The 135,811-nt window shown below is 50.7% G+C and overlaps 2 protein-coding genes across 12 annotated transcripts; one reads left to right on the forward strand and one right to left on the reverse strand.

Moving 5' to 3' along the window:
* Window positions 1–50,902: 50,902 nt before the first annotated feature.
* Window positions 50,903–62,523, reverse strand: LOC147234423 (eIF5-mimic protein 2-A-like). 3 transcript variants are annotated; one of them, XM_086144764.1, is made up of 13 exons: window positions 62,252–62,350; window positions 62,020–62,171; window positions 61,411–61,482; window positions 60,247–60,423; window positions 59,417–59,511; window positions 59,201–59,266; window positions 58,926–59,061; window positions 56,874–56,983; window positions 54,023–54,193; window positions 53,584–53,730; window positions 52,260–52,398; window positions 51,912–52,034; window positions 50,903–51,545 (listed from the first exon to the last, which is right to left on the reverse strand). In XM_086144764.1, exons 3-13 carry the CDS (start codon window positions 61,472–61,474, stop codon window positions 51,514–51,516), a joined length of 1,260 nt encoding a protein of 419 aa, XP_086000890.1. In that variant the 5' UTR covers window positions 61,475–61,482; window positions 62,020–62,171; window positions 62,252–62,350; the 3' UTR covers window positions 50,903–51,513. The 3 variants fall into 3 exon arrangements, with proteins under 3 accessions (XP_086000890.1, XP_086000892.1, XP_086000889.1); XM_086144766.1 differs by lacking the exons at window positions 62,020–62,171; window positions 62,252–62,350 and adding an exon at window positions 62,503–62,523; XM_086144763.1 differs by having other exon boundaries at window positions 62,020–62,387.
* A 536-nt stretch (window positions 62,524–63,059) lies between these two features.
* Window positions 63,060–120,960, forward strand: myo1b (myosin IB). 9 transcript variants are annotated; one of them, XM_086144767.1, is made up of 32 exons: window positions 63,060–63,253; window positions 70,462–70,608; window positions 75,776–75,891; window positions 87,260–87,354; window positions 89,889–89,993; window positions 91,193–91,239; window positions 93,290–93,353; window positions 95,995–96,093; window positions 97,563–97,666; window positions 98,685–98,832; window positions 99,172–99,290; window positions 99,662–99,748; window positions 99,855–99,920; window positions 102,899–103,003; window positions 104,676–104,738; window positions 104,852–105,052; window positions 105,502–105,728; window positions 105,825–106,025; window positions 106,986–107,079; window positions 109,649–109,798; window positions 110,407–110,475; window positions 110,560–110,646; window positions 110,931–111,017; window positions 112,073–112,159; window positions 112,912–112,998; window positions 114,406–114,480; window positions 114,609–114,743; window positions 116,828–116,934; window positions 117,041–117,173; window positions 117,961–118,113; window positions 118,763–118,893; window positions 118,969–120,960. In XM_086144767.1, exons 1-32 carry the CDS (start codon window positions 63,200–63,202, stop codon window positions 119,099–119,101), a joined length of 3,576 nt encoding a protein of 1,191 aa, XP_086000893.1. In that variant the 5' UTR covers window positions 63,060–63,199; the 3' UTR covers window positions 119,102–120,960. The 9 variants fall into 9 exon arrangements, with proteins under 9 accessions (XP_086000893.1, XP_086000897.1, XP_086000896.1 ...); XM_086144768.1 differs by lacking the exon at window positions 63,060–63,253 and adding an exon at window positions 64,447–64,589; XM_086144769.1 differs by lacking the exon at window positions 63,060–63,253 and adding an exon at window positions 64,692–64,710.
* The last annotated feature ends 14,851 nt before the right edge of the window (window positions 120,961–135,811 follow it).

A 135,811-nucleotide genomic window follows, 5' to 3' on the forward strand; every position in this document is an offset into this window, starting at 1 on the left:
GAGGACCACAGTTCATATCCCGGTTTTGGCGTGCCTTCCTTCGCCTACTGGGGGTGACCGTGAGCTTGTCATCTGGTTACCATCCCCAGACCAATGGACAACAGCACACAAGACCAAGAGGTATGCCGCCTCCTCCAAACTTACTGCCAGCGCCACCCTGCCATCTGCAGTCAATTCCTTCCCTGGGCAGAATATGCTCAGAATTCCCTCCAGCAGCCAAACACCAGGTTGACACCATTCCTGTATGTTCTCAGCCACCAATCACCCATGTTTCCCTGGACAGGAGAATCTTCAGTGGTTCAAAGGGAGTGAGTGTGGGCCAGGGCTCTCCACCGCTGTGCTGATGCCCACAGTACAGGCCCTACCTATGCCGTGGGACAGACAGTGTGGCTCTCGACTCGGGATCTTCGGATGAAACCCCCTGCAAGAAACTCCGGCCGAGATATATCAGTCCCTTCAGGATCTCCCACCAGATCAATCCGGTTACCTTTCGCCTTCAGCTCCCACCTGAGTATAAAATTCACCCAGTGTTTCATGTGTCTGTTAAACCTTGCTACTCACCTGAATCTTCATCCGCTGCAGACCCTGGGGTGGCAGTACCTCCTCCTGGACGTGGGTCCCATCTACGCAGTCTACCAGATCCTCCAATCTGGACTCCGCAGGGGTCACCTTGAGTACCTGGTCGACTGGGAGTGGTACGGGCCAGAGGAACGCTCCTGGGTCCATCGTCCTCCTTGAAGGAGTTTATGTTGTCGTTGACTCTTCTTTGTATGGAAACACTCCAGATTGAGAACATTAAACCAACTTGCAATTCTACTAACCTGCGTCTGTGCTCCGGGGGGGGGAAGGCATAACAAAAGTCAAGGTTGGATCTCCAAGCCTGGAGTGTCTAAAGCGTCCAGTCAGGCCAGGTGGAGGAAGGAGATCCTTGGAGGAGATAAATATGTAGAAAACCAGAAATAATATGTACAACCAGATTTAACTACTCTTCTCGGCTTTTCCCATCAGGGTCGCAGCAAATAAACCCTCCATCTAACCCTATTCTCTGGATCCTTCTCTCACACCAACTACCTTCATCTTCTCTCACGACGTCCATAAATCTTCTCTTTGGTCTTCCTCCAGACCTCTTGCCTGGCAGCTCCAATTCCAGCATCCGTCTACCAATATATTCTCTGTCCATGACCCAACCATCTCAGTCTGGCTTCTCTGACCTTCTCTCCAAAACATCTAACATGTGCCGTTCCTCTGATGGACTCATTCCTGATCCTCTCCATCCTGGTCACTCCCAAAGAGAACCTCAACATCTTCATCTCTGCAACCTCTAGTTCCGCCTGCTGTCTTTTGGTCATTGGAACAGTTTCTAGTCCAAACATCATCGCTGGTCTCACCACTGTCTTGTACACCTTTCCTTTCATTCTGGCTGATGTTCTTCTATCTCTTGGTACCCCTGACACTTTTCTCCACCCATTCCAACCTGCTTGGAACCCGTCTCTTCACCTCTTCTCCACACTCTCCTACGCTCTGGACTGTTGACCCCAAGTACCTGAGATCCTCCAACCTCCTGATCTCCACTCCCTGTAGCCTCACCGTTCCACCCGAGTTCCTCTCATTCACAAACATATAATCTTGCTGCGACTAACTTTCATTCCTCTCCTTTCCAGAGGATACCTCCACCTCTCTAGATGTTCCTCTACCTGTTCCCTGCTTTCACGACAGATCATAATGTCCTCTGCAAACATCATGGTCCATGGAGATTCCTGTCTAACCTCATCTGTCAGTCTGTCCATCACCTCTGCAAACAAGGAGCTCAGAGCTGATCCCTGATGGAGTCCCACCTCCATTTATGATTATATATACAACTAGAGTTGTACAACTATATCTAGCATTAATGCAGCTCTCCATGCAATTACATGTATAACTATGTTGAACTATATATAAAACTGTATGTACAAATATCTAGAACTGCACGTATAGATATATATATATCCAAATATATGTAAGTATATGCAGATCTTTGGCTATAAAGCTGTCATCCATTGAATGTTCTCTTCTTCCATCCATATTTGTCTCATCAACATGGGTTCTTCAAACAGTAATTGAACCAAGAAGATCCCATGAGGACATCTGATGGCTCCTTCATTCAGATGTCTTCTCCCAGGGGTTCTGGACACGGTTGGAGGTCCAGAGGCTTCAGCGAACAGTGAAGAGCGCAGTGACTTTTTTTTTTTATCTTCAGCCTGCATTCTCCCTGCGAGCCAGGAGCCACCAACCTTCAGTGTTCTCAGAGAAGAGCCGATGCAATGAGATGATCTTCATGTTCCTTTTTTACATTTCTGCTTGGGCAGAGCGAGTCAGAGGCGTGGGGGTCTGAGGAGGTCCCATGAGGAGGTGCCCCGTGGACAAGTGTCCAGAAGATCAGGCCGAAACCACTTCCACACCACAGCCCGCTGAGCGGGTTCAAACCGTCCGGCACCACCTCCTGCTCTCCGGGTCACCAAGCCGTCTACATGGACTTTTTTGTCTCCAGGACTGGACAGGTAGTCTGGTCTTGGAGAAGACTGGCTCCGGTGAAGGTCCCGTGGTGCAGAACTTTACACCTTAGGGTAAAAGATGGAGAACCCACAGCGAGGGCTCATCGGGCTGACGGGGTTTGTCTGCACTAGATGTGTCATGGATGATGGAAGCTAAGGCAGATTAGCTTGGACGTCACAGCATCTTCCTCTCTCTTCACACGTCTGTCCTCAAGGTCACACCCACATCTTCTGGAGAACACCTTCTACCCACATAGAATGTGGAGGCCCCCTGAATGTTACCTTTCTGGAAAAAGGTCCCTTCGGTCCTGGATGTCCTGCTGACATCTATGTCTGAACACGTGGTCTCACTGGCTTTGGGCTTCACACCTGCTTCTTCTGTCAAGCCCTGATGTTCACCTTCAGTCTGAGGCAGAGGTAGAGCACGGAGTCAGAAGAAATTAGTTACATCCTAAAGTCTGGATCCAAAACAGTTTCAAGCAGTGGCAGAGATGTTCTGGTCGAGGGACGGAGGAGATGACAGCGGGATGTTAGACCTCGTATCTCTGGTGGAGAAGCAGCCAGCTCTGATTCCACTCCTCTAATTATCTGGAGAGCAGCAGGCCAACGACTTCAATTTCACACCCAGAATATTCTTAGCTGCTGCCGGAGCTTCATGCCCCTTCAGACCGGCACACTGTGTACCTCAACTATGTGCAATTGGACTTCTTCTTCTTCTGGACTGGAAAAAAAATCATCATCGTTTGACCTCCACGGTGGAAATGATCCGTCATGGAATTCTGAAGTTCTCGACCAATTCCCAGAGCGCTGTACCCCATTATCACAGCCCTCCCCCACCGGCTCCCCACGCAGACAAGTTGTGCTGGGAATTGGTCGACTGCAGACCCACACACACTCATCCAAACATTTGACAGCATCAGTCTTTAAATGGAGTAGGTCATCACACACACACACACACACACACACACATTATGATGCTAACACTGTCTATCAAATAAAGCACCAGATCACCATCCTGCTGCTCGCTGGTCAACTTACAATGACCTCTCGTTCTCACACTCTTCCAGATCTTTGATCTACAGATCTTCATCCCCGCCAGGACATCAGTCTGGTAGGAAGGCTTTGGCTTGCTAGGTTTCCCTGGATGAAACCTCTTTAACACCCAGCAGAGGTTCCTGCAAACTCCTCCTCTGATTAGTCAGCGGGTCAGAAGCCGAAGCAGGTGTTTGGGTCCAGAGGACAAAGACATCCGAGCCCCGGGGAACAGAGAAGGTGGAGTCTTAGACGTTTCATGGACAAAGAAGTGATGGGAGAGATGATCGCGATTGGTTGAAGGTCAGAGGTCACCCAGACAGGGAGAGGACGTGAAGGAGTCACACATCTGTCCAGGAAGGTGCTCAACACAAGGGAGTCTACGGTGGAAACACGATATGCTGCCACCTCCGCTGGATCCAGGTCTTATAGTTGAGTCAAAGCAAGTCTCTGCCTCCTTAACCTCCCTGCCGGTGATGTGGGCTCACCTTCGCCTCCACAACCGTCCTCGGGCTTCCCGCTGAGGTTCTGGATCTCCTCAGTCTCCGTGGTCTCTTCTGCTCTGTCTCTGGGCCACATCAGTGGCTGCCGAGGTCCGACTTCACTCTGCCCGTTCTTCTCTGGGACTTTGGGGGGTCCAGGACAGGACATATGTTCTTGCTCTTTGGGAGGAAGAGTAAGGGATGGGAGAAGCCTGCGAAGACAAAGAGAGAAAGGAAAAAAGATAGCGGTGATGTCGGAGGCGCTGTGGCATCAACGAAGCCATTTCTCTGCAAACTTCACCTGGCGCTGTGGGCGCAGGATCGTCCTTCCAAAGGTTCGGAGCGAAGGGACTGATGGGCACATTCACATCTAGGAGGAGCTCTGCTGGACGCCGCTGCAGTTTCTGATTTTCGTCCATCGCGGGTACGACGGAAGTTCACCTCGCCATGAAATCGCAGCACCACAGATCCCCGTGAAATAAATCATCACCCAAGTCACACAATCAAGAAAAATGAGCCTGTTATGATCCTGGGGGGTTGAATCTCATCGAGGGAAGAAGTGATGGAACGCAGGGGTGTGTTGATATGACAGGGTGACAAGCTAAGTGGCCTGTTAGCCAGAGCTCACATTGAAGAACTTGTCTGGAGAAGCATCAGGAGGCCACTGTGATAGAACGTGAGGTTGTTCTTCATGTCGCTCTCAGGCTGCTTTGAATATTGGAAGCGAAGGGTGAAGGTAGAGGAGAAGTAACGGGCGGTGTGGTGCAGGAACCCAAGGTTCCCGGATCCTCCGAGTGTCCGACACCGAACCCCGAAGGGCTCCCCTGGTGCCACCAGGAGGCAGGCAGTAGCTCATGGTTCAACCATGATGGCTCATGAAAATCCATGATTTCCCACAACTGTGAAATAAATTAAAAAAGAAAGAGAGAGCGCGCTGTCGTCCGCATACGAACAACTTCAAGACATGGATCAAAAACGTGTGGAATCATGAAGAAAAGTAATATTTGCCAGCAGATGCAAAAGTAATATTTGCCCGTGAACAACCTGGCTCTAGACGGTTTCTGCCACCCGGTAAACAAACAAACCAGCCGGTGGAGTCAGAACTCTGGGCGTGTGGAGCTGAAGGAGCAGCAATGGCAGAACATATTTGATGTTTCAAGCAAATGTTCCCGATCATTGAATGTCCGGATGTCTCAGCCGCTCAGTAAAGTCCATCGTTCATCACATCTCAATCCAGTCCAGTTAATCTACATATGTTCATTGCTAACCAACCCATTTCCAATGAACAGTTTTAACAATTATCTGTTTCCCACCACATTTGTACACAAAGTCAGATGGACAACGAGGATCGTCTCATCTCCACAGTAACCAGTTCTTCCACATGCCCAGTGCTGAGTGATTGTCGGAGGATACGGGTGTACTTGTGTGTGTGAGAGGCTGCGAGCGCTGCCCCGCTGCCTCCAGGGCAGGGCTGATGTGGGAATAAATCCCCGCCGTTGGACAGAGGTTACAAAACCCTCCGTGATAATGGGCCGGGTGACTTCTTGTAAACATATCTGTCCTACGGCGGCTCGCCTCCGAGCCGGACGTGGACGGGAGGCCCGGCTCCAGGGACAGATTTACTGCCATAAGGTCCTCGACTAATAAGAAACCCTGGATGGAGGATGCTCGTCTTCAATCTATCTGAAGGTCACGTCAGCGGCAAATGGTCTCAATTTGGGTTTTCTCTCCGATGCCAGAGGTCTGATGGTGGACACAATAAATCTCCAGATGATGAAATATTTAAGCTCTGCTGCCGTGCCGGGAAGAAGGTGTCTCCTGCAGCAGGGCTCCTGGATCTGCAGAAGAACCCATCCCACACTGCCCTTGGCTGGAGTCTGGTTTGGTTCATTTAGATATCCGTTAAGGCGTACGGGTAGTAGAAGAGTAAAAACGATGAAGAAACAAGAAGAAGAAACCCAACCCCAACGGTCAGCGGGAAGAACCTGTCGGGCTGCCGTCAGAATCCGGCTCTCACAAGGTGTCGGGTTTATTCTGTTTGTTATCAAAACATCAGTGTCAGACAGAAAATTTGAAGCGATACTTTTCCTGGAACTACAAAACAATATGAATCATTGATCCCGGAGAACTCTGAGCTTCATAAAAGCCCCTCACACTGAGTCAGTGCCGCTTGCATATGATTTCAAACGTGTGTGTGAGGACGCCGGCCAATTCAGCACCGAACCCGATGTGGGAAGAAGACGGATGGACGTGCGCTGTTTAAATAGCGTCACCCCGAGGGCGTTTCCTGGACGAGCGCTTTGACATCAGGAAGACAAAGATTCATTTGTCTGCCAGCAACATCTTCATCTGAACCTCGAAGTCCAACTCATAACCTTACATGTTATTACTTTTACTGTTATTGTGATCCATCGGACGATGTGTCAGATACATTGGTTAGAATCAGTTTGAGAACACCGGTCATCGACATTCATTATTTATCGTCGGTTTCTGAGTTTCTAACCCATTGTTCACTTTGGATTGTCAGCAGGAGGTTTTAAAGACTTCTGTGGCGGAGCTGAACTTTTGCTTTTCAAGTTTCATGCTTGGTTTTTCAGGAGGTTTTATGACTTTCTTCTTCGCTGTCCGCTTGAGCATCTCCGGCTCTGCAATCTCCCCGTCGACGGTCCATGACAGACGGTGTTTCTTATTCCTAAGTAGCTGCCGCTATCCAGCCCCGGCCAATGACAGGAAGGCGCCGTCTCCGCCGTCGTGTGGTGGAGGCGGCGCCTTGATGCGGGGCAGCTTGCGACCGAGGCCACCGGGGAGCCGGACGGTGTAACGGCACAGTTTCCCCGCCGAAATCACCAATCTCAGCCTCCTCCCTTACAGCCACCTCAGCGGCGTGCTGTCGACCCTCCAGCTCTCACCATGAGCCGTGCTAGCGATGCTCGCCATGCTAGCGATGCTTTCGATGCTCTCGATGCTCGCCATGCTCTCGATGCTCGCCATGCTCTCGATGCTCGCCATGCTAGCGATGCTCGCCATGCTCGCATTCACCTGCGATGCTCAGTCACAGAGAAATACAATCACGGGTCTCAAACCCTAATTGGTGAGCACTTTGATGTTGGAGCTCCTCTCCTCCCACGAGCCGGCGCCGTCTTTCCCAGAGCTTCATTAAAGGCTTCCCATACGTTTGGCGGAGCTGCTGGCTGACATACAGTATGATAAAGAGGCTTCCCCTGGCTGCCGTGCACCAGTGAAATGAAGAAGAAAGGTTTAAACCCTTCCCACTCTCAGATGAATCACCTGTGCATTGTTTCATAATTAATGAGCCCATAAAGAGCGCGAACAAAAGAAGAGAGGGAAGCGGCACGGAGCGCACACGCTCAGGTAATTAGCATCCTTTCTTCTACCTGTAACGTGGCGTATCGCTCCAAATAATTGCCTCCTGCATTAATTGCCTCCTGTCTGGTTCTTCCTATTTATACTCCAAAGGTGAGTTTGTGTATGTTATATATAGACGAGGGCTTGATTTCAAAGCCTCCACTTTATCAACTCATCAGGTCTTGCGAGAGAAGCCCAACCAGTGTTTTCCGAACTGGTTCACGGAGCAGACGTGCACGGCGGCTGCAGGGAAAAGACCCCGGCGTTTATTATGGATACCGCTATCAGCTAGCTTAAACTGGCGTTTGTTGACGGGGTTGGACGTGTCAGACTGAAACGGTTAATGCAGAATAAACGCATCCCCCACGGTTTGTTTAAAATAGCAGCAGCCATTAGCACGGCGGGCCGAGTCGCTGAGGCGAGCCGAGCGCCGAGCAGGGGAGTCAGCGAGTTATCATCCCTCCTTGCGTTCTCCGTTCGGACGCACACCAGGCACCCCCTTCGGAACGGGGAAAAACAGGACCACAAATACCGGCTCCAAAAGCAAATTGGATGTGGACCTATGAAATATTGATGGGTCATTGAAAGCCCCGCGCTCTCACATTTTGAAAGTTTTATGCCACAGGGTGCGATATCTGTGATGCCGAGAAGCAGAAAGCCATCAATATCCTGCTTTCCACTGCCATGGGTTCGCGGATGTTCAAGGGAGTCAAAAATACCCGGACCTCAGGATGTGTGGGGCCGGAGTCCGACCCGGGCCGAGGGTTTTTAGTGCCCGACCTCCGTCTTGGCGGCCACTGTATTTCAGAGCTCCTCACTCTCTTCTTATTATTTTATTCTTCTCTTCAAATTCATTGTTTCTATTTATTTTCAATCTTTTTATGTTTCTCAGAGTGGTTTTCATCAGTGCACTTTATCCATCACGCCAAACTCAGGACCAGAATTCCCCGCTCCTCTTGAGGGAGTTGATGCCTCTGGAGCTCCGCTGGTGGAGTCCAGCAGAGGTGAAGGACGGCGTCCCCACCCGACGAAACCTGTAACGCAGGCTGACGGGCGAGCGTCCCTCCTGGTGCCGCGGGGTCGGCGGGCCAGCGGACGCCGAGCACCGCTTCCTGCCGTCTGCATGTCCAATGTGCCGTCTCTTCACTATGAAATGGACGCATACTTCAGGGCTAGTAAGGACTTCCAGAGGAACTCGGTTCAGTTTTATTGTGAAACCTGGCTTCATGACGGAGCACCAAACGCGGCAGCGACGTGACCTGGACACCAGCTGTTGTCGTGGTCCGTCACACGGAAGCCTGCAAGAAATGGAAGCCAGGAGGATTGTGCTTTTAGCAAATAATAAGTGGCAGCCCGGAATCGCTTTTCGTTGAGTGTGAGTACTAAGCCAGTCTACTCTCAGCCAGAGATTCCTCCGTTATCCTCTGGATGTCACGTCCCACCCAAAGCCCACGTAGCACCGCGGCCGCCGGCTGAGCTGCTGTTGAAAACACAGGACGATCTTGGTTTTTCTTTTCTGGAGATGTTGCCACATGCAACCTTGAACCACTTCTGCTCCACCATAAAACCTTTTATCGCTCCGTCTACTGCTGCTGTCTGGAGAACTCTCTGGACCGTCACCAATCACAAAGGAGAAAGCGCACCATCTCACCGCTTACACTCCCGATCCCCCGAGGCTTTCACTCTCCGCCCTCCACCTCCTCTGCTCCCCCGTCCCGCCATCCTCACCTCCTCAGCGAGTGACCTCATGAAGACCTTCTCCCGGCAACGCTGAAACACTGCTGTCCAGCTGTCACCATTGTTCTAACTCATCTCCACGCAGTCCATGTCTGAGTGTGGCGTGCCATTCAGCTCCAGACATCCATCATCAGAGCAGGGCGGGGCCGGCCGGCCCAATGACCGCGGACCCGTCGCTCCGACGTGTGTCGTGATGAAGTTCTGAGAGGCCGATCCTGTCCTTCCTCAAACCGATCACTACTGGACCCTTCACAGTTTTCCTTTGGAGCAAACCGCTCTGTGGACAAAGCCGTCGTCCTCAAACGTCTCCGCCCGACACTCAGCCTGTGTTTCGGCTGGTCGCCTGAGAGGTGGCGGCGGCGGCAGCGTCGTCACATGAGGAGATCACGTGGGTCAAAATGAGCCCAGAACTCAGCTGCTGTCTTTCTGTCCATTCACTCGCTGCATCTGGAGATGAGGAGCCCCACACATTAACTCAGTGAACGAGGGTGAGTCGGACGGCTGGCTGGTGACCGTTGGTCAGCCTGACGTCACATGTCCTTCAGGGTGAAGAAAGAGAGCCCGCAACCTGCCAGATTCCATGATCTACCTGCTGGAGAAACGAGTTGAGGAAGCACGGGATCTTCACCAGAACATTTGATTTCTCTTGAACTGTTAAACGGTGCAGACGGTGGGCCTCCACTGCCGCTGGGTTTGTGGAAGCTGGAATTGTCTGTTCCAGATGAGTGGGCTGTGAACGCTCCTTGGAGGCACCATGCTAATAGCAGTTCTTTATGCTAACATGCTACTGTCGGATGAAAAAATACGACTTTACCTTTGATTTATTTGTTATTTTCCAGCATGAGGTCGAGGCCGCCTGTCCTCCTGAGCACTAGTTATATATACAGTCTGCCAGCCCACTCTCGGGGGGGAGGTGGTGACATTGATGCAGTAGCTGGGTTAGGGTTAGGGTTAAGGTTCGGTTCAAACCGCAAGTGCCATCAAAGTCAAGCTAAATGTGCGGCCATGTTTCCCGCCACATCCCCTCGACGCCCAAAGCGAGAGTAAATGCTGAAGGTCGGCGGCCGGCGAGCGCCTCGGTCCGCGTCAACCTCGCGGCGGGTCCTTTCACTTGCGGGACCCGGCGCCGTCTGAGGCCATTTTTCATGCTCACAAAGGATCTGGCAATTACCCAGAATCCTTCCGGGCACGGCGGGTCCGGACATCGCAAAGCCCGGTGGCTCCAGAAAGGCCGAACACAGCCAATCGGCAGAGTCTTGGACTTGCGGGTTCTGCCTCCCGGAGGGGGCTGTCGGGCGCGGGGCTTCGTGTTTCCTCAAGAACAAACCCGCCGGTCTTAACATCTCGTCAAATCTCATTTCTGCCCGCTGACGTCTGTGATGCGATCTGACGAGACGCCGAATTCGGAGTTTATTGGCCGCTGTCGATGAGCGAACATGATGCGGCGGACGTGATAATGAGGTTTGGTGACTCACAGAGGCGGCGGGGGGTCCGGATCACTCCTCTTCCCTCACAATCTGTTTTACGCCCTCTCTTGGCGATCTTAGAAGGCCGTCTCCATACATCATCTTCACATATGGATCCAAAGTGGGTCAGGCCCGGCTTCCCCTTGAACGTGGGGAGGAAAGGCATTCGCATTCATCATTGTTGTGAAATCTCTTTGTTTGGAGACACAATGACTCTGACAACAATGGCAGCCGCACAAAGACTCTCCTTGGCTGCGGACGCTGAAGAAGGCCCAGGTTCCGTCAGCGCCTGGCTCACGTTCAACAGTTTGAACTTTTATTTTCACAGATTGAAATGCAAGATTTCTACCTGGCCTACATCAAAGTGGTCCCTCTGGCTCCCCGGATCCCTCGGGTCCCTCGGGTCCCTCCGGATCCTCGGGGTCCCTCCGGATCCTCGGGGTCCCCCGGGGCCATTTGGCGCTCAATGCGGAGCGTTCTGTTCGCAGAAGGAATCGAAGAATGGCGATACCAGACAAGTTCTCGTGTCCACCATCAGCCAGCTCTTCGGAGTTTGGGTTCAGATAAAGGGACCGGGTTAAGATCTCTTCACAAATCTACCAGTGGTCTGGAGAAAGGAAAATGCTCATGAAAACTGTAATCCAGACGAATGTTGACACAAAGAAGCTTCTCAAACCTGCTGCGCTGAGAGTGGACCAGGAGGGCTGGAGAGGCTGAGCGGACGTGGACATCCGGTGGAGGATCTACTAGCAGCACCTTCTGCTCGCTCTAAGTGATCTCAGGCAAAACCGTTCTCAGTTCTACTACCTCAGTGGTGGAACAAACTTCCGGAAGCGACAAGACTAGCATCATCTCTCTCAACCTTCAAGAAACAGGTAAAAACTTTTCTCTTTCAGGACTTTTTACTGCGCTGATGCCCCAGATCAGGTTAGGCAGCAAGTTAGGCTATGCAGTGTGTGTGTGTGTGTGTGAATGTCTTTGTCAAAAAAAAAAAAAAAAAAAAAACTCACTAACCCCAGCTTACTGTTCTGTATATTTCCTGTCCATCTTGTATTTGCAAGTGTATTTGCAGTCCTTATGTCCTCTATTGTAAGTCGCTTTGGACAAAAGCCTCTGCTAAATGTAATGTAATGTAATGGAGGATGCTTCATCTGTGAGAAGGTGCCAGGGTGTGTGTGTGTCTGTGTGTGTGTGTGTGTGTGTGTGTGTGTGTGTGTGTGTGTGTGTGTGTGTGTGTGTTTAATACATCATTTGAGGCACATGTGAGGACAGGTCACTCCAGGTCACTCCAGGTCACTCCTGGTTGTCCATAAGCACTTGACCACCTCAGTCTGCCGGCACTGCAGACCAGATCTACAATCGACAGATTTTCAGCTCGGAGTGAAGTTTGAATAATTCAGAGCGGCGGGCCGAGCAGCCCGAGCCCCCGACGCCTCTGCGCTCAGTTCAAATGGAGGATTGGTGCGGTTCACACTCGCTTTCGCAGAGCAGAGATCCTCCCGGTCTGACACCCGGATGAGGAGCTCCTCTCCACGCCGGCGGTCCCAGACAGGACCCCCTCCCTCGGGCAGCAGCTTTGATGAAGGCCCGCTCGCCGCCGGAATACGTTTTCAGCTACAATTAATGAAGAAGCGAAGCTGATGTCAATAATAATGTTAATGTTATGCATCGGCCTCCTCTGAGCCACCTGTGTCCTGCGGACCCCTGCTGATCCTGGTGGAGCCGTGCACTCGGTCGCTCTTCTCCAGATCAGCGTTCCAGGTGCTTTGGAGCAGCTCATTGGAAAAGGCAATGATCGGGCAGGTGTGTCCGGCGTGGCCGCTGCCATGATGCATGTCTTCCTTTGTGGCGGAGGCTCCTATTTCCCTCCACGAAGGTGACGCAGAAAAGAAAGCCCCGCCAACCAAACTACGAGAGGAGCCGCCTTTGCCGACGTCCCGGGTTTTAAATACACAGCGGGCATCTGAGGACCTTCGCGACCTCCAATGGTGCAAGAACCTCCCCGCCTCTCCGCCCCTCCGCCCCTGTGCAAATAGCTGCAGCAGCCATTATTCCCTTTCTAATAAACGTCTTTCTTACAGGGCGCAGACACACGGCTGCCTCTGCGCTGCGTTTACAACAGTCCTCGCCTCGGCTTCTCAACACATCTTAGATCTTCATCACTGGAGCGGCGACACTGACGTCGGGCCGTTACTCAAGGCTTTATTGAGTCTTAAAATCCTCTCTTTACACAGAAGCCTCTGCACGTCAAACTAGAGCGAGTCCATAAAAGCAGAGGCCACACCGCTGGAAATGAATACGTGAGTCGGAGGACGCCACCATCAGAGCGCTTTCACTGAGTTCCCTTCCAGCCGTTGGCGCTGACAGAGGCTCAGGGGGTTTGGACCAGAAGAGCGCTATCAGCCACAGTTCTGTGTCGTAGCCTCACAATGCTGCTCGGGAAGTGTGGGGAGATGTTGTCCAAGTGACCCGCTAAAAACTCATCAGCACAGAGAGCAACTTTCAGCAGGTTGCATCAGACCTCGGGCGGCACCTCCACTTCGGAAAATGCTGCGATTTACGCCGTGCGTTCTGGGAAACGACCGTTAAACAGATGACACGGGGAAATACTCACGGAAACACATGCCGGAGCCGGGCGAAAACAACAAAAACCCGAAACCCGGTTTCCAACTCCAGAGGCGGCGTCTTAAAGTCTTCCCGGTCCTAAACACTCCTGTACGCAGAAAGAAATGGATTCCAGCGGCCTCGTTCAGCGCGCATCAATTTGATGCAACACTGCAGCAATCATCCCTCATTGACATTCAGACAGCTCCGCGTCTCCATCCCCACCCTCATCGGCTCTGACACTTCAAGCCTATTTCCGTGACAGATGAAATCATGACACGGCCGCTCGCAACTACAATTCCAACTCATCCCTGCCAGTTCATGGCCGGCGTGTACACGTCGGCGGGCGACAGGCTCCCCTCAGAGCTTCATGGGGTCCGAATGTGACCGGCAAGAAGGAGTTTCTGACGCCCGCGCGTTCACAAAGCCATTTATTTGCTTGTTCCTCCCGTCAGCCCCCCTTCAGACTTGTTACAGCACGTTTACGGGGTTTACGGTTTCGCCGCCGTTCAGAGGAAACCGCCCTGAACGGAGCGGTCGGGTTGAAGAACCCGGGTCTTTGGCCTCGGTGGACGCCAGTGAGAGAACGTCATCGCCCAAGGGGCGGGAATGATCCTCGCACGCTCATGAAGGATCCTTCTCACACTGGTTTCCAGGTTGAGACGTTCTTGGCGTGCGATCAGAGCGACGGCACGAAGGGATGAAAGCTGAGGGGGCGAAATCCAAGGTTTCAGGCGTACGCTCTGTGCAGGGCTCGTCCCGACACGTGGACCAGGCGGCGGGGAAGGTCAGTCCAGAGAACCCCGGCAGCCTCTGGGCTCGTTGGAATAACGCCGTCTTCTTGCTGCAGAGGGGGAGTCTGGGCGGGTCAATGGCCGCGCCGTCAGAAGGCACGCCGATGGCTCAGGAAACAGCCTTTCCATATCCTCTGGATTCTGGGAATATTCGTTTCATCGAGGACTCCGGCCCGAAGCTACGGACACAAGCGGCGCAAACAGAACCTGACGGGATGATGCGACATCCGGACCGTCGATCGTCTCCGCCCGCCTCTCCTCCGACACCGACGACGGGATTTGAGGAACGCTTCTGTGGTCGATTACCTCGCCCGCAGCCACCGCACGCCGCTGCGTTTAAACATGGAAATGGAAAACGGGGAAGTGAGCTCCAAAGCCCCGCTTATTTGGCAAACGTCCGGTCCATTAGCAGATAACACGGTGCAATATTTGCCGAGCGAGACGTGAAGCATTAGCGTTTCCCCGTCCGTTCTCCGCGGTGACACGGTGCAGACCGCAGCGCCGGGACGAGACGCCAAGCCAATTAGGCATTTAATAACTTGACCTGACTCTAATTACGTCCTTCTCGGGGAAACATCTCCAGCACAAGCAGGATACTTTAATATACATGAGCAGAGAGAATACATCTGTCCCTCCGGGTTTATCGGAGCTGAGCCGGCGGGGAACCGACCCCGAGGCGACTGCGGCAAACCGCCGTCGCAAAGTGCAAAACGTGCACGGCGCCGAGCCCACGTTCTGAAAGAGACGCTACGAGTTTGTCGCCCGCGGCGGCTGTTCTGCCACGCTTTGGGTTTGGTTTGAGTCACATCTCTGACACAGGACACACACACGGCATACAGACTGGAGGACTGGCCTGGTCTACAAGCCTCATAGACCTCACATGCACGTACAGTGGACCACTTGGAACAACACGCAGAAGTCAGCGGCGTGCACACGCAACGTAATACGAGCTGTTCGGCTGTGCAGAGATCTGTCTCCTTCTGCATTCAAGCCGTCCTTTCAAATATTTACTGTGTTACCAGGAACCGTCACCCAGCGGAGCCCCAGGAGGGCTTGGTGGATCTGGAGAGGAGCCAGGACCAGACCGCATGTGGACCTCACCCAGACCTCTTCTCAGACCCGCTGCGTCTCAGCGCCTCATCTAAGCTCCGCCCTCCCGTCTGATTTCATTCAATCTCCGGACGTGCCGCTTGATGTTCAGCCAGATACGAGCAGGTCTGCTAGGGGGGTCAAAGGTCTCTGAGGAACATCACACGAACAGGTGGACCTGGAGATGGAACAAACTCCAGATTCAACCGTTTCACTGCTGTTTCAGTGAGTCCCGCATGTTTTCTTGTTTCCCCGTCGCCCGCGGCAGCCTCAACTGTCTGCCATTTATCGACTCCGCCTTCACGGCGAGCCGCACGCCGTCACCTGGAAACTCAAAGGAATTGAAAAAAACAATAGAGTTGAAATTCCCACTTTTTACGCCACAGATTTCAAGGCTTCGGCCTTTGATGAGCTGTTTATTTGATTGACCTTTCACCAAAGGGCCATATCTCACGTCACATCTGGGCAGGTGTGAGGACTCCCGGCCCGGGAGGAAGCGGAAGACACGTCCGCCGCTCAGTCGAGCCACATGATCGACGATACTCGGGAAACAGCCTCCTAATCTCCGAACCAAGAGAGAAAACAAAAAAATCCCGATCCTCCCCCGGCCCTCCGCGCCGAAGCCCGAGGTTACTTTACTTTCAGCTTTTCACTAAAGAGCCCTTTGTTTATTTATTCTTCTTGGGTGTTTTCTCGGGTTTCTCGGCTTCACAGCCCCGAACCCACGCCGGGTTTCTTTCTGCTGATGGAAAGCTTCCCCGCTGGGCTTCAGAGAGGTTAAGCATACGGGAAGAACTTAAGTTAAGCGTACCAGCAGAAGCTAAGCTAAGCACGATACCGGCAGAAGTTAAGTTGAATATACCAGCGGACGTTAAATATGCCAGCAAAAGTTAAGCTGGCAGCAGAAGTTTATCATTCCGGCAGAAGCGAAGTTAAAGATAGCGGCAGACGTTGGGCTCCGTACTGTGCACCGGCAGCACCGGCTTTTTTTCACGCTGAAACTTGACGCTGTGAAGGCGTCACTAAATCACATTAGGTGCCTTTACACACTTTGCAAATCCTCCTTTTTCCACTCAGACAGTTTTCAAACTTGAAATGAACACCTAAGCTGGCAGAGAATTCATGTTTTCAAATTGGAAAACGTGTCGACCGAACTAAAACTCAAGATGGCCGTGAAAACATCTTATTTCTGACACAGAAAGGAAGAAGACGGAAGGAAGGCGCGGAGGAGCCTTCAAAGCTAATTATATACCTCGGTTTGATGCGGCACCGCGGGTCACGGTGGAGGTGCACGCGCTCGGGTTGCGGCTCGACGTGCACCTCCTTAAAAATGGGAGCAAATAAAAGCCGCGGACCCCACCTACGGCGGCTTACCTCAAACTGCCGGATGCCCGGCGGCCGAGTCACTTCCGCGGCGGAGTCGACGTCGAGCTACCGCAGAAATAGAAATACAGCTCGAGGCTCATAAATCCTCTCCCTTTTTCTTTTTTTTCCCAAAAGACCACTTTCAGTTATTTACTTCCACCTTTCTGAGCAGTAGCTGCCAGCTGGCCAAGATATCCCCAGCATTTCTGGGACGTCTGTGGGATCATTCATTTTTAATTCCAGCTCAGGTAAATATGCTGAAGAGCCCTTGTCGTTCGCTTTGTTTCATGTGACTCCGATGTTACTTAAGACATGAAATATTCATCGCCATCTTTGCGGCGTGGCGTCTTTCGGTGCACGACGGTGCTCGGTAGCCGTGACGACGACGCCATTCGATGCCCATTTCTGGATCATACCGAGTAAATATTGACTTTGTCCGTGTTTCCCATTGAAATCAATGCAAATCCCATCGATCCGTTCTCCAGCTCAAAAAACATCCTGCACTCTTTTTGAAAATGTTGATGTGTTCTTGTTGTGGCGAAAATACAGAAAGGAATTAAAGATAGCTTCGGTTATGACCGCGTTTCTGCTGTTCTGTCTCTTCTTGCCAGCGGTTGTACTCTGTTGTTCTTCACTAAATCGGCAAAAGCAAAGCCCTCTGGCATACGAGACCCTCGCTGACGCTATCTTCAGCAGGCTGTCTTTCAATCATCCAAACTAATAATCACTTTTCCTCTTCCTCTAAGACCCGAGACCTTTGCTTCATGAACACAGTCATCCCTTGGGCCGCCTCGGCCATCTTCAGCCCATCTTTGCTCTCCAGGATTATGGAGAGGGATGATTTAGCCGTGTCTTAGTGTCTGGCCGGGTCTGTAACGCCGACACCGCCCTCACGTTTAGCGATCATATCCTTCTTCAGATCCACCGTTATTCTTAGCTGTCTTAACTTCTGCAGAAGCCATAGTGAGGGCCAGCTTACTGAAAAGAGCAATATGCAAGAGAATACAAAGATGAACAATGTCAGCATTGACTGCCGCGACACTACAATGCCAACCGGCAGAAAGCTTGTGAGTTTGTGCGCTTGTGTGCACCGAGGCTTGTTCACGGCTCAAAATCGGATCCAGCACTCTGTTCTCGGGCCCATTTGGACCCGGGTTCTACTGTCCGTCGTTCTAGACCCACTTTCCGGAGCATACCTTCTAATAATACCCGGTGAATGGATGACTCCACCGCAGTCGTCCTTTACTGTGGATTTCATCTAAAACACAGGAAATAATTAGATTGTTGATAAAAAACCGAGTTTCATGCCAGCTAATAAAGGGACTGGAATAAAACTAGCAGGCTCTGAGAGGCGGCGCTCTGGAAGTAGATAGAAGTAGCGTTTAGAAGTAGTGTCTGCAGATCTGCATCAGTCCCAGACCATGTGTTGCTGCACCCATGCTCTGCACGGCTCACCGTCACACACGCTTCACGTTCATCGGCCGCCTTCGCTTGTTCCGACCGCTTGTATCCGTCAGGAGCGGGACGGGGAGGGAATCCAAAGAGGAGACACTCATACTCAGCAGCACTGCGGCCAAACGCCGGTGTTAGCTTAAAGTGGAAATAGTGAGGCAGCTGGACGGGCGCTCCGTGCGCGCAGCTGCATCAACACACAGATTAGACGTCAAGCTGATACTTGTGAACTTTGGCCCGGTTCCCACTCCAACAGCGGCACCTTGTTAACTCACATTACGAGCGGCTTCTCGGAAACGGGACCGGCGCCCGAAACCCTTGGCGGATCGTAAGTTGACAAAACGTATCTGATTTAGCTGAATTGCATCGGTCATGTTGTTTTGGTGATCCGCTGCACCTGTTTCCATTTGACGTCGGCGCAAACTGCTGTTAATGCTCTTCTGGATTTAGTCGTGACCACATCCGTTGCCTTCACGAGCGAGCGTTACGGAGCGTTCGAAAGCTCTTCGGGAAACAAAAGTGACGGGTGCCGATGCGCGCTGTCACGGAGGACATATTCCACGCAAAGGAGCAAAACAAGAGGATGCACCTTAAATGAGACGGAAGAAATTAGCAGTCACGGCATCGCTGTGGAACCATCAAAGTCTGAGGCTTCTGTCGGAAGAGCGTGGCGTGACCAGGACAGGCGCTGGCCTGCCGCAGTGGGAGAGGGAGGCTTTTCATATATACCATTCAAAGAGCAATCTCCTGTCACCAAACCCCCGCCGCACAATTCAATTTGAAATCGCTGCGGGCCGCGGCGCCCGGGGTGTCCCGTGACAGCCGTGTTGGGCTGCAAAGCCGAGCGCGAGGTTACTCTTTCAAGTCCGCGGTGAGAATAAAAGGGGACGCCGGTTAATTTCTGCTAAAATAAATCGTGTTCTAACAAAGTTGGAACCTTTAAAATGAACTCTTCGGGGAATCCACAGATGCCGGTGCTGGAAAGCTGAAAAGCGATGTGAAAGCGGGGCCCGTTTGGGATGCGGGCCGGCCCTCCCAGGAAATATCTTCCCTGGACTCCACGCCTGCGGGAGCTTAGTCAGCTTTGATGTTTACTCTGGACTGGACCTTCCCGGAGCCACCCTGAGGATGTGAGCCTGCCTCCACATGTAATTGGGGAACTGGAACATTCAGTGCCTCGGAGCAACAAAATGTATGTCTTTGCCGTCGGTGCCTTCCGGAATGCTGGCGCGTTATTTTCCGCTCGCCAAGCCCGCGGTCTGTTCTCTCGGTGACTCACCGGAGCCTCCTGCGGACCCGGATCCAGGCAGGCTCTTCACCATCCGCGAACCGTAGAAAGCAACACGCATCTTTCAAAGACATAGGAAGAACGTCCGGCTCCACCGGGGCTGTGAGACGGTGGGCAGATCGGCGTGATGTTTCCGGCAGGCGCGTCCGGTCCAGCTCAGTGATGATCTGCCTCAGCAGGAACGGGATACTTGATCTGGAGAGGCCAAAGGTTGTCGTGTTTACACAGACACTGGCAATAACCTGGGACAAAGATAAAAGAACCAACATCTGCCAGCGGTTTCCTCGTGACCCGGGCCCAGATCTGCTATCTCTGATCCTCTGAGTACAGATAGAGCTGTCGGCACCGAACCCACAGAAAACAGTTTTTTATTTGATCCCACGGCGCCGGCGAACCCACAGAAGTCTGAGGGAGTCTTCCGAACCCATACATGGGACGTTGGACCCCATCATTGTGACAAAGAGGTGCTCGACCTCTGGCCTCCATCTCGACGATGCAGCTGCGGTGAGTCCACGGTCAGGTCTCCAGAGCTCCTCAGCAGATGCGTGTCAGGTGTCAGGAGGCCATTAGCCTTCGGCGTGACCGGCAGGCGGGCCTGACCCGGGCCGGGTCCCGGAGGCGGGAGGCGGCAGCGTCGGCCGGAGAGCAGCCGTGCCGCCTCTGCTCTCGAGACACCGATGGACCTCCGTCCTCCGCCAGCGTTTCCCGTCCAGAGCCGACCGAAGGCGAGCGCCAGCGCAACAAACCTCAGGTCGCACCAGTCCATCTTCTCCCTGTCACACCGGCCAGCAGACCTGGCCGCTGACCTGACACTGACCCCAAACCAAGCTGGAGCAGCATGGTCTACAGACTGCTGGAGAGACGTCCAGCCTGGATTATACCCTGGATGAAACACCTCAGGAGGACAGGCCCAGCGTGGACACTGGGCACCCAGAACCAGTGACACAAACCAGAAACACACACACACACACACACACACACACACGGATAAACGTCATAATGGCTCCTTCTAGGATGGAGGGCATTAGCTTCTCTCTACTCCAGCAATGGTTGCTGTCTTGTATCCGTAGATCCGGCACACAGGAGGACGATGAGGGAAGAAGCGAGGAAGTTAAAGTCCTTCTCTGGAGTCTGAACCTGAGCATCCTGACCTGAACGAGGGTTTTGCACCCTCTGATCAGCCTTTGACTTGATGGTCCTCAGAGTCTGGAGGTTCTCACCGCACACGTGTCTGTCCTGCTGCTAGGAGATTCTCATAAGTGGGGTTCATCTCGAATTTTTGGGAAACACCCTGATTCCCATCCTGGCCGGCCCGATGTCTTTGATACAGCAGGCTGTCCTTCGTCCAGGTTCTTCCACTCCTGGTCAGATGAATAATTCCTTTGAATTGACTTCAGCTGAAGGAAAGACTCACCTCAGCCCTGCTGTGCATACACACACACACACACACACACACACACACACACACACACACACACACACATCATACATCCTGTGAAGAGCTTCCCTGTGCAGTTTCTTCTCGGACGAGGGTCTGGTCCTCCTCCTCCTCAGAGCTGCCCTGCTTGCAGTTACAGTAAACGCTGCCTCGGTGCTTCAGGTCCTTTTTAAACTTGACATTTTCCAATTTCTTCTCGCCTCCTCGCCGTAAACAATCTGCCGGAGACCAGATGTCCTCCTCCCTTGTCTCCCGCCGGACACCTGACTCAGGATCTTTTCTGAGGTCGGCTCTTAAAACTGTTTTATCACGAAGCGTTCGCCGACTTCAGCTGAGCTCTGCTGTCCGTGCCCGGTCGGAGGTTCTTCTCAGCCAGCAGAGAAGCTCCAGAGGCTCCTGGGCCTTTAACCACAACCTCATTATCATCTCATTGGTGGGGAAGTCCTGCAGAGATCTGCGGCTGGATGTCATCAGATCATCTCGGGCCCGATTCATTCTGAAGATGCCTCTCAGAGACACATCTGCGAGAGGTCACGGCTGAAAACACAACAACAGCAGATGGAGTTGAAGAGCATCATCTGGATACCAAACTCAAGGAGGCCAGGAGACCTGACACGCTGTGAGGGAAGCAGTCATGGACAGCCTTGGGATGCAAGCCCACAAGAAAACAGCACAGGACCTTCTGTCCTGAGAAGTGGAGTGGAGTGGAGTGGAGTGGAGCGGCGGTGGCGAGTGTGACACCCGGAGGATGAACTGGACTAAGACCATGTTCTTCTGATAGAGGTGCCATTTCTCAGACAGAGGTGAAGCACCAGCCTGCTGCATGGGCAACGTTTGAGCGTCGCTTCGTGTTTGGAAGATGAGAAGATCTGCTAACTCAGAAGGTGTCGGATGCCGAAAGTCCTCGTGCATTCTGGCCGGTAGAGATCAGCAGTCGATTCTGGTGGCCTGCAGGACCTCCATTCATTACAAGCACAACAATGACAACAATATTTGGACAAATATCTGTAGAAAGCATCCTGGTGCAGTTTGCCAGGAGCATCAGGTGTGGAGGGAGTCATCAGTACAGCTCGGGACATCCTCGACACGCCTCCCCTCGACGGTCCTGCTGGTGCAACCTGCGACCTTCATGAAAGTCATCTCACCCAGAGAATCACTACCCCGCTTCATGCCCTCTGGACGGCGGCACTTTGAGATTCCTAAAGAGTTTGTTTCTGTGCGGTGAAGGAACCAGCAGGCAAGCCGGTAACAGCAGACGGCTCATATTGACGGGACATGTACTCTTACATAATCATGTGCCGTACTGCGGGAGTAGCATCGACAATTTTGTGGCCACTGCGACGATTGAGTATAAAAGGCGTTCTGATTGCGATGGCGGCGGTGATATCTCTGCCCACCAATCCCAAACACAGGATATAAAGAACTCAATGAGCGAAAGACGCTTTGATACTTGGAAGAATCGACATCAGACTGCAAAGATGCCGAGACAAAGGACCTTCTCCTCTGTCATCCAGTCCCGCTCGCAGGGTTCTGGACGGAGATAATCTAAGCCGACGGTGGCGAGAGGCGGCCCGACCCGGACCGTCACCCGCCAATCACAGGGCCTCGGTCGGGGTCATTCAGCCGTTCACTCTGGATCCAATGGACATATCCTTCTTGCGTAGTTCGTGTGCTTTCCAGAAGCCCAGATCTGTGGAGAGGTGGACTCCAGGAGACCTCTGAAGATGCACCGAGGTGCCTGCCGCCGAGGCGGTCGAGGCAGATCCTGCACGAGGCGGAGTGTCCAGGGGTCACACTTGCTTGTCCAGCATGTCCCACGGAGTCCGAGGGCGCCGTCCGACCCCAGGCGTCTTTGAGCTCCTCACTCGTTCCCTGGACCATCTTCCAATGTTCGGGGCTTGGGAAGGGCTGGAGGACGGGGCGCCTCCACTGGCCGCCGGCAGACCTCCTTCCTACAGTACATCTCTCACAATGTCCTCAGGTCTTCCGCCCACATGGACACCCAGCAGTCCACATGATGCGGCGGACCAAGAGCCCTCCTCCATCACTCTCCAGGCCCGTTCCGTGTCCAAGGTCTTCGCTGTAGAGCAGGGGTGTCAAAATCATTTCTCATGACGGCCACATCCAGCCCAGGTAGATGTCCATTAAAATAATACAGTAGGATACTCAGCAATGAATAACCAACATATCATGTCTTTCCTCTGTGTTGGTGTAAAGAAGTACAAGGACATGAGGAGAATCTTGGAATTTAATGAACAATCCTTTTACAAAACATTTCATGGAACACCTCATATTTCCTTACAAAAACGTGTCATTTACTTTATCATTCACATGTTTGCATCGCAACGGATCCCACTGATCGTACAAAGGCACAAAACTTTAACAAGTAATTGGTATTGAAAAATATAGTAATTCACTTTACTCATAAAGAACTTATAAAGAAGGGGATTTTTAAACCACTTCCACATGTGTATATAAAATCTGAATTGAATCCCTGCCGACACCTTACAAACTAAAAAGGGTGCTATTAAATGTGTAAGGAAGAAAGTATTCACCTGTTCTGTAAATGTGTAAACTTCATACATGAAACATGCAAACACACACAATACATACTGAAAATGTATGAACAGTAGAATTCCATCATACTAGTTTGCAGTGAAGCTGCTGACGAACATTAAATTGCACATTTTCACCATCAATTAGCTCGCTGGCTTTTACCGCTGCTTCACTGATTTCTCATCTATGGGTGAAAGTGGACGCTGTTTCCTCAGACCTGCCAGTGATTGGTTGATCTTATCTCTTCTCAGTTTCTTTGCAAGATGTCATATTTTTCACTCTGAGTCTCGTGACGCCAAATATTATATTCCTTAAATACCGAAACTTGTTGCAAACACATCAAGCACAAAGGTTTCCCGTGCGTCTCCGTAAATAAATAGGACAAAGTCCATTTTTCTTTGAAAATTCTACACTCTTTATCTACTTTTCTCTGTTTTGATAACGACATTTTGGCTACTGAGGGCGTAGCAGGAGGTGGAGAACAGGGTGGAAACAAGGTGGTAACAAGCAGCAGACGGCGTATTGATAACATCTGCTGATTGGTCCGTCAGTGATGCGGCTTGTCTTCTACTCTGACCAATGTAGCAGAAAATTCTTGAATTGCATTTAATTTAAAAAATAAATCCTTGTCTTTTTTGCATTTTTTCCCTTTCAAGTTATCCTGCGGGCCTGATGGAACCTCCTTGCAGGCCGGCCTCCAGTATGTTTGACCCCCCTGCTGTCGAGCCTTCCGGCAGGAGAGGCAGGACAGGCTGATGCTCCCGCATGTACCGACCTCTTCTGACTGAGATCGACGCATCAGCGTAGAAGATGCTCCTTCACTTGACTTCTGCCTCCGACTCTTCGGCCTCCAAGACAAATATTTTACGTTCTGGGTGATAAAGCCAGCAGCTAGTAGAAGTACAAGCACACACTGAGCCGTTCCTTAACAGGCTCCTTAAAGCCTATTCTTCCACGCCACCCCGCAGACGTCCTCCTGGAGATGTTTATGAAGAAAGGCCTCCAAGCAGGGAGGCCAAAACCAGATCCGACCAAAGGCCTCCGTGAGCGACGGCAGGCCGGTCGTGTCCCAAACAAACCTCTGCCGGCAGAGGTTTGTTTTCCCTGACAGACAGGGAGCGCGCCGGCCGCCGCCTCCCTGACAGCCCGTCCGTCTCCATTTGAAACCGGAGAGCTCACCGGTGGACCCGGGCGCGCCTTTACTCCGCTGACGGATTAACAAGCCATCCTTCTTGGTTTCCATGGTATCCGTGAGAATGGAGAATCTCTGTGTTGCAGAGAGGGAGGCTTCTCCCTTTCATATTCCTCTGTCTCACTCTGCAGATCCAGTCTGGACTCATAGGTCCTCTCCTGAAGAAACACTTCCTTTGGAAGCCCCGCCTCTCGTCTCTCCCAAATCCATTTGTGTTTTCGAGTGCGGATCAGGACGGGATCTGAGTCGAACCGGCGCGTCCCTTTTTCCATCCTGAACGGTGACTTGGACTCTCGTCGGACCCGCAGGTTCTCAGGCATCTTACGCTGCTCCGTCGTCACCGGCGGCGCCGGGAAGAGGCGTTCGTCGACTGTCTCGCTTCCTGACAGAGCGTGCGTGCAGACGTGGCCTCGAGGTCAAAGCAGGGCACGTGCCCTCCGTACGAGCGTGCACGGCTGTAGCCGGGGGGGGGGGGCTTCCCACTATTCCCAACTCTAAGTATAGCATGGATGTTTGTCTTGAAGGAAGGACTTTGATGCACGATGCCAAATTAATAATTCTCATCTGGAAATGTACCTGTTTCTTTCCCCGCCTGCATCCAGGTTCTGCCCAATTAGCTGAAATAATTACTTGGAGAAGGTGATGTTGGATGTATTGACTCAGCTCCGGCTTCATTAGGAGCGTTGTGTGCGTGCAGACGATGACAGCGCGCCGCCATCAAAACAATACCAGTCTGTCAACAGTTCCTGTTTCCTATCCTTTCTTTTTCCATTTACCAGGATGTGAATTTTAATTGCCCCGTCGACTCACATTCGCTGGCAACATTCACTCGAATACTAATTGCTTTGGGCCCGTTTGCTAATGAACATGGCGGCGGAGAGTGAACACTTGTTGGAATAGCCACGCTCTTATAGCGCCTTAGAAAAGCGCTCGCTGTGGTCAATTACCCGTCTCCGACATTAATTAACGTCGGGTCCGGGGGAATTAATGTATGCTTTGGGGGGTTGGACTCCGTAAACACATTTACAGCGGTGTCACGTACAAACAGGCGTCCCCTCACTGTGAGCCAACGGCCTCCACACATCTGCCGGGGCAGGTCCTCTCTCCATCTGCATGACCTTCTGGCCTCCATGTGTCCCAGAAGGTCAGCCCCGCCTGCCGTCCTCCAGCTTTGGTTCGGACTCGAGATGACGGCGTGACGAGAGCCTACCGAGGAGAAACCGGGAGGCTCCGGAGCCTCGGCTCGTCGGACCGGTAACCCCCGGAGGCCTCCTGGTCCGGTCCGAATGACAGAGGTCATGTGACAGAGCGCGCCCTACGTGAGTGATCTTCTCGGTAGCGGGCGCCACTTTCATTGTGGCTCGGCGGCCTTTGCAGACATCGTGTCCTCAGGAAACCCGACACCTCGCATCCCGGCGTCCAGCCAGCTGAGTAAGATGTCCTGGTGCGAAGGAACGGCGGCGTCTTCCATACTTCACATCCATAACAGACGCCGGCGGTGTCTCCCACACCTCAGGCCTGTCGGAGGTGTGTTTGGACACACTCTCCTCCGCCGTCCCGCCCCAATTTGCTCTTCAAAGCGTTGCAGGTGCAACGAATGACAGAGACGGCCTACATTTGCGGGCAGTCCTCACCCCGGGACCGGGTTTGTCAAATGGACTAATTATGCTAGAAAATAACTTCTTTTATGTAAAAAGTGCAGGGATTCCACTTTCACAATTTCTTTGACAGGAATGTACACGGGAGATATTTCCTGATGAACGTTACCCCCAAGAAGAAAAGTGTCCTGAGAGGGAGGCAGAATGTCACTGCAATTCGGTTCTCACAATTTATCGTTCTGTTGCATTTTTTTTTGCAGTATTTGAATTTTTTTTCATGATGAAATAGCCATATCTAAGAAGAAAAAACAGTAAAAGATACAGTAAAATTATACCAAAGTTCATGATATAAAATAAATAAGATGCGAGCGCTCCTTTGCTGGCAGGCCTTCTTGGAGGAGAAGGCTTCTCCGACATGACTCCCGATGACATCAGTGCTTTAATAGACTGCCGTTCGCGTCCGTGGACGGACGAGGACCTCACCGAGGAGATGAAGTCTCCCGGCAAGGAGGCAGAAGAGAAGCGACAAGAAGAGGAATAAATCAAAGACTGCCGTCACGCACGAGCCACTTGCCGCTATGACAAACACCGCAAGAGCCCTGCAAAATATGTCGCGAGATTGGGACCACAATATGGTTCGGTAGGTCCACTTTTATAACTTGATCAACGGAGCCGTGGCGGTTTATAAACCATTTTCAACCAGGAAAAAAAGTGAGGCGGCAACTGCCTACAGCGATGTTTCTGAAGAAAAAAACACCAGCGAAGCACACGGAGGCGGTTTGTAAAGGGTCGAGAGGTTCGTTGAGGGTTAATATATCTGTAAATACCATCAAAAAGATCGCATTTCTTTTTCGCAGAAATTCACTTTTCGCACGGGGTCTTTGGATGTAACTCGTGGTGTAAAGTGAGGATCCACTGTTTACATGCAGGCAGATAGATGGATGTTTAGATGACGCACACACACGGGTGTGTAGTTGTGTGTGTGTGTATAAACATATCGTGTGTTCTAAGCATGCAACATCAATTTGCCCCCTTGAAATTCTACAAACTTGCTCTTCTTCTTCCAGAAGCGGCTCCATTCCTCTGATACGAGGAAGACGAGGTGGGAAACATGGCAGAAAGTGCCGCTGTGGCTTTTGTTGTGTTTGTTATTTTTCTGGGGTCCGTCATCATGACGGCGCGAGGAGAGGCAAGGCCACGGCTGCAAACCCGCCCCGCCGCCTTCAAATACTGCAGGGATTTAATTAGCTGAATGGGTGGCTTCTGTTTCGTGCAAAGCAGCTGTGGATGAAAGATAACGCAAGAATAGTCCCTCCATTGTCAGCCGCCGCCTTCACAACACATCTACTCGTCATTCTGATCCCACCGGGTTTCATGAAACTTGTTTGTGAAGTGTTTTCTGGCTAGTACTTGTTTGAGCTCCTTCTCCAGACATCTCCGCCGGCCGCACGTCTTCTCCACGCCGCGGAGGAAAACCGAGGGCCGGCTGTCAGGGTTTCCTTTGGGTCCGGGTCCCGGGCTGAGCCGGGGACGGACACAGTTCGGCGGAGGCCCCTGGCAGACGCTGCCCGAGGAGCCCTAATTTGCCAGGGATGGTAATGACGAAGAACGAACCTTCAAGGCGTCTTCTCTGCGATGACTGCATCGCGTCAGGCGAACTTTTTCTCTGCCGCTGCTTTGACGTCCTCGTCACAATTGCCAGATGTTCTTATTTCAATCATCAGAAACTTGGATTCTGGGGCGCCGCGAGCCTTTGCGACTGACGGGGCCTCGGAGGACAAACCTCCGTCCCGAGCTTCCGGAGAGGAACGCCCGCGTGATCTGAGACGTTCAGACCTCACCTCTGAAAGACGGGATTGTGAGCGCTGCTCCGGGAGGACGAGCCAGGTCTTTTCTCTGTCCGCCTCCAAGAGCACCCTCTGAGATGTTTGCAGCAAGTGGCGTCCACCATCTGCAACCCAGAAGCCACATACCAGAACAGGGGTATGAGGGGGACGTCCTCCAGGTCCACGAACAATGCAAGTGTAGGACCTGGAGCTGAGGTCCACTCATTTGAAGAGACGCCTTCTGCGTGTCCTTGAGGTGCCGACCGCTCCGCTGAAGGTCCTGACTGTCCTGCCATGGATGCCCAGCCTCTCCTGCAGCAGAGGTGACCGATGTGAAGCTCCACCGGAGGTCTCTGACAGAACCCTGTCCTCTCCTCAAGCCTTGGCCTCCGGCCAGGAGGACCAGCCTCAAGAGTCTTCCAGAGTCTTCCGTGAGACAGGGACACGTGCTCGTCCGTTGTCCTCAGAGGTCCCTCTGGTGGAGATCCTTCCCAAGGATCTTTGAGATGCTGTGCAAAGCTGGGAGCCAGAAAGAGCCACTGGGCGGCGCTCTGTCGGCACGCCGGACCTCTGCTTTCCAATTCCTACCTCTTCTCCGATCGCAGCGGGTGAACCTGAGAAGAACCCTGGATCAGGACGTCGAGGTGGAGAACAGCAGACCCTGCAGGTTCCGGGGGCCTCGGAGATCTTCAAGTGTGATCCTCCGCCGCGGCACGAGACCATTATCCTGCTTTTACCGTTCGGCGGCCGCTCTCAAATCTCCGTCTCGCTGCGGCTGCTGTTCCTCCGTAATGACTGCGTGCAGGAGGTAGAACTTTCATGCTCAGAGAAAACTCCTCTCTTCATCTGCTGCCGTCAGACACACACACTTCCCTCATGTCTGTCTCATCTACCTCTGATTCTCCTCTGGCGTGTGTTTTTTCTGTAACTTCCACACAATCCAGACTTCCCTGCCCCCCGCCAACCCTCCGATCTGCTGGCTTCTCCTACGCCGATGGGAGAACTTCTGTCTTTGTCGCCGCCGAGGCGTTTGAACATTTCCGGAGTCACACGGAATCTGAAACGCGGTTTGAAAATGGAGTCACTCACACACCTGCTGTTTGTAAAAGGATGCAAACACAGGGGATGAAGATGGAGGTCCGGATGGAGAATTGATCTGATCAATTTGCTCGTGCATTTTAGGAGCTCCAGCCCGGAGGTGGCGGGTCGAGCACCTTCGTGACGCGCACGAATATCAGGACCAGCATTCGTTGCCGACGCGGAGGAGGAGGAGCATCCGGGAACGACGAATGAAACACCTGTGAAGTTCTTACCAGGCGAGGCTCTGGCAGTCACAGGGACGATGACGTCAAACCATCCCGTGCTCAAGCCAAGCCGAGGAGAGCGCCATCCGTAGGGTATCGCCATGGTTACCAAGGACAGCGGATGCGGCGGAGTTGGTCCAGAGTGACATCACTGGCGCCTCAGGAGGAAACCGGAGGAGAGACGCCGTCAGCTGGAGCCCAACCAGAAGTACCTGCTTCTTTCCTGTCACTACCGACGTGGAGGTGGGTCTTTTAGGGATGGAGAAGGTTCCCACGGTTACCGTCGGCCCAGAGGGCGGGAGGAGGCCGGCGTTTCCCGTCGTCACGGCGGCCATGAAATCGCTCTCCTTTTCTCTGGGCTTGAGGTCAGATTCAAGCTGGTCTTTTCTCAAACAAAGAAAGTTCTGCAGAAGTAAAGACGTCTCCTCCGTGACCCTCGGAGGAGCAGGAGAACCAGACGACGGCACGTTCTGTGTTGGAGTGATGAGTCAATGTCTGCGATGCGTCGCTGCCCGATCCGGGCCCGGCTTCATCCGGCAGACCGACGGAGCCGTCACCTTCTGACCAAACCGTGGGAGGGAAGTTCCTCTCGGGGTCGGCCTCGGTCGCGCTTTCTAGCCAAAACACAGCGTAACAGCGGCGGCCTCTGCCGGGCCGCTCCGCTCACGGCCTCCACCACCTGGGAGACGCCGACAGCCGGCACAGCTTCTTCTTCTTCTCCATCTTCTCCAGATATGGAAGCCTCATGAGAGGTGAAGGAGCAAGAAGAAGCAGCTCCAGATCAGAACCAGGTCAGGACGTGTCTGTGATTCACACAAACCACATTTCATGTTTAGTGAAGACAAATAGTTTTGAATTCTTTCATGTTAAACACACACACACACACACACACACACACACACACACACACACACACACACACAAGCTCTCCGAGGCGGGTTTCTCAGCTCACCTCCACCTTTAGAAGGAGACTCTTTCTATCTTCTCATTGAGTCGTTCCTCTGAATGCATCCTTCCCTCCCACGCATGGACAGACCGTCTCTGGAGAAGATCTCCAGACTCGCAGCTGCTCAGCAGCTCTGACACTTACAGAAGTCATGTCTGAGAAATAGCGGAATCATTATATGTGGTCCTTAAACAAGGTAGGATTGGATTCCGGTCGATGCTTGGTGGACAAAGAGACCTTTGGATGTAGACTGTGAAGAACACCAGGCTGAAGGTGCTGCAGGACAGACAGACAGAAGGTCCGTCTGATGTTTGCAGGAGATAATTCCACGCAGGAAAGCAGCGCCTCAGCAAAAGTTGTTGAGGAGGTGCTGCCTCTGCTCTGCTCTGCATCACAGCTGAATCGATCTTTATCTCCACCACTTTTAAGTGTCTGACAGCTTCACGAGGTCCAGAAAAGTGATCATACGTTCACCGGTGTGGACAATAATTCTCCTCCAAGCCTGTGAATGATGGGAGGCAGATGATCCGAGTGTGTTGAAGGGTCTGAAGAAGGCCCGGAAGGCGGCTGCCTCATTAAAATGGAACGAGCTTGATCTTCCGGGGAGGCGGGTTGGATCTCCAGGACCTCATACATCTTGAATCCTGCAGAGGGAGGAGGAGCAGAGCAACAGACCCGTCCTGAGGGTCATCATGTCTGGAAGCTGAACCCCTCAGAGCGGCGGCTGTGGTGAAGCCTCCTCGTCCCTGGAGATGAGCAACACAGTGAGGTTTCTGGCACCGATGCGGAGCTCTGAAGGACCTCGTCCAGCCTCCTCCGGCCTCCTCCTGCGCACGCCGTGACGTCACCCTTGTGTGATGCTGTGGAGTCAGGACAGCGGATAATGTATGCGGCACCGAGTCTCCGCAGACACCAGAGGCTCCATTAATGTGGAAGTATGACTCCAAATCCGCCTGCTAATCCAACTTAATTCCACATTATATTCCACATTATAATCAATACTTTGCAACTATTTATTTTTCATGCAAATTCTCCGGCATTTTTATGATAATCTTTTAATACGGGTTTAGTATCTCAGCAGAGAACCTCTTTTCTCCCTTCCCGTGTTGAGAGGACGACTTAGAAAGTTTTCTTATTGTCGGCGATCCATTGGAAGGAGGAGACAAAGGAACGGCGGCTTCCTGACGAAAAACCAAGTCGGAGAAGACGACCTGTTGGTGGACGGGAAGCCCGACGCTGAGGAGCCGGGAAATAACAGCCTCCGTCTGAGGGGGAGGTGGGCGGAAAAACATTTAAAAAAGAAAAAGAGAGAGAAATAACTCTCATAACACGCACACACACACACACACACACACTCACACACACGTGTTCTGCCTACTGATTGACATACAGAACAGTTCCTCTCCTCAAACCTGTGCATGTGCAGCGGGGACCAGAGAGAGAAACAGCAGGGGGGGGGCCTTCACTGAAGGTGCTGAAGGCGCTGAGGGTGCTGAAGGTGCTGAAGGTGCTGAAGGCGCTGAGGGCTGGAGACAGACCTCCTCAGGTGTGCCAACAGAGGAAACTCAGTGTATCCACCTGTTCAGTTCAGAAGCACCAGCATCTTTTTGGACTGCGTGACTGTCAGGTTTGCTTCAGCGGCCTCAGAGGGCCCGGCCTCCCTGCCAGGGGCCGCCCTGGAGTTGGACAGCATTGTTCCTGCGACCGTGGGTTGGATCATGCCAAGGTTCTGGTTTGTGCGTCTTTCCTCACCAGATGTCAGTGCAGATCGGTGCAGGACCTGTCGACCAGAGCAGATGTTTCATTAGAAACGGCAGAAAGTATTTAAACGATAGCTGCTGGTATAGAAAAATAGGTCGCCGTCAGCCTCCGACAGCCTGAGGGTCTGACAGCATGAGGCCACCAGGCTGGACTCTGAGGTTCTTCTTCTCTCACCTACGGCCGGCCGTGCAGGTGAAATATCTGGGGTCTCCAAAGTCCACAGCTTTGGAGGAGCATCCAGGGAGGAAGGTCTCGCTGGTCTGTGACGAATCAACAGACGCTCCATGATCTCTGGCTTCTTTGTGCTGCACGCATCACTGAGCCACAGCTCAAGTAGCTTATCGTGTGTACGCACGCACACACACACACACACACACACACACACACACACACACACACACACACACACAAGCATCACAACAACCCATGCTTTTTTGTGTCATTATTCTCCCTTCAGAACAATGCAGCTTTAGAATTTGGGGAAATAACATATTGAGGAGCATTCCAAGGGAGCGCTAACGTTAGCCACCACATGACACTTCCACCTCACAGGAAGTGATGTAACCAACTGGGCGCAATCTCAAAGGAAGCGTTCAACATGGTGTTGAGGTTCTCGTTCACTCCACGTGATCTTGGAAAATGACTGCAATAGTTCTCTGGACAGATGGAGGCTGCAGATCTTCTGCACCTTAAACCCCCTCCAAAGCCCCGGACCCCAAGAATATCTTACCATTGATTCTGCCGGCTGTCACCCTGAGTAGTGGTAAGAGTGTGAGAGTGTGTGCGTGTGTGCGTGTGTGCGTGTGTGTGTGTGTGTGTGTGTGTGTGTTCGGGCCTTTCATGGGCAGGCGGATGAGCACCAAAGACCACCTAGACTTTTTACAGGGTCTAAACTGAGGCTCCTCAGCTACACAAAGTGATGTTGGCGGAACCGGCGCCGCCCAGAGAGCCGCCATGTTGGAATGTGACGCCAGGCAACTTCAAGTGGAAATATTTTTTAAAGTATTTATGGGCCGGGGAAAGCCCTGCACATGCAGCACAGTAGATCTTCTCAGAGCCTATGACCGTCATCGGGTCCAGTTCGGCGTGGACTCCTTTTCTTTGGCGGTAAGCCGGTGTAAGGCGCCGGCGCGTTCCACTTTCCGGGCAGCAGCGGTAATGGTATCTGTGAGACGCCGCCGCAGAGACGTGGGAGGACGGCGGCCCCTCGCCGGAAAGACGTCCGCTTCTTTTAACAAGGTCGAGTCCTTTGTTAAAAAGCCACGGCTCAGATGAACACGGAGCTGCGGGTTGGAAGCGGGACTCTCGGCCGCTAATGGGACGTCATGGGACGGCGGCGTGCGCGGCTCACAAACAGCCGCTGCAGCTGAAGCCGCTGCTCGAGGAACGCGTGACCTTCCAAAACAAAACACTCCTTTTCAAACAGGTGTGTGATGTTGAGATGGAGAGCGAGGGGCTCCTCATTAGTGCGGCTGTGATAGGACGAGTGGCCGGTCCAGGACGGCGGGAGCGAGTTGATGTGGATCACATGGGGGTCAGAAGCACGGCTCCCGATGAATGCCGATGTGTTCCCTACCTGCCGCCTCCAGGGCTCTGGCACATCCTGCTCACCTCCCACGCGGCCCGTAAACCATCTCCGGACGTAAATGTCCTCCCGGCAGGACGGACACAGCTCCCGTCCACTGAGCGCCAGGCGGCCGAGGACTCAACTCACCCCTCTGCATCTCTTCACAAGCTTTTTATTTTCGTTAAATGAAGGAGGATTTCTTTGATTTAATTTGTTTCCTGAGACTTGGAATGCTGGTGTCTGCCCCGTGGTGAGCACCGGATGCCTCTAGATCTGTGCAGAGTTTGTCGGATGTCGGCGTTTGGCAAAGTGCTGACATCACGGTGGGATGGCGAGCATTTGTTTTAAACGGTGTAAACAGCCGTCGCACGCAACGTCACTGACTTTGACTGACGCAATTATTAGAAGTCTTACGATAATTATGACCGTCATTGTTATAATTATCATTGTCATTGTGAATCACTTTGTGGATGTACAGTGTAATGATACTAATTATAACCATTCTGAATATGTCACAGAAATAAACAAGAGAGAAATGTTAAATATGGCAACATACCTGAGGTTAAAGAAACAAAGGCCGCTCAATGAGAGCATCCGCATTCATTCCTCTCGAAGCTGGAGATCAGCCTATGACAGGCAGTGATGTCAGTTTTGAAATTCTGTCCGGTTTGATGCGGCAGGAGGGGGGCGTCCACTCCCCGGCCCCCCAAACGCTCCTGCCAGAGCATGCATCAAGCAAAGCTGCACTTTCAGACATAAAAGGTACCATCAAGTCTCCGGCAGCCCATTTTCCTCTGCAGGCTGCCTTCTATCACCCTAATAACTGCAGCTTAGGGAGGAGGAGCAGCAGATCAGCGCCCTGACGGACCGAACCCCCACTTTACAGGTTCCCATTCTTTCGCCGCGGAGGAGATCCTGACAGGGAGCCGACGGTTTGCTGTCCTCCTCCGAGAAGATGAGCGTCCGGACCTGAAGAGCTGCGTTGCGCGTCCGCATGTCTGGAGAGATGAATCCTGAGTCCTGAGTCTCAGAACCAGGAGTTCATCGTTCTTCCGACCTCCATCAACCCCCTTCAGCCTCGGGACCTCGGCGAGATCCGCAATAAACATCGACATGAGGACCGGTATCGATGGAGACGACAAGGGAAACCACAGCGAGGGGGTCGGACCCCCGACGCCGTAGACCCCCTCGCTGGATCCGCTGGAGCGGCCCTGATCCGGCCCTGATCCGGCCCTGATCCAGAGCCTGAGAGCAGGACGGTCAGGGGAAGTGGCTCCATAGACGGAGGCCATCTTCAACCAGATCTTGGAGACGGTCAGGACAATCGTCTCCGGATAAGATGGGGGTCAAAGTGTTTCTTTGGTGGAATTCAATCAATCATCTGGCATCTAAAGGATCCCTGTTAAATGTTACTTGGGCTTTTCACCCTTTAAAAAGGCAAGAAGAGGAATCATCTTTGTTTGAGCCGCTATCACAGACCTCATCGATCCGGGGTCTCTGAGAACGTCATCATGGTCTTCACCTGTCCTTCCAGGACGGGTTCTCCGGCCGCCGGTCTGCCGGTCCGATCCCGGCGCTGCACGTTCCTCAGACGTTCCCCTGCTGTCTCTGGCAGCGGTCACTAAATGGCTGACGTGGCCCCCCCTTCGGCGGCGGCGGCCCGCGGGGAGACGCTCGGAAACCATTTAAGAACCTAGTTACAGCACTCATTGAGTCCTCCCACTACGCCCAAATGATGGTCTTGTTCACATCCTTTTATGGACTGGAATCCTGTTATCGGGGGGGGGGGTGTATATTACCGCGGGCTGGTGTGTGAGCTGCATGCTAACACAGAGATTACGCCACGCGGCGCCTCGCTGCCCCAGGTAGCTGCTTCTGCTCCCGCCTTTCCTTCGCCCTCCTCATTTGCATTCACGGCGGAGGAGCTCCTCCAGCAGTCGGCGCAGAGGCCAAGGTCGGGCGCCGTCGTCTCGCTCGTTCACCTCGGACTTCTCGCGTCCCCGGACCGAGCTCATGTGGACACCTCCACCTCGCTGGACACGGTTGCTATCGGTCGGTACCAAGTGTGTATCTGCGGTCGCGGGATTCCAAGCTCGGCAACGAACGGGGCCAGTAAACCCCGGAGATCACCGAGGTGGCGAGCGAACACGACCGCCGCTCGAGGTACGCCACGTTCAGGCCGGCCTCACAGAGGAGCGCGTCAGCGCAAGAGGAAGAAGGGCGGCGGCACAAATGTCCCGGATGCTCAGTCGGCGCAGGAGCTGAGCCGCGGGCGGGACGCCGTGTTTGTGGAGCGGCGGTGAAATAGCGGAATAAAGGAATAGACTCCGCCCCCTGCCGGAGAGGGCTCCTCTCATCCAGGCTGCGCCGCCTCCACACAGTAATATCCCTAAAAGTTTGTAATAGCGTTACAGAAACTTCCCCGTGACCTTTGCGCTGCGTCATCGCGGGTCTATATTGTCAGCCGCGACTCGCCGGCATACAAATGGCACATTTAGACTGAATTAACGTCTTGAGCTGTTTTTAATGTCACATTTGCTCGGCTGTGACCTTGCGGGAAACGTTTCCCGCTCGGCCCGCTTCGATGATAGACCGACGCTTTTTGGTTTATGAGGATTTCATGCTCATCTCCTCCCTCGTACGTTATTCCAGGTGGCAATCTGACAACTCTGTCATTTCATCCCCATTTCTCAGACACACATCGTTGCGGCCCCGCCGAACGCCCGCCGACATCCCCGCTTGCCCGCCGCCATAAAACCTGAGAGTCTCCCTCGGTCTCCCCGGACCTTCAGAAGGAGTCGTGACCAGAGTGCAGAAGGGACGCCGGCGCTTCGGTCCGTCGGACGACTTCTGCACACGACCGAGCTGGTCTTCTTCTTGGAGCTCAACCGGCGGCAGGGAAACGCAAACACAGGGATGCCGAGCAGACCGCGGTGTGGAGAATTTGGAATGCAATATGCTTCTCATTCGCCTGCTATGCCATCTGGAGCTCTGTGTGTGTGTGTGTGTGTGTGTGTGTGTGTGTGTCTGTGGGGAGGGGGGGTCAGCAAGGCAGCCGACACAGTTTCCAAAGGAAAAGCGAAATTGACAATTCAGAGCCCGGGTATGTGTGTGTGTGTGTGTGTGCGTGTGTGTGTGTGTGTGTGTGTGTGTGCTTGCACTGCATCCTCTGCACTGCCTTCACCAATAAGTCCCTCACCTGAGATCTTCATCCATCCTTCCATCCAGGACTTTGCATGTTGTCGGATGAATGTCCTTCATGTTGTTGCATCGGATCTGCATGGCAGCAGAATCAAGCAGAACATTTAGACAGAAAGGAAATGGCAGAGACGACACCAACAACATCTCCTGCAAACAGCAGACCTGGATTCTGCAAGTTCATTCATTCATCATTTTGGTGAAACCTCATCCAGGATGAGTCACCAGCGGTGGTCCAGCCCCAAACCTCCAGCCTCTCCAAAGCATCTCAACGGAGGTCTGATTGCGTCCTGGCTCGATGAATACATTGGGAGATCACTTCTCCTGCAGTGCAGGTCCAGACCCTCTGGGTCCAAGCCTTCCAGATCCAAACCTTGCAGTTCACAAAGAGCTGGAACTAAATGAATATTCCAAACAGAAAAAAAGAAACGACTCCTCAAAGACCATCAAACATCGCGGAGGTTCTCAGTCATGCAGGTGCCAGTAAGTCCTTGTGGAATGTTCCTGTTGCAGCTGGACTAGATGTCTTCTCATGGAGAGGCTCCTTCAGTTCTTCAGAACTTAGAGGCCGGGAGCATCCACTCACTCTCGGCCCTGGAGAGTTTGAAGCACCGGAGAAGCTACGGGACACGGGTGATTCCACAGCAGAAACCCCCTGGTCCTGTCCTTCGGTTCAGACGCCGCCTCTGGGACGGCCATGAGCTGCAGGTTGTTTTGTATCATGTCCTGGTTTGAGGTGGACACAATCCCTCCCAGCTGGTCAGGTGATAGAGGTTTGGTAGCAGTACGACGTCTGGTGACTGCGCAGGGATTTATGCCTCGCCGCTCCCTTGTGGCAGGAGTGGCGAGCTCTGGAAACGCCCTCATCGTGGCGGGAAATCGTTCTCCGCCTTCACACTTTATTAAGTCTTTTCTTGTGTCGTCAATGTCTTCTTGGTTCTCTTCCTTAGGTTCCCAATACTTGGCTGCACTTGGACTATTTTCCTCTGCAGCGAGCCTGACGCTGCAGCGAGCTCAGACAGGACGGACGGAAACCTTTGCCGACGTGCCGAGCCGGCCGTTAAAGAGCACGGCGGACAGACGGCTGACCGAAAATTAAACTAATCCTCTTGGCGAAACCCGAGCTTCGGAGCGATGGCTTGAGAATCAGAAAGACGATTTAGTGCTAAAATCAGCGGAGAGAAACCGAGGGATCGACCGGACCCGGCCTGGAAGGTCAAGTGGTCCGGAGTGGTTCACCTTTGTTTGTTGAACAAAGGGTCCCCCGTCTTTGGCCGGGCCTCCTGCCGCGAGGAGCTTTCACCTGGCGATGGCAGCACGGCCGCGAACACACACCTCCGTCCAGACGGGGGGTGAAGATCGCATCAGCAGGGGTCGGACCGGGGCCTTCTGCAGAACGCTCCCCGTGCCTGTCCTGTTTTGTGGCAATTTCACTGCAGAAGAGCATTGACGTGCGCGGCCTCGGTCGACGCCGAGTTCATCCACACAAACGAAGGTGTTCTGGCTTCAAGCCCGAGCCCGGAGTCACAGCGAGGAGCTCGCCCTTTAAAGAAGCTGCCGGCTGCCGGCGCGGCGGCGCCTCCGCTGTCATCTCCATTCAGCGCCGGTAAATGAAACTGAACAATAGATAAGATCGATCTGAGCTGATCAAAAGTGCGGCATATTCCCCCCGCAGAAGCTCACCTTGACTGGAGCCGTCTCACAAGGCAGCCCGGAGGCAGAGTCATGACTAATTAACATGTCAGCGCCGGCTGCCGCCTTATGAGCTCCGAGACGCTGATTGACTCGCGGCCCCGGGGCCTGGCGGAGCGCCATTAAAACTCGGCTACAACATATCTATTTAAACTGCTAATGCCGTCTGTTCGCCGGGGGTGACCGTGCTTTTTTCTGGCGGCGCAGCATTCTGCGGACGGCGAACGCGGACCGCCGGGAAACCAGCCCACGTTAATCCAATCTCTCGCCTTCGATCATCTTCGGGTGATTTCCATATAGATGGGCACGGTTTCTGCGGGGGAACTTTTTAGCGGCGGAGGACCGGGGCGGAAACCTGCCGGAGGTATCGACCGTTTCGGTAACGAAGAGCCGATCGTTCCATCAATCAGATCGGGTAACAAATATTTGTGCTGCATTAAAGATCAATAGCCGAGGTCCTGCTCCTTCGGCCTCCGACTCCCAGCATCATAACCCGCTCCAACGCCGAGCGCTAATGTTAGCGCCGACACGCTGTTATATTGGCGGACGCATTTGGCGGAAAGGAATCCGAGAGGGCCGAGCGCCTCGGCGAGCACTCTGCGGTCCTCCGACAGACAAAGGGCGGACTCGTGTCTGGACGTGGAAATAATGAGGCGACTGAAACAAGGGTGAGCTTTCCTCAGATCACAGAGGAGAGGAGATGAGTGGGAGAAGCATCTGCCATTTGGTGGCCCAACAGCAGAGCATCCACTCATGAATACGTGCACTGAGCACCGACGTCTGCGAGGACGCATTAAGACAAACACACACATCAGACCGGCATCGAGGCAGGGGAGCAGAAGGAAGAGCTGGAGGCAACGGAGGTGAAGATGTGGAGGTTCCTCTTTGGGAGTGAGGAGGATGGAGAAGACCGTCCATCAGAGTCCATCAGAGGGACGGCACACGGTAGATTCTCTGGAGATCACACTGAGGTGGTTTGGACGTGGACAGAGGAGGGACGGAGAAGATCCGGGTAGAGCGATGCTGAGGTTGGAGGAGGTCTGGAGAAAGACCAGGGTAGCTGGAGGGAGAAGATGCGGAGAACAGGATGAGAAGGAGGAGGTTGATTTGTTGTAAAGACCCTTGAGGTCAGCAGCCCAAAGGAGAAGAGGAGGAAGGACATCTCTATATGGATGTCTATTCGTGTATAAGGCACATGTTGTTTAAATATATTGCTTCTCTTGAGCGTCTCTCCATTGGTCACATCTCCTGTGGAACCAGTGGACAGACGAACTCCTGCTTGCATGCTAATGCTAATGCTAATGGTGGGCTAAGACTCGCAAAGCAGGATGGACACTTCACTTCACCTCACTGCCCCCACACTGAATACATACACAGCCCTGTGTGTGTGTGTGTGTGTGTGTGTGTGTGTGTGTGTGTGTGTGTGTGTGTGTTTCGCACAATAACCACAGAGCAGCGCATGTGATCTTTGGTGATTGAGTAAAGGAATGGTTTCAGTAGATCAGCTCCACACATGCTCTCTCTTAAAGGACAAGGGAAGTGAAGGGCAGCCCTGGAGGTCCTTCAGCGCTGCTTCACCTGCAGCCTGCAGAAGAAGCGATCCCATCACCATCTGATATCGCTGCTGTTTGGGGGAAGCGTCTCCGGCCGCAATAAGAAACGAGCGGAAGCCCAGCTGTTTGACTGAGCTGCACATTAAATAAACCCAGGGCGGGATATTTGCATGCGGGGCTTTAGCATATGGAGAAGTATGTAAATGTGATCCACCGCAGTGCTTGAACTGGGGCAGATGTACCGAGCGACACTCTACATCGCCATCCAAGTAATTACGGCCACTTAAAACGTGCTCACCTTACTTTTCAAAGTATCCGCCGCGTGGCTGTAAATAGTGAGCCGAACAGGACGCCCTCGTTCCAAAGTAGATAAATAACCACGGGAGGGAAGGAGGCGCCTTTCTCACGAGCATCGTTTGTGGCTCTGCTCTGTCAGGAACAAATGCTCTGCTCATTCTGCTCAGATGCTTTGTCCATTAATGGTCTGCCCAGGAAGTGTTCCACACAAACACTGTCATTGTGGGCTTTCAAGAACCTGCTCTTCCATCGCTGGTCCTGCCTCTGCAGGCTTCCCTTTGACTGCAGTCTCATGAAGAGGCTTGATGAGCATAAGATACCAAAGAACTCTCTGCGTGAAATCCATAGATCTGACAAGGATCTCAATGCCTGGGAAAAATAACACCCTGACCGTTGGTGGAAAGAGAAAAATGCGCAAAGCACGATCCCGCTCTGCATGATGGGGACGAACACATCGCACACACAACCCGACACGGCTACTCTCCTCGTTTCTGCGCAGATGTGCAATCGATAACATGGTGACAGAGAAACCCAGAAATACCCGGCAGAGGACTGACTCGCCAACGGCGGGACCTTCAGACCCGATGAGACTCTCAAGGAACCAGCAGCAGCAGTAGATGAGGCTTGAGAGGATTGAAGGGCCAGCAGTGCAGCGGCTTCCCCGGCGGCCAGCTCACACTCCTGCCAGCGGGGGATCCTCAAGTTCTCCAACATCTCCGAGATCTCCGGCATCGTGACAGAGTCTGAATCCGGATTGTCCCAATGAACGTCCCTCCGGCATCAATGGTTGCTTGCTTTTGGTGAAATGAGCTTTTGTTTGACCTCTTGAGTGTACAGTGGGCTCCCCGGTGGATCAGACAGGGACTGCACTTCATCCCAAAAACAAAATGCAGAAGCTTCCGAATGGCAAAGCTTTAGGATGGCAGACATCACGACTCACGACGCCGAAGCAGAAGAGAACCACATCGCAAAACACGTGTTTCTAAAACAAGACCGAAAGGATCGATCCGTGAGAACGCTGTGTGTGTGTGTGTGTGTGTGTGTGTGTGTGTGTGTGTGTGTGCGTGTGTGTGTGTGTGTGCTCGCTCTCCCTCCAGTGAATCACCTGCATAGAAAAGAGGAGAGCTCCTCATCAGCAGAGGTCAGGTCTGACCCTGGTGTTTGGTCTACACGGCTGATGTGTGAGGACACGTCAGAACCGGTCAGAACCGGTCGTCTCCTCAGATGCGTCCGTAGCTCACGACTGGATTGCGAGCTGGTTCTCAGAGCATGAGAACTTCCAGGCGTGCAGGGTTGAGATGTTTGGGGCCAAAAGAAGTAGTGAGACCAAAGCACAAGCCACAACATCATCATGATCATTGTTGACAGGTTAGGGTTAGACTGGTTTTTCTTCTGCGTATCTGCTAGCTTAGCTTAGCACGCAGGGCTCGACGCAGCCTGGACAACGCCGACGTGAACCCATCTGCCTCGGGAGTTCGGTCATATGGACCGATTATGAGCGGGATCAGGGAGAACATCAGGTGATGCAGATAAGAGGACTCCAGAGACAATATGAGAAACGTCACACCAGCTGCTCATCGGGTTTGGTTTGTCTTTTCACGCTTTCAAATACTTGTACTAAATCATCTGTGAAGTGTCCAGGAGGCAGTGGTTGTTCATCCGAGTCGGAACTTGAGACGGGCTCAAGTCCAACAATAACGGCAATTAAAAAATCAATTATATTTCACAGCGCTGCATTCTATATTTGTCATTATCTCGCCGGGCGAAATATGATGGCGCAAATCACTTATCACTCAATCATATCAGGTGTTTCCCAATATAATGTTTCAATTATATGCCATCTCATTAGATGGTAAAGATCAAATTGGAAAAAAACCCGCAAGCAATGTTTCTCTCCTGATTTTTAACGATTAACATTCAAGGCGAGGCAACTGGAGCAGAAACGGCGGTGATGTGAAGGTCATGCGGAGCAGACGTGGACATTAACGAGCCACGGCTGTTACCAACCTACAGCCACGCACAAGTATTGACGCCATTAAGCAATTGCACTGAATGTCGGGTGTCATAGCGGCGGCGGCGGCGAAGAAGCTCACGTTAATTTTTGCTCATCTGCTACATTTCATCAGAACCACTTTCACACTCCATTCATGCAATTCTCCCGAACCGGCTCCACCACCCATCGACCAATCAAAGGCGGTTTGGGGTTTCCGTCTGAGAATTCTACCGGACTTCATGTCCTGGTGTTTGTTGGTTTGTTTGTTTGTTCATTCGTTTGCTCGGCCATCATTGAAATCCTTCAAATTTTGCTGCTGGTTTTTCCGAACCGATCATGTGAAGCTGCAACTGTTCACGGCGAATGATTCCGGCTCCTCCGGCGAAAGGATCCATCTCTGCCCTTGCATCGAGCCGCCTTTGCAAGAAGCTAACAATGACTGGTGTCTGTTCTCGCCGGCAGCCTCCGTGTGACCGGCCCATGTCCAGTCCTGGCATTTACAGCCCAGCCAGGGGTTTCTTTGTAGCCGACAGGACAGGAATGTGTCGTAAAGCACCGTCACGCTGGCCTCTAATCGTCCGATGACTTTAATTAAACTCCGGGCTTTTATTCTTGACTAATCACGCAGCCCGGCCGCTCCCGGCCCTCGCAGGTCCAATAAATGCTGCTCGCGTGACTTTTTGCCGACGTCAGCCTTCCATTAATAGGAACTCGGTTGAAAACGCCGCTCCTAGTCGGACTCCAACACCGCGTGCAGATTGAGACCATTTTTCATGGCTATAGTGCAAATTGACAGCAGGAAGTTAGTGAGATGACTAAATCGATATCCTCCGAAAGAGCCACCCACTGCATTTCATTGCTCAAATTAAGTGTCTGTTTATTGCACATTATGTCACGGGGCGATCTCTCGTGGAGGCGCCGTCCTTCCTCTGCAGCTCCGGCAGCACAGCCCCCTCCCGGCTCGCCTCATCGCCGAGATGCCGTTGCAATGACAGAGATGCTGTTTTGCGGTTTCTTTGCGGTCGCGAAGCAGCTGCCGGCGGATTAAAGCGGTGCGTTCCGGGAGCCGCGGCCGGACGTCCGTGCGATTTTCCACATTATCCCGGGCTGAGTTTAGCTGTGAATTAGCTCCATGAAAGCAGAGGAACATCAGTTACCGTGGAGATTTATTCCGTGCCGCCCGCTCGTTCCCCGGCGGCCGAGCCGGTGACTTATCGGTGCAGTCAGCAGCGCGGGTGTAACGATTCATCAATATGAATCAATGCGCCCAACAAATAGCAAATGATCCAGAGGCTTCGCCGTGATGTATAAATATTGATGCAGGTGTATTTATTTTCACACCTGAGTTATGGGCGTGCAGGTAGTGGTCCAGACCGAGCCCAACACCACCACCTCCACCTCCAAAGTAAAGGTGCCTGAGGCTTTTGAACACCAAAATCCCTTTCTTTCTAAAACTGCATGGAAGAGTGTTTTGTACGACACCTTACAGAGTTTAAAGTGCGGCTGAGAAACAGAAAGAAAGGCTTCATTTGACGATAAAAGCTGAAAGGCGTCTGTCAGCTGCATCCCTGTCACCTGGTCAAATCCCCACCTCCAGGATGCAGGTCTCCTCCTTCAGAGCTCCTCTTCTGCGCTGCCATCTCCACCACCTCCCTCTTGTGGAAGAATAGGCTTAAACCTCTCCGCTGACAGAGAGAGCTAGCCTAGCCTAGCGCCTACGGGCTCAGGCCGCTCAAGGATATCCCATAGTGCACCTCCGTACTTCCTGTACGCTGCACTCACTCCCATCCTCACACCATCACATGTTGCACTGTGATTGAAGAATTCCTCTTTTCATTGCACCAGAAGCCCATGTGCAGCCTCCTCCTGCAGGAGAAGCACTGGAGAAGATCCACACCTGGAGATGTTCCTCCAGTCTGTCAGTCACACATGCATTCATTAATTTATCATCCGGTGTTTTACCTGATCAGCCACTTGAAATGTTTTCTGATGAACAGATTGTTTACCTTTTGTGCTCTATCTCATCTCACACACACACACAGACACACACACACACACACACACACACACACACACGTTCTCAACATGCAAAGGCATTTTAGCTTTTCAGCAGCCTTTTCCTTCAAAGCACCTGGTAAGTGGTCAAAGATCATCAGCTGGACTGAAGTTACTTCCCTGAGTTTTTGTAAAAGGAGACGATATCATGAAGGTTCTCCTGCGTGCACCTCGCTGCCATTAGGAGCCCAGAACCTCTGGGTTATGATTAAGTTTTATAATTATACGATCCTGGATATCGCAGTTGAGTTATCCTCCAGTTGATAGTGCCGGTTCACTGGGCTGATGTCTGTATTCTGGACTTTAGATGAATAAAGCTCCGGGGAACAGACGCCACATTGTTTTTGAAGTTTTATGAAGCCGTGATCACTTCCCCGCTCGGAGCTCTGCGGGAAGAAGGGAAAAATCATTAATGCATTAAATACAGTGAAGCTTAAAATGATCACGTCTCTTTCTGAGTCAAGGATTCTCAAATCCAATTTCCTCTCGCCTTTTCTTTAATATATCATTATCTACAGCCGCGTTCTGCCGTGCGGGTGACATTTGAATGTCACACCTTCCGACCGCTTTTGACTGTGTGACGCATCCGTGCAAAAACAGCTGAACATTGTTTGCATGTCCTTCAGATCAGGTCAGCATCCACCAGGTCTGCACTCCATGGTAGAGATCACGTTTTAAGGTATTTTTGGCAAAGGTTAAATCTCTGCGTCGGTCAGTGCGATGCAGGCGTGAGCAGGGTTTCCACAGGGGCTTCATTAGGTTTCTTTGGGGATCATGAAATTACCGCAGTGCTGAAAACGAGGCACGAGGAGATGTTTTCTTTATCATCTTCCACGTATGAGACAATAGTTAGCTTAGCATACTGTACTGCGGCCGGTCGGAAGAGACTGCCTTTCAAAGTCAGAAGTTGTCAAAAAAAACAAACCAAAATGGTCTTCAGGATGTTTGTAGCTTTTGCGTTGTGAAATTATGAGGAGCAGGAGTTCTGCTCCTCGTGACTCCTGGCCGAGGAGTGCGGTAAGCTCCCATCCGTGGTCACGGCGACGAGCAAACAATTCCCCAAAATACTTATTTTGGGAGTTGTCTCCGCCGCTGCAGGGATGAGGAGGGTGAGATGCCCTGTGACGTGAAGAAACCCGCGTCCTCCATGGATTTCTTCAGTCTGACCCGAGACGGAAGGCAGAATGTCGGTAACTGGAACGTTCCCAAAAGTTCTCCCGGCGTCGTCCAGGCCGGACGCCGGCTCAGATGCTGCAGTTCAGAATCGCTCACCGGACGAGGCGGGTTCCTCACGTTCCTTCGAAGAACGAGATCCAACAGGGCTGAAGCAGAGAGAGCTGGAGGATCCATCTCATTATCCATCCATCACTGATTCCACCTCACATCCTGGACCGGCTGCCAGGACATCCTTCCATCGGGCCACGGGTAGATGGAGGACTCCGCCCGACGGGGTTCATCCGAGGCGAATCTGAGAGGACGAGGTCTCCAGACGTCACGGTCCTGGTCCTCTTTGGCTTTCCCGCAGTTCTCGGCTCTTCCGGATTGACTTTTCACAAAGTTTGAAAGACGATTTTGAACTATTTTCTATTATGTGGAAACAGGGCGACGACCACCTGTCGCAGAAGCTAAGCGCTTAGAAGCTGCACTTTGCTAAGCAACGTCCTCGCAGGGTTTTCATGAATTCCCTGGAAGAGATATGATGGATGGCCTCTCCCAAAGCACAGAGGAGATGTTTGGTGTTTTGCTGGAGATGGATTCTTCTCCTCCTCCTCCTCCTACTCTACTTTCAGAGACAAACAGTGGCTCTTCAGCCTGTCGGAGTCTCCAGAGCCACCGGGAGATGAAGCCAATAGCTGGATGAGGACCAGCGCTCTCTCTCCTCTCGCCTCCTTCTCCCCCTCCGTTCCAGATCTTCAGTCATGATGTCCCCGTCCAGAGAGACTCGTTAAGATCACGCCGGTAGAGATGCAAACTTTCGAGTCATCAGCGCGGTTTGCTGAGTTCAGATGTTCTCCCTCAGCTCTCATCGCTCCCTCTCTTCTGGCTCTGAGAGAAGCAGCCCTGGACCTCCAGACAAAACACTGCAAAACACACTCTGCTTATCTTCATGTTCAGGCCTTAGAAGAAGGTCTGCGCCATTGTGCTTTGCAAATGATGGCTGATAAAACACCATGAACATGTTGAAGAATTGATAAGTGCTGCATCCCTCCCGGTCTGACGCCCACGACTCAACATAAACTCCTGCCATGGCGTTCTCCCTTTTCTTACAGCCGAACAGGATAGTTTGTTGTTGGTCTTGTTTTTTTAGCCAAAGTCCTGATCTAAACCAGGAAGCAGCCTGATGCCTCCATAATGCAGCTCGCAAGTTGTCCACACTTGTAAACACCATACCCGTCTCCTCAATCTCTCTCTCTCTCTATATATATATATATATATACAGGACTGTCTCAGAAAATTCTGATAAAGTTCTTTATCTTCTGTAATGCAATTAAAAAAACAAAAATTACTTTTTCATGATATTCTAATATTTTGAGAAAGGATTTTTGAGTTTTCTTCAGATGTAAGCCATAATCAGCGATATTAAAATAATAAAAGGCTTGCAATTTTTCAGTTGATTTGTAATGAATACAGAATGTATGACATTTTTGTTTTTGTTACTGCATTACAGAAGATACAGAACTTTATCACAATATTCTAATTTTCTGAGAAAGTCCTGTATATATATTATTCTCAAATTAATATTATTCTATCCATTGTCGGTAATCTTATCTTACTCTGAAAATGTACCTGCTGCGAGATTACACACAACTTTCCATCCATCCATCCATCCATCCATCCCTTCATCCATCCATCCATCCCTTCATCCATCCATCCATCCATCCATCCATCCATCCATCCATCCATCCATCCATCCATCCCTTCATCCGTCCATCCATCCATCCATTCATCCATTCATCATCCATCCATCCGTCCATCCATCCATCCGTCCATCCATCCATCCATCCATCCATCCGTCCATCCATCCATACGTGCACAGCTGTCAGCGGGAGCTGAGGACCAGGCCAGAGGAGGTAATGATGTTTGTGATGATCCTTGCTGTTGACTGAAGGATAGCCGGGCTCTCAGAGCCCTCAGAGGGTCTCATCACCCAGCTGGACTGTCTGACCAGCATCTCCCTCAGAGGTTTGCAGGACACACCTCTCCTCCCTCTTCCAAGTCTGTGGAGTTTGAGCCGCTCAGCTGACAGGCTGGATCACAGCTACACGTGTATGTGTGTGTGTGTGTGTGTGTGTGTGTGTGTGTGTGTGTGTGTGTGTGTGTGTGTGCGTGTGCCCATGTGGGACGCAGGCAACTTTCTGGTAATGTCAGTTGACGGATGAAGAGGACGGGTCTGGGCAGAGGTGTTCCTCCAGGAGAGGCCGGAGGTCAAGTGTCAGCAGAGACCAGATTGGAAACTGGAACTGTGCAAAGACGTTCACCACTTCTGTGATTTTACCGGGACCGTAATGGTTCCACTCGGTTCTGGCTGGGAAGCGAGGCGGCCCTCCTCGTCCCGGGGGAGCGTGACAACGGGCAGATCTTCTGCCGCCTACTGGGATGATTTCATCTCGGTGGCTCTCGCGGTCTGCTGAGGATGGACGCCTGCGGGGGAAAGACCCGCGGGAGCTGCTCGGTGACCGGCCTTCAGCCTGAAACCTAAAAAGCCTCCTGGCCTCAGGAGCTTAGTGGCAGCTGAGGGCAAAACAAGAGCTACGTGGAGAGCTTAGCCAACCTACATTCCGGCACGCCGGTCCCTCTTTCAAAGGTGGCCGTGGTGAGGGCTGGGTTTACGGAAACGAGAAGCAGAAGAGCAGAGATCACCGACCAGACGCTGCATATCTCCAGGAATCCTTCAGAACGAGACATTTCTATTGAAAGCAGGGTAATTATCTGGAGTTCCACGTCTCAGTCGGAGGCAGCGCCGGCTCTTTGCTCGACCTCAACCTCCTGGAAGTTATTCAGATGAGCTCCGCGCCGCATGCAGTGCAGTGTTTACTGACCACAATCCACAATAATGAATCTCCCCGAGCCCCCGGTCCCTCGGTCCCCCGGTCCCTCGGTCCCCCGGTCCCTCGGCCCCCCTGGTTACCAGGTGAGCCGATGAGCAGGACGGGAGGCCATTAATCCTGAGGATCCTCTGAAGTTCTCCGCAGCGTAGCAGGTTCGGCTCGGTGGACGCACACCTGCTCACCGGTGAGGAGGCTTGGATGGACGAAGGAGGCCTTTGGGATAATCCAGCATGAAGGTGTGAGGAGAAGCGCTGATGAAGGTGAAAGTCAGTTTGTTACAATAATATATTTCCTTGTCTCTGAAAAGTCCTGAGACTGGAACCTTCATTTCATACGTACAGACTTCAGTATTGATTTGAGGCTCGGCTCCCATCATTCATGTGTTACTATGTAATAACCTAAAGACATCTAGGTGCCTTTATCTTCTGTTTATTTTCCATCTTGGCAAGTTCAATGTAGGAAAAGGCTGCAAATGAGTCCTTCCTCCTTCTTTTATGCAAACACTGAATCAATTTCCATAAGGGGAGAGCCGGCTGGCACTTGGCTGGATGCAGCAAGAGGTGTAGATAGCTCTGAGGGTAATCTCTTTAAGAGGACTGGGTTACAAGGGGTTAATGAATATGCAATAAGGAGAACATCTTCCAGCTGTGAGAGATAATGGCAGGAGAAAATGCAATTAAATGCTGAATTAAAGGTAATTGAGCAGACATATTGTGATCTACCCGGCCTTAAATCAGTTAAAGCAATCGGACAATGCGGTGACTCTTCTTGTTCCAGCTGCATGGAGAATTCGTGCCGCTAATAAGTACGACCAACCCTATTTTGGCTAAATGAGTACTTCATGTTTTGAAGAACCCAGAGGTTTCCTTGGCATCCATGCTTCATGGGCTCCCGAGGACCTGCAGAGCCGCGCCGCTGGGATCCGAGACTGGTAGGGATTCCTCTGAGGAGGGCGCGCACCTCCTCTCTTGGTGAGAGCAGCAGAACACTGTGGTTCCCAGAACTTTCTTCAAATACCTTCCTCTAATCGGGGAGACAAAAAGCCTGAATTATCTCACCGTAAATGAGACCGGCAGCAAAGGACCCAGCCGATGGGCCCGAAGACCACCGTCAGCATCTGGAATCCAGAACCCGGGACAGATCAGCTGAGGCTGGTGAGGACTTCGGGACGCCTCTGATACACAGGGGTGCGATCTGCTGGGCTTCCAGGGTGGATCCAGGGCGCCATGGCGAGGGCAGAGGCATAAATACAGACTCAGACAATCGGCCGTCCGTCCGTGGAGACGAGTTGGACCGCTGATCTTTCCGATCACGGCGCTGCTGGCGCGAGTCCATACAGGCAGGAGACCGAGTGCACGACCCGAGCAGGACCACGGGGCCTTCGCCTGGCAAGGGAGGGGATGGGCTTCGGGGCGTCATTGACATTCAGCGACGCACGCGCAAACGTTGGCATGCTCTTTGAGACAAATTCTCCGAGCACAGCTTCCTCCGCCGCCCGCATCAGCGCGCAAATGCTTCATGTTTTTTTGAGTGACTAAATAAAACCTAAAGGCAAACAAATCCTCCTGGGACAGAGAGGCAAAGGAAATACTCGTGTCAGATACTTTGTAGTGCTGCCTGTGTCTAATACTCTCCGGTCTGGTTTCTTCAAAATGGCATTTTCGATTTGAGCACGGCTTTAAAGCTCTGGAAGGCATTAATAGGAGGAAGCGGCTCCTAAAAGGACTTACTGCCATCTGTTGGTGCCGGGTGAAACTGAAGAACAGATCATTAGCGTGCACACTGTACTCTTGGACCCTCTGCGTGACGAGGCCGATGGAAGACGCCTGAGAAACCGAGTGAAATGCGAGCAACTTACTCGCAGCGAAACCTTTGGCTTCCAATTCACGAAGAGCGGCAGGAAGTCATGAGCCCGGAGAGATTGCTGGTGCCGAGGTGACTGATTTACCCCCAGGGACAAGTTTAATGGAGTAAAAATAGAAGTGTGGAACAGAAGAACTGAAAATGGTGTCTCCGCCTTCAGTGAAATGAATGTTTTCCAGCCATGCAGCGAGCTCTTTTCAGATTAGATCATGAACGGGCCTGAACCTGTGTTTGCAGACAGTCTCAAATTAGAGCGTGGTGTTTGAGAAGCTGCTGTGAATGAGGGAGGCGCAGCACACGAGTCGCCCGTCCACGGATCGACCTGCTGAAACGGGCGGCTCGTACGAGAACCTGTGGCCCAGCTGGCCGTCCAATTCCAGATTCCATTGAGTTTTAAATCTTTTCACAGGTGGTGAGGCTCAAACAACCCAAGATCTGAGCGGAGTCCTTATGTGTTATCAAAGAACGCTAAGCCATATATAACACGTGATCAACACCTGAGAGAGGGCGCACTTATTCACCTCTAAGCAGGAGGAAGCGTCTGCAGAGGATGTTCTCAGTTGACGGGATGGAGCTGAAGACCTGCCAGGAGCAGATATTAGGGACACTAATCCTTACACCTTTGCTTTCTTTGCATTTTGGGTTTGCTGAGGCGAAGTCCCGAATATCAGTGTTGTGGAAGTCTATACTCGGAAGGTATCCCAGGTTCTTGTCACCTGACTTGCTTCCACACGGTGGAATACACACTTGCTATCTTCAGACTAAGAGCCGTGGGTTGGATGCATTCTACAATAAGAACAATGACCAGGACCATTACTTTCCATTTATTTCAAAGAGTCGAACAGCACGGTGTAATAATGACAAACAAAGCGATTACGGTGCCATTACACAGATGTATGATGTTTTTTTTCTGAGCTGCTGCCAGGATCACCATTACTGTTGGCACAAGTCCATCACTGTTGATGGAGATGGAATCTAAAGACTGTCAACAGCTTCCAAGTTGCAAAAGCATCGGCAGAAAAAAATGGCTTGGGGAGTGAAATATCACGGTTGCACTGATGTATCTCGGGCAAAAAAAAAAAAAATCCATTACTGAGATTCGTTAGCTTTCGAAAAGGTTTTGAGGGGAATCATTGGAAAAAAAAAAAAGTTTCATGAAATGAGTTTCAATCTGTTAAGCTAAACGTGGCACAGCGGCCGGCTCCTGAAGGAATACAAATGCTATTGATTCAGAGTCAACATGTCTGGAATTTTAAAAATGACTACAACTATTAAAGCCCTTAAATTGCAGCTGGACTAAGTAGGTGGAGGAGGTAGAATTGAAAAGTGTAAAAAATTGACAGACTTGATTCCCTCAACGGCATCTGTTGCTATGTGAAGGTATAAACGGCAAGAAAAGAAATGGCAAAGACAAGGACCTCAGTCCGCCTCCTCTTCTTCAGACTCGGACTCTGGAAAACAGGACACATCTGTCATCGGCACATCAACGGGCACCTGGGACATCTGGCGGCAACAACTTCAAACTCAAGGGAGGAACGACACGAGGTGAGATGTATTTGAATGATTCCGCGCTTGGAAAATCTTTAAATGTATACTTTATTAATCCTTCCCTGCATTGAGCCCATCCATGAAGAACCCAAGGGCAGTTGGCCGCCGTCTATCTTTGCTTGACAACACTTTGACAAACCAGGAGGACTCGGGAATGGAACTAGGAGTTTCGGTTCTAAAGGACGACGGCTCAACCTCCTGCGTCTGCGCTCAGCCGCGGGGAGATGAAGGGAAGCCCGGCACTCGGACGGGGCGCCAAGGTGCTTTACCTTCCTCTGCGTTCTTAAGCCATTCCACAAACGTCTTCATTTGCTCCAGGAACACGCTCTTCCCTTTGGCTAAGTGAGCTTCGCTGTGCCACTTCAAAATGGCTTCTTCACCCAAGACATCCGCTAAAGGGAAAACAAACAAACACGACTCCTCATTTCAAGTCGACGCCAGCGGCACAGATGCCTCCGCAGGTGCTTGAAAAACAAATGTTGCCCGGCAGGTTGACAACATCAATCAAGAAGAACTTTTGGCATAATCCCTGGCCATCTGGCAGCACATTGCAGCCATCATCAAATCATTTTTGTTTGGTTTTATTCCTCCTCCCCCCAAACAAACGGGGTCCTTACCTTTGTAAAGTAGAACAACTATTTTCTGGAAGGCTTTCATGAAGTGGATGTTGTCATAGCAGTACTCCTGGACCTTCAGGAGCAGGGTGAGCTCGGAGAGGCCCTGGGAGGTGAAGGCCTTCAGCAGTGGGCTGTATTGCTGAAAATGGAGGAGAAATCGCGAGTTTTTAAAGAAGGAAAGGTAAAGAAAAGCACATACACTTGTACGCCAGAGATGCCGGCCCAGAAGTTTGGTGAAGGATAAGTGTGATTCCTTTGACTTCTTAGATTACTTCGATTACTTCTACCTCGGCCGCGGTTGACAAATCAATGATCTTATCAGCCACCATTGAAGAGCAACATCTGAGGAATGACTTCGTATCGGAGGATTTTCAAATCCTATTACTTTTAAAAATGTGAGAAGCCGCGGACATTTCAAGATTTTAATGACGTTGGCACGACGCGCTTCGGTGCCGGACCACACTCGGTGACAGCGCTGCCGCCTTTCAGAGCGGACATCGAGGAGGGACGACATCTCAGGAACGTTGCGGCAGAAGGCTGGCAGCCGCACGCGCTGCTGTTCAAGGGAAGCGATGAGTGAAAACAAAAGAGCGAAAAGGTGCTGACGGAGAGGCGGGACTATTGTGGTCCATGCGAGATGCTCACGCCGCACAAGCTGACTCGGGTTGGCTGTCCTCCAGTGCAAGCTGCCACCCACTGAACGACAGAGGGGCACTGGAGGGTCGGGCATGAACACACTCGAGGTCACGGCCGCCGTGCACCACGCTGACTCAGAGGGACATATGCAGACAAAGGGAAGCCCACTACCGAGAGGGCTTTCTTTTCCCAGAGAGGGACACATTAGCGTCTTCGACACCTCACACGGCTCCTGCAGGTCCTCCGAGGACGTCGTCATAACAGATATCTGGGGTGGCTCACCAGGAACGCCACAGCCTGCTTTTGACCCGGGATCTCGGCACGTTCGCTGTGTTTCGCAGCACAGACGGGGGATAAATTGGAATTGAAGTCTTATCTTTAACAGGGCAAGCACACCGGTAATTGGGTGATGACATTTCCCATTCAGAAACGTCCAAGGCTATTGTGAGTTTCTGGTCCGTGTTGCCTCGCTGTTCTTTCCACTCTGCAGCACCGAAGAGTCTGAATGGACTCCATTTTCTGATCCAGTCTGTCACTGTCACAATGTCTGAAAACATGACAGAGCACTGGGCACGTTCACGTCACCAACACGTTTCAGATGATTGAATCTGACACATGCGCATGCGCACGCACACGCACACAAGCCCCGCTATCCTTCAAAGCGCTTCTAGCTTAAGCTCAGCCTCACCTTTAAGTGTTTGATGGCTTGTTCTGTGACCAGCTCCTCCTTCTTGTTCCACTCCACAGAGCTCATTAAACTGGTCCAAATTAGCCCAATTATAATCTGCTCCGAGATGCCGTTCCTCTTGATTTCCTCTCGGACGTAGGCGATGATCTGTAAGGCCCAAATCCAGGCGTTATTTGAGGTGGAGGCTCACCACGGCCAACACGGACTGTGGCTTTCACCTTCGGCCAATTCTAAAAACATCCGCGGTAAGTTAGAGGCCTGCACAATGAAGAATATGTTTAGGTTGAATGGTTTTCTGCAAACCGTTATTGATTCACTGCATCCTTTTCTCCTTGCGCTCCAGGCAGAGGAACATCCAAACTTAAGTGATTCTCTCAGTTTTGTTACAACAGGGGACATAGTGGAGGTATAAAATAGATCGAGATCTAACAAAGCTTACATCCTTCAGGGAGTCGCCGCGTGACATTTGTTCCTGAAGCTCCTTCTGCAATTCCTTGCGAGCACCTATGGACTGCTGGTTCTTCGCAAAGTCCGAGAGCTCCTTGAGCCCGGCGTCTGTGAAGTACTTTGAAAAGTGCTCACAACTGCGCTTGTTGGCAGGGAACAGCTCCTGAAAGCGTGAAAGTGATACATAAATCCAGGCCCAGTTCCACACAGCAGGCCTCCTCAGAGACTAATGGGCTTTTCTTCATTCATTAGGCCCTCCAACTCTGCCCTTAGCGAGAAACGTTTTCATTGATCACATTTAATAAATATAATAAATTACAACTAATTCGAGAGTCTACAGACCTCTGCTGCTCTAACAAACAGAGTATAACATTATCACCCATGAAAAATCAGTCAACGGATTTTATGTATATTGTCAATACCCCATAATGACAGTAGATAAACAGAATGGATTAAACGTAAAGGCCCTTAATATGCTCTCCTTCTCACGCACAGCTAATCAGCTCAGTGTCGTGTCAGCACCTTGGGCTCTGGGTGCAACTCCTAACCCCAGACGTCCTCCAGAGCCACCCGGCCCTCGGCTCCTCAGCAGACTCCTGCCTATTCAGTGTGTAATGAATACAAACTTGCAGTTGAGTCACAGGCCCCAAAATGAGGCAGTGACGCATAAATCACACAAATCAACAAAGTGACATTCCCATGAATCACCCGCTGACAGTGACGGTACACAGGGCGCGTGTTGTGACGTTACCTCGCAGTACTCCCGGCTCGGTTTCTGTGTGGAGCTCGACCTGGGGTTCCCAGGAGAACCTCTCAGCGTGAGAAGGGGCCCGTACTCAAATGATCACGTTTAAGTCCTAGTCTCAGCCCAGTAAGTCTGTAAGTCTCCGCCCAAAACGTTTGTCACTACAGGTGAGGGGCAGAACATAAAATCGGCTGATAAACGACGAGGTCCGGGCACTGCTGAGGAGAAGGCACTCAAAACAGGAAGAATTTTGTCTTTGAGGAAACATGCCCCCCCCCCCTTTGGACCTGGAGAAAACTGAAATGCTATCTGGTTCAAATCACCTACATGTCGTCCCTTTTTACAAAGCAAACACCACAGTGACACAAGAAGTCCAATCATTGACTTCCATTTCTCCTGATGATGTTGGAGGTGATGGAATACCCAAACTGGAGTCCAGGGACAGATTTGTGATTGATGCCTGCTCAGACTGACAGTCCAGGCAGGATACATAAAGCTCAGATAACGCTCTTTGGGTTGCTACAACTCTGGAACTCGCCTCACATGTCTGAAAATGATGTCAGTACTAAGAGCAGACAGGTTTCTGACACTCCCATTTAATATACTCTGTATCATTTTTCATATTCGGCACTATCTCCACAATAGACCTCAGTTTTACCCCAGCTTAGTTTAGAAGATGATTGACATCTGCATTGCGTATGTTTTCAAGAAAGCCGATGTCCTTGTCATGGAAGTCGTTTAGACATAACACTCTGTGAAGCTGGCAGCCGACTCCCCCCGCCGGCATGGGATTTACTGCAGGTAAAAAGACAAGAAGCCCGTCCTCGGCGAAAGCCTGTTTCAAAACCAAAAAATGCCAAATGACAGAGACCTTGATAAACAAAACACTCTTAACTGATGTCATCCTGATTGATGTTTTGCCTCTTCTTTTAACATCCTGCCCGTACAGACCGACCGAACCCCGGTGTGGGCACAGAAAAGACTGGCCCCCAGACAGAGCCACAGATTGACCTTCAGACCGATCAGCAGATTTACCTCCAAGGTCAATGCAGGAGAAGCTTTAGGGCTGCTGTGGAGGTGAGAGAGGCCCAGGCAGAGCCCCGACTTCAACCCAACCAAATGACTCCGCTGACACCTGGAAACAGCGGCTCAGGCACGCACAGCCAAACCAACCTGACTGAGAGGATCTACAGAGAAGAATTGCAGAAAATCCCTAAATCCACAGGCTGGATGCCTTTCCCCTACACATAAACCTGCTATTACAAAGGTAGGGTTGCAGCTCGGGTGCGTGTGCCTCACACACACACTTGTTTACAGCGAGCCACTCCTGATACGGAAAAGTGGAAATGACACAGAATGCGAGACGGAATTTACATAACAATTTCACAGAGACTGCATTTTGCTGTTATCATTTTCTCCTGTTTACACACACAGACACACCTATGTTTATATGCACAATTTACCACTCCAGACTGCGCTGTAAATAATTGAGTACTAGGTTTTTATCAGACCCTCGCTGATGCGGTGGTGTGACGAAAACGAGGGTGCAGACGTACGTCTGATTTTCTGTTACGAGATGAGAACTGACTCGTGCAACCACTTTAGGCTTCCAAGAGTCGCTCGCCTCGAGCTGTGTGCCGAACTCAGTCCGACTTTCTGTACGCAAATGAATAATTCAGGGACATGTCTGACTTCGTTCACGGAGGAGATCAGCACGTTTCGTGATGACCGTAATTAACGGGAGTATCAGGCTAATTGAGAGCGATGTCAATGTGAAAGGAATGAACACTGTTGTTATCAGCCACGCCACACTTTCAGCCACAGCAGTTCATCTGCGGTTCTATACATTCAAACTCTGCTGCATCGTTCCCACCGTTACCTCACCCAAGTGCGAGAAAAGGCTCAGAAAGCTTCTCATTAAAAGAAATCAAATTCTGCTTTGACTGACATTATGGGGTAGTGAATGATGGATTTAAGGGAGTTTGATGAGAGGCAGCAGGATAGGCGTGTGAAAGGAGCAGCGGTGTCTGAATACTGACTGAAACGCTGCATCCGTCACCGCCGCTGCTGAAGACGGAGTTTGAAATGAAATTCTCACCATGAGCCTATTGTCCATGCCAACCTTCCGCAGACTGGCAGCGACAGAGTTGATGTCCTTTTCAGAAAGCCAGGCTTTAAAGAGTTTTACAGCAAAGGATGTCGAGACACCTGAACAAATGCATTAAAATACAAGTCAGCTGTTGCTAACAGACCTGCCAGCATGAAACCCTGGCCGGATAAAACACGGGTAAATAAAACTCCAGGATGCGATTAGACAGGTTTGGAGTAGAAAGAAAAAAACAAATCCCCTCGACGATAAAACTACCGATTTATAATGGATGAAGAAGTTGGAGAGGCCGGCTGACAAATGAGTAATTGTCTACAACACGATACATGCATGATCTGAGCGGGTGCTTTTCAGATATTTGATGCTGACGGACGCAGCCTCACACCCATCACATCTATTTATGTTCAACGACACCTTCGAGGCAAGTTCAACGACAGAAACAAACAGAGATCCAGTCATGGCTAAGTGACTGAGCTGCCAGCGCCATTAGACTCGACAACTATTACGAGTGTGTATCCTCGCCACCCACTGGCTGGGATGGATGACTGACGGACCTCGTAATGAAAAACGCACTTTGGTTCAGTGAGAAAGCGTGACGGGCTCTTGGACATTTTTCAAAGATGATGTTTTGGGCCCAGAGAGTCGTCTTTGGGTTTGCCCTTGATAGCGGATTCTTAATTAGCTGCACTGACAGCAAAACAACGTTTTGGAAACTTTGTCATTTACATAACTGAATAATATTTGCTTGCTTTCGCTTCACGACTGGAGTTAAAACGAGTATTAACATCGCCACTTTCATCATTACCATCGACACCCGCTACACACCAATCAAGTCTTTCCCTCATCCCTATGAGAAGAGAAAGAGACACTAGGAAAAAACCCAGAACCTCTTGTCTCCAAATTTTCTTCAAGATATTAGCAGGGATATCATGGCCGAGCAAATTATTAGGCTTTCAAAAGCGGGACACTGCAAGAAAGTCTGACAACAAGAGGCAGAGACAGAAACTCGGGTTGGGTTTTTAATGTTTGTAATTATCATCGGTGCAGACAGGTCTGTGGGTTGTACCTCTATGTCAGATAGTACTAATTAAGCTCAAAATGCCGATGCTGTCCTAAAATACTTAACACAGCTAGAGTCTGAGTTCAGTTTCAAGCTGCCGGGGTATCAGTCTGAATCCAGTTACGGTCCCCAAAGAACAGTTTCAAGTCAATCGCACTTTGTTGACTTTATGGCCCAGATTTCTGAACAGGTGCAGAGAATAATCTCAGAGAACCAGAGAAAACCAGGACTAAAGTACCACCATGATCAAGTCAGAGCCCTTTGTCATCCCCAGAAAGCGATATTCACTCTGTGCAAAGCAGCACGAGCAGTGCTTCTGGAGTCACTTGCATGCCGTCTCCACAAAAACTGAACTCCACATGTCCTCAAACATCTGCAAAGGCCTAGAAAAAGAAACTACAAATTTCCTGGTGTCTTGTGTAACTGCACCATGAATCAACGCCGTTTGAAGATTCCAAGCTTCTAGGACCTGGTGAGTCATTAGGCTTGCAGTATGCTTATGGAACATCTGGTGGTACAGGATGACTTACCAGAACCAATACAATGATTCTTCTCCTTTTTTTTCCCTCATATGCAATCAAAAGCAGTCAAAGCTGTGATACTTGATTTATACTGTTCTATTAAATAGCTATTGTGGGACTATGAACAATAGACTAAACAAGGCTTCAGAGCTTTCTTCCCCTACCATGTGTCTCTCAGCACCCGCTGTCTGCCCTTTGCATTTTACAGACCAATAACTGTGCAGCAGTTCGGCCAATAGTGCCCGACTACTAACGTGCACGTTTCCATTATTTTAGTAAATGTTACACAAATTAAAAATGGTGCAAAGGACAAATTTCTAAATGATTCAGGATTCCCTTAAAGAACTGTGGTCATCTGCCTGTCAGATCAGATTACTGTATTTGACACCTATCTTTTGATCCTAACCGTGAGCACATAACCTGGCATGCCAGTGAATCAGAAAAAAAACAAACAACAGGTACCTTCTTTGACCAGGTTCTCATTGAAGAGGCTGCTGAGGATGGATGCAGAGAGATTGCCACTGGCCAGCTGAATGCCTGTTAGCATGGCCAGCTTGTTGCGCTCCGACTCGGTGAAGCCTTTGAGAAACAGCAGCAGCTGCCAAACACCAAACAATGAAACACATTCCTCCCTGCCGCATTCTTCCAACATACAGTTAAAGTTCTAATCTCCATGAGAAAAAGTTAACAAGAGCAGCAACAATCTGTTATTCAGAAACATGAAGCAAAAAACAAACCTTTTTAATTTCTTCCTCAAATCCTTTCTCCAAGTATTTGTATCGCCTGATGAGCTTGTTAAAAACCTAGAAGTGACAACAAAAATATATTCACTAACAACGCATGATTGACTACTACATATCAACATTTGGAAAGGGGAGAAGAGGTACAGGTGGTACGAGGTGGTAGTTTGTGTGTGTGTGTGTGTGTGTACGCGCACGTGTGGTGGTCGTCACCTGAGCATATGCCTGCATCGTTTCCATGTCTTCTTGTGCTTTGAAAAGACAGACATCTGTGCAGGTCAAGTCATCTGCCAAGGTACCCCCTGGGGCTGAAAAGCACATTTTCATAAAAGTACACACACACAAACACAAAAACAAGTTAGCACAATCTTAAAGCTGTAACTAATGACTACTTTAATAGTTGCGTCATCATCGACTGCTATAACAACTAGTCGACTGGTCAGATTATGGACTGTACGAAAATAAAACCCCAGTGGCTCCCATTTTATTGCAGCAATAAAATGTTTTTCTATCCCATAATTACATTATATTACATTACATTACATTTGGCAGACGCTTTTATCCAAAGCGACTTACAATAGAGGACATAGGGACTGCAAATAACACTTGCAAATACAAGATGCAATAATATCAAATGCATTTTGTGCACCACGCCCCCAGTTCCTAACAAAGTTTGTTGAGCAAACGACTAAATAATCACGAGTCGCAATCAGTGATAAAATAAACATTTCTGCTTCGTGTCATACATGAAGAGTTCATGAACTTTGGACCATTCTCACTTTGTCTGCCTCCACACCGCTGCTTCCTAGAGCTGGAGGTATGGATTCGATGGTATGGATACACCCCTCAATTGAGAGTCAATTACTCTAATAGACTTGGGAAACATGAGGTGTGCCTCTCTCTGAGTCTCTTCGATTGGCTGTGGCTTTACATGACCAGGATACACACAATTACTTTGCTAATGACCTGTCAGCTACGACTAATTAACTAAACCAGTCAGAGTGATTTTGCGGCCCTACACAATGAATGAAAAATCATCTTACCCAGTATTCCTCCAGCCACCAGGATATCGAAAAGAGTCTCAGCATAGCGCCTGTAGTCTAGCTTCGCACCAGAGGCATCGAGGAATTTGGCAACTGCTTCCAAATCAGGACCAGTTTGGATCAGACCTTGTATGATGCTTTCCTGAAACTGGGGCGGGTCAAATCTCTCCTTCTCATCTATTGAAAACACAGACATGCAATAGAAATCGTTTGATATTTCAAAGGTGACTTGGCCAAACTAAATAATAGGATAAATAAATAATGTGTATGCACGCATGCCCGCGCACGCATACACACACACACTTTTTGGTACGGAGGCTATTGGTGTGGAAAATGGAGATACCCATACAATAAGTATGGTGTATGAGAGATGTCTGGGGAGAAACTCAGTCATTCAAGTCTTGGATAATTCTAGTCAAAATCTTCTCGTTGCAACTGGATTTCAAGTCCGGTTACTGCGAGAGTATGAGAGGAGTATATCTAAATAATTCATGAGCAACCAAAACATCACTGTTCTGAATGTTTAAATATATAAATAATGCCAATTGGTGGGGATTTTTAAGGATTCCTACGTTTCTGGCAGATGTGCAAGTACCTTTGAGCCAGGCATGTATTGTTCTGCTAACATTTTAGGTGATTATTTATTGATAACCAACGACATGTTCCCCTCTTACTTGTAATTGCACCCAGGGGACAATAAGTTTTGATCTTAATTTTAATGAATTTTTTGACTATAATTAGGAAAACAATGACAAGAGCTTTTCGCGGAAAACGGATGACGTGGATGGAAAATGACCACACTATCGTACAAACTGGCAGACAATATTAGATATGCATTGTTAGATTTCCTTTGAAGGAAGCGTGATGATCAGATCAGAATAATGAACACACGGTTGGCCTTTTCTTTCTTTGAAGGTAAAACACCACAACAATGCAAGAGCTGTATTTTTGCTCTATCGTCATAGTTCATGAATGTGCACGACTCCTTAATATCAGTTTAATTTAGTGTCATCAACGTCCACACAAATCATCTTAGACAGTGCCTGGTAAATACATCAGTATGAGTCTGTCTTCGTCCCACACCTGACCTGACCGGGATGATGAACACGGTTCATTATGGGGGGAGAACAAAGTGAGGTAATGAGTTGGGTCTTGAAATTTTACCTCTTTTTCGTGTTTTGAACCGCTGGCCTGTCAGAGTAGGCTTCTGCTGCCTTTGGTTACTCATAAACGACACTGGGGGTCAGAGGGAGGAGAAGGCGATCAGGGGCACTCACGACAAACTGCATGCAGATGGAAAAGAAGCATGTGGGAGTATTGAGCAGTAGATTGGTTTATGTATCCTAATCTAAGTTTTATTTGTAATCGGAACGAGTAAAGCGAGTGTGAATCTGGTCGCCGGCGCTAAGCGACCACTGGGCCAGCGAGGGAACAGCTGGCCCGGCTGTCCGCCTCCTCTGACTGCTAGCTTAGAGCACTGATTTTATGCCGAAGTCAAAAGAAGCCCGGGGAAAAATTGTGTGATCGAAGGACTATTGAAAAGGCCGTGTAGGTCACTATTGCCCGCCGTCAGAATTAGGGACAATTAGATTACATGCCGTTATTTACATTTTCTCAAAACGCCAGGGTCTGGCAGTGCTACGGCGGTACCTGGCTATTAGCTAAAGTCAAAGTCTGACTTCAGACGGGACCGGCTGTCAGCCAACAACCCTTTGTCTATTTCCACGTATCACTGGTAACCAATTAAACGTTGAGAAGCTACTAAGAACTCACCTAAACCTTGTTTGGGAATAAAAACTATGAGGAAAAACGAAATGCTAGCGCTAGAATCTGGTCCTGGGATCCCAGACACAGGCGAGTAACGGGCGCTTCAGAGCTTGCGCAGCCTCCTGGATGTGTTTGGGCCGTTCCACTTGCGGGGGTGCCTGGAGTCCACGGAGGGTTTTAACAACGTGGAATTAACTCCCGTGACGTGACAATGGCAACGTCGACATCTGTCACATACCGTCTTTCAAGGCAGCGGAGTTTATCCCCGCTTCTGATGCCAGAAGGACTGACGTGCGGGAGTCCTTGTAAGTGACCCCCCCCCCCCCCTCACCTCCCCGCACTGACTGACCCCGCTCAACTTAACGGTCAGCCGTAGTGTGTACGTTTTCACGCAAAACAGTTTCAGAAAAACTTTCCCGTCCACCGAAAAGTCGTCCCGATCCTGCTCTTATTGTTGCAAAACCATCCGGTTTCCGAATATAAGACCACCTTTTGTTGTGCTGCCCAGGATTAAGACACATGAGGGGGGTGTTGCGCCGCCGGGCGCGACGCTGACCGCCTGGGAAGGGACGGGACGAGGGGGGGGAGGACTGCGGTGCTGCGTTCGCTTTCGTCCAGTAAATGTTGTTTCTGTGTTCAAAACCTCCTAAACTCAGTTAATAAAATATTATCTTTGGGCTTACTTACTTTATTGAGTCAGCCTGACAAAAATCTCTGACATCATCGTGGGTTTTTATCGTGGGTGCCCGACCTGCGGAAAGTTAAGCCAACGCTTAGCTTTTGTTCGGCTGTGGGTTTTTCTTTCTTAATGTATGTTCATCTTTCAGCTTAAAGCTTAGTTACATGTTTTCTAAGAAACAACCTCGCATTTAACGTCTGTTTTCGCGACCGTTTGTGCTTCGTAATTGTTCTTCGTCGTCCCACGTCCTCTTCCCCACAAGCCGTGAAGGCACCACGGTCCCACCCCCTCCCGCGCCGGAGGTGATTAGGGGACTCTTAGGCCACCCGGAGACGCCGCTCTGGACACTCCCTGCTCCGGCGGACTCTCCGCGCCCTCGTCCTCCAGAGCTCCATCCCCGGTCCCGAGAGCCCCGGTCAGCCGCAGCCTGCTCCGCACGCCCGAGTCCGAGTCCAGGCTGCAGGGAAGGGGCTTTAGCGCCGCTCGAGGATCCTAATCTTCCTGTGCATGTCCGGGGGTGGATCTGGGACGGGGACTGCAGGACCGAGAACCCACGATCAGGTAGGTGCGGCGTGCGGGGCGTCCACGGCGAGCCTTTGTTCGGGGAGCGCTGCAACTTTTCAGCCACAAGTTTGCCGCGGGCCCTCATTCATCCGCGTCTCTCTGCGGGGACCGGCTGCTCCGCCGCGGTTCTCCGTGCCGCCGTTAATTACAGCCGCTAATTGGCTCCATGTGCGGCTGAGCTTGGTTGCAGTGGGACGGCGGCTCCACGGCATTTGGGGACTACTGGACCTCCACGTTGGGGGGAACTCGACACGTTGGGTCATTCAGTGCAAAGAACCCCCCCTTACTTAGATCCCCTGGATCTGAGACTTCATGGAAGAAGGGGGAGGAAAGAGCAGTGTCACCTTCAGAAGTGGACTGAGGTGGCCCCCCCTGTGCCCCCCCTGTGCCCCCCGAACCCCAAAGGGCCCAGTGGGACTTCCTGGACAAAACCGCTCGGAGAAGCTGGTCTCATTTAGGCCTCCAGCCTGAGGAGCAAACCTCGGACACAGAAGTTCCCTCACCATTGACCCTGAAGACGTCTTGTCTGTGACTTGGTGAATGAATGAAAAGGAAAGATGTTTGGAGAAGTGAAGTGACAAGTCCTGGCTCTCAGAGCCTCTGAGACTCAACCCGGCTCTTTGTCCATGACTCACTTTCGAGCGGCTGAGCTGCATGTGGAAGAGGCATAAAAGCAGCAGCAGTAACTGATGGCGTAATATTCTTGAAAGACATTGAGTGCCGATGATGTGAAGTTCCAGTTTTAACTCTTCGGGTCCTTTTTCTTTGTGCTTCTTGACAAAGCTGCTCAGCCGGGGCGTCTCACAGTGAGAGGTGAGCTGACCCTTGACTGTGGGGTTTTCCTCAGACGTAGCCTGCCTGTGGGGGCCGGGAGCCTCACTCCACAAAACTGCTTGAAACCTTTTTTTCTTTTTTTTCTTTTTTTTTTTTTGCAAAAATGCAATAGTGACGTAAGCAGGATGTGCTCGGTGTGCCGAAAAGCTGGGAGAAAGAGTCCCGGGACCGGCCGTGGGTCGGAAACTGACCCGGCTCGTCCCATGACGCCTGTCCTGCTGGCTTTCTAAAAGCAGCCGGGAGCCTCTGTAGGAGCCCGGCACGCCGAGCGGCTTCCCTCAGGCGGTGTGTTTGAAGGACCAAAGTCCTCCTAGGGAGGGAGGCGGTGAAGATCACGGTCTGCTCTGGTGCAGCCTGCAGTGGGGAGGCGCGTGTCCTGTTAGCCCCGCATCACTGAAGATAAACATGTGCAGCTTTGCGTGCTGGTCAATGAACAGCCCTCGGACGCCGCCCGCTTAGAGTAGAATTACCTGAACCTTGGCAGCATCTGAACCTCTGAGTAAGTTGCTTTTAAAGATCTCAATCAGCCTCACAGTAATAGTTACTTGTTACTCTGCAAATTTAAAAGGACAAGAATTAAATCCGGTCGATTCTGGATTGGAGGCGTCGATAATCGGAAGGTAATATTTGTCTCTTTTTTAAAAGGAATCTTCTAGAGAATACTCTGCATTGATAAAATAAAAGTTGTCATTCCGTGAAAGAGACATGTTCTTGGTGCCATTTATCAGCTGTAATGTACCGCTTGACATTGACGCCTCGGTGTTATCAGAGTAGAGCTTATGTCAGCTCGGGTTGGAGGGAATGCAATCGCATATTGATAAATACAAACAATGGAACTGCTGAGAACTGTATTGTCATATCACAATGTTCTGCAGATTAAGTGTATCAAATTCCTGTAGAGCGCCACGAAAGTGTCGAGGTAATTCGTTTTCAGAGGCGACAAATAAAAACTCGAAGGTTTGAATTCAAAATAAAGAAAAATCACGGGGAAACCTCGGGATACTCCCTATTTTTTGGGTTCCTGAACCCAAACTAATTCAGGTTCTCGGCACCTGAATTAGAGGGTGCTTCTTTTCAGCCGGTCCGAGGCCCGCGAACGCAGCCGCGTGGCCTCCGCAGTGCTGGCGACCTGTGGTGTTTTTGTAGGTTCCGGCTGGTGCCGTGTGTCGGCTCTGGTCCTTCCCCTCGCGCTATCTGGGTCGGGGTTATTAGTGCTGTATGTTGCAATTCAGCTCGTTGTTGCTCGGCGTCCACGACAGCCGTGCCTCCAGTCACTTAGTGACTGCGAGCCAGAATGCTTTCGACCGCCTGTTCACGCCTTGCTGATCTGGCTAAATGGCAGCAGCCCGGGGAACATTTGACTGTTCCTGTTGTGGTCGGGCAGAGCATCAAAATCTATTTCCAGTTCACAGATTTAGCAAGGCTTTGAAATGGAGATAATTGAGATCATGCGAATGCTTGTGTCACAAGCAAGTCTGTCAATAGTTACACTAAATAATCGTGAGCAAAATAAGCTAGTTTCTTCACACGTTAGGAGCCCTCCCTCCCCCGGTGGCTCGAGGCAGATCGTCCACCGGTCGGTGACAGCGAACCCCCGAGGGCTCAGTGGATGTGGCATTAGTCCTATCAGACACGGCAGCAGATGAAACGACGCCTCGCTGGACTCCCAGCCCTGCCGCCGGTCGGGTTGAGGAACGGCGGCCGGTTCAGCGTTCGCTGCCACTGAGCGGACCGTGCTTGTTGAAAGCAGATAGTGATCACCTTCCTCTTGGCGGATAGGCCTTGTCAGCCGCCGAGTAGTCATGCTGACACGGTACTTGGAGGTGTAGAAGCAGAAACCATCATTTGGACTTTTTCAGTTGCTATAAATCTGCTCAGACACTCTGCTTCCAGGAATGTCAACGGTTTCCTCTCAGTGGATCAAATCTTACACAGGGCTGCTGCATTGAGACTAACCTTTTTTTTTCCCACATATTTTCCTTTTTTCTGGTAACTTCCATAGAATGAGATTTTTTTTTTTCCTGTATGAATTACAAAGAAGTGTTCCTGACGGCGCTGATGATAAAGAGTGATTTAATGGCTCCCGAGTCCCAGTGCCGTGCATGTAAATACATGCCGTAATTGTTCTCATCAGTCACCCGGCTCTTTTTCAGCCGACGTTCAACCTGCCCGGAGAAGTTAATGGTATTGTTGTTTTTCATCTTGATGGACGGCTAAAGGCTTGTTTGGTAAATGTGCTAATCTTGATGTTTCCCCCTCAGTTTGAACTGAACAGTAAATAGAGCGTGGTGTTTGTTTGGGTTTACTCTGCAGCAGCCTGACCGTCTGCTCGGCACCTAACCTGCCTAACGTGCAGAGGAGTCATGAAGTTGAGGAGAGACTTTCAGAAATATTCTACTTTTGTGGGGTGCGCATTAAAAACAGCCCACCTGCCGGTTTCTCCTGGTCAAGAGCCAACTTAGAAAAGCACACCTGGATTCCAGGTCACTTTCCTCTGTCGGTCCAAACTCCCGCACGGCGTCCTGCTCCGTCGCAGGGTTCTGATCGTTGTCATTGCCACCGGCCTGTGATATTGTGTCTCATCTGCTGTGATAAGAGCAGCTCGATCCGCGGGGAATTCGCAGGCTATTACTGAGCATAATAGACTTTATTATCATTGGCCTGCATGTCAATGCCGCCGTGCCGTTCTCAAACAAACGCTCCCGAGGTGGAACGACAGCATCTCCTCTCGCTCCGCATGGTATCCTGGAGTCCCAGCTCCCCCGTCCATCCCAATGACAGTGACTAATAAAACCATAATAGCCCCTCTTTGTTGGCCTTGTTGAATCAAACACACACTGCCTCCCAGCAGCTGCTGTGGCAGCCTGGCTCCTTGTTTGCTTGCTGCACACGTTTGACCTTTTAGGTAAATGATTTTTTTTCCTCCTCTTGTTTGAGGGCAGAAAACGCGTGGCCTCAGTCTACCGCTTGTAAATAATATATGCACCTTTAATGGTGTTTTTCATGTTTCCCCCGCAGCTTTGATCCGGCTGGGTTATCTGGGTCACGGTGAGGCAGTAAGCCCAGCCCGACGCTGCTATTGGTGAAACCCTGGCCGGCCGTCATCGTCGGGCCTTTTAGCGATAAAGTCCGCAATATTAAACCAGGAAATGTGATATTGCGTGACGTGCGCAGCATGTCCTGTATGGGATTTAATGTCCTCCTGCCAGGGTGTGAATCTTTCGCTCGTTTTGCGATGAATTTGCCGGGAAAGTCGACCACCCGGGCGGACGAGTCGTGGATCTAATGTTCGTGTTAGACAGTGAAGTTTAAAGTCCGTGTGGATGGAGCACTTTGGCAGCCTCGCCCCTGCTTAGACGCCGCTTGTAGATCCGGCTCCCCGGTGACCACCGCCAGCCTCAGTGTGACTGTTACCGCTGAGGTTCCTCGAGCCGAGGGCATCCGAGCATAGGTTTCGCTCCATCACAGATCCTTGAGATTCAGCCGAGACATTAGTAGCATTGAAACCATTCAACACGCGTCTTTTAAGCATGGGACTACGAAGCGGAGACCTCCGAGATGGACAAGCGGACACTCGAAAGCGATGGAAGTCCTCCGATGGCCGATCTCTGCCGCTTGTCCATGTTCATCTCAGCCCTTTCATTTTCACTTTGTGATTTAGTTTTTCAATCACGACCGCAGGCTGGTTATATTCCTTGTCTCTCCAGCACTCAGCAGCGAAGATAATCCCCAGCAGTTTAATCACGGCTGTCAGGTTTTCTCTCCCTCTTCGGACCCGATCCAGCAGCGGGAAACGGCTCTTATTTATGGGATTTATTTTTTTGCCACCGGGTGCCTGGAATCCCCTTACGGATCTGGGGTAGTGGGTTATCAGGAGAGGAGCTGAGGGCATCTGACCGGTGACTTATTGCATCTGTCTGAAGTCTGAGAGGCGGAAATGGGCAGAAGACATGGACTCAGTGTTCTCCTGCCGGTCAGTGGGAGGCTTCGGCATCTGTTTTCACTGAGCCGGAGTTGGCCGTGTCCTTGTTTGTTCCCGAGACCACTCGGCACTTTCCGCACTGAAGATACATCCGTTCACTTTTCACACTGTTTTCAGGAGAGGACTACTGAAAGGGTTAGTCTCTTGGTAGCTGTTTTTAGCCCGGCACACGCAGCCAGACACTCCTGTGGCTCATCTTTCCAGGGAATCGGTGACCGTAAAGAGGAAGTAACACGAATTAAAACAGTTGCTGACAACTGCAGCAATCGTCTATACGCCGTGACACGCAATGGACCGCACCGGCCGCTGATCTCGGCACCTCGGAGTCCAGAGCACGCCGTCGTCGGGCCTTTAGGGGCAGACTTGAAGTTATAATATCACGGCACTGGCAGGAAGAGAAATGGAGGAGGAGTTATATTGAAGGAGGAGTTTGTAAGGAATGTTCTGGAGGGGAAAAGAATGTCAGACTTATTGAAGGTGTGATGCTCAACGTTGTTAGAATCCTTCCGTTCCAACAAGTGTTTGTTGAAAGATTTGTGGCCGGAAAGCGCTCAGACGTCCCTCCCCTGAATGGGCTGGAACGCACAGACCTTTTTCTCCGAGGGGACCGTGGAGGCATCTCGCGAGCAGAGGCCAAGCCTGCGACAATCCCCTTCAAACGCCTCGCTCCCCGAGAAAGTGCTCTGGACTCGGGATGGATTTGTAAAAGCATCAGTGAAAGCCTCTTTGTACATATGTGATCACGCCCGGGTGTGTGGAGCCGTCTGGTCACACTACTTCTTATCACCGCGTTTCACGGAGGCTCGGGTGGAATCCTCTGTGACTGGAAGTACATTTTTTAAACTTGAAGGTGCAGATTCGTACTCGGGCTGGGGCTCATAAACCTTAGCCTATTGATTTTGAAGCTCGGAGTCAAGATAAGCCCATTTCTTTGCTCCTTTCAAACATTGTCCATTAAGAATCAGCGCGGCATTAGTTCAAGACACACATTCAGGCAGAAGATCCGTGCAAATGGAGATGTGAGGAAGGCCTGATGCACGGCTGCTGTTCTAGATCGGGGGTTGAGGACGGGGGCATCATGGCGTCAAGCCACACCACCGTGCCGTCGTCGGACGTACCGTCACTGCAGATTCCTGCAGCACTGAGCCGCTGCGCGCGTGTTTGTATATAAAAAAGCGATTGCAGCCCCTTGTTAAAGGGTATTTTTCACAATATGCCACCAGTCACTTGCAGCATTTCTCTTTATTTGCCCTCGCCCTCCTCTGGTGGGATTCTTTTTATTTCTTGAGCGGGAGAGTAAGTGGGCCTAGAACGGGCGTCTCGCTGCCTATGAACAGCCGAGCAGCTTCTTTATGGACCAATAACATCGTGCCCCGGAGGGGAACAGGGGCCAGAGAAGAAGTGAAGAGGAAGTCGATGCGGGGAATCATTTTTTCCAGAAACTCACGCTGTTCCCAAGTTCCTGTTCAAACAGCGTTTGATGACTGAGGAGGGATGTGTGGCTTAGAAACTCGTGAGGACTGCCTCTGTTCTGGATGAAATCCCATCACCGGCTCAAATACCCCCAGCACCGGCCTGCTCAGAGAGGTGTTGTTTCCACTTACGGCTCACTTGGAGTTCCAAAGCGAGCCTGAAGTCCAAGACGGAGTACGCAGCCTCGCCGTGTTTTCATTCAGGGCTCGCCAGCTGCCGGCTCTGTTCACGTAAAGAGACGTTTGTACGACCAGAGCCGCGAACAATAGACGGGCGCATGGCCTCATCTGTTGGCCTGGTGTGGATGGTCTGTCACAACAGCAGACGTTTGCTTCCTGGTACAGCAAAGCCCTGAATCAAGGCCATGAATGTATGCTAGGCCCCTCTTTTATCTGCGGTCCTATAGTGTTGGGATTACTGTCCCGTGGGCAACGGGGGGCAACGCTGGACTGAAAACTGCCACTCCCAGCAGTGTCTTTGTCCAGGTGCGCTCCGGCCCAGAAGCTTTACTGGCTCCAAATGTTACACTCCCCTCAGCAGTAAAAGGGGCAAAATATAGTAAAAAGCAGTGGATATTTCTTTGATTTATGAGACGCGCAGGAACTGAGGCAGATTCCAGCCCAGCGAGCACCTAGAGGTCAGGCCGATCCTCCCGTTATGTAATTATCTGTGGGACATTCTTGCGCGCCTGAGGAGCGCAAGGCTGAGCAGCCAATCAAACGGCAGCGATTGTCCCCTGAAGTCAGAGCACTGCTGTACAAACATATCCACGTCAGGGTTTATTTTCTTTGGCTATGTTTAGGCCACTTTATTTACCGATCGGAGAATGCCCCTTGAAACCTCGTCGGAGTCTTTGCAAACAGTCTGTATCGACCCGGCCGCGCATGTTACTTAACGTTTTTATTTTTCTCCACAGGGCGGGACACCGGCAGCCAAAATGGAGGTGAAGACGTCACTTCTCGATAACATGATTGGGGTGGGAGACATGGTCCTCCTGGAGCCCCTGTCTGAAGACTCCTTCCTTGAGAACCTGAAGAATCGCTTCGACCACAACGAGATCTACGTAAGTCAACCTTAGCGTTATCAAAACGAACCAAACAGAAAAACGTCCTCGAAGCCTTTTCCTGGGCCCTTCTGCTCGTCCCTTCCCTCAAGGTCTTCTGTGCGGTGGAAGACATGCTCGGATTCCGTCCCGGCGGCAGAAGTGGCACAAACCCGGTGGACGCAGAAACCGGCCGATCGATAAAACCCATCGCCAGGGAATGCAGATTTTCTCTTTCCGACGAGGCGTGAAATGCCGGGTTTGGAGAGAAGTGGGCTCCGACTCTCCTGCACTTTATTTCTAGTGGAGGAGGAGTTGCTGGTAGGCTGTGAACTGGCAGCGTCCCGCAGCCCGGCCGCTCCAGACGTCAGCCCGCCATGATTACAGCCCTGCTCTGGTTTCGCCGGCACAAAGGGCTTCGGGCCCGAGAAATGATGTCACCTCTTATAGCGGCGGCCGCCGTCGCAGCATTCTCCAATTTTCCCCGAGACGCGGCTCGCATCCAGCTGAGGAATGGGATTTTTATTTTTTCATCACGTCTCCGACACCCCACAATGCTGTCCTAAGCTATAAACTCAAGAGATTTGGATTTCCTGTGGCAGTGACCTAAATGTTTTGGGAGAAGACATGAGCAGGCACGAAACGCCGACACTTGGTTTTTCCATTTATTTTTCAGGCGGGTTTCAGATCCATATCTTCAGACCAGGCTTTGGCTCCACAGGCACGAAAGCCTTTTTTTTGGCCTTAGCGGGGTGCAGGCTGTGGTGGTTTAGATCTTTGGCCTCAAAGTCACTGAAAAGGCGCTCCGTTTTTATTGCCACGAAAATGTTAACTTATTTTATTCGGCTAAATTAGTCCATCTTCTCTCTTGTGTTGAAAATCTTGAATCCGGTGAACCCGTAGCTACTGGGCATCTAAACGTCCCGGCAAGAATTCCGATCGTTCCCCGGTCTACGGATGTGCCGTGCACTTTAGAAACTTTAGTTTTCCATGTCGAGCTCTCTGACTGGAGGCGGCTGGTACTTGTGGCTCTGTTCTGTGGCAGCAGCAGAGCAGGCCGCTAATGGAAAGGTAAATAACATGGTTCTAAGTCCGTAATGGAGCTATTTTGGTGGCATAAGCTGCACATCTGTAGTGACGACTCTGGAAAAGAAGAAACCTTGTATTTAGCCGATGATTCCAAGGTGCCCGATGCCATGAATGTACTTTCCCACATTCTTCAGACCCCCACCCCCACCAAACTATCATATGATGCTTCCATCAGAATGACAGAGCATCTTTTCTCCAATTGCTGTGGAAAATTAAAGGCAAAATCAAATCACCCCGTTCGCTGTCGGAGGCGGAGGGTCTCATTATGCAACATCTTCAGTCTGAACTCAGGAGGCCTCGGGCTTCACTAGGATCTCATTCAAGTGTATTAGGTTTTCCACAGCATCCACCAGAGGAGATGCCCTTTCACAAACACACCCACATACAACCCAGCATCGTGCTCAGTCTGAACCATCTCTGCCTTTTCTCTTTGCAAGTGAGCTTTGTTACACGCCCACTCCCAAACCCTAAATAATGCTTTTCATTTGTTTTACAATTGCCTCGTACCTTTTTTTTATGTCCAAAAATTTGGTAAAACAAAGCAGCATTTAACTTCAAAACCCCATTTAAACAGAAGTCTTAGTCTTCTCCTTTTGCCTTTTGCCTTCAGGTGTCGCCACAGCGAATCAACCTTCTCCATCTAACCCTATTCTCTGGATCCTCCTCTCTCACACCAACTACCTTCATCCTCTCTCAGAGGTCCATAAATCTTCTCTCTGGTCTTCCTCCAGACCTCCTGCCCGGCGGCTCCGATTCCAGCATCCGTCTACCAATATATTCTCTCTCCCTCCTCTGTCCATGACCCAACCATCTCAGTCTGGCTTCTCTGACCTTCTCTTCAAAACATCTAACATGTGTTGACCCTCTGATGGACTCATTCCTGATCCTCTCCATCCTGGTCACTCCCAAAGACATACAACACTCCTCCCTTTTCAGCTTCCACCACTTTGTCCTCTGCGCTGCCTTTGTCCTCTTCATCTTCCTTGTCACCAGAGTCATCCTACAAACCACCATCCTATGCTGTCTGGCTACACTCTCACCTACAACTACTTTGCAGTCACTGATCTCTTTCAGGTTACCTCGTCTATACAAGATGTAGTCTACCTGCGTGCTCCTACCTCTGCTCTTATAAGTTACCCTATGTTCCTGTTTTTTCTGGAAAAAAAGTGTTCACTACAGCCATTTCCATCCTTTTTGGAAAATATCACCATCTGTCCCTCTGCATTCCTATCCTGGATACCAAATCTGCCCATCACTTCTTCATCCCCTCTATTGCATGCACCAACATGTCCATTGAAGTCTCCACCAATCAGCACTCTCCTCTGTGGATAATCTGCATCACTTCATCCAACTCATTCCAGAACTTCTCCTTCTCTTCAAATTCACACCCCACCTGTGGTTCATAGCCACTAACAACACTGAGCATCACACCTTCATTTTCCAGTTTCAGACTCATAAGTCTATCTAACATTCTTTTCACCTCCAGAACTTTCCCTACAAACTCCTTCAATATAACTCCTCAATTTCTCTTGTCGGTGCCATGATAGTACAACTCCAAGTCTACCCCTAAGCTTCTCGCAGTACCTTTCCACCTGGTCTCTTGGACACACAGAGTTGGTCGATATGATGCAGAAAAGGAAAGTGGATGTACTACCTTTTCCTGTCAAAGTCCCTCCTCTCAGTCCCAGACTCTTGCCATTCCTCTTCTCTCTCTGCTTCCAAAACATGCCTTCCTCCTCTCCTTCTTTGACCTTCAGTTGCCCAGTTTCTACTGGTTCCCTGTAGGTCATCGGTACCAATGACGGTCGTTGTTAACCCGGGCCTCGACCGATCCGGTATGATCTGGTCATTGGGTTTGATTCGCATGTTTTATTTGGCAAAAGATTTACACCGGATGGCCTTCCAGACACAACCCTCTGCATTTACCTGGTCTCGGGACCGGCTCAGGGAGACACCGGCCCGGGCCGCCCCGAGGCTGGCTCAGGGAGACGCCGGCCAGCCCTGTCCGGAGGCTGCATTCTCCTTCTCAATAGAAGTAATATTACAATTTTTCAAGTCCTTCCAATGTGACAGTTGATGTCTATCGAGCCTTCAGCTTTCTGACATTTCTCCTTTGTTGGGAAAAAGTGGGTTGCACTGTGCCAGATGACTTGCAGTGCTTTCATTGGCCAGCAGGGGACCATCCTCCTCTGGAGAGAACCAAGGCACCCCATACAGGGTCCCTTTAACACCATCAGAAAATGAAGTTCCTGTGTTTTTGCTGGGAGCGATGAATTCCCAGGATCCTCAGTGTTCTTGCCAGCTGCAGACATTTTTCTACAGAGAGTATCTGAGTTTTACCTCCAGGGTGAACCGAAATGTAGCCCTAGTACTTTCCCTCAGTAACGGGACTTCATCACAAGAGAAGTCCACTGCAGCAGACATCCCATAGTCCACTCTGTTAGGATAGTGCTGATTGGAAACTTCAGAATCCATGAGGAGCTGGTCAAAGGCCGTGCGTTTGGGTCAACCATCTGGACATCCAGGGGAGGTGTTCTGCTGAGTGCTGGCTCTCTGGAATGTCTCTCACAGGGACAATTTCCTCTGAGCGTGGAGGACCAAAGAGTCGGTACATTCTCCTGGAATCCTGAGGGCTCAGACGCTGTGACCCCACCGGGGTGGTTTTTGGCCATAACTCGGGAATTGATGTGTGGATCACGACATCATCATCAAACCTCTAATTGAATGAAAGGTCAAATTTACAAACCGTTACGATTTTAGTTTAGTTCTCTCATTGCCATTGTAGACGCGGAAGGTCGAAGGCCTATTGATTAAAGGCTCGTCCTTTTCTCGACATTTTTGTATTCAAACTGTCGTCTCTGCTCTCCCCCGGAGACAGAATTAGCAGATTTGAATTTGCGTTGAAGAACAGGCGGACGGAGGAAGGAATCCTGGCTGGTTAGTGCAGCTGAGAGCGGCGGGAAGGAGCCCCAGCTTAGCCAGGTGACCCCCAAAAACACTCCTTCACCCCACCGGTGCATGAGGCCAAAATATTAGAGAAAATACGGGTTGCATCGCACCAACGTGCGGCTTCAGCTTAAGGTGTCGCTTTGTTTATCATGCGTGTTTGTGTTTTCCAGGCAGACATTTAATGTTTTGCGTTTGTATTGATGGTGAGGAGGGCTTTGTGTCACGTGGCCCTCTTCCTGCGCTGAAGCGGGCCTCCAACGTGCGCTATCCAGGGGGCGTATGTAGGAGGCGGCGGCGCTGACACCGGCAAGGCCGTGATCCAGCGCCGCACGGAGAGGGTTATGCAACCGCCAGCGCCGTGCATGGAAGATGCAAGTGTGTGAAGGTGGGCTGTAAAAGCTCTGCGCGCTGGAGATGCCCGTGGCGGTCGCTTCCAGTACAGTCAGGCCACTCAATGCTGCTGATGGAGAGTTTTATTTCAGAGAGAGCGCTTGCTATCCTGATGTCAGGGAGGGTAACGTGGACGTGGCCACCACACGTTCACCTGAACAAGCTCTCGTATCTTTAGATTGCGTTTCTTTCGAGGTCCTTTTTCATTTGTTTTCAGACCATTTTATTGAGATCATTTTTAGACTGAAAAGGCTTTTAAGTGATTTAGAGCTGCTCATTTTTGTATTTGACGATGGCTGCTGGACCCGGCGTGGTCTAGCAAGGGTCTGGATGTTCTGTGAAGGCCATTTGTCCTTCTCTCTATGAAAACTTGAACTTGGATGATTCCATTATTTTATTGCATATGAGGAACTGCGTGGTCGTCATGGCCACCTTCTGACAGAAACCTTCGCGCCTCAGCTTCTTTGCCATCCCTTGCTTCTCGACACACACTCCATGAACATGTCAGACTTTTTTTTTTTTTTTTTCATTTTGAACCAGTTCTTAAGATAAGATGGTTTCACCCGAGGCAATGCAGGCCTCGACAGCTCAGCTGGAAAAAGCATCCAGAAGAAACTGACAGAAGCAGAATTGCTGCTGAACAATTTGGACCCAAATTGAGCAGAATGAATTGGGGTGTGTGTGTGTGCGTGTGCGTGCGCGTGCGCGCTGCCATTCCATGTTGATTCACCTCTGCTGCCTGTTTGTTTTTCCCCTCCAGACATACATTGGCAGTGTGGTGATCTCCATGAACCCCTACAGGTCACTGCCCATCTTCACGCCAGACAAGGTGGAGGAGTATCGCAACAGGAACTTCTACGAGCTCAGTCCACACATGTGAGTCCAGCCGGCCGCCCACGTGCACCGCCACCTTTAGCGTTAGCATTAGCTGATGAACAGTGAGCGAAGCGAACCCGGCCTCCCCAGCAGAGTTTAGTCGAGGGCTTTTTTTGTGTCCGGATCAGACAATGAATGCAGACCTCCTGAAAGGACTAGTGGGACTGGGATTAGCGGGGACACCCTGGAGACCAGAACCTGGCGGTCAGAATGGCACTTCACCGCCGCCACTGCTTTCCGCCTGCCCTTGGGCGGCAACGAATCAGCGTCGTCGAGAGGTGCCACTTTCGGTGGACGCACTGGCTGTAGGCTGCAGGTCGTAGCTTCCGGCGGCCTGGACGGCCACGGAGCTCCACGGCGCACCAGCTGTCCCCTTTGCACCTTCTCCTTGCCTTCCTGGAGGACACTCCTGTGTGAACAGAGGAGCACAGCTGCAGCTTCTAACAGGCAGGGCGGTGAAGAAGTAACTTCTCTTCGAAGGAAATCGCATGAATCCATCAGAACCTGGCCAACCCCGAGCCCTTCAGCAGGAACAAAACACCTTCACCCGCTCAGGTTTTCAGCGCTTGTGTGTTTTCAGTGGAATAACTTCCTGATAAGTATTTCAGACGACAATTAACCGTAAGAACTCTGATTTACAAGGTGGGTAGAAACTTGGTCATTGACCAAAGAGCTTCTCAGGTCTTTCCATCTGATTCTTGAGAGGATCAGAAAGAGTCTGGTGTTAAAACCGTTCACGTTTTGCGATGAGAAATCAGGCTTGTGGTACTTCAGGGTCTCGGCAGCGGATCATCTAGTTCCTCTGTGGGACCTGTGGGCAAATCCAGTACCTTCGTCACTTTGTGCTTCACACTGGATTTTATCTTTACATTCTCACACACCAAGCCTCTGATTTGAGGGCCGCCTGCTCTACCAGCTGAGACATGACAGCAGCTTCTTAACGTACCCTGTGTTAAAAAGATCAAATCAGGTTTGGTAACTTTGCGTGTTCTCATTATCACCGAGGGCCTGCAGTTGTTTTCTACAGGTTGTAACGTGCAGGGAAATGTGTGTTCGGAGACGTGAAGGAGTGAAAGTAACCATTAAGGGTTCCTGTAGGTTTTTTTTTTTTTTTTTAATTAAAACTTTGTTTCAAGTCACTTTGCTTCTGCCTGAGGATCCTGGCCAGTGCAGTCCAACCCCTGGAGGCCAGGCTTGTCTGAGCCCATGCTGGCGTGACACTGCAATCATTTGGCAGACGCTTTTATCCAAAGCGACCTACAAAGTGCATTTCAGTCACCCAAGAGCCAAAGTACCAGAAGTCGGAAGTTACCTCTTTACCAAACTGAACCGTTTTCAGAACCATAAGCATACATACATTCATTTCATCCTTTTTTTTTTTTTCTTTTTTTTGCGGGGGGATTGGGGGCTACGTGCGATTAGTGGGGTAGTGCTTGGTGAAGAGGTAGGTTTGCAGCTCAGCCCAATGGGGGGCTTCTGCTTTGTTGTCCCCTCAACGTGTGAAACATCTCCTCACCATGAGTCTTACATGGGCCTTTTAGCTCAGGCTGGATCTCGCAGAATGATGGAAACACCAGTCTAATGAAGCTTGTTTCAAGGCGCTTCATGAATCGATCTCAATCCTCCCTTCTGGACCTCTGGATCTGGCTCCGGGGACCATTTACACAACTACATGGGAACGAGCTGGTCAGAAATCAAGCATGCTGGCAAACCGTCGCTTTTCTCTCTGAGCGCGACCGTGAAAGGTCCGACGGACGGATGGGCATTATTGGATGGCTGGCCAGGGTCGGGCTTTGATTAAAAAGGCAGCGGGGGTCCCTGGGAATCTGCCTCTTACTGTCGCTTATCTTCATCAGATACTTGGGCAGCTGGTGATCAGCCGCGGTGAACCACCAGGACCCAGGTCCTGGTTCTTCACAGAGACTCATTGGCTGGTCTTTGAGGAGATGGGCAGGTGATCTTTGGGTTTGATGGGCAGGAGCTGTGGAGTGAAAATGAAAACCCAGTCCCAAAACACCATTCTTTTCCCCACTCCTTCCAGCAGGTTTTGGTTTCAATTGAAGTTTTCTTTTGACTTCTTTTAACCGCTGTGTCCTTGATGGTCAAGAGAAACCAGTGCCCATCAACAGTTTGTCCTGTGAGACTTTTGCAGTGAATTCACTGGGGGGGGTTTCTAAAACTCCTGTGGGAGTCCCCTGGTATCAAGTCTGCTCCACCCAGACCTTTCCTTTCTTTTAAAACTCCTGACAACCGATGGTTCTCTCCAACACGAGGAATACGAGTCTTTATTCATGGTGTTTGAACTCGGGGCTCGGACTCGTTTCCCACCTCGGAACAAATAAGCGCTGCATGGCTCTGGAACGCCCTCTCCAGCAGCATCCACATCAGGTGGAGCGAGCCGGCGCCGATCAGCTGTGCCATCGGAACGTTAAGCTTAGGGATTCCTGTGGGAACGTCGTCAGCCGGTCTCCTGCGGCTGATAACACAAGTGTTTACAAAACAGTGTAATTCTGTGACGGCTTGGGGCCTTGACTTTTCCTTGATGTTCTTTTCTGGTGCCGGGAGCCCGGACCAGAGCTGATGGAGAGCTGCAGGAGAACGCCGATGTTTCCTGGGAGCAAAGATTGATTGATCAGTGGCGCTTCTCCGTCCAAAGCAGCCTCACAGATGCCCCCCCACCCCCCAGCCCAGGCTCAGCGTGAGGCAGTGATGTGTGGTGGGGGGGGCGGCGTCCCCAGGATGGGGTCATAGTTCCCCAATGTAAAATGAGGTAATGACACCCCCACTGTTCCTGGTACTCAATCACACGGCGACTGGCTCATGGAGCGCAGAGGCTCCGTGAACGGCAGATGTCCGGCTCGCCGCTGCCAACCTGTGCTTGTAACAGCTTGGCATGTTTAAAATATATTTTAAACAAAATATAGAATATAAAAATACAAAAATATAAAATATATAAAATATAAAAATATAAAAATATATTTTAAACATGAAATTCCACCCATAGCAGCCACTATCCATCCAGGTAGAAGCAGACTGGGGATGTGGAGCTGGCGTAGCCAACGCGCAGCAGTTTTCAGACCAGAGCGCAGACAAACCCTCCCCAGCCCGGAATCTGGGCCTTGGGCGCCAAGCTCCATGGTGGTCATGGTTATTGTCAGCGTAAAGGCAAACGCCAGCACGCAACTTCTTGCCCTTTGCTCTTCACCGATGGTCCAGGTTGGCACAGAAGCCGTTGCAACTGTGAGAGATTCTGCTGTGGCGTCCGTGCATGTTTGAGAGGAGATCTGCGCGTGGACGCAACTGCCAGCCTCTGTTCTCTCCGCTGAGGTCGGACTTCCAGCCTGCAAAAAGGACTCTTCCAACAAAAGCACGGCTTCAAAGCGGGGTCGTAAACGAGAGGAGGCACTGAAACTCCGATCTGAGATTTCGATCCGTTTTGAATTGGAACTATGGGGAGGACATTCAGGCGTCCGTGAGGCGATAGACGGCACGCTGCCTCTCGTGCAGGAAGTAGAGTGGCGGTGTGTTCAGGTGCAGGACTTTGGAGTCTGCTGCTGATACCGCCGACACACCTGTGTTTGCTTTTCCAGTATGTAAAATGACTGGTCGCGAATTTATTTACGACAGGCCGCCTTTGGTTGGGGCCGCACCGCCGAGCCTACGGCCTCTGATGATCTGCTTCGTAGAACCCCGGGGTGGACAAACGGCGTCGAGCGAGGAAACTGTCAGAACGCCACAAACACCTGAAGCGCACTCATGTGTTTTGATGGGCAGTCCTGCTGTCACATGAAGAGGGGGTCCGTCGCAGTGGCAGCTGCCTTGTATAGAGATGTGTTTGGGTGTTATGTGACTGCTGGTTTCTAAGCAGGGTTGCTTAACAACCTGTTCGTAGGTAGATTGAAGTGGGCTCTCATTGAAATGGCATTCTGACACCGGTGGGCAGAGCGGTCCTCTTCTGCCGGCGTAGGCGTGACAGAGAGCTCTGGAAATCTGCTCGTTCCTCCTCCGGACCTGAATAACCCACTGATGCGTCCGGCGGATCATGTAAAAGGTTGCTCCGTCACCCCGGCTCTCATCCTGAGCAGCTCTGGAGCTGATGGGGGTAGAAATGTACCCAGAGCTGGCTGTAAGAATCATGATTTTCATGATCTTTGAAACCAAATTCATTGCGTTGTGCAGTCAATAAGTTATTTATGAATCAGATGAAGGCACCTCTGCAGATGCAGAGCAACACAAGCCTGTCTTTATGGCCCACGTTTCTCTTTTTTTTTTTTTTTTTAGTTTATTTCTTTTATTTAGTTTATTTCTCCCGAGCAGTGGAGGTTACAAGCTGAAGGAGGCGCAGGCTCTCCATACCGATCACCTCCAGGTGGCGAAGAAGTAGATGACGTTGCTAAACCCAGAAGGAACGATTGACGGAGAGATGGAATCCTTTGTGTTCCTGTAAAACATTTACATCCCAGCCGTTCAACAAAAGGCTGATTAAACATTGTCGTGTGTGTGCGTGCATGTGTGTGTGTGTGTGTGTGTGTGTGTCCAAACTGTGGCAAATGGCTCTGCTCACAGCTCCCAAGCACACAGCCTGTATGTGGGACGTGAGAGGACAACAATAAGAGTCTCATCTTCATGGGGTTTTTGTTTCTTCTGCCTCTAAAGTGACATCTTACTGGTTGGCTGGCCGGCGCTAAACATCCTCAACATTTAGCTCAGAGGTCCTTATCGATGCCATCAGTATTGGCAAATCGATTGTGCGCGGACACACGCAGGAATGCGTTCTAGGGGGAGCTGCCCTGCATTCATGGTCCTCCTGAACATCACACCACACTTTCCCCTCCTTGTTTCCCAGCTCGCTGGATTCTTTGCATTTGAAGGTCATGGTTGCGCTGACATGGTCTAACTGACTGCAGGAGCTCTGCTCACAGGCCTGCACACATTCATGCACACCACCCACATTCATTAGGTTTGTTTTTTGCTTCCTTCCGTCAGATGGAACGTAGCATCAGCCGGTCGTCCACCCAGCTGTGATGCAGATGGAGCGTTCTTAGCTGTTTGTCTGGCAGCGCATCGCTTTCAATGTGTGTGTCGAGTTAATTCACAAACCGGTGACAAAAGGAAAAACCAACAAGTGGCGCAGAGGTGTTGGTCCACCGTACGCTGGTGGAACAGCCTCCCACGTCTGGCCGCCTCCTCGTCTGGAGTGGAGGCCGTGCAGGTTGGGGTCGGTTCAGAGTCCGCTGGGGTAACAAATATGTTTCACCTGCTTTCCAGACCTTGGAGAGCTGAGGAATGCACTCTGTGAAACAAACAGGGCCACGTCAGCATCTCCTCCCGCCCGCCACCTTGGATGTTCACGACTTGATGCAGCTGATCATCTTCATATGTTCACCGGCTGCTCTCCTTCAAACCCTCTTCTGTGCTCACTGTCCTACAGCCTGGACAAATCCGCGTTGCTTTTTAGGACGGTCCCTGCTGAGGGCTTAGAGTGCACACACTCACTGGAAGTGACCTCCAGAGCAGCAGTCTATCCCGTCCTATTCACACATGGTGTCCTCCCACATGCATCTGAAGCTGTGACAGTAGAAAGAGTGAAGGCCATCTCAATGTTCATCGTTCCTGAGATGGAAGATCGTGAAGGTAAAACAGTAACTTTCTGAATGTGGTCTAAAGTAGTCCTCCAGCAGCATGGAGGAGATGCTGCCAGGTGACACTCTTGAAGCCTCCTGCGCTTGGTGGAAGCAGCTTTGAGGGCCTGTATGTGGAGCTGCTGTTGTTTCCAGCTCTTTGAAAACTCAACATTGAACTAAATGTTTGTCATGTTTCCCCAAGTGATGGAAAACTTGCAAATATGGTACAGGGAGACATGACTCTGACCTTTCATTTCAACTATTTCTGACCTCAAGGTGGGGAATCGACGAGTCATTAGCTTTCGTGGACCTGTTTTAGCAGCATTGGAAGCGTCTTATCCTGCTTCTTGTCGCGATAGGCCGCGCATCTTGCACGGAACGGAAGTAGATATTGGTGCTTGATGACTGTCCAGCAGGGTGTTTCGGGGAACGACCGCCTGCGCCACCGCGAATGGCGAGGATATCTGTGACGCCAGAACCGTCCAGATTGACCGTCTGCTCTCGAGCAGGACTTTCGGGTGTCAGCTCTGCAGGACTGGACTCTGTTCAAAGATTCCTGGTCCCGGAACGCCGATGTGCGTTTCAATGTGGTCACACAAGTGGAGCGGCGACTGATAGTCGTAAGGCAAAGTTCCTGAAGAGCCTTTGCACGTATCTTGTCCACTGTTTCAAGAACCCGGGTTATGAAATGGAGGAAAGGTCGTCCGTTCCGTTCCGTGTTCTGCATGATGGCTTTGCGAAGCAGGGTGACCTCTGCCCTCTGCTTCTGCTGCCGGGAGCGGAGATGCTCGTCGCCTCCTAACCACTCCCTTTGCAGCCTCATCTCCTGGCAAGAAGGCCGAGGCGGCTTCGCCTGCCAGCGTGGTGCTGATGAGGTCTGAGACAACACGGGGGGGTCTGTTGTCCTAATGGCCTTGGGGGGGGGGGGGTCACGTGGTGGCCTGGAGGTCATTGCCTCTTTGAGGACATGCCAAGGAGTCTTGTGCTAAATTAGGCAGAATGGTTTATTTGTGAGCGGCTTTTGTGAGCAGAGCGGATGTTATGATGCCTCTCTGGGCTTTGAAAGATTGCAGACACAGGAAAGAAAAGACTGAGAAACAAGTCCACTCTTTCCAGCAGTCGAGTCGTCACGGAGACGGACTCCTCCACGTGTTGCGGATTTACTAATGCAGAAAGCGACCGAGCCACCCAAAGGGAAGTGTAATGGTTTAGCTTTACACGGCCGAGCAGCAGTGACTTTTTAAACAGTGACTTTCATGGAAAACAGATAGAATGTGATGTTCCAGCGGAGATATGGTTGAGGTTTTCCTCAACAGACGGCCCAGTGTCCAGACTCCGAGTGAGGAGATGCCGCTCCTGTCTAATGTGGTCCGACTGGAGTTTTGATTTAGTCCGAATTTAGATGCGTGACCTGCCGTTTTACCGCCTGTTTTCTTTTTGCTCATTGTCCCCTGAGGTTCCTTGGAAGATTTAGTGCCATTGTGGTTTCAGAGAATCTTCTTTTGACTCCAGTGAATTACCATGAAGTTTGCTTTCAAAATCACTAGGCCATCCAAAAATATCATCAAGCCCCTTTAACTCTTTTCCCGCCTATTTTACTTGATTTGTTCTTAACTCGTCTCAGAGCCTTTCTGTCGAATCCTTTGTGTCCGCCTTGGGGTTTTTCCCACCTGAACAGGTTCTCCGGGGATGTGGTGGGAACATCAGACCCTCCATTGGAACACCATCAAGACACAGAGGACCAGGTCTTAAAGTCTGGCAGCTGTGGTGCTTTGGACCTTCTAGAAAGAAGTCCTCCTTGGGTTCAGCTCCTTCTGCCTTGGTGTTCTTTCAGTGTTGACCATCTTTGCCAGGCAGCCAAAGAGTTAGGGTGACATCCCGGGATCCAGATATGGGCCACGGCCTGGAACCTCCTGAGTGCTTGCCTGCAGTCCAGGACATCCCCGGTTCTTCGGCCACATGCAGACGAGCATGATGTCGATGAGCCTGGAGCCTCATGTTTCCCCATCCTGCTCCGCTCACTCGTGTCCTGCGAGATCCAAGAATCCTACGGCATGTGGGAGCCGTGTTTCCCCCTGCGGAACACTTAATTGCTGAGTAGTGAAGCAAATTGAAGCCCTGGACCCCAAGTTTCATGTGGGGGCGCAGGGGGTTATCAGTGAGTCATTCAGTCGGCTTCCACAAGCGAGCGTGGAATAAATTAGAGATTTGTGGCGGTGGCTTTTACATGAGCTTCTAATTTGGAACCAAGGTGGTGTTTATTGCAGTTGTGCTTTAGATGAAGGTGCGAGCGGCTCGTGTGTGTGTGTGTGTGTGTGTGTGTGTGTGTGTGTGTGTGTGTGTGTGTGTGTGTGTGTGTGTGTGTGTGTGTGTGTGTGTGTGTGTGTGTGTGTGTGTGTGTGTGTTCCCTCTCGCGGCCGCCTGGTCCACCTGGCCACCAGGAAAGCCTTGCTTCCTCCCTGGTCTGTTGCATCAGAGCCAGGCGGATTTCCTGCCGCCGCTTCTGCTCTCAATCAGGGTCACATCTCGGGCTGGAGGCTGCAGACGGCCGTCCTCTCCGCTGCTTTACAAGGCCTGACACTCTGGGCGGAGTTCTGTTTTCCTCATGAAAATGCAAAGTAGAGGAAACAAACTCCATCCTATGAGCGTCAGCGGGGGGGCTCTGCTGCGGCCACACATTACCACCTCATTAACATCAGCGAATGAAAACCCCAAATCTACCCTCAGTGCTCCACCCTTTTGAGATTCAGGTCACACTCTGCAGACCCCCCATCCCCCATTCCCAGGCTGTAAAAAAAATGGACCGGAGTTTTTTCTCTTGCTTACCTCATGCGTTGTGGCTTTGTGTTGGCCGCTGCCACGTGGAAGCCCAAATTACAGCGTGTAGGCAGATGTGGAGGGTGGCGCCAGGCCCCAGCCTGGCCTGACCCCCCCACACACTCCGAGGAAAGCCTTTGGGATCCCGTGCTAGCTTTGATAATGACCCTGGCGCTCCTTCGGGGGTCCACCCTGCTGCCCATCTGTCTCGGACGAACTGGCGGGGAACATCTGCCCTTCTTCTCTCCGTACTTTCTTTGTCTGAGTCTCCAGCATGCAGCCGTGGCGTTCTAAATTTTTTATTCTCCCCGTATTTTGGATTTAGGCTGAGATTTTGGGCGTGGCACCCTGCTTTCGCTGACCTTGAGTAGTATTGTAATTATGTTCCCGTTCTCTCCAGCGGCTTTCCAAAGCCGGCCTTATTTGGAAAGGTCGCCGGCAGCGGACCTCCCGCTCCTGTTCTGTACCCCGTGAACCCCCCCGACCCGCAGGATAATTGTGATGCCGTCTCATTGTCAGGATCAAGTCAGGCAACAGAAGTGTTTTCACAAAGCAGACATCTGCTGCGTTTTTTTTCCCTCCCTGACGTAACGCGCCGTACCGAGCCCGTCCCACACAAAGTGCACGGCCGAGGGCCGAGGGGGGTAAGCCGGAGTACGGCGGGGGGGTTCGGAGGTACGTGGGGGTCTGAGCTCACGGGAGCGGGACCCGCTTAGGGGCTTATACTGTTCAGCGGTAGTTCTCAACCTTCCGCTCGGAGCTCGCTGTCTGTGGCGGAGGACCTCCCCGCCCCCCCGGCTCATGCAGCCCAACTGCTCCTCTGGCTAAATTTTCATTGGCGAGGATAATCTCCGATTTAAGAATAATCATACCGCCCTGAGGGGGGGGGGCTTACATAGATTGTAGTTCCAAACATGGAGTTTCCAGATCGCTCATAAATAAATCAACGGCTGTTGCAGCCGCCGTCTGCTTTGTTCACATCCTGGTCGCGTTTTGTTTGGCCCCCGCCATGTCTATTATCTAACGCCAGCCATCATTCTGATCCTCAACACACACACACACACACACATATACACACCCGCCACGCAGGTCGCACACAAAGGTGCACGTGGTTGTCAAGTACAAGCTATCTGTGGCAAGCGGCTGTGAAGCCTCTCATCTCAGAAGTTCTGCCAAAGAGCCAAAAGAGCAGCAGAGTTCCTTCTGGACAAAAGTCCATTAACGACCGTGTGTGTGTGTGTTTGGGTGTGTGGGTGCGTGTGCGTGTGCGTGTGCGTGCGTGCGTGCGTGGTTGGCTGCCAGCAGCATGGGCTCTGGTTCAAAAAGATGTGTGATGGTGCAGAACCCTAAGCCCCATTAGCCTGAGCATTAACTTTGCACTGCGGCCCCTGAAGGCATCCATCTCGGGCCCCGCTCGCTCGTGGCTTCTTTTGTGTAATCAGCTGTGTTACAAAGTGGAGGTCAGCGTTGGTTCACTTTGCGATGACACGCTCAACTTCTGCTTTTGTTGCACTCGCCCAGCTAATAGTAAATGTGCACCCAATTTAGGCCCTCTTTCCGTGTCTCTGGGTAGTTGTAAATGTTTCTCTCTGATTGGAAAAATTACAGAATGATGCTGCACAGCTCTCCCCCATCCAAACTCCCATGTCATCCAAATACAGCCCACAGAAGTCCCGTCCAATCAGGCTTTTTAGCAAACCGTTGGCGCCCGTCTCGCACCCGCTCGCTGAGCCCCACAGCAGTGATGTAGGAAAATCCCCGTCAGCATCTGTAAATGTCAGACATTCCTTTTATTCCCGACGATTAAAGCAAGTCTCCCTGATCTGAGAGCCGCTAAACTGCATTTCCGTATTTCTGGAAAGCCACCTTCAACCGAATATATGATCAATTGTTGTACTGCTTGATTGAATCTCCTCTGAGCCCGTCCATCTGCCAGGATTCTTTGTGCCGCCTCAGGACCTTTGGGCAGAGCAGGTTTTGAACATGACCAACCTTAAGGCAGATCCTGTTGACGGTCTAACAGTAGCCGCAGACTGTGTTTTCTGCCCATGTGATTCTGTGTCCATCCTCCTTCAACTGTGTCTCAGTGTTTCCTCATAGCAGAGACTGTGACTGGCAGTTCTTGGACAAAGTGCATGCAGCATTTAGAATGACAGACCGAGATAACGCGCCATCACTGCCATTCATCCTGCACTCACACAGGAATCTCCATGAACTGGACCGCAAAAAGCACCGTTCAACAATCCGGTCCAGTGTTCTCAGGGCGTCGCTCTGCTGGAAGCCTTTTTTTTTAATGGTATAATCACCCAAACCTGGCTCCTTCTGCACTCTTTGACTAATGGTGGAGTAGAAATACCTGCCAAGGTAGGATGGAAGCCGATGTAATGATTTGTAGTTACGCCTCCCAGAATTGTGATTGCGGTTCATTTAGGGACAAACTAGTTGGCCTCTGCGAGAACAAGTAGTCCTTTGAAACATGCAGATATTTTCCACTTTTGATTGCTGTTTTTTCAGTCGCCTGGGTTTTTTTTTTTTTTTTTTTTTGGTTAAATTGAGAAGAACAAGCAGGAAATGGTCAGTATTCTGTTCATCAGAGCCAAACCCCAAATGGAAACAAGCCAGTGTTGCTAAATAAAGCAGCGAGTCGGTGCTGTGGCGTCCTGCAGATGCAACCTATTTGTCTTGTAGCCTCACCCTAGTGATGAGGTTGGACGCCATGCAGTGGCAGCACAGCGCTGCACCCGGTCCCTGAACCCTCCACCCTAAAGCACAAGCAGCCGAGAAGGGGAACCCGGTTTGGTTTTGCACATATAATGTATCGAAGAACCCCTTCGTGATCCCTCCCTCAACTGGAGGTGCCGCGGAAGCTAACAGGCGCGTATTCATAGAAAGCAAAGCGTGGTGACCTTGAGCTGTTTGTCTTGCAGCTACGCGTTGGCAGATGAGGCCTACCGCTCACTGAGGGACCAGGACAAGGACCAGTGCATCCTCATCACCGGGGAGAGCGGGGCGGGGAAAACCGGTGAGTAGCTCTATGCTAATTCTGATTAGCAGCCCTACTGCCGGTCACTTCAAAAAACCTACTCGCATGATAACCAGAACCAGTAGCCGTTTTAAGGTCTGACATCACAAATTTTTCCTAAACAACTGAGGGGCCAGACAAAGGCCTTTTTAAATAGGCCTCCTGGTCTCTGGAAGGCCGGAAACAGCCATGTCAGTCGCCCGCCGAGTGTGTAGTCAAAACATCTCTGATGGCAACTGTGTGACGAGGGTTGCCGTGCAGATACGGATCAGATCCCCTTTGGAAGGCAGCCTGGTTCCAGTCCTGCTTTCAGAAAGCCGTGTCGGGACACGAACGGTGGGAACAGACGGCCTCAGAATGGTGAATAAATGAAACCGATGCGAGGATTTCATCAGAGAATCACAATAGCAGCTTGAAGTGTGTATCGATAATTTATCTGCTTGTTGGTGAAACGTGAAGAGAAACAGCCAGAGATGTTCTTCAGGATGAGAGCTAACTGGCTCGCATTTTTTCCGCGTGGAGCCAGAAGACCACTTTGTCTTTACAAAGCCTTAAAAGCCACACATACGCGGTTGTATTGCGTCGTTTCCTTGTAAATCCTGCGGTCTCCTCAGACTGAAACCAACCTGGTTGAGCTCTGCAATGACAGAAGACTAGCATTTTATTTCTTTTCATTTTCAGAAACTCCAGCTCCTGTAGTTCATCAGGTGCTAAACCATCTGGCTTGTACCCGCGGAGTATTTGTCGTTATTTAGGGGTTTTCTGTGTCCCGGTTGGCCTGGGTGTGTCCTGCAGGAAAACTTTACAGAAATTTACGGAAAATGATTGCAGCGTAATAAAGAAATGTTCAAGCTGGTTATCTCGTGACCTTTCCTTCCGAGCTTATTATCTCACCGGGATATTTTATTGACCGCGTAATAATCCAGGCGATAAACCAGCGCCTCGTTTCCATCAATAATTAAAGAAGGTGGGTTTGTTCGGGCTTTTTTTATTTTCTCACTTGCAACCTGAAAGAGCATTGATCTGAAATGGGGTTTTAGTGCGTGCAGCCAGAGTTTGTGATTTCCATATTGACGGTGACCACAGTGCCCGAAACGGGCCGAAACCATCAAGTGCCCGCTCTGTCAATAGAAGCACTTCCTGTTGTGATGCTGTTGTGTTCCTGTTCTGGCCTCTGAGCGACTGGTACATTGATCTTTGGCCCGGCCTCAGACAGACACCGAGCCAGAGCCCACGCTCGGTGGCCTTCAAGATCACCGTCCTTATATTATGCCGTCAGGTACGGGTGTATCGCCACGCTGCAGGGGATGAAAGGAAAAGTTCACTCCTTTCCATCCGCTGCCCTCAAACTCACGGATTTTAAACCCCAATTCAAGACGGCGGCCCCGTCCAGTGGAGGAGATAAATTTGGATTCTGTAATCTCGTCACCCCCCAAGCATCATGGAATAAGGCCATCAAAAACATGTCGGCCCTGTCCAAACAGGCCGCTGACGTTCATGTCTTGCTCGGGCTTTACTGGAGCCTCCGAAGGAGCAAGAACTGAGACGTCTATATTATTGAATCTCCAATTGGTCGGGTGCATGAGGCGGGATACAGCCACGCCTTATTTCAGAGGGATGCCGGGACGGTGCAAGTTGATGCATGAAAAATGGTCATGTCGTGCGCACGCATGCACACACACACAAAAAAAAAAAAAAAAAAAAAAATATATATATATATATATATATATATATATATATATATATATATATATGTATGTATATATATATATATATGTATGTATATATGTATGTATGTATGTATGTATATATATATATATATATATGTATGTATGTATATATATATATATATGTATGTATGTATATATATATATATATGTATAAGGCTAAAGACTTACACACACTAGATCTGAAAGTGTATCTTGAGGCATTTTGTCCCGGCCCATGAGCAGCCTGTCCCAGCATCCCCGGTCAAGCTCCTCCCTGTCCCTGGCACACACACTGACACACACACACACACCAGTTCTAGGTCACTGTCCTCTCACTGAGCATGGAGTCCGTCAGGCGGTGCCAGCACTCCGCTTACACGGCAGACAGCAGGACATGCCCTCTGAGCACATCTTGCTTTTAAAAATTATTTTTGGCGGGCGTGCTTGTCTCAAAACACTGTAGCTGAGCTTTGGTTTGGTTTGACATCGTGTGTGTGTGTGTGTCCAGGCGCCATCTTTGTAGGGCCTACCAAAGTCCTAGTCTTCTGCCCCCATCGGTTCTGGATTCCCGGTGATGTAATGAATCTTAATGATGATAAAATGATGCAATGACGGTCAACGAATAACAAATTGGGGCGCCTCCTTTTTCTGGTCTCCCACTGATTGATTCACTCATTGCCCTGATGGCCGTTAGGGGAATGAGGCAAGGGGTTTTCACAGGGAGGGAGCAAGCGGGTGGATAAGTCACACATGCTCCCTCAGTCTTGTCTAGCAGATGCTTTGACTGTGTGTGTGTGTGTGTGTGTGTGTGTGTGTGTGTTCCAGAGGCCAGTAAGCTGGTGATGTCATATGTGGCAGCGGTGTGTGGGAAGGGCCAGGAGGTGAACAAGGTCAAGGAACAACTGCTGCAGTCTAATCCGGTGCTGGAGGGTGAGTAGAGCAGGCTGCAGCCAAGCTCCCGACTGCTACATCAGCCTCGTTCAAAACCACTTTCCAACGCAACCCAATCTCCAGCCAGAACATCACGGGTCGCGGCTCTGAAACCTCAGGGCACAACAGCATTTGGTCTGCTAGGAAATTCTGTACGGACCATGAAGATGAAGCAACTTTATGCCGTCAAAGGCTTTGCAGAGATCATTATATATCATGAAGCTTAAACTAGAAGCCCATGTTGAATTAGAAGTGCTTGAAGGCAAGGTCGCCTCTCCCAGGGACGTTCATGATAGATGTTCACGCTGTAAACAAGAAAATGCAGCCAAACATTAAATTCCTCTCTGTTTGCGCCGGAGCAATGGTGGAAGGCCGTGTATGTTTGGGTTGAGACGCTGCAGAAAAAGTCTGCACATCTGCAAGAGTTTAGCTCCCGCTGCTCCGCTGGGCCGCGGCGGCTAGCAGTCATTACTTTCTCGCCACGCTCGCCCTCAGCTCCCGCACTTGTCCCGAATCTGGATTGGATTCACTCTCCATCGCTCTTAATTTCTTGCTCCGACTTGCTCTCCATCTTCTGCCGTCGCCCTCAGGCTGCCGACACACCAGACAAGCGGCACACACAGCCGTGACAGCCCTGGACTTAAACACACATTAATCCACCGCTATCAGCAATTAGGCGCTAATGCTAATAGCAAGTGTGATACAGGCTACATTAATAGTTTTTTTTATGGAGAATTGTGGTAAAGTGCATAGAGAGGATGCCGGGCTGAAAAATACAGCTTTAAAAACCATCACTCATTCACGAGACTCCAGGGTCAAACATGCTCCTGTGTTTGCAATGCGCATGCACACACACACATGCACACACGCATACATGAAGATTACAGAACTCTCCACATTTGTGTTGTGGGAGCATCATGTTGTTATTTCCAAGCGTGGGCACATATTGAAGCACTTAAGCTTGAGCGTGGCGTGACAGTGAGGTTGGACTCTCTAAGCCTGGAAACCTCCATTGCTTTCCTTAATCCATACAGAATTATGGGACTCATCAGTCAAAATGGCTCCGACACGGCCTGTGCATGATTGACAGGTCGCCGGAGCGTTGCACGGTGTTAAGAATCATTAATAAGTTTGGGATTATTTGCACACAGTGTTTTATCCGTCTGTAATCTGGTACTCTGGTTTTCTCCCTGACGCAGCGTTTGGAAATGCCAAGACCGTAAGGAACGACAACTCCTCCAGATTTGTAAGTATCTTCTCCAGAGATCTTCTCCATGAAATGATTAATCCGCCAAGAATGCGTGCCTTGAGGTTTTCACCCGTATTCCATCCTGTCTTTGGAAAAACAAGCCCCTTGTGAGTGTTGGATGAATGCGATGAAGCGGTTGAATGTCCACGTCACATTTGAGCAGCTTCCGCTTCCATCATTATCTGGATTGGTCAAGGTGAGGGAGTGTTTGTGTGTTTTTCCACAAAACCTTCAGATTGGTTCCGGAATGGCTTCTACACATGAGGCGACCTCAGGGTCGTCTATCGAGAGCAGCGTGTCCTCCATCTGTCGGCGTTAACAGACGCACGGTTTCACTGCCACGCTGTCAATGGAGTGCAGATGAATGGGCTCTCGATGTAGCAGGATGGTGTGTGGCGGCCTGGATGCTTTGTGAGGGTTCTCCTGCTGCGGGTCTGTGTGGACAAGCGTTGCAAATCCCTCGACAGGGACGCCGCGTGCTTGACCGACTGCGGCGCCACATGTGAAAATGTCCATTGTAAACACTGTTTTTTTTTTTTATGTACTCAGAGGCCAGATCTTTGACCTCCTCCGCTGTTCGTCAACTCGCAGTGGATAAGTGTCCAGACTGACAACGTCGGGATGTTGTCACTCCCAAATCTAAAATGCCCTTCGTTAGATCAGCACAATATCTTTGCTCCTTTTATGACCAAATCCCCGTCTGTGCAGATGGACTGAGAAATATAGCTGAAAACGCAGATGTTGGTAATAAATGAGTTGAAGTCACGGGGAAGAGGAGAGGGGGATGAAGGCCACTCGCTGTTCCTTTCAAAGATAAGAAGAATCTTGCAGAAGGTGGATATGAAACATGTAGGAACTGCAGCTGTGCTCGTCTTCTGATCCACCAACACGGGAATCGCCTGATCCTTTTCTCATCAAAGCTGGCAGATGAGGCTGCCGGGTTCCTCCTCCTGCTGAGGAAGAGCCCGTTAACTCCTGCAATTTATAACGTCTGTCGAAAACCATCTAACTCGCTCCTGATAACCTGTGCACGTTCCAGCCGTGAAGATGATGGAACCCATCTTAGATGACGGCCTGTGGTTCAGGCGGCCGTTCTGGTCTCATTAGTTTACTGCGTGACTGGGACCAATCAGCCACACCACAATTATGCATCTTTACACGTGCCTATTGCCGGTCTTCAGGATGGCCTGAACGTGTGTGTGTGTTCACTCATATGGACACACCACACACACACACAGGAACCCCCCTCTGTTTACACTTGACAGCTGGTCCTCAGAGGGGTGTTTATGGTCCTGACTGGAGAAGGACAGAATCACCCGGCCTTCCAGTCTTTCCCTTTTACCACCTCTTCAAAATATGAGTCCTACACACATGCGGGGGCGCGTGCGCACACACACACACACACACACACACACACACACTCACACACTCTTACTCTGGTGCCTGGCTTTTCCACGGGGGCATCAGAAGGTGCTCGCGCCAGCTGGTTTCTCTGCCCATGTACTTTTTATAACTCCTTTTTTCCTCCCAAGTTGAGTGACACACCTTAAATGCGGGTCGAGTGCTCAGCTGAGGAGGATCCTGGCGTCCGGAGAGGGTTATGAAGGATTAGGCCTCTGATCTGTTTGTACTTAGGTAACCTTGGCTTAAAGCTCCAGACCAGATCCTGGAACAGAAGATATCGGGCGCTCCTTCAGCGCCTCGCGGGCCAATGACTCAAGCCCTCCCCTCATTGTGCCGAGGGCAGCCCGTGTAGCCCGGGCCTTCTGAGGGCCTGACGGCTATAAATACATGTGAGGGAGAAACACTGGACTCTCTGTTCTGCTCTGGAGGCTCAGGGCCCAGTTGCACCGCAGCTCGTTCCTCTAGCTGCGGTGCAACTGGCAGGGGGTCTTTCCACGGCACCTGGAGATTTGACAGCACTCTGTTTATGACTGACGGCCGGCGTCTCGCTCGTAGCAAGACTGGCAGGAAGCGGCGCCTCGTGAAAGAACCCACGGGCCGGTTGAATCCATGCAATTGTAACCGTTGTCATTGTGATTCGCAGGGAAAGTACATGGACATCGAGTTTGACTTCAAAGGAGATCCTCTGGGAGGCGTCATCAGCAACTGTGAGTGACTCCGGGACTCGTGTCCAACGTTCAATCGCAAAAACATGCACTCGTCACTCTGTATTAGGCCTTATCATATCAGGCGACCACAGACTTATCTGCTCACGAAGGTTATCAGAACTATTAAATACCTGCAATTGTTTCAGATGAATATTGAATGATTGTACTTTGAGAAATTTTCTTTTCACATTTTGCTGTGTAAGGGGTCAGGTCACTTTTTATTCCTGTCACAAACCAAATCACCAACCCCACCTGCGGTCTGACCAGCCAGATGGCCCTCTCCTTCAGCTCCCTGGCTTTAAGAGTGTGTGTGTGTGTGTGTGTGTGTGTGTGTGTGTGTGTGTGTGTGTGTGTGTGTGTGTGTGTGTGTGTGTGTGTGTGTGTGTGTGTGTGTGTGTGTGTGTGTGTGTGTGTGTGTGTGTGTGTGTGTGAATATATTATATATATACACACACACACACACAGTGTCTTTTATGAAAGCCACCCAAGTATTTCCATAAATTAAAAAAGCACCGCTACAGGAAGAGAGTCCAGTGTCCAGACCTCCAGGTCCCTCCTGTTTGGGCTGGAGGTCCCAGACAGAGGAGCCCACGGCCTCTTCTGTCCCAGCACACACCACCTCTGTCAGATGGCCGTCGTTGCACGCTGGAGTCTCTGGACTTCCCCGCCCTGCCTCTTTGGACTCCCTGGCCAGGCTCTCTCTCGGACATCAGTAGGACCGATGACTGAGAAGTTGACTGGTGTTTATGGCCGCCCACTGAGTCCTCTGGGCTTCCTCTCCCACAGAACACTGCAGCAGTCTTGGAAAGCAAACACCCAGTAGCCTTTAAACACTGATCATGGGGTTCCAATAACCAGTCAAATGTGGGAGGATGTTGTCCCTGTGCCACTTTATGGGGCAGCTGCTTATCTTCGAGGGACGAGGCCTAAGCAGCGTGCAGCTCACAGTAAACAATATGTGCGTACTGCAGAAAACGTGAAGAATATGATGTGACTGGTGTGGCTGTGCACAAGGGGAAAGGCCACCGCCGTCCCCCGGGAGCAGAGAGGCCTGAAGCTTTCCTCCCCTCGGCCTGCGGACGCAGTTCTGTCTGCACAGAAAACATAACTTAGGAAAAAGCTGACCTCAAGGAAGAGCCTCCTTGGTCGTCTTTTTTTTTTTTCCGCCATCCACCTTTCTGCCCGGCATTCTGCACCGCTGCCGAGGTGAGTCATGCCCACCGGGTGCCGTGGGTTTTTCTACTCGTGCTAAAAAATGTTGTCCGTATCAGTTGGGGCGGCTTGAGCGTCTCTACAGAGCCACTGCAAAGCAGTGCTCCGGTTCTCTCGGCTTCCACCCACTGCGTGAGTCAGTCCCTGAAGCCAGAAGAAGGTCCGGAGCTGCTTTCTCACGGTGTGAAATACAAACATGAATCAGAATGCTGCCTTCAGGTAAAGAAGGCCTTTTGAAAAAATCCCAAATGAAACTTTTTTTTTTTGTGTGTGTTTGTGAAGGGCCAGTGTGGGAATGAAAACCGGTGTGGCGGCAGTGGTAGCCATTGCATTAGAAGGGGCTCGGCAGGGCCACCCGGAGCCTGAGCAGAGCGCACGATAAACTCAGACCCGATAGAAGAAGAGCCCAATGGTACAAAGTCCGACCACAGCCGACAATCATGAGAAGATCCGGTTCTGGATTAGTTTGAGATCGACATCATGCATACGTACCTTCAGTGCCTAGAGAAGCCTTCTGGACGATAATCTCCTTTAAAGCACATCTGAAATGACACGGCGTTTGCTCTGAGTACGGGCATCCCGGCCACCAGGCCCAGCGGCCGAACACCTGCCCTTCCTGCACACCAACACAGCAAGAAGTAAACCTTCGGCGCTGGTCCCACATCTGCAGGTTGTTTACCTCCATCCATCCAGCCGAACACACGTCGGCTGCCTGCCGTTTTGTGGAAGTAAACCCCCCTTTTCCTCCACCTAGAGACACCTACGTGGAAAATGTCCCCCAAAGACTCTCTGGGTTCGGATGACGTGGCGACAATACTTGGACTCGGAAACAACGACCAGCAACAACCACCAATTGTGATTGCAATTGGTCTTTTTGGGCTCCCATATGGAGACGATTTCTAAGCAGATAAGCTGAACGCTATTGTGCAGCTGCACCGGCAGGCTGCTGATCGCGAGTGGCCTCAGCTGGTGGATCTACAGGCAGCCTTTAATGAAATTATTCTCCAGCTAATGCGCTGACCAGATGATGGCTCCTCTTTAATCACTTAGTGTTTCACTTGGTCGGAAGGGAAACCATGGAGGAAAGGGCATCAGTGTGTGGTTTTCTTCCGCACACACACACTTTCCCTGTGTGTGTGTGTGTGTGTGTGTGTGTGTGTGTGTGTGTGTGTGTGTGTGTGTGTGTGTGTGTGTGTGTGTGTGTGTGTGTGTGTGTGTGTGTGTGTGTGTGTGTGCATACAAAGAATTACCACTGTAACCTAAACATATGCTTAAAAGTGTGAACCCATCTGAGGTCTGTGCAGATGTTGTCGTCAATTAAGCACTGAGAGCGGGTCCCGCGGACGCCTCCGCAGTTCCTGTTCAGACGATTGTCTCGACCCGACCGCTCATTGTAATCGCTTCCTCTTGTTGTCCCGCTTCTCCTCAGACCTGCTGGAGAAGTCTCGTGTGGTGAAGCAGCCAAGGGGAGAGAGGAACTTCCACGTCTTCTACCAAATCCTGTCCGGAGCCTCCGAGGACACCCTCAGTGAGTTGTTGTAGGATTCAGATTCAAAGTCTGTGTTGTCACATGGACCATTTCGATGCGGCCTATCAGTGCTTCAAGGAGCCGAATCGCCAGATCGCCCTGTGCCGTTTACACCAAACGGCTGCTCGGTCTCGGTCCGTGTGGGGTTCGGGCCTGCGGCAGCCGCTCTGTGAAGCCACAGAGATTGTGCTTTGCCGGCCGTAACTTCCCCTGAGTAAATCATTTCTAGCTTCACTGCAGCTGGACAAACAGACGGCCCATGCAGTCGTGATTCCGTCTTCCTGCCTAGCAAGTACCGCCGGGAACAAAGGGAGGCGCCCGAGCCGCTCCCCGCCTCCGGTGCTCTGCCATCGGAGCGCTTTGTCTGGTGTCCTGAACCCAGAAAAGAAGCTTGATGGTCGCTCCCTCCGGCACTCACGTCCGAGGCCGTGATCCAGTTGTAGTTGGTGCAGCCGCTAATGAAGTCGGAGTGATGCTCCCCCGGTGGCTTGGCTTCTCTGCTGTAAGAGGCCATTGATCTGGCCGCCGCTACGCCACCTCCGTGAGCACAAAGCCATGGAGGAGCTGGTTTTGAAGAGAATGCTGCCTGACAATGAGATGCATTAATTTCACCAGTTTGCATCTTCATGCCGCGCAGAAAGCAGCTTGCTGCCGACACAGTAGTGTTGTCCATAAAGTGCCTCTTAGACAGCGCACACCTACATACTTGTGACCGTCTGCTCTCCCGGGTGCCATGTGGAGCAGAATTGCACGGTTTCCTCAGAGTCTCAAACTCAAAGGAAAACAGAGAGCGACCTTGTTCTTTATTCCTGGGAATACAAGTCGTAGAGAAGCCGGACTGTTACAGGAGCGAGACGGAGAAGACAGACGGCCAAGATGGCCGACACGTCATCCTCCGACACGTTTTTCCAGAATTTACTGGAATGCAGAAAAAAGCCACTTTGACTCTCCCTGAGGGTGTCCCAGCCGTGGGGCCACGGCAGATTGGGATCCTCTCACTCCGGGGAAAAAGACCATACTTCCTGCTCAGCTGAACTGAGAACATCCCAGAACGTCCGTGTGGAGAAATATAGATTTTCCCTGCAGATCCCTTTGTAACCCCAAGAGGGAACGAGCGCCTCTGTTCACCGCAGCACACTGAACGGGCGTCTGTGTGTGTGTGTGCGGACGCTCTGACCGCAGGTGTGTTTATTGTTTATCCCAGTAGCGCCTTCCGTGTTTCCGTTTGGGAGTTCCGCCCTCCTGACCTTCCTGTGGGAAGTAGTTTTACAATGAACTGAAACCTGAATCGTATCCTTTTTCCTGGGAAAATTGTTTCATCTAATTGTGTGCGTGTGTGTGTGTGTGTGTGCGTACGTCCATTGCACACACACACACAACAAATAATCTGCGCCACAACCAGGGGCTTAATAGTTATTTTTGGTGAAATAACCTGAGCACTGATGGAATCCATTTTTTCTGTCTCTCAGAGAAGCTGAAGCTGGAACGGGACTTCAGCAAGTACAACTACCTGAGCCTGGACACCGCCGCGGTTAACGGGCTGGATGACGCTGCAAACTTCAGGACCGTCAGAGTGAGTAACGCCATCCTCAGGCACGAATATATGATGCCGCACCCGGAGCCCGGCAGCAGTCCCAGGACCAAAGGGACGTAACTCTGACTCCACCTGGACTGAAGGGGTGCTGATTTTTCTGAAACATGAAGTCCTGCTGATGAGTGTCGAACACCCACTGAACACCCCCCCACACACACACACACACACACACGCCCCACCCTGTCTGGTGCATCAGGCATGATTGGATCTAGATCTTGTACAGGGGCTGCAGACAGTCAGATTTATCATCTCCCAACAAGGCAGACCAGATGATTGTAAGATCGTGTCGGTCAGGGGTGGACGAGAGAAGACCGCCTCAAACCCGGGTCAGCGTTGAAGTGAGAAGGAAAGCCAAGCAGAGTATGATGCATCTGGACCCGCTGTGTCGGTCATTGAATAAACAAAGAACAATGGCTCACCTTTAGTGGCGGGGGGGCCGGGAGGGGCTGCAGCTGCTTCCCTTTGGCTCCGTGTCCAGATCTGGATTCGGGTGGCTCCTCCTCCCGGCCCCGGATGGCAGTGACATGTGGATGTTGTGTCTGCGGGGCCGCTCGGCCTGCCCCGGCACGCCGAGCTGCTGAAGAAGCCTTGTTGTCCCCGCGTTTCACCACATCCTGCCTCTCATCCGTCTCCTGAGCTGTTTTCATATTTCTCCCCTCATAGCTACGCTTCACCAGTGGAAACACGAGGACTTGTTCCCCAAACAGAGTTCCTTCGCTCGGCCCCCCAGACCTGCAGCTCGCACTTCAAAAGTCCTTTCAGTTCGATGTCCCATCGTACCCGCTGGTCAACCATGTAAATGGGATCGCTTCTTTTCTGGAAGTGAAAATCTGATTCGGCCAAAGTATCAGTTCTTCCTCATATTGCTTCATGTTTTAACCGGTAGTAAGCGTCATCTCTCCAGGCCGGGCGGAGACTCTCCAGCACCGCGTTTCGAAGGTCCGCTGCCTTCTCAGGATTCCTCTGCGTCCCACTCATCTCTGGTTTCTCCTCTCAGAATGCCATGCAGATCGTGGGCTTCATGGAGGACGAGGTGCAGTCTGTGCTGGAGCTGGTCGCCGCCGTACTGAAGCTCGGCAACATTGAGTTCAAGCCCGAGTCTCGCTGCAACGGCACCGATGAGAGCCGCATCAAAGACAAGAACGGTGGGTTCGGGGCCACGGAAGTGAATGTCCGCTCAGACACTTTGTATCGGACTCGGCGTTTGACAATGAATATTTAACCTCTAGCTCAGATTTAGGAGCTGCCCAATGTTCACTTTGACACTTTGGTGTTTGGCAAAGGCGGCTTGTGGAGATCATCTTCTTCATTCAGTCGTGACCGTCTGTTTTCCAGTGATGATGCTCATTATTGTTTTACCATCATGTTCGTAAAGCTGACAAACCTTTTCTAAGTACAAGATTGGGTTTTTTTGTTTCTGCGGATGGGCATTTAGCTCATGAACAGTCCAGTGTCTGATCAGCACGTTGGCGTTCTGTGTGCAGACCTGAAGGAGATGTGTGAGCTGCTGGGGATCGAGCAGTCTGTGCTGGAGAGGGCCTTCAGCTACCGCACGGTGGAGGCCAAGATGGAGAAAGTGTCCACCACACTGAACGTGGCCCAGGTCAGAGAGACCGAAAGATCCTGGACAGGCATCCAGTACTGCACATGCTGCAGTTAATGTGCTCGAGTACACACTCACACACACACACACACACTTGCAGTGCGTGACTCACTCCTGAAGCTGCCAGCTCTCATTCTTGTCAACATTACAAGGTGTATTATGTGTATTATGGATCGGCTGTATTCCTGTGGGACACAAAGAGGAGACAAGTTCACAACTGTGCTAATTCGGATAAAAACTTCAAGCGAAAAAGCGGGAATGGAAATTGTCGAATTAAGTGAATAACTCGACCTCCTGTATTGGCCTCTGTTAGTGTGCCGCACATGCGCGTTTGTCCTGGGTCAATATTCACTCATTGTATTCCTTCACAGGCCTATTATGCGCGGGACGCCCTCGCCAAGAACCTGTACAGCCGTCTGTTCAGCTGGCTGGTGACCAGGATCAATGAAAGCATCAAAGTACGACGCAATCATTTCTTCTGATTTCATTCTACTGGAACTCCGTCTGTGTCTCTCGAGCTCCGGGCCACCATGCCTAACAGCCGCCGCGTTGTCCTTCCCTCAGGCGCAGGCGAAAACTCGACACAAGGTCATGGGTGTGCTGGACATTTACGGCTTTGAGATATTTGAGGTAAGCAAAAAAAGTGGTGGATCAAAGCTGCTCTTCAGTCTCGGGGACATTTTATCAGATTAGAGGATTTTGCCCCGGGGCTGTTTGCGTGCACGCCGGTTTACCTGCGAGGAGCTTATCGTCCAGAACCGCCGGCTGATAGAAGCATATTCACATCAGATAAGGCGGCTTTATTGCTCTCCAGGTGCTGCGCGCTCGCCAGGTGATTCCATGCTAATGTTAGCGTTTCCGCCTGGAAAGTAGGCTGACGGTAAAGGCACGGAGCGGGAATGTGACAGAATCACACAGCAAACATTCAATCGTTGTCGCATCAGCAATGCTGGCAACACATTTAATCAACTAGACAGAGCCCACTGGGTCTGATCCATAGCTTGATGCTTATCAGACTGCTAAGCTCATCGCATGGGACTGGATGCAGCTAAAGCCGGACGTGAAGTGCTTCCGGGTGAACAGTGTTGGCTCGTGCGTGCGTGCGTGCGTGCGTGCGTGCGTGCGTGCGTGCGTGCGTGCGTGCGTGCGTGCGTGCGTGCGTGCGTGTGTGTGTGTGCAAACACGAGAGAGCACGACTTTGCACGTGAACTTGGTGGAAGTGAATGCTGCTGTTCCATTTTTTTTTTCCTCGCATCCCTCATTGACTCGTTCACTCTTCTCTGCCGGTCGCCGTGTGTCGGGCTCCAGGACGGAGTAAGTAACATCTTTGCCAGCGTGCATGCTGTGGTCCTAGCTTCATCCGGCTCATCATGGAAGACAATCCTGGGGGGGCGGGGCGGGCGAGGTGTGCAGCAGAACCACAAAGCTGAAAAGATGAGGAGAAACCTTGTATTATGTGGCACACAACCTGCACTGGCAACACCAATGCATCCCAGTGCAACAGTACTGCAATAAATCCAGCAGTGTGAAGGAGCTAATCTGCTTTCACAACTCTATTGATCATTTTGAAGGCTGTGCTTTTACGGTGCTCTTTCTGAGGGCTTATTTATCTATCAATTTATTTATTTATTTATTTATTTATTGGAATTTGTCGGCCAGAGCCGTCGAATCAGGGTTTGTTAACTCTAATTAGATTGTGGTCATAAACTTCCGTTGGAGTGTGCTGCTGATTTCAGGCCACTAACAGAAATTCTTTTTGTTTTAAGAGCTATTTAAGAAACCCCTGATCTCAGACCACGAAGGGCAGCCCACCACCCCTCTGTGGGTCTCCTTCCCTCTCAGCTTGGGTTTCTTTCCATATCTGAGTGGCTGCTGAGCATTTCTACAACCAATCTTGTTTTTTTTTCTGCCCGAAGCAAAGTGAGATGCAGGATTCTTCCTGCACTCAGGGGCGTTTACTGATTGTTCATCCATAGGTTTTTAATTTTTAGGACTCGTCGCCCCGAGCCAGGTCCGCAGGGACTGCAGGGCCCTCACCCCCTTTCTCTTGACCCATCGGTCGCTTTTTCACTCAGTGCCTTCATCGGATCCCTGATATCTTTGTTTAAGCAGAGACAGACTCTTCTCCCAGCGTCTTTGAGTGAAGATACAGAAGATAAAGTTATCGGGTTATGCGACATAATCCACCTCTCGTCATGAACCAAACCATCGCAGGGATATTTTCAAGTTCTATTTCAGCCTTGTATCTGCTGCCACCTGGGAGTAGAGATGCTTGCTGTGTGTGTGTGTGTGTGTGTGGGGTTCCAGTCTCTCAGTAAGTTTGTTTGAAAACCCTTGCTGTGTCCTTCACTTGAGAAGCTCTTGAACTAACCCTGCTCCTCTAACCACCTGCTGAGGCGACCGGCCTATTGATTAGTGATATTAATTGATGATTTAATAGTTGCCCTGTAAATGTTTGATGAGCTGCATCACAGTTTCCGTCAAGCCATTTATCTCCAGGCTCCATCAGTAACCACACTGATAGTGACAGCGGTCCACGTGTTCTCGATTAAAGAAGGGGACCAGGAGTTGCCCTGAAGATATATGAAGATCTCCCTCCAGACGCAGCCTCTGCTCGTCCAAACAATCCCTTTATTATCTAATCAGCCTCGATTTGACAGGAGCGATCAGGGACCTTTTGGGTGTCCCACTCAATATTCAGTCAGCAATAAATGCATTAAAGTCCCACATCGCCCCATGTTAAAGTTACTTACAGGGTCTCTATGGTCTTAAACTGCCGAGACCCACTTTCAGGTTTAAGTCTGAGGCAGGACAGCCGGCCTGACGAGAGGAGATCTAAAAACTGCCTCCTCAGTGACTTCAGTGGTTTTCAAAATGTTGTGATAAGAGGAGAGTATCTTTGGAGGCCTTTGGAAAGACTTTTTCCAAACACTACTGATTTCTCCTGACCGCTGCAGAGGGCAGAAGACACTCCCCCTTCTCCTCCGTTCATTCGAGAAGAGCCGAAGTATTTTCTCTTCAAGTAGCCTTTTGGTTGCATAGAAGTGAGACGTCTTCCTGCCAGCTGGCTCTCGGGAAGCACGCATTCCCACAACCAGCTTCCGTTCGGCAAATAAGTTTACTCTTAAGTAAACAAAAGCTGTCCTCACTGGCTGCTGCGCGCCGGACACACACAGACACACACACACACACACACTAACTCACACAAAAACACACTCTGACCCCTCATTGCAGATGGAAAACTAAAACACATGGACATGAGGAGGAGGTGAAAGGGTTCCTGAGGTTAAAGGAATCGATCAGCGCAGAGAAAAGGGGAAACCAAATTCATTTCAGATATTTCCATTCAGTGTATTGTGAAGGAGAGGAGACAGAACAGGGTGGGATGGAGGAGGTTGATCCACCGAGGAGACCCCTGGAGGGAAAAGCCCAAAGGAACCGAAGAAGTGTATTGAGAAGGATGGGTGGTTGTTTTTTTTTTTGGGGGGGGGGGGCAGTTATTGAACAAATACGGAGTGTATAAAAGCCATCTAGTCCCAGTAAAGCAAGAAGACGAGGTCAGGGAGTGAGGCGGCATCTGCTGACTCTCCTCTGATCGGCTCCCGCAGGACAACAGCTTCGAGCAGTTCATCATCAACTACTGCAACGAGAAACTGCAGCAGATCTTCATCGAGCTGACCCTACGCGAGGAGCAGGAGGAGTACGTCAGGGAGGTGTGTTTGAACCTTTGCACCGACTCACAGAGCACACACACACAAAAAATGGTAAAGAATGGCTCATTAAGATATTTAAATGTCATCTCATTTCTGCATCCTGTCTGAACAACCGTCCAGCATCTACACTCGTTTCACTGTATACCCCCCCCCACACACACACACACTGTTATCGACATGGAAATTATCCCTCACCCTAGATAGCGTAAACACTCTGCAGCCTTTAAGCTGTGTGTGTGTGTGTGTGTGTGTGTGTGTGTGTGTGTGTGTGTGTGTGTGTGTGTGTGTGTGTGTGTGTGTGTGTGTGTGTGTGTGTGTGTGTGTGTGTGTGTGTGTGTGTGTGTGTGTGTGTGTGTGTGTGTGTGTGTCCTCACAGCCTTTCCAACTAAACAGCAGCACTGATGATCCTCTGCTCTGGCCCCTGTCCAGCTCACTGCATGGGAAAGTAGCGGGGGCCAGGGAGGGGGCCGGGGCTCCACCAATCAGGAACTCAGCCTGTCACTAATCTGTGAAAGCCACGCCTCCTGGTCGCTCCCCGCCTCAAACATGTCACCGGGTCTGTCAGCCACAGCCACGTTCCCAACAATTAATGGCTGTCAATCAGCTGAGGTCGGCGAGCAGCTTTTTTTTATTTAGAGTCAGGAGGAAAATGTCTCCCCTCCTCTTCTGGAACTGTAAAGCTTTCTGCTTCAAGCTGATAAACCTGCATGAAAGTGGTTGAGAGCTGACAGCCTCACCTTCTGCATCCCCCTTCAAGGATAAATTGCAGACAAAGCCTTTTCCTTCGACTTTCCTCCAGGTTGGACCCCCAAAAAACTCAATTTCGTTCCTCATTTGACAAACTCAGTTTTTTTTATACCGCTCTCACTGATGGAGGTAATGCCCAGTTAGCATGTTTCTACTACGACGTCGAGAGTGTTTACTTCATTCCCTCCTTGTTCAACGAGGGACAGTCTGTGGACAGTCATACAACGAAATTCGAGGGCAACTCCACCATTGGGTTTGAAGATGAAAAGGGAAGAAAGAGAGCTCATCCTCTGTAAGACCACGTGCCGTCCACAGCACGCAACCACCCGTAGCACAGCTACACTGGTGCACACACACCCTGCAGGAGAGACTGAAGCTAAAATACAAATCTATAAGAATAAAAAATGCATATTGATGCAGTGTAGGTAGAGATGGCACAAAGAGTCTCAGTTATTGCACATATTTGTAGCCATTTGTGCAAATAAAGTTGAGTCACTGCCAAGGTTGGTAAGGGTCATGTTTGAGAGGAAGTCCTTAATCCAGGCACAGGCAGGAGGTGGAAGAGCAGGTCCCATAATTGACAGCTCTGTCAAACTGTGCTGGGGGGGGGTGCACACACACACGCACACACTAGTATGGACATTTCAATAATTGAAATGGTCAGTTTTTTTTTTTTTTTTTTTTTGTTTTTTTAAAAACACCCCCCCAACACACACATACACACAGCAATCTGCATCTTCGGGTGAGCTGCTCCATTACGGATCACTCTGTGCAGAGCCTGAAGCTCCTGCTCTGAGCAGATCCTCCTGGACCCGCACAGGTCAGAGGCTGTGGCCCAGTTCAGACCTGAGCGGGTCGAAGGCTTTCGCGCAGAGCCGTCCTTCATCTGTCGTACCTGTGTGACCTTCCTTTCCTTCCGTCTCAGGGCATCGAGTGGACCAACATAGACTACTTCAACAATGCCATCATCTGTGACCTCATTGAGAACGTAAGGCCTCCATGAGACGCCGGGTTTAACGCAAGCAGATTATCCGGCTTTTAGACCCATAAAGAGGCGCTTTGATGAATTTTATCTGCTCATGGTTTCTCCTGTTGTGCCAGAACCAAAACGGCATCCTGGCAATGCTGGATGAAGAGTGCCTGAGGCCGGGGACCGTCACGGACGACACCTTCCTGGACAAATTGAACACCATCTGTGCTGAACACCAGCACTTTGAGAGCCGCCTCAGCAAGAACTCCAAATTCCTCAACGACCACAGCCTGCCCCACAGCTGCTTCCGCATCCAGCACTACGCCGGCAAGGTAACGGGCCGGAGTCCCGGCAAGAGATCTCTTTCCTGCGTGCTGCAATCAGCATTAGCCGTCTGAGCGGTGCATGCGCGACATGCAAGTCGCTACAAATTGCGCTGAGCTCATCCTCTCCATCTCCACGGTGACGCCAAAGGCAGAAGGTCTGCCTTTGGCGTCAAATAAACCCTTGCCGAGCTGTTTGTTCACATCTCCGCTTTCATGTGAACGAACGCTACTGTGTGGCCGAATACCGTGGCGAAGTCTCCGAGCCCTTGTCCTCTTACTATCTTCCTATTCTCAGGTCAGCATTTTCATTCAAGTTCCATAATTCTCCCGAGTTCCACAGAAGGTTCATGGAGAATGAAGAAGGTGTTCGCCTGGGCAGTTTAAATATACTGCCACTAGTTTTCACAAGTGGCCACGTTTACCCACGTATGGTGTCCCTCCTCCGCTGCATCAAGGTGCTGTACCGCGTGGAGGGTTTTGTAGACAAGAACAACGACCTGCTGTACCGGGATCTGTCTCAGGCCATGTACAAGGCCAACCACAGCCTCATCAAACAGCTGTTCCCCGAGGGAAACCCCGCCAAAGTCAACCTGAAGAGACCGCCCACCGCCGGCTCTCAGTTCAAAGCGTCCGTGGCCACCCTGATGAGGAACCTGCAGACCAAGAACCCCAACTACATCCGGTAACTTCCTGCCGTCGTTGCAGCTCTGTGACTGGGGCTTTTCAGCCGCCAACCAGGTGCAAGGTGATCCCTGCGCTCACGGCAGATCTCTCCCAGGTGCATCAAGCCCAACGACAAGAAGGCGTCCCACATCTTCACAGAGTCGCTGGTGCGCCATCAGCTGCGCTACCTGGGCCTGATGGAGAATGTGCGCGTGCGACGAGCAGGCTATGCCTTCCGCCAAGCTTACGAGCCGTGCCTAGAGCGCTACAAGATGCTCTGCAAGCGGACCTGGCCCCACTGGAGAGGGCCAGCCAGGTAAGCACCCACGGCTGAATAAAAGAATAGAATACAGTCCTTTCACAGACGCTTTTATCCAAAGCGACTTACAGTGGAGATGCCGGGGATTGAACCCAGGACCTCATAAATGTGAAGCTCTACCACTGAGCTACTTGTTCCGCTGCTCACAGCGGCCGGCAGCGCGTCCCGGGGCTAACGGGATGCAGGTGGAGGCGTCGTTCACAGGTGCTGCTGCATGCTGGGGACCTTTCCTGTTGCCATGGGCAAAAACAAACATCAAGTGACTCAGTGGCAGATTAGCAAGTTTATCATGTAAATCTAAGCTGAATCAACCGGCAGACAGTTACATAACCGCTTTTAAACTGGACTGCACATCCCCCAGCTTTCACACACATGCAGTAGCGAGCGGCACGCTCCTCGAAGGCCTTATCAGGAGTTCGGTCACATTCCAGCAGCGCGGCCACCTCAAACGAAACATTCCCCTCCTGAATCCCGACATGTGGAGACATTTTCATCCCTATCTGTCCCCCATCAGCCAGACTTCCACCTCTATGCTGCCCACAGATTCCAATCTTCCTCCTGTTGGCCTTCAGCCGGCGCAGTGTGTGTTTTCCTCTTCCTTTTCCCCCATACCCCCCCATACTCCCCCTTCCCATTACTTCGTGTCGTCCATGTTGTTTGGAGAGGTCAGAGAGGTCACGCTGAGAGGGTTCGGTCACGTACAGAGGAGGGATAGTGAATATATGGGTAGAAGGATGCTGTAGAAGGAGCCGCCAGGCAGGAGGTCTACAAGAAGGCCAGTAAGAGAAGAGTCCAGAGAGAAGAGGCTTAGATGGAGGGCGGCTCGCTGTGCCGACCCCCGAAGGGAGCAGATGCTTGAGAAGAAGTCCACATGCTGTCTGTGTTCGTTGTCATTCTGTGTGTTCACCTTCTTCTCCTAAAACGTATGAAAGACTTTCCTGTTGTCATTTCTCACAGAGAAGGTGTGGAAGTGCTGATGGTTGACCTCCAGGTCCCCGCCGAAGAGTTCTCCTATGGTCGCTCAAAGATCTTCATCAGGAACCCAAGAACGGTAGAAGCACATGGCTCAACATTTAAAAACAAAAAAACCTACTTTCAAATATGAATATATTTCTTTTGTCTGGCTGTCTATGCAGGGGTTGACTCTCTTTCAGTGGGGTAAAAAAGTATTTAGTCATCCACCAATTGTGCAACTTCTCCCACTTAAAAAGATGAGAGGCTTCAACAACGAGAGGCAGAATGCAGGAAAAAAAAATGCAGAAACTCACATCTGATTTTTAATGAATTTATTTGCAAATTATGGTGGAAAATAAGTATTTGGTCACCCTAACCCTAACCCACAAACAAGCAAGATTTCTGGCTCTCACAGACCTGTAAGTTCTTTTGTAAGAGACGCCTTAGTCGTCCACATGTTACCTGTATCTGTTTGAACCGTTAATCTGTATAAAAGACACCTGCCCACAACCTCAAACACTCCAAACCCCACTATGGCCAAAACCAAGGAGCTGTCAAAGGACACCAGAAACAAAATTGTAGACCAGGCTGGGAAACAGAATTGTGCACCAGGCTGGGAAGACTGAACCTGCAATAGGTAAGCAGCTTGCTGTGAAGAAATCAACTGTGGGAGCAATTATTAGAAAATGGAAGACATACAAGACCACTGATAATCTGCCTCCATCTGGGGCTCCACGCAAGATCTCACCCTGTGGAGTCAATATGATCACGAGAACGCTGAGCAAAATCCCAGAAGCACTCGGGGGGACCTCGTGAATGAGCTGCAGAGAGCCGGGACCAAAGTTACAAAGGCTACCATCGGTAACACACTACGCTGCTAGGGACTCAAACCCTGCAGTGCCAGGTGTGTGTCCCTGCTTCAGACAATACATGTCGAGGCTCATCTGAAGCTTGCTGGAGAGCATTTTGATGGAAAATCTCCTATGGTCAGATGAAACTCAAATTGAACTTTTTGGTAAAAACTCAACTTGTAGTGTTTGAAGGATAAAGGATTCTGAGTTGCATCCGAATAACTCCACACCTACTGTGAAGCATGGTGGTGGAAACATCACGCTTTGGGGCTGTTTTTATGCAAAGGGACCAGGACGACTGATCCGTGGAAAGGAAAGAATGAACGGGGCCATGCATGGTGAGATTTTGAGTGAAAACCTTCTTCCATCAGCAAGAGCAGTGAAGATGAAATGTGGCTGGGTCTTTCAGCGTGACCATGATCCCAAACACACCGTCCGGACAATGAAAGAGTGGCTTCGTAAAAAGCATTTCAAGATCCTGGAGCGGCCTAGTCGGCCTCCACATCTCAACCCCATAGAAAATCTTTGGAGGGAGTTGAACGTCGGTGTTGCCCAGCGACAGCCCCAAAACATCACGGCTCTAGAGGAGATCTGCATGGAGGAAGGGGCCAAAACACCAGCAAATGTGTGAAAACCTTGTGAAGACTTACAGAAAACGTTTGGCCTCTGTCATTGCCAACAAAGGGTATATAAGAAAGTATTGAGATGAAGAAGTCAGTCTCTGTGTTGCTGTTGCACATTCATACTAAAGTACTGTTGCATGTTGGTGCCCAAAAGGACATAACCAAGGAAAAAGAAAGCAGAATCATAGTGAAACAGTGAAAGAATAAATATTGCAGTATGAATGAGTGAATGAGCCATTTCAAAAACCAACTGAAGGTTATTCTCTTACCTGTTTCCTGTGGATGGTTGATTACTTACAGATACGAGGAGGTGCTCTGATCGTAGGCTGACATTATTTCCCTTGATGAATGGAAACAGTGCTATTTGAAGGTTCTCCATAGCAGATAGCATCTCAATCTCCACATGTAGGATATGTTCTTCAGTTCTCTGGCATTCTGAGTTGCAGTATTTTTTCGCAGCGCAGTGTTTGCAGAGCAGGGTGGGCTGCACGGCGAGCCCCCCCCTCCAGCAATTAACAGGCAACGACCGCTCGGAGAACACATGGTTCCACTTAGCCGCCCCATCTTACATGGGAAGCGAGCAGCTCCGTGCCGGGCTCGCAGGCCATGGAGCGCCGACGCCGTTTGTGGACTCTTTCCCCACCCAGCAGAAGCCCGGACGAAACTTAGAATAACATGATCTCATAGTAGGAGAATTTCTTTCCCGCCTCTGTAATTACTTTCCCTTCCTGATCAGCGTATTACCCTTTATAGACCTGCCAGCTGCAAAGTCAGTGAAGACAGTAAATGTGTGTTTTAAGACGGATCATAACTGATGGGGGGGTCGAGGAGCTGACGGCGTTCGTTCCCCCAAGAAGAGACGTAAACCTGCCGCCGAGCGGAGACCACTCCGGCTTATCACATAACGTTCAGATCGGTCGGCCGTCAACTTCTCTGCGTTCGAATTCATCGGCCATCTTCTGTCACGCTGGATGCAGCAAAGCAATGAAAGCCAGCTCCCACAAAGAGCTTGACCGGGCTTCCTTTACTGCCATCCTGCAAGGCCAAGACCCACGGGTGATTGTGGGGTGACGAGATGCTCTCTGCTCTTTATCAGCCAATCAGTATTTGTTTAGATTAGACAAGCTTTGCTCTCCCAAGAGGACCGCATGGATCCTGTGAGGGGTTAATTCTTCTGCGCTCCATCCCACAGCTTTTCTTCCTGGAGGAGAAGAGGAGACAGTGCCTGCAAGACCTGGCCACGCTCATTCAGAAGATCTACCGTGGTTGGAAGTGCCGCAGCCACTTCCTGCTGCTGAAGAGCAGTCAGGTGGTGGTGGCGGCGTGGTACCGTCGCTACGCGGTGAGGAACGCCGCCCGAACTGAACTAACGTGATCGACGTGCGCGAAAGAGCTGATCGGGATAATAGTCGTCTCACGGTGGAAAAGAAACGGTTGTTTGAAATATCGATAGTTTTCTTTTCTAGACATCTTCACTCCGTGTGTCTAAGCCGACCTCTGCAGATCAGCTTAGGCAGACTCCCTGTTTTCGTCCTGCCTGTTTACCACCTATATTATTACAAGCGCACTTGAGTCAGTCTGTCAGTGGCAGTTAAATAAAATAAACCTCTGATCACAAAACAAACAGCGCCTGGACACGAGGTCCGTATCTCATGTCCGCTTTCCAGACAGCCAGAATTTCCCTGCTCTTCATGTGATGTTGGAAAGCAGAGAGCGGCTCGGAGGTCAGTCTGATCTCCGGCCTGTCGTTGATCTCCTTTTCTTAAGCTGTCGTTCTTATGAGACGAGAGCGCCGGTTCTGTAGGAACCAGGCAGACGTTATGCAGAACAACAGGTCCGTGAAAATATAGTCTATGGAAAGGAGCGTGAGCTTGCGAGTGGTAGAAGACGGGCCGAAGATTCAGCCAATGTTCACTTCCTGTCTGGTCCCTTTGCTTCTTCGTGCCCCAGCAAAAAAAGAAGTACCAGCGGATCAAGAGCGCCACCACCATGGTGCAGTCCTACACCCGGGGATGGCAGGTACGCAGCTGCTCACGCTGCCTGTCAAATGCAGCTGTGCAGAAGATGAGCACGCCATTAAAAGGCCTCTTTCTCTCCTCCAAGGCCCGCAAGCTGCTGAGGGAGCTGAAGTATCAGAAGAGATGCGAGGAGGCGGCGACCACCATCGCAGCGTTCTGGCACGGCACTCAGGTACTGTTTGCCCCGCCTTGGCGCCGAGGGACGTCCGTCCCCATCGGTCCGGCTGCTCTGTGACCCCGGGGTCACTCTTCCTCCTCCTCTTCGGAGCACCTGCTTCTGCCCACAGTTTTCCAGGGTAACTCGGCGTTGTATCCGCCGGGCCTCCGTCCCGTCCTCCCTCTGCTACCGACCACATTGTTGCAACTTCTCTTTTTGCCCTCCTGTTTTATCTTCCCCTCACTGAATTCTCTCTCTTTCTCCCGCCGCCTCGCCTTGCCTTGCCTACCGGCCGCCAGGCGCGGATGGAGCTGAGACGACTTAAACAGGAGGCGCGGAATAAACATGCCGTGACAGTAATATGGGCATTCTGGCAGGGAACCAAGGTACTTCCACCCAGCTGTAGTGTGTAGATGTCCCAGCAGTCCTGTCACCCCCTCACCTCCCCCCTGTAGACTAGAGTCCTCCGCCTCCACCCCGGTCCCTGCGGGCTGAGGCTGGCACCTGTGTGTCCTGTTCTATGTTGGCGGTGAGCTGAGGTCACTCTGGGTGAGAACACACCACCAGGACTTTCAGGGGGGGTTCATATCATTTAGGACCGGTTTTATATCCTTTAATATTTGACATCCTCACAGATGGAAAGCTCTCGCGCACACCGGGGCGGGCCGAGTGGGTTTCATGTGAACCCGAAGCCGACCCGCCAGCTCTTTGAGTCAAAGACCCAAAAACACAACACGCCGGCACTGACTGGCCGCACCGTCACAGAATGTCACAGATTCACCAACACTGCCCCTCGTGGTTGCAGACGCCATTTGCAGGTGTCTGGCATCACTCGTGGTCCCCTTAAAATGGAAAACTGAAACTGGACCAAATTTCATGCCCGTGTTTTTTGTAAAACTGTCAAAAAAATCATCTCGGTAATTTCAGACGCCCCCCCAGTATATGGCAGCTCACGAGGGTGGGGCTCCAGTGTTTGCTCAGTGGAACATTGAAGGTGTAAATGGGAGAACATCATTGAAACGTCATTCAAAGCCCACTCGGCCCTGTGCTGCAGCCCCTGCAGGAACCGCTGGCGTTCTGACCCGCTGCCAGCAAAGACACCCAGCTTCTCTGAAATTCACTCATGGTTTCATAAAGCTTTTCTGTCTGCAAAGACGGCCTCGGCGGCTTTATCTTCTCAACACTTCCCTCGTCGTTTGGGAAAAAACTTGGAGCTTTTGTTTTGGAGGCTCCGGTACTGCCGACACCTGTCAGAAGGTGCTTCGGAGGCCGTTTCTTCACGCCGACATGCACTGACACCCGTGACCGTTTCAAACAGCCCGTCTGTCCGTCAAACATCCCGTCGCCTGACGCCCACCCTCCTCAGCATTTCAATGACAATCGATAGAGGACTGACTGCTGCTTAGATTAACCCCCTCCGCCCCTCGCACCTTCTCATCAGGCTCGGAGGGAGCTGTGGCAACTGAAGGAGGAGGCCAGGAATAAACATGCCGTCTCGGTCATTTGGGCCGGCTGGCAGGGCACCAAGGTATTTGGGAAGCCTGTTTGAGTTGATTCGACCGCCTCCATTGAAAAGCACCCGACCCGGCGCTCCCAGAAAAACCCCTCCGTCCGTCCGACCGCCCGTCCGCCCGCTCCACCCATTCTAAACATCTGACTCATGACAGGGCATTTTTCCACACAAATTCAGACTGCGTAGACATGATTGATAATTCCAACCATATGTCACCAAAGATGCAGTCTCTCTCTCGCACACACACACACTTGTCCATGTGTGTGTGTGTATGCGGAGGCTCCTTGCTTTGCCGCTGCATGCTGTGTTCTCCCTGCATCCTTACCGTGTAGTGACGGCATGTCGTCTCTGCATTGCGGCACGTTTTGTTTGTTTGTTTGTTTGAGGCGACCCTCACTGCTCGAATCCCGACCCTTGACCTCTGTAACGCCTTCTGTAAAGCTCCAGGTCTGTGTCCCTCACTGAGGCCCTTCCACAAATGATCGCATGACCTTTGGGTTCAGCATAGTTTCTGGAGGCTGGAGCTCCAGACTTGTACGGTCTGCTGATGGTCACAAACCACTGGGGTGTGTGTGTGTGTGTGTGTGTGTGTGTGTGTGCGCGCGCACGCATTCATTCATGCATGCATGCTTGTGTGTGCAGTATGTGTCTTGTGTGCGTGTCTGATGTTTCATCACCTCAGGCAAATCGGTGTCTGCCTCCTCCTTCGCTCATTTTCTCCTGCTTGGTTTTTTTCTGGCTGTCTCGTCCTGACCGACCCCGAACAGGCTCGCAGGGAGCTGAGGAGACTGAAGGAGGAGGCCAGGCGTAAGCACGCCGTCGCTGTGATTTGGGCCCACTGGCAGGGACTGAAGGTACCTACCAGCCCCACGGCGCAGCCCCACCACGTCTGCCACCTACTTAACACCCCCTAACACCCTTCCTCGTTCTCCTGCACCATCTTCAGGAAGTCTGTCTTGGCTCACTCTCAGCCGCCACCCCTCACGACTGTGCGGCGCTTTCACTCTGACAGCCTCGGGCGATCCATTCCACGACTCACTTTGTTCCTGCCGTGTGAAGATACACTTTGTAGCTTGGTTCCTAAGGACCAGATTAACCACACTACAGAAAGTCCTGCGGGGAGCAGAGGCAACAACAACTAGTGATAATAATTAGAACAACAACAATGATTAAATGCTTAACAAGAAAAAGTCATATTTAACAAGAATTATGATAAATAACGTCCAGTTCGGTTGAATCAAATGACCGCTTATGACAGGCCTCAAACATTCAGTCAAAAATTGAAAGGCTGAAATTTGATTAAATTGGACTAATTGTATTGATTTTTTTTCTTCTTCCAGTCATTGTATTCTACATTTAAAATTGTGTCATTTATTCATGTTAACAATCTTTAAACGCTCATGCCGCTGCCCCTCCACCCTGACAGTGTGCCAACCTGCCACTTCCCTGTAGAAGTTCAGGGACCGGCAGGGCCGCCGGCCCTCCTCTGCCCCCTCACACGGTCGCTGCATTCTCATCTCGAAGGGTCGCTGCGGCCCCTTTCTAAGAATAACATTCCCTGTTGGTGGTTTGGATTCAATTTGCAGTGTTTTTGTTTTTGGAGAAGTCCCGCCATTAATCTTTTTAAAGAGGTAAAAAATCACTCGTCAAACAATCAGCGATTAAACCTCAAACTTTGGAATGTGTTTTTGTTCCTCTCTTCTCATGAAACCACCTGACTGTTGAGTCTCATGTGTTGTTTTCTTCATGAATATTTCCCGCCGCAGCGTGGAGTCCTCAGAGCCAAAGGCTGTCACTGAACATCTCGCTCCGTCTCGATGGCCACTAACCCCTTTCTGTCTGCCGTGCGTTCCCTAACTGTCCCTTCCCTGTCGGTAGGTCTGTGTGACAGTCCGATGATCTCCTGGCGTACATCTGTCCGGGTTCGCCTCCCGGGCGCTGTCGCGGCGTAATCCCCTCGTCCGTGTCATTGTTCCCCGCACAGGCCGCAAAGCACCCGGCTGTAGGTCAGGTTTGGCAGCCGAGGTCAAACGCCGAGGTCGTTTGTCATGAGCGTAATTAAATACCGGGTAATGCTCTTCAGTCCGTTCCAGTGGCTCCGAATGACCTTTTTCTGGGTGTTGATTGTTTGTCACTAACCAAATGTCCGCCGTCGCCCTGTGTGTTTCCATCATCTTGCCGTTGCATTCCACTGCTCTCCCGCCTCTCATCGAACTCCCGGGTGGCTCGCGGTGACTGTTTGTGTTCATTTGCTCTGACAGGTCCGCAGAGAGTACAGGAAATTCTTCAGGGCGAATGCAGGCAAAAAGATTTATGACTTCACCATCCAGAGAATTGTAAGTAGGACTTTGATATCGGCTAAAAGATGTGAAAGTGCTCAGCCGAAGAAAGTTCTCCACAAGTGTGCGCCGAAGCTGGAGGTGCTTGATACTCAGGGCTTTTTCCGCTCGCTGGTTTTTTGCAGATGCAGAAGTACTTCCTGGGTCTGAAGAGCAACATGCCCTCCCTGTCTCCCATTGACAAGAACTGGCCCAGCAGGCCTTACCTCTTCCTGGATGGAGTCCACGCAGAACTCCGAAGAATATTCCATCTGTGGAGGGTTGGTCGACTGTCCGTTCACTCTTTTGGATACTTTTTCTCCATTTAAATGGAATCTTGCGCTTGGAAGTGGAGGGCGGAGCCTGCTTGGGTAAAGTCATTTGGGCCCGAGCCCATCTGTACTCCGGGGGCCAGAAATCGTAGGACTTGCTATTTAGCTCCACATCTTGACGTCGTCCTCATCAGAGATGTTTTTCTGAGAATGCCATGGACTCGGAGGCTCATAACAGATTTCTGGGTTCTGGCAGTTGATTTCAACTCTGCATTCCTAGCAGACTGAACACCTTTGTGATGTTTGTCCAGAAACAAATGCATACTAGTCCTCTGGCCTCCACCCGGAGGAGGACTTCAAATATGTGTTTTTTTGTAGAGGAGCATATAAAACTTTTTTTGAGGGGGTAGGCCGAGGCTGAAAGTAGACGTGGGTAACACGTGGCTCCTGTAAAGGAATCCTCATTTACAAATTTTTAATTGCTATTTGCTATTTGCCAAATGCTGTTGGCCCGGCTCTGTTAGGCTCTCATCCTGGACAACCGGCAGAACGGACTTCTTCGGTTTTCCACCAGGGGGAGCCGTGACCTGTTCTCCCACCTTCTCATTGCCACTTCACTTAGAAACACCACCGGGTGTTGGAACAGGCCTGTGGAACCGAAGCAGTGGTTGTACGAGCTTTTCTCACCTCGCTTCCAGAACACATCACACTGGATGGCATTCAGACACACCAATGGGCACCGAGCTGCCATGCAGGGCGCTAACTTACCCTTGGGAACAACTAAGGGATCAGTATCTTGCACAAGGGTACTTCCACATGTAGACAGGAGTAGCCAGGAACGGAACTCCCAACCTTCTGATTTGCCGGGATGCCTGCTGAGCCACAGGTTAAAGTCAAACCCACTGGTGGGAAGAAGCTACGATGTGAACAGAGCTTCAGGAGAGAGAAATACGGCCGAGACCAGTGTTCCCTCTAATTTTGTCTGGGCATACAGACAACCTCCCTGGGCACACTGAAGGCCACTGTGAGCAACATTGGATGTGCATACTGCGTCCATACACCAGTATCACAATTGAGATCATAGCATGGCTCATGGCTTATTAAATGAATCAAATTACAATTTACATTAGTTTACTTTTAATATAACTGACTTGGCCAATTGACAGCATCGATGGATTCATTTTGATGGCAAGTCAAATATTGTCAATGAGAACTTTAGCTTGCTCAGGGTCAGATTTTTGTGTGACAGCTCGTTTTTTTTTTCTCCTGGTCGTTTGCACTCTCCCGCAATAATGTACCAATCCCTTTTCCCAACTTGAGTCTTCGTATTATTCCAACAGCATTCATATGACTTTTCTGCTGCCGCTTGATGTAGTCCAGCTTCCATTTAGTCCATATTTTTCCATCAGAAAACTCGCTTACTACTTTAGCTTCGCTGCATGTTTTGCAGAGCAGACCTTTCTCACTCAAAAAAGGAAAAATCTCAACCAGTTTCACCACTTGTTCTTCTATTTGCACATACTCTAACAGCCATTCCAACTTAACAGAACCGCATTTCTTTTTACTTTGGTTAAATGAGTGGACGTATCACATTCACTGCCCGCTCTTTTCGCCATGATAAGGGGTTAGCATTTTAGCATTAGCGTCACTTAACTCTGCCACACTGTTATTAATGTTATATAGCGTGCACGGGCAGAGCGCATACACAAGTACCGTCAGTGCCGTAATTGGGTGCGTAGCGTAATTGCATCATATCGTATGATTGGCTGGACACCTGACCTGTCACTCACTGAGTTACACAGCAAAATTTTACGGAAAAAATGTTATCTAATTCATTTGCAGTGCACTGGATAGGTTTCTTGTGTGCGAGTAGTGCGCGATTGCGTGGTTGCGCAGCTCAGAGGGAACATTGGCTGAGACCCTCTGAATGATGAACGGTCCAAGTTCCAGATATCTCCAGCAGATCAGACTGCAGGAGTCATGAATATATCCCTCCACTCCAAATCTGAAGTAGCAAATGTTGTGCGCGGCAGAACAACGGCAAGCCTTCTGCAGGGGAGAACCTGAGAGAACTGGTCTTTTGTCTTTTCAAGTGCAAGAAGTACCGGAGTCAGTTCACAGAGGAGAAGAAGGCGGTGTACGAGGAGAAGCTTGAAGCCAGTGAGATCTTCAAGGACAAAAAGGCCCTCTACCCAAGCAGGTACCTGGAGTTCAGCCTTTAGCTCCATCCTTGGTCAGCCCTTGGAGCATGTTTACGTCCTGCTGGGCCTTTCTGTTGCTGATCTTCATCCCTTGCATTGCTGCAGCGTGAGTCAGCCCTTCAAAGGAGACTACCTGGAGATCAGCAAGAACCCCAAGTATCAGAAACTCAACAGCTGTGTGGATGAGAAGGTTCTGCTAGCAGACGTGGTCAACAAGATCAACCGGGCAAACGGCAAGGTAAGAAAGATAGCCAACGCCCACATACGGCTGCAGAGTGGGAGGTTGGAGTGTTGGAGGTTTGGCCAGCATCACAGATGCTCAGGCCACCTGAGGAACCGCGGGGATCTAACCACTTCCACTGTGAATTTAAAACAGAGAAAAGCCACCGGCTCCGCCGGTGTTCTCACGCGTCAGCGTCACGCTCGCCTGTTCTGCCTGTCCCACCCTGAGGTCGAAGCCTGTTCTCGTGGCATTCGGCTCGCGGTGGTGGGTCTTACTTTCCCCGCTATGTTCCCTCCGCTCCTGTTTGCCATGGAAGCTGTACTTTCTTGCTATGTTTTTGCTGGTGCCAGAAGTCTGCGTTTGCTGTACTAAGCTGAAATTCAAAGGGGGCAGGTTTTTTTTCCTTTGCTGAATGTTTCCCTTCAAGTTCTTGATTGATCTGTTCAGTTTTACTGCAGGGCCCCCTGGTGAAATCCTGCTTTGAGCCTTCACTCCTTGGCTTGTGGTTTGCTCCGATTCCGATCCCAAGGTCTTTGGAGCTTTCACCCACCAAGATTTTGCACTACTGATTTTACCCGCTTAATTTCCTGAACCAGAGCTTCCACTCAGGGCCGCGTCTTCTTTCCTATGATCCCGTATCGTCCCGGTGTTGCTGAGTATGTGAATCCAGAAAGGGAAGCTGGGATGACGTGCGCCGCGGCGGTCTGTGATTGAGGCTGACGGCTGCCCGGCAGTTATGTGAGCCATAATGGTGGTGCAAGCAGCCGTCTGAAGGACACACATGGTGTGAACATGTCTGCAGGGAACAGCTCGGATCTTCCTGCTGACCAAGAAGAATGTGGTTCTGGCCGATCAGAAGACGGGCCAGGTGAAGGCCAGCGTGGCCCTGCCGGACCTCACCAGCGTGTCAGTCAGCACGCAGAACGACGGCTTCTTCGCTCTCAGGCTCAAAGAGGTGAGAAGACCTTTGACCTTTCACTGGAGCTTCCTATCCTAGACTGATTGCTGAACGATAAGTCCACTAGAACTTTGCCTCTCAGAGGAAGCCAACTCTTCATCATGAACACGGGAAGGTCTACGGGACCTTTAGAAGCCACACAGTTTGGCAGTAATCCGCCTGTCGATCACAATCTCACTGACAAAATGTAAAGATCGCGCTTGTGCGCACACACGAGAACCAACTAAATCAGTTCCAAGCTGCCGCTCTGAAGGAAAGCCTCACTTCTCTGCAACCTCCCTCCTCCCAAACACGACATTCACATCGGGACAGGTAGGAGTGCCTCCGGCGCTCACTGACAAATACTCAGACGTGTAAAAAGCTGCCTCAGTCTGAGCTTCATTTGGAAAATTGCGGTTAAAACTTTAAAACTGTTTAAAATCAGACCAAAAGTAACAAAAACCCCTGCAGAGTTCAAGAGCAGGTTGTTGGTGTCGATCCGACGGCTGAGGTGAACGTCACAGTCTCGACAGGCCTTTAGATTTTTCCTTCCTGTGTGGAACATCGAAAGCAGATGAAGCTTCCGAGGAGGCCACCGCGATCCTTGAATGAGGAGTTACATAAGAGCTAAGGTTTTGACGTTCGTCCCGTTGGCTCTGCGCCGCAGGGGTCGGCCTCCGCGGTCAAAGGAGACTTCCTTCTGAGCAGTGAGCATCTTATCGAGATCATCACCAAGCTCCACCACATCGGCTCCACGGCCAGAGACATGGAGCAGCTCGACATCGACATCTCGGACGAGTAAGGCGGCCTTCAATCACGTCTCCGCCGCTGCGTGCGCACAGTCTGATGATGCGGTGGGTGTTTCTGTCGCAGGTTCCTCGTGCAGTTCAAACAGGACAAGGTGTGTGTGAAGTTCATCCCCGGAGCCTCCAAGAACGGCAACAGCGTGTCCTGCAAGCGCAAGAACAACCGCCTGCTGGAGGTGTCTGTTCCGGCAACGGCATAGTGGTCCCCGCAACCCCACGCCACCCCCTCCCCACACACACACCAGGCGCTTCTGCAGCTTTATTCCTGAGCACTCAAATGGGTACAACCAGACACTGTCCCAAAACCCTCTGTGGAACTTTGAAGCGCTTGCTCCCCCCCAGTATGACCGTGCATTATTTGGCTTGTCGTTGCATTTTGTCCTCCAGTCGCTCTCCAACCCGAGTCTGCGGGCGCCGCTGCAGTTGGAACCTCAGGCCACTTATACTGGTGAAGAAAGCCCCTTCTAGGGTTGCTGCCACAGAAGTCCCTGGAACATCACTGGTGTTTGTAGGACTGGGTGGAGAGATGAAGCAAGATTTTTGGAAAAAAAAAAAAAAATTTAGACCGCTGGTGATCTGATTCCAGCGGTGATGTCGATGATGATCGTTCTGCCTTCCCTGGAGACATGGCCATCTTGAGAGCGTTGTGAGGAGCTCAGCTTCTACGCCTCTGCCTTCGGAGCAGATCCGCTAGGATGGCTTCCAAGCAGAGGTGAGATGGGAGCTTCTGTGCCGGACCATCACAAGACGCATAGCTGAAGACTTCCAAATGCTGCACTCGGAGAAGGACGACCCCGAAATGAATCTGATTGTACTATTGTATTATTTTCTATATATTGTTTCCTAAAGGGGGGAGGGGCACGTTAAAGGATGTTTCAATGAATCGTTTGATGATTGTTAAATGACTTTTCTATTCCTGTGTGCCAATGACAAACCCGGTGAGGAGTAAAAGCAGACACTGATAGTGAACAGCAATGACAGAACGGCGTGTCATTGGCAAAAATGAAAAACCCTTGTAGAAGTGGCCAATTCCACCTGTGGGGCTGCAGAGCCCAACGTGAACATCTGACCCTCCCGGTCCTGATCCGGCACCTGGTTGCCGGCCTTCGCAGAGATTGGGCGCCTTGCCGTCTCCAAGGCGACCTGGTTTACCTTCAGCGTTGCTGTCCTGGTTTGGCGGCTGATCTGACGTCCCACAAATCAGTCTGCCCACTGCAGCCCTGCTCCACACTTCTTTGGAGTCTGTTTTTCCCACTTTACAAGCATGTTCGGCCATAGAGGGGCTTCACCTGATTCCAAGCTTCACTTCCTGCTGCAAAGCCAATGTCAACCTGTTGACTTTCTCTTTTTTTTTTTTTTTTTGTGCAATACTTAGTCTCTATACTCTCTCGCAATAGCAGAGCCTCACTCCCCCCCACCACCACCACCACGCCCCCAGCAGGCTGTGCAGAGGCTCCAGGCACAGCATGGACCAAGGGTTTCTTTAGCATCATAATATAATCTTCAATGCTGTGTTTTTCTTTTGCTGCTGCAGCTTCAGCTCTCGTATCCCCAGCCGCCTATACATATACATACATATATGTATATATGTATATGTATATGTGCTTTTGAACAAGCCAAATTTCCTGATGCGAGGCGACGTCGTGCTGTCCAGCTTTGGGAACTGGACTCCTTTATCTGGATGTTCTGGCATGCGGTCCTGTGCTCCCCATCTTTCTGGTGACGGTGTAGGGAAGACGTCGTTTCCAAGCTGAGGCGCCGGTTCCTACTTTCCTGTTCTTTTCTGCCTCATGGTGACTCGAGAGCGCGAGTTGTACACTCCGCTCGCCGAGTGCCTGGCGAGAGTCTAGCTGAGAGCTTGTTCTTCAGCTCCTCGTGGTTTAAGTGCTTTGGTGACACCCTGCCCCCATCTGCGTTTTGTTTTTGAACCATGGCTTGAACTACAAAACATTGTCTGCATTCCTGTGTGCCTGATGTAAACCTGTGCTGAGACTCTGTGGAACTCAGTGTGACATTTACAAGTAATCTTTTTTTAAATTAAATAAAGACCAGTAAATAATGACCAGTTGACTCTTTCCCATTTGGTGCTCTCTTGCAGGTTTTCTTGTACTTTCCAGATGTGACTCTGACAATGGGATGATTGTAAAGCTTAACACCTCATTCCCTCTGAGTACCTATGAGTGTGAAGGTCCTTATTCAGCCTCAGAGGATTGAATGTGTTCAGGTCCGGTGGGTTTCAAGGCGTCCTCGTGCAGCAGGTCGCCACCGACTCCACGTGTCATTGCCCCTAAGCTCAGGTTAACAACCCTCCGACACACACACCCTGTCATTTCTACCTCATCTTTACTTAAAATGCCAATTGCTGATTGTTCTAGATTTCCTTGCAGCCTTTGGTCAAACCTCTGGTGTGTTTAGGTGACGGTCCGGAGCAGAAGGGTCTGTCTGGCAGTCATGCTTTGCAGGGGTCATTATCAGAAGGGACACTCTTCTAATTTCATAATGTAGCTAGAATCAGTTTTCCTAAAAAGGTGTGTGTGTGTGTGCGCGTATATGGAATAATTAACAAATGATGATTTAACTCTCCAGATGATATAACTTGATAGAGGTGTTTTTGAGCTTTTTCTAGACTTTATTACCACTAGCTTAGCAATTCTCTCCTATTATCACAGGAAATTTTCACATCTTCCGAATCCAGCTGCGGTCCCTCCCGTCCACCATCCTCTTATTAGCAGCACTATATTTTAGGCAGCAGTAAATGTGCCATATATAAGAATCCTTGGGGTATCCGATGAGTAAATCTCATTCCCGGGGTCCTTTATCAGCCGTATCAACACTGTCCTGAAGCTATGAAGCAGCAGAAGAGGTCGGCGTCTCAGTCAGGACTTGTAGTGGAGCGGCTGGCCAGATGTTTTCCATCACATCTGCAGCTCGCTTTCCCGGGTTAAATTCCGTGGCTTGGGGAGCGCTGCCGGCTACGGGTCTCCAGAGAGCAGCCCTCTGATCGAGCACAGAAGGGTAAAAATAGCACTCCATTTTGGGCGGCCTTGTACCCGTTTCCCACCGCTCAGGAGTCTGAGAAAGGAAGGCGGAGCTCCCCGGTCTCAGTGGGAGCACTGAGGAATGGTGCAGTCCATTCTCCGGCGAAGCCAGAGACCCATCGGGAAAGCGTGCACGACCGGGAGAGGCAGAGCTAAATAGATCTGCAGAGGCGCCCCCTCGGTGGGCCCGTCGCCTCCGAGAGAACATGCAACCGGTGGAATCGCTGCTCCTGCAACAGGCTGGTCTGTGGTGACATCCCATGGATCGGCAATGACACTGCAGTGTGAGAAGGACACGTTCTCCGACGGATATTGGACTTCTGTTAGACTTGTCAGCTGTTGAGAAACTTGAATGTTAATGAATTTGGCTCTTCACATGTCTCCCACATCATCCAGTCTGCAAGTCAGAACTTCCGCTAACAGGGTCGTTGCAACCCCAAAACACCTTCATGGCCGATCGGAAAACACAGAACTCTGAATTCATAGTGTGAGGGGGCGAGGTGGGGAGTGTGTGTGTGGAGACGGAAGATCAGTGAAGCCGCTGTGGTTGAATTGTAAAAATAAAGATAATGTTTGTTTGTTGTTGAGCACGTCCATGAGGATATGGCCATATCTTTCTGGACTAATCCTTCGGGGGCTGGCGGCAGGAAGTCAATTTTAAATTTTGAGAGCAAACACCAAGGAAAAGAAATGAAAAAAAAAAAAAAAAAAAAAAGGGCTAGAGATTAAAAATATCTTCCAACCACAGAGAAGGAACACAAAGGCTGTGAAGAGAAGAAACCTTGGAAAGGGGAGTCAAGTTGTGGAACAAGAACAGGGACGACCTACTGTCTAAGAACAGGACTACAACTGAGCCCGTTTTAAAAAATCATGAAATTCGGTCCAAGTCGATCTTCGTCATCACAATTACCTCAACTTCATCTGTCTTAGTGAGTCTGACTTTAAATCCAATGTCCTGTAGAAAACACATTTATAGTGTGACTGAAACAAATGCAAGTGCATGTGAGCGTGGCGGCTCCAGGTCAAGAACCGGTGCAGATTCTCTTTCCTGAAGATAAGGGTTCCTGGGTGCTGCAACAGCAGGGACGAGACGAATGGTCCCGGCGACACCGAGTGGGTTCGGCGTGTTTCCAGCAGAGCCCTGCAGCCGACTGCAAGGATTGGCCATCTGTCCCTCTGGATGTTCACATAGTTAATTCACACCTCGGAGAATTCCTTCTAGAACACGCTCCTGTTAGCCGGCACCACATCCCAAAACAAAACATTTCACTTAGATTTTGCCGTTTGTTTCACACGCGACCCCTGGGCGGTGTCAGTGGAGTCTAAATGGGTTCGGGTCCAGACTGGACTGGTCCTGGACCACACAGGACTGAGGCGTCTCTGTGCTGTGATGCGTTGCAGCCACTAGGGGGAGTCAAACCCTTCTTGGTGGTTTTCAAGGACAGAAGAGTGACTGTTCGGACCTCCATCCATCCAGCAGGAGGCTGAGACAGAGCAACACCATCCTCATTTAAATGTATGGGATGCAAACTTATAAACATTGAAGTAGTGAAGGTAAACATTGAGTACCTGCTCTCTCAAAGTTTTAAGAATATCCTGCAACTTCTCTTGTTTATGGATTTTTTCTGGCTTTAAGATAACAAGATAATACTTAATTTATGCCCAAGGGGGATTACCACGGATTGCTTGTGTGGCTGTGCTTTTATTATAATTAAAGACCCCTCAAGTTTTCATCTGCCAATGAAAAGAAAGCGACATTAGTCCTGGGCATCTTCAGACTCTCCTCTATGAGATGTGAGGAGTCCCGCTCGGAGATAGACTCCTGGTTGGACCACCGCCGCCTCCGCCGAGCAACAACACGGATTCATAATTACACCGGCGTTGGAGCCGAGGGGAAACAATTAGGACTAATAATCACAGAACCTGGGATTCCATCACATCCGTCTCTGAAGCTGAGGTTCTCCAGATGCTGCGCTCTGCAAAATTATGCTTCGAGAGTGACGCGGCTTCCAGTGGCGCAGGAGGAAGAAGATTAATTCCACAACTTCACTGAAGACCAAAGCCTCTCCGCTCTGCAGCCCTTCTCTCAGGAGAGTTAAGAGCTTCTCTTTGGAAAAGGGAGGATGGATGAAGTTTGATGATAACAAACCAAGACCGGACTGAGTGAAGTAGAAGAGACTACGATATTGTTATAACTCTGAATGGGTACATCTCTGAATTAAATCCAAACATCTTTGTTCATACTCATCCCCCACCTTTGGCCCTCTCAGTTGGCAGGACCAGCGTACGGTCCTTCTTACTTCACAGCCTTGATGGGACGTCAAAGCTTCTCATTGTAAAAATATGCAAAGGAGGACATTGAAAATGGGGAGTGCCGCTGTTGTGGAACACAGGAGGTGACGAAGATGGTAAAGAAACTCGAGGCTGTTTGTCACCGTAGCAACCGTGGATCATCTTCCCACAGTTAGGTCATTTTTCAGCAGAGCAATGATATTTAGTCTATATTTGCTCCTTCATTCATTTCCATTTAACATGTCCGACAAACTGAGCGCCCCCTGGTGCTCAGTGTGAGGAAGTGCATGTCTGGAATGGAGAGCCCCTCCTGAGGCCTGTGGAGGGGTGCTGCTTATTCATCTGCTGTTTGTAATCCATCTGCCAGGAATCAAGCGCTACGGTAGACGTCAGCCCCTCCATCAAGCTAACTTCCGTTTCTGCGGAGGTTCTCAGACATCCAGGTCGTGGTCAGTTCTTGCCGAAATCATCATCTTCTTTAGACTGGAAAGTCTGCACTTGGATGAGAGGTGGAACATCTTGAAAGGAAGAGAATCAGGTTCAGTGGCTACGAGAAAAACATTTTCTCAAGAACTGAACGCCGTTGGCTTGCTGGACTTGTGGCTTTTCTGTTTTCTAGGGCCGCCCGTTGTCTCCGAGTACTGAGTCCGGTAAAAAGTCCCATCGGAAAGAATGGGCCACAGCCCCACGTGCATGTGTGTGCAGGGCTGGGAGAAGGGAAGCCACCGCAGTCCTTTTCCAAACGCAGGTGAAACTTTTCAGGAGAAGAAGTGAAATAAATCTTCTTGCTGGTGTTGTGGCAGATTGTGGCAGAGTTTTTCTGCTTTCTGTCGCCATTAATCGCAGCAAGTAGGAGGCCGTTGGATTGATACCGGGGTTTGTGCACGGCGCCGCCGATATTGACAACCCCCTCCTGTTAACAGGAAGTTAGTCAAACCCAGGATCGACCGCATCGAGCTGCCGCGGCGTCAAGGCTGGTTTCATTATGGAGCGAGGGACTTCAGGAAGTCCATGTCAGCACACGGGCCACCAGCCCCGTGATTTACTCAGGCATAAATCTGCACTACATGAAAGCAGCCCCAGAGAACGGAAACAACTGTCATTTGGGGAAAATTCATAGGGAAGGATTTCCTTCCCACCTTCTCTGCGCAGTCAGTCTGGTTTAGGAGGTCATCCTGCGGGTCATTTCTCTTGCCACGTTATTATTATCTTTATTACCAGTAACCTGAATGCCACTTTAACCTGCAGGACACACACACACAGGATCCTGCCGAGGATCCTGTGTGTGTGTGTGTCCCGCACCAGCGTCCGCAGGAACACACTGAAACCAAATCAGAGAATGGGGTGAAATAAAGGCAGGCGGGGAGGGACGGGGACACACTAGCACGCAGTGTTACTGGCCATGGCTTTTTGTTCGGTGCCTGGAGGGAGGGATGGGGGCTGGACTGCGTTTGATTAATGTGTGAGACTGGGTGGTAGAGAGTGTGTGTCCCTGCTCACCCCTCATGTCACCGGCATCCTCAATGGCTTCATCAATTTGTAGCCATTACCACGTGAATAGGCCAAATTGGAGAGGTTGGTGGGCCTGGAGGGGAGAGGAGCACTCTGCCAGGCCATCTGTGGATGGCTGGACCTATCTGGCATAGGATTAGTTCCTTAAGAACGGGGCTAGATTTTGCTATGCGATATGGCCAATTACCAGAGCAGTCTTAGGTCATATTCGTACACGGGAATGTGTATTAACAAGTTGCAGGTGATACTTAAAAGTACTTCGAAGAAACAAGGTTTTGTGAAGATATGAAGAGGCTGCTTGTCAAGATTATCCTCACAACTCTAATTAAAACCAAGTTAAACCAACTCTGTGACCTTTACCTCAGTTCACGACATTTGCTCCTGGTCTTCACCAGCCGCCTCCGGTCGGACCCAGGAGTCAAAAGTCAGAGACTTTTGGTTTCATTTAACTGAAATAAAAACAAACATTTTGATCAAATGTGGACAGTTGAAGCTCCTACGCTCACTATCATTGCACTGCACAGGAGACTGTGAGGATATCAATTTAAGTGTGTGTGTGTGTGTGTGTGTGTGTGTGTGTGTGTGTGTGTGTGTGTGTGTGTGTGTGAGAGAGAGAGAACACGGGCAGCTGTCAAAGTAATATGGATAAGCAAATAGCTGCACACACACACAATTAGGAGCAAATCTGTGAAACATTAGCTGTTGCAGAGGAAGCGGGGCAGGTGTGTGTGTGTGTGTTTGTGTGTGTGTGTGTGTCTCACTTGTTATTGTCACAAACACACACTCATGTCTGACCTGAACATTAAGGAAACTCTAATCACTCAGAGGTTATTAAGCTGTCAGTGAATTTCTTTCCTTTCCATGTTGCTGCCTGCTTCCTCCACTTTTTCTTCCTTTGGGAGGGAAACTCTGTAGAAGCAGTGCTGTGAATTGATTGTGTATTCTAATCATAATAACTCATAATATCTAGACTTTTCTGGGGTTTTCTTACATTACTTTCATAATCCTCTCAAATACCCTACATTTCATTGGAACACTTTAACACCAGGATTAGCACAGCTCCACCCCCTGGCTGGATAGCTTGTGAAGCTAACTTTGCGACACAGTTCTTTTCCTGTATCAGTAGTGAAGCTGAAATGCTAAACCTATGCCATTCCTGTCACTGTCAAAGACCCAGAGCAGTCAGTTTCCTCCTCTGCTGCTGAGCCTTCCAGGGCAGTTCATAGACATTTCTTTATAAAATGTGAGCAGCAATGATGCCTTCAAGGACCCTTTCCACCAAGATGGCTGCTCTAAGTCTCCAACTGCTGTTGGTAGGCTAAGAAACCTTTGCAAAGCTAAAAGCAGTACAGCCATACGGTAATCTGTGAGGTCTATTTTTCACACAGTTTTATTCCAAAAGAGGCAAAAGGATAATAAAAGTGGATTGAAAACCAAACGGAAAAAAGAGACACATTTCATCCAAAGAAAAACCACCAGTATTGAATTCTAAAATTAGTGTATGTCATTTCCTCTGGACATCCTCCACAAGCAGCGGAAAACATGGCCTCACATTCGGGGGTTCTGAGGCTTGTTCCCCTCCCATCACCTGGAACCTTTTTCTCTGCCGTGGTGTCCGAGCACCATTGTTTGACTGGTCAGAGATTGGAGGCGGTTGTGTTTAACACAGGAAAGCAAAGGTGTTTTCATTCCCGATCCAACAACTGGTTGCTGCAGTTTTACACCCAAAGAAACAACCAGTGGCCTGACGGTGCAAACTCAGATCTCACTTCCAGCACCTCCGGTTCCACAGCGCTTCACCCTGGATCACATTGTCCTGCTCACACACACTCACGAAGAAACACATACACAGACACAGACACACACATACTCACACAGACACAAACACACACACAGGCTCACACAGACACGCACTCAACGCACACTCACAAACACAGACTCACACAGAAACACACACTCTCACACACACTCACACAAACTCAAACACAAACTCACAGACTCACACACACACACATACACACACACACACATACACACACACACACAGACACACATGCACACTCAAAAACACAAACACACACACACACACACACATACACTGTTACTCACACACACACACACACATCCACACACAGACACTCACACACACGCTCACACACAGACTTAAACGTAAACACACGGACACACACACACACTCATGCACACACACACACACACACACACAGACAAACACAGGCACACACTCACACAGACACACAAACACATACACATACACACACTCACTCACGCTGACACACAAACACACAGGCAGACATACACACACCCAAGCAGACACACAAACGCACTCACACACACTTACTCACGCAGACACACAAACACACACGCACTTAAGGACACGATGGCATGTAGGTCGGAGGAGCCAGGAATGCATTTGTGCTTTAGTTTTGCAGTATTGTGTATAAAATACACCTTCACATGACCAGAAGCTGCTCAGAGCCTTCAGGGTGATTCTCATGGAGGTCCTTCATGAAGCTGAGTGCTTCAACACCTGCTTCTACATTGAACATTAGCTCAACCGATTCGGTCGTCGTGACCTCGTCAGACAGCAACATCTGGCCTGGAGACGGGAAACACACCAAGGTAAGTCGGGGGGACCGGCAGAAGGTCAAGTGGGACAAGAACCAGAGAAGGTGTAAAGTAAGAGCAGTGTGGTGGAGGTGGAGGGGTGAAGGGCTCCATTAGGGAAATGAAATCTGGTCCTACTGAGATCCATCAGCAGTGACAGCCCCTCCTCTCAGCCTGCCAGGCTCGCCTTTGTCAAAATCACCAATTAAAGCAAGGCTAATCCCCCCGTTAACCCCTAAACATCTCCCCTCAAACCCACACTCTCACACCAAGCACACACACACACACACACACACACACACCCACACCACCTACACACACCTGGGCTTCTGAGGATCATCTGGAGGCTTCACTCGACCAAAGTACAGTGTGAGGAAGCGGTCAGGCTTCGAGCTGATCTGTGATGTGTGTGATGTCCAATGGAATGTGTGTATGATCTGCAGATCTCACAAGAGCCCACGGGAAGCAACCTCAAAATGTCTTTGTGGGTTCCCTGTAATGGCGGTGGCGTGTCAAAGTGTTGTTGAGCAAGACTCTGAGCCCCTAACTGCTCCCCTGGCGCTGATGGACTGCAGCCTTCTGCTAATGGAGAATGAATTCCCCACAAAGAATTACTTATTATTACTATTAATCTGATTACCTTCCTGCGCTGAAGAAGCAGCTCCAGCAGGCTGAGGCGCCGGACCACGACGAGGAACGTCCCACGGTTCTGCTCGTCTGCCAGACTTGTCCCACAGCCTGTGTTTGACACGCTCTCCTCTCACGCACACACACACACACACACACACACACACACACACACACACACACACACATACACTCACACACAGCTTCCGTCCAGATGGATTTGGCCTGCAGTTACAAGATGGGACACAAACACTCTCACAAACACACACACATATACACACTCATACACACACAAGAGGATGCGGCGGCTGTGTCGGATGAGGAGGTGATAAAGAGTTATGTGTCTCTCTTCATGACCTAACCCTGGCCGTCACACACACACACACACACACACACACACACACACGTGCGTGTCAGGAGCAACTCTGATTAAATCTAGCAGACCTGAATTGTGGGCGTGTCTGTGGACAGAGAGGCTAATTGAACTGCCTTTAGCTGACAGGATGGAGAGAGCGATGAGGACAAGATGAAAGAGTAGTCGTAGCAATAAAAGGATGTTTGCAGCGCCGGCTGCCCCTCTCAGCATCCACAGCTCTCCAATCACGTTGGACCAAACAAAGTAAGAGGCACAATTCGCCACGATTACAAGAATCCCAGCATGGAAGGGACTCTGGGTGTGTTCTTGTCGCTCCGTCCATAAACACTCTCCACCTCTCTTCACCTCCACCCATGGGGTTTTCCTGCACTTTATGGAACTGATGCTCGGCCCAAACAGTCGACGGAGAATGTTATGGTCGGACTGTGAAAACCAGCAAATGAGCCAATCAGCGGCATGGAGCCTTCATGTGCTCCTCATGGAAGGACATGAGGAGCTCTGGGGAACCCACCAGAGCTCAGGGGAACCCACCAGAGCTCAGGGGAACCCACCAGATCCACAGACTGAAGCGGCCGCATACAGATTGATTGATTGTCAAATCAAGTCATGCTTGCCTGTTTCTGAGAATGTCTTCCCTCCACTATGTTTTTTCAAACCTCATGCACGCTCAAGTCAAGTGAGATGTATCTGCGTTTCAGACCTCGCTTAGATGCCGTTCACATCAAAATGTGAATGACTGAAAAAGGAAAGAAAATCCTCACTGTTGATGAAGCTGGTGCTTTGAGCAGCCCTGGAGGAGAAGCCTGCCAAATCCCTTGGAGCTCGGCGGGACCTCCACCAGCCAACCACCTACCCCTGCCAAGATAACGGCTCCTGCACTGCAGCAGGACAAAGGCCACGCTCTCCTCCACTATACCAGCCGTGTGATGGACAGGGGAGACATAGATTCCCCACAGGTGATGGACTTAGCCAATGAGAAGGCTGGATTGAGCAGGAGATGAAAGCAGGTCCAGCAGTCAAGGACTTTTGTTCTTCAGACTGATGTGCGGTGTGTGCGGCAGGCTCCGCTGATCTCTCAGGTCATGTGGTTAGTTACGCAAAGAAATACGCCGACTGAAGCAGATCAGAGGTCCTCCGTGGAGATGTGGAGCATGTAGGTCCTATAATGTGGAAATGACATGTATGACAGTGGATTCCCACACAGCATCTCAGGATATGTATCAAACAATCCTGGAATGTGTTTGACTTTCCGAAGGCCTCACCTGAACAAGGCGACATACATGTGAATTGAACTATAAACATTGAATTTTGGTGGGAACTGCGGTTTCAGTTGTAAAGTTATGCAGACACCTCAATCAAATATCCGTCGTAAGGTTACGCTGGCCTTCAGATCAAGATTCAAGATTTAAAGCGTTTATTGTCACATGGACTGTGTAGAAACGAGTTTCCCCGTACAATGAAATTCCTACTTTGCCGTCCACAGTGCATTGGGATATGAAGAATGTAAACAATGTTATAAATATGATCACAGATAGGAATGTGAACATTGCAATGGAACAGAACAAATGAAGTGGCAGTCGACTTCACATGAGCAGTATCAGCTGTTTAAGTGTCTGGTAGAGTGTCGGGTAGAACGAGTTCTGTAATCGTGTCCTTCTACATTTCACACTCCTGTACCTCAAGCCAGAAGGTAGGAGTGTGAATAGTCCATGTTGGGGCTGGGCGTGGTCCTTGGCGATGGAGGTAGCTCTCTGTGGACTCTGTGGTGGTAGATGCTCTGTAGAGAAGGCAGTGGGGTTCTGGTGATCTTCTCTGCAGTCCTCAGTACTCTCTGCAGGCATCTGTGGTCCAGAGCGGTGGTGCCGCCGTACCATTCAGTGATGCATCTGGTCAGGATGCTCTCAAGAATGCAGCTGTAGAAGTTGCAGAGGATCTTAGGCGACAAACCTCCTCAGCCTCCCCAGGAAGTACAGCCGCTGTTGAGCCCTCCTGACCGTCTGCGTGGTGTTGAGGGACCGGTTGAGGTCATCACTTATGTGGACACCCAGGTATCTAAAGCTCCTCACCCTCTCAATCTCAAGACCTTGGAGGAGCAGTGGCTGATGAGGTCTTCTCTCCTTCCTCACGTCCACTATCATCTCCTTGGTCTTGCCCGTGTTGAGGTTGAGGTTGTTGTCGTCACAACACTTCACCAGACTGGCCACCACCATCCTGTGGGCTGTTTCATCTCCGCCGGTAATGTGTCCTATAACTGCGGTGTCGTCTGCAAATTTCAGGATGATGATGTCCTCATGGGAGATGACACAGTCGTGGCAGAACAGGGTGTAGAGGACGGGGCTGAGGACACCTCCCTGAAGAGTGCCCGTGTTCATGCTGATGCTGGCTGAGGTCCTGTTACCTATGCTGACAGACTGGGGTCTGCCAGTCAGGAAGTTCAGAAGCAGAAGGTGGGGTGCAGGCCAAGGGTGGACATTTTGTGTGTGAGTTTGTGGCCGTGTTGAATGCAGAGCGGTGGTCCACAAAATGCTGATGGAGGAGTCTTTGTTTTCTAGCTGGGAGAGGGAGTTGTGGAGGGTGGCAGCTCTTGCATCTGAGGTGGACCTGTTGGGCTGGTATGCGAATTGCAGGGGGTCTAGGGTTTCCGGCGTGTCGTTCTGAATGTGGACCAGAACCGCTCTCTCTAAGCCCTTTATGATGATTGGAGTGAGTGCTACAGGCCTGCAGTCATTCAGGCAGGTGGATGGGCTCCTCTTGGGGAGGAGGACAATGGTTGTGTTCTTATAGCTGGTGGGGACGGTGCTCTGGCTGAGGGAGAGGTTGAAGATGGCTGTGAGAACATCAGCCAGCTCTGAGGGCCCGCCCTGGGATGTCCGGTGGCCTTGTGGGGGTCGATCCTTCTCAGCGCTCAGCGTACCTGGTCTTATGACGCTGTTTGGAGAGAGGAGGAGTGAGAGGGGGGTCGACGGTCCCGTCACGTGGGTGACTCACCTCTGTGTTGTGGTTGGGTTCTCGAAGCGGGCTAGAAGAGTTGTTGAGGTGTCCGGCAGGTTGTCCGCGGTGATGCCGATGCCGGTGGTGGACTTGTAGGCTGCAGGCCTCCGCCCAGGATCATCAGTGGAGTAGAAGCCGTCCAACTTCTCTCTGTACTGTCTCTTGGCTATTCTGATTGGCCTCTTCATTCTGTACTTAGCAGCTTTGTACTCCGTCTCATTGCCGGACCTAAATGCATGAGAGCGGACACGCAGTATGTGGCGTACCTGACTGTTCAACCAAGGCTTCTAGTTGGGAATTCCTGACTCGTATGGTGGGCACGGTGTCGGCAATACAAGTACTGATGTACCTGGTCACATATTCAGAGAAGCTCCTGAGCCGCTGTGGTCCTGAACACATCCCAGTCGGGAGTAGCATAACAGTCCCGCAGGATGATCTTTGAATCCGGGGTCCTGAGTTTGATTTCTCTGGCTACAGCATTCATCTGTTTCAGTCTCTGTCTCTGGGGAACAGAAACAGAGAGATGTGGTCTGTCTGTCCAAAGGGGGATGGGGTGCGGCCCTGTACACACCACAGACATTGCTGCACACCTGGTCCAGGGTGTTCTTGTCTCAGGTGGGAATGTCCACATGTTGGTGATATGTGGGGAAAATGCTCCGTGGGCTGCACTGGTTGAAGTTGCCAGCTGTGCTGACAACGACATCGGGGTGAGACGTCTGCAACACACTGATGACGTCACGGAGCCAGCGCTGCCGTGGAGTTAGCCTACGGCGGGATGTAAACAGCGGCTAAAAATACGGCAGTGAATTCCCTCAGGGGACGACATTTAAGCAGCAAAGACTCCATGTCAGTCAAATGCTGCTCGCTTACAAACATATGAGCTTGCAGACTGCTGATGAACACTAGTATCCTCCCTAAACGAACTCCAGAAAACACCTCTTCACAGCCGAGTGTTTGGGCGTGAAAGGATGGATGTGTTTTAGTCAACGGGGCCGACTTTGCGGGACAGTGTGAGCGTCCCTCCGAGCAGCAGATGTGCTGCCGCTCCGTGCAGCTTCTCGCCAACACTAAAACCGTCTTTGTGCGTTAAACGGCTCTACGTGTGTCCGTCTCCTCCTCTCATTCACACACTCCTGTTTGCCACTAATTATCCGTGCGCTTCTTCTCCTCCTCCTGCTGCACCCTCCAGCTCCGAGGCCTTATCTCATCTCATTGTTTACCGTGCTGGGTTACAATCACAGGCCCCCCTCCCTCCTCCCGCCCCCGGTCCTCCCTCCTGTCGCCCTCATTATGGCCCGGCCTCCACTGTGACGGCTGTCATTAATCACCTCGTCGGGAGCGGGGCTGAACCTCGCAACCCCGAGCAGCAGCCACCCCTGCTCCGCCAGGAAGTATTCTATTCCCCCAACGTCCATTAGGCCGATCGGGGCAACACGAGAGGATGACAATGGACACGACAATAGAAACCAAAAGTAGTTATTAGACTGGAAGCCACAAAGGGACGCTGTAGACAGCAGGAGAACAACGGGCCGCATTGTTCCACATATACCAAGGCGTTTCTTCTTGGCTAAATACCTCCGGTGGTAGTTCAGTGATATGAAATGCCGCTTTTTGCCACTTGAAACCACTTTGAGGGTAATTTAAAACCTATTGAGTACAAATACAATTAAGGTAAAAGCATTATAAGATAAACAACAAAGGCATCAGATAGGATACATGAAATTCTCGTCATCCAATTGTCCTGATGTAAACATTTCAAATGTTTACGCAGCAGAATGTTGACAGTATATTGTCTTCAAGACAACATTCTAGGGTTTGGGGCCCGACGGCGGCCCAAAGACGAGAGCTTAGAATGATGAGAGGGAGCTGCTGAGATGGTCTGGGATCCAGATCAGGCTCTGGACATTCTGCAGTCAGGGGCACAGGAAAAAAGATCTTGAAAGTCAGGGTTTGATTTCAGGCAAAGGTCAAAGTCCTCTTCAACTAAAAGACACAAGACAAGGTCCACATGAAGGTTTCACTCACGTCATACAATTGTGTTATTTATCGCCTGACGTTGTTTTGATTAACACTTTTACAGCATCAGAATGAGGTCTGGGAGTGGATTCATGTGATCGTGTACATGGACGGGTTGACTTGCAGTACTTTTACTCGTACTGATGTCATATTTGTGTAGACATCGAGTTACTCAGTTGAAGGGAAATGATTTTTGCTCGCAAATGAATTAAATGACATCAGAAACACAGACAATGAAAAGGCAACTTGAACCCAATACATTACGATTCCTCTCTGCTGCAGAAACAGCTCTTGTGTCCAAGTACTTAAAGCGAAATTAGCCTTCAGCACCCCAGTGCACTGAACCCTGCAGGGAGGCTGTGACCTCTGCGCTTCCAGACTGCGCTGGCCTGACAGACGGCGACCTCGGCTACATTTGGGTGTGAATACAACAACATGAATGGCACCCTTTTACTTTTATGAGGGGTTCTGTGTGTGTGTGTGACTGTGAGTGTATGTGTGTGTGTGTGTGTGTGTGTGTGTGTGTGTGTGTGTGTGTGTGTGCGTGCGTGTGTGTGTGTGTGTGTACGAGTGTGTGTGTGTGTGTGTGTGTGTGTGTGAGTGTGAGCGTGCATTCTCCCTTGTTTAAATGCATAAAAATTAAATAGAAAGTCAAGTTTAGTTGTTAATAATATTTCCTAAACTATGCAGACTACTACTAATACTACGGCTACTACTACTACTACTACTACCGCTGCTACTACTACGACTACTGCTACTACTACTGCTGCTACTACTACAGCGACTGCGGCTAGTACTATCACTACTACTTCTACTACTAGAGAATTGAAAGGAATTTGATATTATTGTTTCAAATGTTTCCAAACAGCAAAATATGATCACATGAGGCCCGTTTCCATTGGACCAGTACTGAATCTCTGAGTAACCCTCTTTCCATTTTAATTAGATAAGAGAGACCTTCAGATCTTTCCATCTGCTGGTTGAATATTACCGTGCAAAGTATCAAGTTATGACAGCTATCTCTTTGTGGAGAGATAGATACAACTGGCCCGAGATGCTTGAACATAGAGACTCTTTTGTCAGGGACTATTAGTGCGAGGATTGGGTGTCCATAAACCACATTTCCGTCATATTATTGCCGATAATCTTTCTCGTCGGTGTGAAACTTCAAAAAGGCTTCCTGGATATTTGGAATCTTATCTCAGATGATGTGATATTGTGCTCGGAGTTGACCGTACGTTTGTACACTTTCTCCTCTTTATCTGTCAGGAGGGACGGGCCACGGCATTCATTCTTCTAGTTCTGCTCATCAAGGTCCAGCTCACACCTTCACCGACACAGCAGAAAAAGTGATGTGATCTGTGACAGATAAAGCGTTTTACAAACCCGTAAGTTGTGCAAATAACCTCAGCTCCACACAGCTCTTAACTTAT

The sequence above is a fragment of the Fistularia commersonii genome, chromosome 4 (assembly GCF_037954325.1).
Source record: "Fistularia commersonii isolate RoL2024-O1a breed Wild chromosome 4, RoL_Fcom_v1.0, whole genome shotgun sequence".
NCBI classification, from domain to species: Eukaryota; Metazoa; Chordata; class Actinopteri; order Syngnathiformes; family Fistulariidae; genus Fistularia; species Fistularia commersonii.

Coding starts and splice junctions, on each gene's coding strand:
- LOC147234423 (XM_086144766.1), bottom strand. CDS start 61,474: ATGAGTAACCAAAGGCAGCAGAAGCCTACTCTGACAGGCCAGCGGTTC. Junction 52,035..52,259: donor AGTTGTTCTACTTTACAAAG/GTAAGGACCCCG, acceptor TTTTCCCTTTAG/CGGATGTCTTGGGTGAAGAA. Junction 51,546..51,911: donor GCTTAAGAACGCAGAGGAAG/GTAAAGCACCTT, acceptor CCTGTTTTCCAG/AGTCCGAGTCTGAAGAAGAG.
- myo1b (XM_086144767.1), top strand. CDS start 63,200: ATGTCCGGGGGTGGATCTGGGACGGGGACTGCAGGACCGAGAACCCAC. Junction 75,892..87,259: donor TACGAGCTCAGTCCACACAT/GTGAGTCCAGCC, acceptor TTTGTCTTGCAG/CTACGCGTTGGCAGATGAGG. Junction 114,481..114,608: donor ACTTCACCATCCAGAGAATT/GTAAGTAGGACT, acceptor GGTTTTTTGCAG/ATGCAGAAGTACTTCCTGGG.